The following is a 103,778-nucleotide window of genomic DNA, read 5'->3' as shown; positions in this document are numbered from 1 at the left end:
GAACCAAAGTTAAACATGTCTAAAGGGGAAAACAAATACAAAGGAATGATATTGCGGGAAGTTCTTGGGATTTGGGGAAAAAGGTTTTACATGAATGTAGCCAAAACAAATCAGCATAAAGTTTTGCTACACATCCCAAAAATTCATCTCAAATGGCGTGACATTCATCAATTGGTTGATTAAATAATATAATTAATTCAGTTATATCTTATAAAAAATTGCCAACCACTTAATAACTACCATGTCATTTGAGAGGGAATTTGGGGTAAAAAGTTTGGGATGTCTGTCATAACTCCTTGGGTACTGTAACTAATGAAGCAGCAGCAGTTTTTGAGTTTGTAATTTGTCAGCAAACTTCAATAAATTCATTACAGACTTACATGAGATAAGACCACGTTCATAAAATCACACAGGATCACAATGTTTTATCAAGTTCAGATTAGGTGATTCAAATCAAGAGTAAATATTTAAGCAGAAATAGTCATACCTTGAGTAAGCCATGGGGCTCCAACACTAGTGCTGGGGATGCACATATAGCACCGTAAGGTCTATTTGATTCCTTTTGCTTCTTTAGCATATTTACCAATTTTTCTGACTTCGCAAATGCTTGAGCACCACCAAGTCCACCCTGTGCATAGATAGATTGTAGTTAGTAAGTCAATAATTTGGTAAAGACTATGAGGCAAGAGTTAGCAACCCCACTTACTGGCAAGACAATCAAATCATACGAAAGTTTAGCTGCCTCATCAATAAGCATATCTGCCACTAATTTAACTTGACGAGAAGCCAGAATTTCTAGTTTATCCTCAACTGACGCAACCACAACATTTGCGCAGAATATCAATTATTATAACAGCTTCCATCTCCTCTGAACCATTCGCAATAGGCACAAGAATCTGAAATTAAAAAAAGTACAAAATTTTCACCAAGAATTTTTAACATTTAAAGTTATCAAGAATTCCATTTTGACCACAAGTCAGCAATCTTCAGGACCTCACATTCTCTAATGTGAAATATCAGTTTGTCGATAGCCATTTTACAGCTTGTCGATACCCTGAACTTTCAACCCTATCATTCCCTTTGCCACCCAACCAACCCCCCCCCCCCCCCCCCAAAAAAAAAAAAAAAAAAAAAACCTTCTTTTTCCTCTCTGGTCGAGCACTGCTCATACTTATTTTGTAGTTGCATCGAACTTTGGATTTTATTAAACATATCATAACAATAAATCTACTGCCTCCCATATGTTCACAAATGAGTGAAGTCAATGATGTATATGTACATGTATAGAAGATATCACAAATACAAGAAACTAACAGTCCAATCTCACCTGAGGAGAATTGTCAAATGTCCACTGAATTGGATTGAACTCAGCAATAGTGTATTCATCTCCACGATTTGCACGCATTACCTAGGCACAAGGTGACAGTAAAGACGAAAGCATGAGGAACAGAAAATTCAAATACAAATACCAAGAGAAAGAACTTACATTAAAAAGAATTTTATCAGTGGAGACATTGAAGCTCAACAAATGCATATTTCAGGATTCCATTAATTAAATAAACATTGTTTTCACCACCTTATGATGGACCAGCAGGTATACAATTTCATCTAATGAATCACTAATGCAAAAAGTCATACTCTTCCCCTGAACTTATTTTCTTGAATACATTAGCATCTGAAGCTTCCACAAATTATATAACTCATAATTTTTTTAAACAATGTTATCTATAAAAGTTAATACCAGTGGCCCAGAAACTTCATCAGCTTTCTCTTTCCCATACAACTGCTCAACAAGTGCAACGGCAAACTCCATGGTAGTGCCCGGTCCACAACTCGTAACAACTTTACCATCCTGCTGTATTCTTGATTCAACAGTTGCTGCACAAGCAGGAGCTAATTGCTCCATAAATGACGGATAACAAGTAGCCTACGAAAAATGAACAACTACATAAATTAGAACTTAATAATCATCAGCGAGAAGAAAACTGAACTATAACAAAAATATCAGTGCAATTCCCAAAAGACCACAAAACATCAAAAAGGCTTATCTAACTCTTACCTTCAAATCCTTCAACAGACCCCAAGACCCTAATGCCACTGCAGGTGAAGCACAGACAGCAGCATAAAGACGCCCAGCTGAGGCCTGCTTCTTCACAATGCTTTCTAATACTTCAGATTCTTTCAGATTGGTAGCACCAGGCATGCCACCCTACAAAGGAAACAAAAAAGGATATAACATAATCAATCAAAGAATCAGCAACAAAAGAAATTGAAAGGAAAAATATACATGCCAGAATAAATATCCAAAAGAATTTCACTAACTACGACAACTTGAAATATTTAACTATGACCATATAATGAATGATAACAGCCACAATAAGGAAATCTCAAAAAAATTAAAAAGTAAAAATAAAACAAAATATACATTTTCTACATTTTTCTTTGCTCAAAATTACTATTTTTTCATTTTCAATCGAAAATTAAATGAAGATGACTTAAGAACGAATTATTTAGCTTAACATTCAGTATCAGCAATAATCATCTATAATTATACAAACATCACATAAATTGGCATGAGCTGAGGTGAGCTGCAATACATACGGGAAGAGCTATAAGATCAAAAACGGCGTCGCGGCAGTCAGACACGAGAGCATCAGCGACAATCTTGACACCATGACACGCGTCGACCCGAAGCTGTTTCTCCACAGACGCAACCGTGACGTCAGCTCCAGACCTTCTCAAAACATCGATCGTTATCACGGACTCAATCGGCTCACTCCCGTTCGCAACAGGCACCAAAACCTTGGGGGGGAAAAAACGACACAGAAAATTCAAAAAACGAAACAAAAAGGCAACAGAAAGAAACTAAACAAAAAAAAAAATTAAAAAAAAATTACCCTTTTGGAAGTTGAAGACGTTGTAGCTGCTGCTGTGAAGGAGAAAATGCGATATTTCAAAGAAGGAATTTGTTTGGGGAGAAAATGTTGAGTGAGAGGAAAGTGACGAAGAAGAGAGTGAGGAGTGACGTGGCGTACGCTTATTAATACCATTTTTTTAAAGTTAGTTTTCTAGAGGCATCGGTACGATATGATGTAGGGAGCTCCGTGGCAACTGGCAAAGTGGTAGTAAGGCAGTAGCAGCTTAAGAATATGGGTGACACAACGATTGTATGACCATTAGCGATTAGGTTGAAATGTTAAAAGATAAATGTTTATTGGATTTCTTTATATTTTTAATTAAGTGTTGGTTTAATTTTTATATCTTAAAAAATATTTTAAGTTATTTTTATTGGTAGTTATATTACAATCCTATATTTATTTTTTTTACTTTTGCAATAATATCGTTGCAACTATATTTTTGGAGATATTAATTAAAAAAATTTGAATTTATCGAATTAACCTTAAAAGTAAGATACAAATTAATTATTATTATTTTACTTTTAGGATTAATTTAATAAATTAAATTTTTGTAAAAAAATTATTAGTAAGATTGTTGCAAGAATATTAAACATTACTTTAAATTAACTTGTATTAATTAATTTATAAATAATAATTAGTAGGATTGTTGTAAGAGAATGAAAAATATCAATTGTTTTATGCTAATATTTATTTTTTAATTTTCTACTAAGTAATTTATTAATTAATATTAATTAACATTTTTATTGATTAAAAAAATTAACAAATTAATTTATCGGTTAATTTGTTAGTTACCTTTTTTATTGATTAAAAAATTAGGGCTGCCTTGAGATATTTTACAAAATATAAAATTAAATAAACACTGAAGTTAAAATTTATAGATTAAACCTAACATTTATCCAAATATTAAGCTTCATAATGCTTCATGGGCAAAACTGTAATATCACAATTAAACAAATAAAATTTTATACATGAAAAAGGTAAATTTCTGATTGTTTCATCCTACTACAAATTAGCTGTAGCATTGCAAACAATGTTGCCTGTATTATCTTCAGAATGTTATATGAAGAAAAACCAAAAATTGTTCTGCAATTGAATTTGGATCCCAAACAGAGTAAAACAAAACAAATGAAACGATTGTTTATTTGCCGCAGACTTTAACATTGAGAGTCCACTGGACCTCGTATTTTGGGTAAGCGCATAGGAACCTCGTATTCCCCGAAAGCAGACAGAAGTGATGGTAGATGCAGGTTTTCAGGCTCAATAGAAATCGAAAGTTGTCTTGCCACCTAAAATTGTATATATGGTATCAGTAAAATAAAAAATTGAAAGAAATATCAATAACTAGGTAAAAGAAACTCTATTAAAGACAAGTCCATAATATTTAAGGTAACCCCCAGTGCTAAACCCCAGTGCTTGTACAATATTTTGCCAAAATGTATATCTTCATGGATTAAGACGCAAAATTTCAGTCTATATTACTATGTGGATCTGTTGCTCACAATTGGCTACCATACAATCACACCCTACCAGAAATTTACCATGGAAATTCAATTTCACATATAGGAATTACACATTCATAATGACCGTTAATATTTACAATGCTCAGCTGGACCTAACCACCTTGCAATCCTTTAATCAGTTAACTATTCAATTCCTCCAGGCAAACAAATTGGAAAATTATTTAATCAGTAAATCCTTAAAAACTTGTCAACAAATTCTCTAAGTGTTAATATTTACATACAAGATTTCAGATATTCAATTCCTTAAAAACACTCTTTTTAAGCTACGACACGCACACTTCTAGTATCCCATCATCCTTGTGGAATCCTGAGTACATCTTGTATGTAAACTTGTCAACAAATTCTCTAAGTGGTCATCTATCTTCAGATATACAAAACTTAAAGGTCTTAATAGAGTTGATTTATCAAGAAATCAATTATCAGGTGATATACCAGTAAGTATTGGTGGCCTCAAAGATCTAGCAACTTTGTCCTTGGCTAGAAACCAATTTTATGGTCTGGTCCCTAAATCATTTGGTAGTTTGATAAGGTTGGAATCTTTGGATCTCCCTAGCAACAATCTCTCTGGAGAAATTCCAAAGTCGATGGAGGCACTCTCATATCTCAAACAACTTAATGTGTCTCACAATAGGCTAGAAGGGGGAATTCCTATCAAAGGACCTTTTAAAAACATTTCAGCTCAATCGTTTTTTGAGAATTATGCACTATGTGGTCTACCAGGCCTTCAAGTCCCACCTTGCAAAGAAGATAATAGCAAAGGATCCAAGAATGCTACTCTGCTTGTCCTGAAATATACTTTGCCTTCGATTATATCCAATGCACTAATAACAATTTTTATGATTCTTCATAATATTTCAAAATAGGAAAACAAGAACTCCAGATAAAGAAGATTTGTTCTCTTCGACAACATGGAGAAGACTATCCTATCATGATATTCAACGAGCAGCTGATGGATTTAGTGAATGTATCCTGCTAGGTACGGAGAGCTTCGGATCTGTTTATAAAGGCACACTTTATGATGTGACTATTATTGTAATAAAGGTTTTCAATCTGCAGCTAGAGAGAGCCTTTACGAGTTTTGATTCTGAATGTGAAGTATTGTGGAATGTTCGTCATCAAGATCTCACAAAGATCACTAGCAGCTGTTGCATTCCAGATTCTAAAGTACTGGTGCTTGAGTTCATGCTCAATGGTAGTCATGAGAAATGGTTGTGTTCACACAACCATTTCCTAGATATCCTAGAGAGGTTGAATATAATGATAGATGTGGGGCTGGCACATAAATATCTCCATCACGATCATTCATCAGCACATGTAATTCATTGTGATTTGAAGCCTCGCAACATTCTCTTGGATAAAAATATGGTGGCACATGCGAGTTCGGCATCTCGGAACTCTTAGCTGATGGAGAAGATTTTGTGACCCAAATCATGACAGTGGCTACAATTGGTTATATGGCACCAGGTAAGGTTTTAATTATAATTTCAAATTTTCACTCTTTTCGAAGCACAGTCAAAGTTTGGGCCATCTTGACTGTCAAAATATTATTTGTTTATCATTTGTTTTATGATGTCATATCCATTTGATCTATCGAAACCAAAAAATGGAGAGTATGGATTAGAAGGAATGATTTCGGCCAAAGGTGATGTCTATAGTTATGGTGTTTTATTGATGGAAACTTTCACCAGAAAGAAGCCCACAAATGAAATGTTTACCGGAGAAATAAGTTTAAGAGACTGGGTAAGGGAGTCATTACCTCGTGCATTGAGTGATGTTGTCGATGCAAACTTGGTGAGAGAAGAGCAAGTTTTTTCTCCTTAAATGAATTGTTTATTAAGCATCATGCATTCGGCATTGGATTGTTGCATGGAATCACCAGAACAGGGGGCATCTACGAAAGACGCCGCTGAAAAGCTCAAGAAGATTAGAGTGAAGTTTCTGGATGATGCTGCTGCAAGTAGTTGATGTCACGTTTGCTATGTGTGTTTGTTAACTTTGTGCGTACTCTTTCTTGTTTGTGCTTGTGGAATAAAAGCCATTGCTTTGGGCAGAACATAAATTGAAATGATAAATTTAATCTTCAAATTTTTATCTTTGGACATACATAAATATACTTAATGCTAGATATGGTATGTGTTTTATGTCAATATTCTGGAGATTTATGAAATTGTTCCTCCAACAAAGTGGCGAAGTCTTTGAATCTCTGCTTCCCTCGTAGCGTCTTTCTTTTCTTTCTCACCCTGTAAATCGAGTTATTACTGTTTTTGATATATTATTATTCCAGATGACTGTATAGGAAGGTTGAAGATATTATAACAAATTCTTAGTTCAACTTCATAATTAAAATTTCCAGTAATCAAAATTGGACTCTGAACTGTGAAAATAGAACTAGACATCACTCACCGTTTTTTTTGGCAAATATTTATCAACTCATTTATTTATAAACAAACTCTTGTGTAAACATGACATATCGAGTAAGTTCTGCACTGACTTTGGGTATAAACATGACATATCTAGTAAGTACTTGGGATTTGGGGGAAAGAAAGCGTAAAACTTTTGGAAAACTTATTAAGTTCTGCACTGACTTTAGGTATTGTGAATAATGAAGCAGCAGCAGTTTTTGTGTTTGTAATTTGACAGTAAACTTTAATTAATTCATAGGAAATTATCAATCATATATCCTATAATTGCTCTATTATCAAAAATACTACAACACTTTGAGGGTATATCAATCGTCCACCTTAAATTAACAAAAACTATCTGCCGACCACCAAACCGTTAGCTACCGTTTGAAAGTTAACGGAATTATAGTGAATTGACGATTTTACCCTTGAAACTTAAATTAAAGTAAATGAAAATTATCACTTGTATACCTTTAAATTCTTTTATTATCACTTGTATACCCTTAAATTATCACTTGTATCATATGAAAAGATAAAATTACCCCTCTGGCGTCATCCTATTTAAACGGCAAATAACGGTTTGGTGGATGACAGATACATTTTGTTAACTTAGGGTGGACAATTGATACACCCTCAAAGTGTTGTAGTATTTTTATAACAGAGTAATTATAGGGTATACGAATGATAATTTTCCTTAATTCATTACTGACTTACGTGAGATAAGACCACATTAATAAAATCAGGCAAGATCATAATCTTTATTTTTTCATCAAGTTCAGATTAGGTGGTACAAATCAAGAATAAATATTAAATCAGAGATGGTAATATCTTTATTTCAGAAACATTGTGAAAGATGAGACTTCAAGGAACAACACCTGCAAAGAATTCGTCATATTAATTTTGTTCAAAATCTCCCAGTCATAAAGGGGACCGTTTACAATTTAAGAAAACTAGTTGTTTCCAAGAATTGACTACTACACATAGCAGCTGCAATGCAATACGCCAATAGCTGCCCTGCTTTCACTTTCAAGAGAAGTAATTTTTTCTTAAAGATTACGATCTTTAGAAGCAATCGATGACTGCACAATGACAAAAATGCATGCGTGGTAAAAGATTACTTAAGCCCAAAATTCAGCACTGAATCAAAAATTCTTTTAAGATTAAGATTTAGCGTGCTTTTGGGTTTTGAAAAAGTGTAAAACGGAGTCTACACGGGCTAGCTAGTTACATGCATCATTGACTTTTGCCATCACAAATTCACAAGTTCCACAAAGGAAACTTACAAGCATCCTATAATTCAATTCTGATCCTCACGTCACGACGTTGAAATGGTGGAAGAATATATTGGTGGTCTTGGAGGAGAAGTTGTCCGGTGGACTTTTCAAAGCGTCACTGCTAGTCAGTCTGCTTCTTGGCAATAACATTTCTATCCCTCTGTTCATGGGCGACCTATCCGATGGATGACTCCGTGTACACCACAAAACAACAAAATATTCATCTTCTTAGCAATTTCACTCTCCTCGCTGTTTACAATTCCGAGTAATTTAAATTCATTATACTGCTCGAAATGCTTGTAAATCCAATGTGGAAAATATATATATCTCTCTAAATCTAGTAATTTAAATTATGTGATGCCTCACCAAAGTTTCTACTAAACACCTCTGAAGCAATGTAACCAATTGTCGCTCTAGCCTCGAACATCGACACAATACTCTCTTTAATTCGTATGGCACAAAAATCTTCATCAAGAAGAATGTTATATTACCTCTCTCTCTCTCTCTATATATTGTGTGTGTGTGTGTGTGTGTGTGTGTGGGGTTGGTTATAAACCCACAACCCATGAGTTTATCCAAACCCAAACCAAATAATTTGGTTTGGGTTGGGTAAATCATGTAAATGAATTAAATTTAGGTTTTTATGTATGAAACCATTTTATAATGGTTTGGGTGTGGTTAACCTATGGGGCCAAGAATTACTACAATCCACCTCAATGTTCGTCTAATTGTTAAGCTAACTAATTGTTTTTTTTTTCTCTACACTACCAATGTTCGTCTAGGTTGTAATCATTTATTTAATTTAAACTAATGTATTACTACAATCCCTGAATCTCTATTAATCCTGAAGTAAAAAGAACATCCTTTGCTTTTTTTTTTAATCCCCTTTGTATAATGTCCTTTTTCACCTGCACCATTAACTGTCCATTTTCTATTAAATTTATAACAAATGAAGGTGGTCCTAACCAATAGATGCCAGCAAAAAAAATCGAGGAATCGAATGAACTGAACAGACAATTTTGATTTGGTTTATAAATTAAAAAAAAAAATCTATTCAATGAATTAGACGCAAAAAAAAAAAAAAACTAACTTTAGAGCTAGATAACTAGAAAGAATTAATATTTTTAAGTTAAAATAATTTATGAACCACTCCAATCTAGAACCAGACCGATTTCAATTCGGTCAAGTTGGATTTATAATCTTATTAAATTGAATCAGTTCAGCTCAAGTCGGAACAAACTGAACTGCACCAAAATGGGCAATTTAAATTTAATCATATGACCATGCTCCGTTGGATCAAATATATCAACGGAGGCGATGGCTTTGAATTAATATTATTCTTATGATTATCAAATACAAAAACAGAGTTTAGATCAAACATTATAATTTTTCTTTTTTGGTTATTTATTTATTGTTGAAGGAGTGGACTCAATTGATCATCGAATTTTATTTTCTTTCTTTTAATTTATTTGTTTATGTCATGTTCATGGAAGTTTGTTATTGGAGTTTAATTTAATTCTTTCTTTTAATTTTTTATCCACAATATATTTTTCATATTTTAATATTAATTTAATAATTAATAATAATTAATTATTATTATAATTTTGATATAATTAAATTTATCAAAATAAAAAAATATTTTGATTATAAAATTCAATCCAAACCCAAACCAAACCCAAATGAGTTGGTTTGGTTTGGGTTAAAAATATTTAAGTTGGTTTGGGTTGGGTCCAAAATTTTATGGTTTGATTTGGGTTGACTTAAAACCCAAACCAAACCAACCCATGCCTACCCCTATGTATATATATATGTGTGTGTGTGTGTGTGTGTATGCATGCCAATCTTCCGTCCCCTTTTAGATTCGCATAAATTCATTTGAATCCTCAAATTAGAATTGAACATTTCAAATTTAAAATTACAAATTAAGTCATTCATACTCTTCCAATTACATAATATACTGGAATGCCAATGGGGCGGATCTAGTTGGATATATCCACCCTGCTCGAGATCCAAAATCATGACAAAAATGAATTTTATTTCATTGGAATTAATATGGGGGTGTAGCTATCTTTAGGTTAATTAGAAGATTTATATCTGGTTGGATGAGTTTTTTTAGGTTAATTAGAATGTTTTTAATTCAATTTGAAACTTTGGAAAAACAATTAATGTGTGTAGAAGCAAGTGATGACATGATATGGGAATAACAGTAAATTTAGCATTTGATATCCACTGTGAAAATTAAAAAAAAAAGCATGTGACATCCAAATAAATGGTAAAAAGTAACGGTAGGGGGTCTTGGTGTATATTGTTAAAAGCTTAGGAATTTATATGATTATTTTATTAAATTATATGGGTATAGTTATTTTTTTTCTTTATTTTTAAGACACAACTAATAACAATTATTTTAAAGCTACATTACCAATGACCCTCAGTATTATTAATTGTTTAGTGATAATTATTAGCCCAAATGTAAATGTCGTCTTTTTTTTTGTTTTTTGTTTTAAGAGGAAAGAAAAAGAACATATTGTGGTTGCCCTGAGCCTTGGCAAAACGTGAACAAATGGACAGAATGCATAGGCCTTGCCAATGTTGAGCATCTTCTTCTTTTTGGTAAGTCAAGTGCCATAAGCCCTTTATTCACGGTTCAAGTACCGCGGCCTATAACAATTTACAGGTCTATATGAGTTTACTTGGACGACTCGCTCAATGATGAAATATACCAATTTGCATGTCTCCAGTCTCCTGTACATTTTTTTCTTTTCTTGTTTTCAAATTCATACATCTCTTGTATAAGTATATGCTAGTTTCCTTCACTTAAAACTTGTATCAACTTCACCTAGCAATTAGATTGCTGCATCTATAAAAAAAACGACCAATATGTGCTTATCATTCTTCTTTGTTCCTATGTTGTTGTTACAATATTCCATAGCTAGCTTAGCTATGACGACTTTGAGCAACTTAACAACAGATCAATCGGCTCTTCTTGCATTCAAAGCCCGTGTCGTTGATTATCGAAGTGTCCTGACAAATAATTGGTCTTTATCTTATCCAATATGCGGCTGGGTTGGTATCTCTTGTGGTTCACGCCATCAAAGAGTCACAGCCTTGAATCTTTCAGATATAGGTCTCGGAGGTACCATTCCCCCACACTTGGGAAATCTCACGTTCTTAGTATCTCTTGATGTTGCTCATAATAATTTTCATGGCCATCTGCCTAATGAATTGGGGCAATTACGCCGACTCAGATTCATTAGATTCGGTTTCACTAAATTGAGTGGAAGCATTCCAACATGGATTGGTGTCTTATCCAAATTACAAACGTTGAGGCTTTATAATAACAGTTTCACGGGTCCAATCCCAAATTCTCTCCTCAATTTATCGAAGCTGGGGGTGTTCGACGCAATGCACAACGTTATTGATGGAAATATTCCTTCAGGGATAGGAAATTTTAGCAGCCTTTTCATTCTGAATCTAGGTTATAACAACCTACAAGGTACGTTCTACATATTTGCATTTGCATAGTTGCAAAATTCTTTTTATTTTATAGGTTGGGGATATTCCACTCATTATTCTTGCAAACCCACCTCATTTTGATAAGATAGTTATAATAAGTTTACATTATGTTATAGAATTATAAAGCATTATCTTTGCAAGCTCAAGTGCCTTGTTGCGGCCAAAAAACTTCTCCACAATTGCCAGTGCAAACTCCGTAGAAGTCCCTGGCCCTCTACTGGTGATGAGGTTGCCATCAACCACAACCCTGTTTTCGATTTCACTCTGATCTGACAGCTTGTTGCACATAACAGGAAAAGCTGTAGCTTTTTCACCCTGAACCACAATTGAATATGTCTAAGGGGAAAACAAATACACAGCAATGATATTGCAGGAGCAGGAAGTACTTGGGATTTTTGCGGGTAAAAATCCCAAATTCTTTGTCCCAAAAAACCATCTCAAATGATGTGACATTCATCAATTGGTTGGTTAGATAATACAATCACTCAATAAATGCCATATCATTTGGGACAAAAAATTTGGGATGTTTATTTTAACTGTTTGGGTAATGTAACTAACGAAGCAGCAGCAATTTTTCAGTTTCTAATTTGTCAGCAAACTCCAATTAATTCATCACTGACTTACATGAGATAAGACCACATTCATAAAATCACACAACATCATAATCCTTCATCAAGTTCAGATTAGGTGATCCAAATCTGAGTAAATAATTTAAGCAGAAATGGTCATACCTTGAGTAAGCCATGGGGCTCCAACACTAAAGCTGGGGATGCACATATAGCACCGTAAGGTCTATTTGATTCCTTTTGCTTCTTTAGCATATTCACCAATTAATCTGACTTCGCAAATGCTTGAGTGCCACCAAGTCCACCCTGTGCAATGTGCATGGATAAATTGTAGTTAGTAAGTCAATAATGTGGTAAAGACTATGAAGCAAGAGTAAGCACCCCAACTCACTGGCAAGACAATTAAATCATATGAAAGTTTAGCCGCCTCATCAATGAGCACATCTGCCAATAATTTAATTCGACGAGAAGCCAGAATTTCTAGTTTATCCTCAACTGATGCAACTACAACATTTGCGTTAGCTCGTCGCAGAATATCAATTATCATAACAGCTTCCATCTCCTCTGAACCATTTGCAATAGGCACAAGAATCTGAAAGAAAAGTAAGTGCAAAATTTCACCAAGAACTTTAACATTTGAAGTTATCAAGAATTCCATTTTAAGCACAAGTCAGCAATATTAAGGATCTCACAATCTCTAATTTGAAATATTATGTCCCCATCTTAAAGCATGTCGGTAGCACTAACTTGCACCCCCTATCATTTCCTTTTATTCATGCACTGCACACCCCCACTACACCGATCCCCCACTTCCCCCCCATCACTCATACTTCTTTTGTAATTGATCAAACTTTGGATTTTATTAGAGATATCATAAAAATATATCTACTACCTCCAATATGTTCGCAAATGATTAAAGCCAGTGATGTATATGTATATGTATAGAAGATATCACAGATTTTTATATACTGCCAAATGGGTATCCCTGAAAACATCGGAAGAAGAAAAACAAATACAAGAAATCTAGCCTCCAACGCCGGCACAGTATTCTTTTGGGAATAGGACTTTTAGCCCCCAATGTTTAAGGAAATAAACACCCTTTAATATTTTAAAAAAGACATATAATTCCCAAATCTTATTAATTTTTAAGACTGTGGGATTCAGAGTTTTAGGGAGGAAGACGATTTTAGAAATTTTATCCGTCATCTCTTGTAAATACAAGTATATTTTTAATATATTATTATAATTTATTAATATATTAATATACTATTAACAATAAGTAATAATAACAATTATAATTTTTAATAAATAATCACAATAATTAAAATACAAAATAATAATTATAACAATAGTTCATTAAGTAGTTTTTAGTAATTTGTTACAATCTAACTTATTTTAATTCTAATTCCAAGACAAAATAAACACATTAATGATAATTCAACTTATTTCAATTTCTACAGTTTAAATAAATAATTTATTCTAATATCGATTCTCCATTCACATTACAGTCCATTCTTGTCTATTTCAATTCCAAATTAATAAATGTATCATAAAAGTAATTGAATCTATAACTATACAATGATATAAATGTACGCGTGTAAAATATTAATTAAAGATAAGTCCCAAAATATCTAACCGTGAATCTAAAATTCATTAAAGACTAATGAAACTGATGAAGAGAGAAATATGATGAATCTAAAATTTATTAGGAGAGAGAAATTAGGTTTTAATGGAAACTAATGAAGAGAGAGAAAGTATATTAATTATTGTTGTTATTAAGTATTTATATTATTAAATTCTCAAAATCTTGACCGTTAATGTGTAATAAATCTAATGGTTATAAATCAGTGTAAAAATAGATGTAGTTTTAAAGGGCTGGTGATCCGCCCTCTATATATATAAATATATAATCTAGTTTTGATAAGCCCAAAACATCTAACACTCGATTCAAAATTCATTAAAAATTAGCTTTCGCATGCCTTTGAACGGAGTGAAAGTGACAAAAATTTAAGAGTCAAGCGGACTTGACAAGGGTTGGCTAGTTACATGTATCACTAACTTCTGCCAGCACCAATTCACAAATTCCACAAAAGAAACTTACATCATGTCATGACGTTGAAATGGTGGAAGTATCTATTGGTGGTCATGGAGGAGAAGGTGCAAGAGGCTTTGGACTTTGGTGTACCTTTCAAAGCGTCACTGCTAGTCTTCTTTGCAATAACATTTGATTGACATAACATGAGTTTAGTTTTAAAATTAATTAATTATTAGTTTATATATCAGTTGGATCCAATAAAAAAATAAGATTTTTTTTAAAAAATTATTATCTAATAACTTATCAAATTATTAATTACCACGTTAATCCTAAATTGGGACAGACAAAATTTATTATTTAATTAAAGTTAAAATTTATGAAATATTAATTTAACGAGTTACTGCTGGATAAATTCATTTGAGTCTTCAAATTAGAATTAAAAGTTATAGATTTACAATTACACGTTTATTGATACTCATTACTCAATTTTAAAATATATTGGGATGCTAGTGAGACGGATCTGGTTGGATATATCCACGCTGCTCGAGATCTAAAATCATGAGAATAATGAAGATTTAAGTAATTGGAATTAATATGGTCTATGATAGGTCCCAATCAAAGCTGTAAATTATATAGTAACAATAGTATTCTCTTAGGGTGAGAAAAAGACCACAATAATTTTAATTGGATTCAGCTTCCTTTAATTAATGACTATCAAAGAATTTAAATACAAAAGAAATTAACAACTATTCCTAATTCCTAGATAATATCCCTAAAAAATAGAACATTAACCGGTAGTTAATGACAACAAAATCGCCAAAGATTATTCAAAATAAAATAATCACTACTCAACCTAATTTGAAGCTAACAAGCTAGTGGATACGTAGTCAACAAACCGCACTCAATAACATCCCCAAGTCCTTGCCACAATAATAGCTTTGCATGCCCCACTCATGACCAATCGCTTGGCTTAACAGTCTATGGCTCTATGCTTGTTAGAAACAATGAGGTCTTGTATATACAAATTAAACTGTGTACGGTTGACCGCAGGGCCCCGGAAAATGGAGAAATTTTAAAACATAATGTATGAGAGCGAATTGTGTGTTTACATGTAGTCAAGGTCGTCTTCGTTGGTCGTCGTTAGAAGTCGAGGGTCATCATCGGCCCTTAATTTACGTTAGATTCATCCACCCATAGACCATATATAGTGAATGAACTGTGAGTTGACTATTTTCGTGCGTGTCATCGATCACAACTCGTAATCAACGAAAATGAGTTACTCTTATAAATTAACTCAAATTACTGTAAGTTGACTCTTGGATAAAATTGACCCAGCACCATCCTAAAGAGGACGAGTCATTAATTTCACTTAATGAACCGACCGTTGCAATCGCACGTGGATCACGAAACGTAGTCAATTGACCCACTACCGCATAATTTGCTTTATTTCTTACTTCGAAGGCTCATGAATCTCTTGAATAATTGGTCCATGTCTTACTCAATATGCAGTCGAATTGGCATATGTTGTGGTGCTCATACCATAGAGTCACAAACTTGAATCTTTCAGTGATGGGATTCGAAGGCATCATCCCTCCACACGAAATCTCTCGTTTTTAGTTTATTTGGATATGAGGGAGAACAATTTCTGTGGCCATTTGCCTAATGAAAAGTGAGAAAGGAATAGTTTTTCAAAATTTAATTTTGAGAATGATTTTATATTTAATACAATTTTATATATATCCTCACATATATTACAGAAACTCAAAATTATCCTTATTCAATAAAGAGTAAAAATAATTAAATTTAGAGAGATTATTATTATTACATTTATCTTGAGATAAACAATAAAAGAAATAAAATTGAAAAAATATAAATATTTTTTAGTTAGCAATTTTTATATACAAACAATAAAAAAAATTATATATACATGTATGTAAATATGTAAGTAAATTTTATTTAATATTATGTCCATTTCAATAATTTATATTCTTACAGTAGTCTAAGAGCATCTCCAAAAGGCTCTTCGAATTTTACTCTTCACATTTTAATTTGCTTACTAATGTGGCAAATAAGTGTATAGAAAAATACAATACCCTCCAAAAGACTCATCAAATAAGAATAAGTTAACATTATTTTAATCAAATCTTTCTCATTATCAAATTGAATTGCTATTATGTTTTTGAAAGGAAACATAAATAATAATTATTTCAGACTTATTTTTCAATAAATAATAATAAAATATTAATAGAAGATGGAGAAACTCACTTGACAATGTTGAAAAGTGAGAACCAAATCTTATTTGAAAAATCTAAATTAACGTGTCTTTTGAAGTGTTTAATATTGATATGACTCTTCAAATAAAAAGTCAAATTTTATTTGAAGAGTTTTTTAGAGATGCTCTAACACTAAGAATTTAATAATCAACTATAAAAAAAAAATCATTTGAATGTTTGGTACAATTTATTTTTAAAAGTTTCTGACAGCTATACCCCTATAGTTTGGTTAAATGGTCATACAGACTCCTAAGTTTTCAATGATGGACACCAAAACCTTCCTTGATTGTGATTTATTTGGATTAAAAAAATGAGTATTTTGACACTTTTACTTTGCATTGACTTTGAAATTAAAAAAGAGCCACTCGTCACTTTGGCTTTTCTTTTTCTTTTTTGATAAGCTACCCTACTTTTCCAATAATAATTAAAAATATTAAGAAATAAAATGGCTTAAAGCACCTTTGATTATGAGATTGAAGGAATCCACATGGTTTAAAAAATGTAGGAGTTGTGGAAGTAATTAAGCTAATCAGAAATAAGGTTTTGTTGGATATAATTTTTTAAATATAACTTATTTAAGTAGAGTTTTTATCAGTATAATTTTAACAAATAGGGCTTTTATAAAAAATAATTAGTTATTTGGTTGTCAATGAGTGTTTATATTAAATTAATTTAAAAGACAATTTTTTTAAATTTTTATTATAAAAAGAATGAAATAAGATTGTAAATTAGTAAAAGATATTTTTGAGCTTGTAATTTGTCAGCAAGCTTTAATTAATTCATTGCTGAATTATAAGAGATAAGACTACATTCATAAAATCACACAAGATCATAATCTTTCGTCAAGTTCGGATTACGTGGTCGAAATCAAGAGTAAATATTTAATCAGAGATGGTAAAACCTTGATTTTACAAACATTATGGAAGATGAGACTTCAAGAAAAACATTTGCAACGAATTTATCATATTAATTTTGATCAAAATCTCCCAATCATAACCGAGATTTACAATTTAAGAAAACTAATTTTTTTTACAAGACTATACTTTAGTAAATTTCATCCAAGAATTAACTGCTGCAAATTGCAATGCCTGCCCCGCTTTTACTTATAAGAGAAGTAAATTTGTTCTACTTTAAAAGTAATTGAATCTATAATCATATGATTGCATAAATGCATGTGTGGCAAAAGATTATTTAAAAATAAGCCCTAAAATTCTTTGAAGATAATAGAATTTGGAGGTTATATAATGTCTTTTTAAAATATTACAGTGTTTTATGTTTCTTTCCTGCAAACAATCCTTTTTCATGCTTTCTTTAATTCATAAGGCAAAGTTTTGCCGGTCTAAAATTGGAGATCTTATTAGGAAAAAAATCTTCATCAAGAAGAATGTTATATTGCCAATCTTCAGTCCATTTTTAGATCCACATAAATTTATTTGAATCCTCAAATTAGAATTAAATGTTACAAATTTAAAATTACACATTAATTCGTTGATAACCTTCAAATTCCAGAATATATCAGAATGCCAATGAGGCAGATCTGGTTAGATATATCCACCTTGCTCGAGATCCAAAACCATGACAAAAATGAAGATTTATTTAACTGGAATTAATATGGGGGTGTAGCTATCTTTAGGTTAATTAGAAGATTTATATCTGGTTGGATGATTTTTTTTAAGGTTAATTAGAATGTTTTTAATTCAATTTAAAACTTTGGAAAAACAATCAATATGTATAGAAGCAAGTGATTTTATTAGATGATATGGGAATGACAGTAAATTTGTTATTTCAAATCCACTGTGAAAATTAACGGAAAAAAAAAGCATTTGATATCCAAATAAATGGTAAAAAGGTACCCAGAAGGGGGTCCTCGGTATCTATTATTAAAGTTTAAAAGTTCAGGAGTTTACATGATTATTTCATTAAATTATAGTGGTATAACTATATTTTTTTATTTTATTTTTAAAGCACAACTAATAACAATTATTTTAAAACTGTATTACCAATTTACCACTGACCTTCAGCATTATTATTTGTTTAGTGATAATTATTAACCCAAATGTCATGGTCGTCTTTTTTTATTTTTAAAGGAAAGGAAAAGAACATATTGCGGTTGCCATGAGCCTCGGCATAATGTGAACAAATGGACAGAATGCACAAGCCTTGCCAATGCTGAGCGTCTTCTTCTTTTTGGTAAGTAAAGTGCCATAAGCCCATTTATTCACGGTTCGAGTACAGCGGCGTATAACAATTTACAAGTCTATATGCGTTTACTCGGACGACTCGCTCAATGATAAAATATAACAATTTGCAAGTCTCCACTCTCCTGTACATTTTTTTTATTTTCTTGTTTTCAAATTCATACGTCTCTTGTATAAGTATATGCTAATTTCCTTCACTTAAAACTTGTGTCAACTTCACTTAGCAATTAGATTGCTGCATCTATAAAATAAATAAATAAATAAAGACCAATATGCGCTTATCATTCTTCTTTGTTCCTATGTTGTTGTTACAATATTCCATAGCTAGCTTAGCTATGACGACTTTGAGCAACTTAACAACCGATCAATCGGCTCTTCTTGCATTCAAAGCCCGTGTCGTTGATTATCGAAGTGTCCTGACAAATAATTGGTCTATATCTTATCCAATATGTAGCTGGGTTGGTATCTCTTGTGGTTCACGCCATCAAAGAGTCACTGCCTTGAATCTTTCAGATATGGGTCTCGGAGGCACCATTCGACTACACTTGGGAAATCTCTCATTTCTAGTGTCTCTTGACATTAGTGAGAACAATTTTCATGGCCATCTGCCGAAAGAATTGGGGCAATTACGTCGACTCAGAGTCATGAGTTTCGCTTACAATAAATTGAGCGGAAGCTTTCCATCATGGATTGGTGTCTTATCTAACCTCCAAATATTGATTCTTGATAATAACAGTTTCACAGGTCCCATTCCTAATTCTCTCTTCAACTTATCAAGGCTAGAGACGCTGCGTTCATGGTTCAATATTATTGGTGGAACTATTCCTTCAAGGATTGGAAATTTGAGTAAACTCGTGAATCTGGATCTTCGCTTCAGCAATCTTCAAGGTACGTTCCACCACCTCTTATAATTGACGCATATTTTTCCATTTGCATGCATATTTTGCAGAATTATCTATGAAATATTTTAAAGAACATTATTGGCTGAAATTATTATGTAATAAATTTAATTTGATCCTTTTACATTTTCAAGGGTAACATTGTCAAACTCAATTTACCATAAGCTAAAAGCTCAATGACTCCTCAATGTTGGGCTTATGGCAGGTGAAATTCCAACCGAGATTGGCAATCTGCAAAATTTGGAGCATCTTGTTCTTGGTGAGAATAATTTAAGTGGCCTCATTCCACCCACGATCTTCAACATTTCAACCATGAGAATCCTTACTCTGGGGGGCAATCAACTCTCAGGCCGCTTACCGTCAACGATTGGCCACTCGCTTCCGAACATAGAGTATTTAGCCTTGTCGGCCAATAATCTTATGGGGACAATTCCCAACTCTATTACCAATGCTACTAAACTCATTGGCCTAGACTTGGGCTTAAACTCATTCTCGGGCCATATTCCAAATACATTTGGCAACTTGAGACACCTCAGCGTGCTCAGCCTTATGATGAATAACTTGACGACAGAATCATCTTCAGCAGATCAATGGAGTTTTCTCTCTTCTTTGACTAATTGCAGAAATTTAACACTTTTATCCTTGGGTTCTAATCCATTAGGCGGCATCCTTCCACCAGTAATTGGGAATTTCTCTGCTTCTCTTCAAAAATTCTATGCATACGAGTGCAAACTCAAGGGCAACATTCCTCAAGAAATTGGTAAGTTGCGTGGCCTGATCCTCTTAAGCCTCGGCTTCAATGACTTGAATGAAACTATTTCACCAACGATGGGAAAACTTAAGCGGCTACAAGGTTTATCTCTTGAAGAAAATAATTTGGAAGGATCCATTCCCTATGATCTTTGCCACTTGGAGTTGATCTACGGAATATGGTTAAATGGAAATAAGCTCTCTGGACATATACCGCCATGCTTGGCGAGTTTGACATCTCTAAGAGAACTCCGCTTAGGCTCCAACAAGCTCACTTCTAGTATACCGTCATCCTTGTGGAGCCTTGAGTACATCTTAGAGATAAACTTGTCGTCAAATTCATTTAATGGTCCTCTCCTTTCCAATGTACAAAAGTTAAAGGTATTGAGAGTTTTAGATTTATCAAGGAATCAATTATCAGGTGATATTCCATCAACCATTGGTGCCCTCGTAGATCTAGGAACTCTATCCTTGGCTAGTAATCAATTTCAGGGACCTATTCCTGAATCAGTTGGCAGTTTGATAAGCTTAGAATCCTTAGATCTCTCCGGCAACAATCTCTCTGGAAAAATTCCTAAGTCATTGGAGATATTGTCACATCTCAAACAATTTAATGTGTCTCATAATAGGCTAGAAGGGGAAATTCCTTTTAAGGGGTCTTTTAAGAACTTCTCAGCTCAATCGTTTTTGGGAAATTATGCACTCTGTGGTCCACCTAAACTCCGAGTCCCACCTTGCAAGCGAGAAAACAGCAAAAGAACAAAGAAAGTTGCTCTAATTGTCCTTAAATATATTTTGCCTCCGATAATATCCACCATACTTATAGTGATTACCATCATTATGTACATAAGATGGCGAAATCGGAGTACAAAAAAATCAGATCACGAAGATTTCCTACCTCTTGCAACATGGAGAAGAACATCCTACCTAGACATTCAACGAGCAACTGATGAATTTAATGAATGTAACTTGCTTGGTACGGGTAGTTTTGGATCAGTTTATAAAGGAACTATTTTCGACGGGACTAATGTTGCAATAAAGATTTTCAATCTGCAACTAGAGAGAGCATTTAGGAGTTTTGATTCTGAATGTGAAGTTTTACGGAATGTTCGTCATCGAAATCTCATAAAGATCCTTAGCAGTTGTTCTAATCCAGATTTCAAAGCATTGGTACTTGAGTTCATGCCGAATGGTAGTCTCGAGAAGTGGTTGTATTCTCACAACTATTTCTTAGACATTCTAGAGAGGTTGAATATAATGATAGATGTGGGGTCGGCTCTTGAATATCTCCATCATGGTCATTCGTCGGCACCTATAATTCATTGTGATTTGAAGCCTCCCAACATTCTCTTGGATGAAAATATGGTGGCACATGTGAGCGACTTCGGCATTTCCAAACTCTTAGGTGAAGAAGAAGATTCTGTGACACAAACCATGACAATGGCTACAATTGGTTATATGGCACCAGGTAAAGTTTCAATTGTAATTAAAATTTTTACTCTTTTTTCAAGCACGAGCAAAGTTTGGGTTACCTTAATTATCAAAAAATTATTTGTTTTATCATTTGTTTCATAATTAAAATTAAAAAATGCAGAGTATGGATCAGAAGGAATTGTTTCAGCCAAATGTGATGTCTACAGCTATGGTGTGTTATTGATGGAAACTTTCACGAGAAAGAGGCCCACCAATGAAATGTTCACAGGAGAAATGAGTTTAAGGAGATGGGTAAAGGAGTCATTACCTCACAGATTGAGTGAAGTTGTTGACGCAAATTTGGTGCGAGAAGAGCAAGCTTTTTCTGCCAAAATGGATTGTTTATTAAGCATCATGGATTTGGCATTGGATTGTTGTATGGAGTCACCTGACAAGAGAATGCATATGACAGATGCTGCAGCGAAGCTCAAGATGATTAAAGTCAAGTTCTTGGATGATGTTGCTGCAAGTAGTTAATGCAAATTTTGCTGTGTGTTTCTTAACTTCGTGCGTATTCTTTCCTGTTTGTGCTTGTGGAATAAGAGCCATTGCTCTAAGCAGAACATAAATTGAAATGAGAAATCTGATCTTCAAATTTGTATCTTCTTGCATATACTTAATACCAGATATGGTATGTGTTTTATTTCAATATTCTAGAGATTTATGTTCCAACAAAGTGGTCAACTCTTTTTGGGTCTCTGCTCCTCTCTTAGCGTCTTTCTTTTCCTGTAAATCGAGTTAACATTTGATATATATATATATATATATATATATGAGAAAGGTGGAATATAACATAATTTTTTAGTTCATAATTAAAATTCCCAGTGAGTCGATCGCAACTGGACTCCGACCATTGATAACAGAACTAATATTTGAAATGACTCTATGAACTCATTTATTTATAAACCAAACTGTTGTACAAACCCACACAGTGAATCCATATTCAAACATGAATTCAAGTTTCCATTTCCCCTCTCTACAAGCAGTAGTAATACAGAAATAAACACACTAGTTTAATAGTAGTCAGGTCCTGGTACAAACGTTAGGCGCGAGTGAAAAGCATTATCTTTGCAAGCTCAAGTGCCTTGTTGCGGCCAAAAAACTTCTCCACAATTGCCAGTGCAAACTCCATAGAAGTTCCTGGCCCTCTACTGGTGATGAAGTTGCCATCAACCACAACCCTGTTTTCGATTTCACTCTGATCTGACAGCTTGTTGCACATAGCAGGAAAAGCTGTAGCTTTTTTACCCTGAACCAAAGTTGAATGAATATGTCTAAGGGGAAAACAAATACACAGCAATGATATTGCAGGAGCAGGAAGTACTTGGGATTTTTGCGGGTAAAAATCCCAAAGTCTTCATCCCAAAAAATCATCTCAAATAATGTGACATTCATCAATTGGTCGGTTAGATAATATAATTAATTCATTTGGATTTTGTAAAAAATTACCAATCACTCAATAAATGCCATATCATTTGGGACAAAATTTGGGATGTTTATTTTTACTCTTTGGGTAATGTAACTAACGAAGCAGCAGCAGTTTTTCAGTTTCTAATTTGTCAGCAAACTTCAATTAATTCATCACTGACTTACATGAGATAAGACCACATTCATAAAATCACACAACATCATAATCCTTCATCAAGTTCAGATTAGGTGATCCAAATCTGAGTAAATAATTTAAGCATAAATGGTCATACCTTGAGTAAGCCATGGGGCTCCAACACTAAAGCTGGGGATGCACATATAGCACCGTAAGGTCTATTTGATTCCTTTTGCTTCTTTAGCATATTCACCAATTAATCTGACTTCGCAAATGCTTGAGTGCCACCAAGTCCACCATGTGCAATGTGCATGGATAAATTGTAGTTAGTAAGTCAATAATGTGGTAAAGACTATGAAGCAAGAGTAAGCACCTCAACTCACTGGCAAGACAATTAAATCATATGAAAGTTTAGCCGCCTCATCAATTAGCACATCTGCCACTAATTTAATTCGACGAGAAGCCAGAATTTCTAGTTTATCCTCAACTGATACAACTACAACATTTACTTTAGCTCGTCCCAGAATATCAATTATCATAACAGCTTCCATCTCCTCTGAACCATTTGCAATAGGCACAAGAATCTGAAAGAAAAGAAAGTACAAAATTTCACCAAGAACTTTAACATTTGAAGTTATCCAGAATTCCATTTTAAGCACAAGTCAGCAATATTAAGGATCTCACAATCTCTAATTTGAAATATTATGTCCCCATTTTACAGCATGTCGGTAGCACAAACTTTCACCCCCTATCATTTCCTTTTATTCATGCACTGCACACCCCCACCACACAGAAGCCCCCCCCCCCCCCGGCGCGGGTCCAGCACTGCTCATACTTCTTTTGTAATTGATCAAACTTGGGATTTTATTAGAGATATCATAAAAATACATCTACTAACTCCAATACGTTCACAAATGACTGAAGCCAATGATGTATATCTGTATATATAGAAGATATCACAGATTTTTATATACTGCCAAATGGGTATCCCTGAAAACATCGGATGAAGAAAAACAATTACAAGAAACTAGAAGTCCAATCTCACCTGGGGAGAATTGTCAAATGTCCACTGAATTGGATTGAATTCAGCAATAGTGTATTCATCTCCATGATTTGCACGCATTACCCAGGCACAAGGTGACAGTGAAGACTGTTGAAGATAGCAGCCATGACCATGACAAATCATCAGCTGAGCTCAGTGACACATTGGCATGCCACCTAAGCTACACCTATTTACCAGCTGATGCAACTTCAATGAGGTGGCAAAACTGCTACACAGAGAAATACCAGCACATGGAATAAATGGATGAAGATTCTGGAAGCATCATATCATTGGCTAATGATTGCTGGATTATTTTGTTTTATCTGAATTTGTTATTTTTAGCTAGCTGTCACTTTTGTTTTCTTATGTATAAATAGACGATGGTCTGTAAACAGAATTCAATTCAAGTTTTATTTTCAATACAAGTTTCTGGTCTCTTGTGCTCCGCTTGTCATCTTCAAAGCAATTCCTAAGGAATTTAAGTTGGTATCAGAGCCATCTTCAAAGCTATGGCAAGCAGCAGCAGCACACAAGCAAATGTGAACCAAAACGATCAGATGGAAAACTTGAATCAAAATGAAAACCAAAACACCCCTCAAAACATTGAACAAAACTCAAGTCACAACTCACCTTCACCCACTCAACACATTACCAGCAGCACATATGTGTTCACAACTCCCATTAAGCTAAATCAAAACAATTTCATGCTCTGGAGATCACAAGTGATTTCCAGCATTAGAGCAAATGAACTTGAGGGGTTCATAGATGGTAGCCATGTCTGCCCTCCTAGAGTTTTCATAAACCTTGGACAAGATCAAACAATAATCACCACACCTAACCCAAATTACCAAGTCTGGAAAAAGCAGGACCACATTCTCCTAAGTTGGTTGTTATCTTCACTTAGTGAGGATGTGCTGGGCACTGTGGTGGATTGTTCCACCTCCTTTGAGGTGTGGACAACTCTTTCCAATCAATTTGGTGCAAGATCTAGAGCTAGAATCCTACATCTCAGAACACAAATCCAGACCATCAAAAAGGGCTCACTAACCATTCATGAGTATTACTCTAGAATGAAGTCTATATTAAATACTCTTAGGGCTGCAGGGAGTAATATGAGTGATGATGACTTTATCATGTGTGTATTTGCTGGTTTGGGATCAGAATATGATTCAGTAATTGCTAGCATAAATTCAATGCAGGAAAGTCCCTCACATTCTGAAGTCTATGGCATGCTTCTCAGCCAAGAAAACAGAACTGAACACAACCTAAGCTCAGGAACTATAGAAGCAAACTACACACAAATGAGAAATGGGAGAAGGAATTGGAACAACCAGAACAGGGCTGGAAATCAATATCAACCTGGCATAGTCTTCAGAACCCCTGGCAATGGATCTGGTAATGGTCAAGGAAATCAGAACTCTCATGACAAAGGGAAGGGCAAAGCTGTAAGTGATGATGATGGTGCAAATCCAAAGGGGCCTTGTCAAATTTGCTGGAAAATGGGACACACGGCTGCTGATTGCTGGCACAGATTTAAAAAGAATTATGTACCACAACCAAGCCAAAGGAGGGAACCAAGAGGTGCATATGTGGCTGCAACTGATGGCCAAAACAGTGGAGCCTGGTACTTGGACAGTGGTGCTACAAACCATGTGACAAATGCCCTTAGCAACATAAACACCAACTCTGAGTATCAAGGTAATGAAAATCTAACTGTTGGAAATGGTGAAAAACTCCTGATTTCTCATATTGGTAACTCTATGCTCTTCACTTCAAATCCACATAAACACATCACTTTAAATGACATATTATTTGTGCCAAGCATCACTAAAAATCTCATTAGCATTTCCAGATTATTGCATGATAATGACATTGATATCGAATTTCAAAAATCTGTGTGTTTTATCAAGGACAAGAGACAAGGGAAAATTCTGGTGAAAGGAGTGGCTAGAGAGGGGCTTTATGAACTGCTGTGCTTACCTACTCACCTGAGTGGGAACAAAACTCCTTATGCTGCTGTCTTATCTTCTTCCTTCATGCCTGAGTCAATAAATTGCATCAGCAATCCAGTGTCTATGTTGTCATTTAATTTGAGTAGTGTCAAGTTAGCAAATGTTTGTGTTGAGTCCTCTGAAACTGATAGATCAAGCAATGATGCTTTGAAAGACATTGATCTTTGGCATCTTAGACTAGGGCACCCAAATGAGTCTGCTCTGAAAAGCACCCTGTTGTCTTGCAATCAGTTCAAAATAAACAAGAATTCTGTTCCTTCATTTTGTTGTGCATGTCAGTATGGAAAACAATCTAAACAAAACTTCAAAAGCACAGAAACTAAAACCAGCAAGGCCTTAGAATTGATTCATGCTGACTTATGGGGACCAGCACCAATTCCCTCAAGTCATGGACATAGATATTACTTATCTTTTGTGGATGATATGACAAGATACACCTGGCTGTTTCCCTTGACAACAAAATCCCAAGCTCTCAATACATTCATCACCTTTAAAAGCCAAATTGAAAATCAATTGAATCTGAAAATTAAAGCATTACAGACAGACATGGGAGGAGAATTTAAACCATTCAAAGAATTTCTTGACAAAGAGGGGATAACATTGAGACAATCATGTCCATATCTACATGAACAAAATGGCAAGGTTGAGAGAAAACACAGACATGTGGTAGAAACTGGACTCACATTGCTGGCACAAGCTAAAATGCCATTAAAATTCTGGCAAGAAGCTTTCACTTATGCCACCTACATTATTAACAGATTAGCCTCACCTGTCATTGGAAATAAAACCCCCTTTGAATTGGTTTACCATTGCAAACCAAATTACTCACAAATCAGAGTATTTGGATGTGAATGCTATCCATTTTTGAGGCCATATAACAAACACAAGCTTGATTTCCATACTGTCAAATGCACATTGCTAGGAATAAGCATAACTCACAAGGGATATGTTTGCATGCATCACTCAGGTAGAATATATATCTCTGCAAGTGTCAGATTCAATGAAAGCTCATTTCCTTTCTCTAATGATACCAAGTTCAGTAGACAAGAGTCCACAAGTCAAAGTGATTTTATTACTCTCTTAGAAAAATTTCAGGTCGTGTCATTCTCTCTTGATACTCCTCAAAGCACTCAGACAGCAGTTGATCAAGGCCACTCTCTGGAAACTCCTGAAGCTTCAGAACAATTCCAGAACCTTGACCAAGGTAAGACACAACAGAACTTGAGCACTGATATGATGTCAAATAATCAAATGTCTTCTCCTCATACAAATCACCAGCCTCAAGAAAATGACCAACCTTCATCCCCTATCATAGCTCCAAACACAAAAGAAGTCATACCATCACATCCTATGGTAACAAGATCTAAGGCAGGGATCTTTAAACCAAAATTATACCAAGTTTCTACTCAACCACAGACTGCATTACCCTTAAACACTTCAGAAGCCTTAAAAGAACCAAACTGGAAAGAGGCAATGGAAGATGAATACAATGCCTTGCTAAAAAATGAAACATGGACCTTGGTACCAAGTAACTCAAGTTGCAAGTTGATTGGAAATAAATGGGTGTACAGAGTCAAAGAGAATCCAGATGGAACCATAAACAAATATAAGGCCAGACTAGTGGTGAAGGGATTTTTGCAGATTCCAGGTATTGATTTTACAGAAACTTTTAGTGTAACACCCCAGGCGAATCCCACATCGGCAAAGCACGGGAGAGATGCTGGGTTTATAAGGGGTGATCCACACCTTAATTGGCAAGACGCGTTTTGGGGTGTATGGGCGCCCCAAGAACAAATCCGTGCGGGCCTTGTTAAGGCCCAAAGCGGACAATATCTTGCCAGGTCTGGGTTGGGTCATGACATTATGGTATCAGAGCGGTTCCGCGTGTCCTCTTGAGCGATGGTGGGGCAAACCTCAGCGAGGACGCTGAGTCCCCAAGGGGGGGTGTATGTAACACCCCAGGCGAATCCCACATCGGCAAAGCACGGGAGAGATGCTGGGTTTATAAGGGGTGATCCACACCTTAATTGGCAAGACGCGTTTTGGGGTGTATGGGCGCCCCAAGAACAAATCCGTGCGGGCCTTGTTAAGGCCCAAAGCGGACAATATCTTGCCAGGTCTGGGTTGGGTCATGACATTTAGCCCTGTTGTTAAGGCTGCAACAATCAGAATTATCCTCACCTTGGCAGTAAACAATGACTGGAGTTTGAGGCAAGTAGACATAAATAATGCCTTCTTGAATGGTGAGCTGACAGAAATGGTTTACATGCCACAGCCTGAAGGTTTTGTGGACAAAAGTAAGCCTAATCACATATGCAGATTAAAGAAAGCATTGTATGGTTTGAGACAAGCTCCCAGGGCATGGTTTGACAAACTAAAGGGTGCTTTGAACTCTTGGGGATTTGAAAACTCCAAGTGTGATACCTCACTATTCTACAGAAGAACAAAATCTGAGATAGTTATATTGCTGATTTATGTTGACGACATCATCATTACAGGTGACAGTAGTGGCAGTATTGAAGAGCTGGTCAGCAATTTAAATGGAGCATTTGCTTTAAAAGACTTGGGGGAGCTGAATTTCTTTCTGGGGATTCAGGTGAACAGAAACCAAAATGCCATTATGTTATCTCAGACCAAGTACATACAAGATCTACTTGCCAGAACAGAGATGAGTGACTGTAAAGGAATTGAGTCACCTTTCAGTACCACAGAGAAACTAAAGAAAAATGGAGGAGAAAAGTTTTATGATCCCACATTGTATCGAAGTGTTATAGGTAGCCTGCAGTATGCAATACTCACAAGACCTGAGCTTGCTTATTCAGTGAACAAGCTTAGCCAATACATGTCTGATCCCAGGCAACCTCACTGGATAGCATGCAAAAGAGTGTTGAGGTATCTCAAGAGCACCATGAACATGTGTCTGAAATTCAAAAGATCAGAGTACTTTGATCTAATAGCTTACACGGATGCAGATTGGGCAAATGACTTGGATGACAGGAGATCTATCAGTGGTTATTGTGTATTCTTGGGTGGAAACCTCATTGCTTGGAGTTCAAGAAAGCAAGGCTTAGTTGCTAGATCTACGGCTGAATCAGAATACAGAGCAATGGCTCTTTGCACTACAGAACTCACATGGATTGGTTCTCTGCTAAGTGAGCTGAAAATAGAAATACAAAGAACACCAACAATCCTAAGTGATAGCACAAGTGCAGCTGCAATAGCAACCAATCCTGTATTTCACTCCAAAACTAAGCATTTCGAGATAGATCTACACTTTATCAGAGACATGGTAGCTAGAGGAGAGTTGGAAATCAGTTTTGTTGCAGGCAGAGACCAAATAGCTGATGTTCTAACCAAGCCATTACCTTACTATAAATTCAGCTGCTTCAGAAGCAAACTCAAGGTGTTTGACAAAACCTTGTGTTTGAAAGAGGGTGTTGAAGATAGCAGCCATGACCATGACAAATCATCAGCTGAGCTCAGTGACACATTGGCATGCCACCTAAGCTACACCTATTTACCAGCTGATGCAACTTCAATGAGGTGGCAAAACTACTACACAGAGAAATACCAGCACATGGAATAAATGGATGAAGATTCTGGAAGCATCATATCATTGGCTAATGATTGCTGGATTATTTTGTTTTATCTGAATTTGTTATTTTTAGCTAGCTGTCACTTTTGTTTTCTTATGTATAAATAGACGATGGTCTGTAAACAGAATTCAATTCAAGTTTTATTTTCAATACAAGTTTCTGGTCTCTTGTGCTCTGCTTGTCATCTTCAAAGCAATTCCTAAGGAATTTAAGTAAGACGAAAGCATAAGGAAGAGAAAATTCAAAGACAAATACCAAGAGAAAGAACTTACATTAAAAAGAATGTGATCCGTGGAGACATTGAAGCTCAACAAATGCATTTATCAAGATTCCGATAATTATATCAGTCTTATCAGACATCGTTTTCACCACATTAAGATGGGCCAGCAGGTCTACAACTTCATCTAATGAATCTCCAATGCAAAAGGTCATACTTTTCCCCTGAACTAATTTTTTGGAATACATTAGTATCTGAACCTTCCAATTTGACATACCAGATGAACCTATTAGAATGAATTTCCACAAATTATATAACTCACAATTTTTTTAAACAACATTATCTATAAAAGTTACTACCAGTGGCCCAGAAACTTCATCAGCTCTCTCTTTCCCATACAACTGCTCGACAAGTGCAACGGCAAACTCCATAGTAGTGCCAGGTCCACGACTCGTAACAACTTTACCATCCTGCTGTACTCTTGATTCAACAGTTGCTGCACAAGCAGGAGCTAATTGCTCCAGAAATGACGGGTAACAAGTAGCCTACAAAAAATCAAAAACCCTATAAATTAGAACTTAACAATCATCGGTGAGAGCAAAACTGATGTATAACACAAATATCAATGCAATTCCCAAAAGAACACAAAACATAAAAAAGGCTTATCTAATTCTTACCTTCAATCCCTTCAACAGACCCCAAGACCCTAATGCCACAGCAGGTGAAGCACAGACAGCAGCATAAAGACGCCCAGCTGAAGCCTGCTTCTTCACAATGGTTTCTAATACTTCAGATTCTTTCAGATTGGTAGCACAGGGCATGCCACCCTACAAGGGAAACAAAAAAGGATATATCATAATCAAAGTATCAGCAACGAAATAAATTGAAAGGAAAAATGTACATGCCAGAATAAATATCGAAAAGAGTTTCACAGACTACAACAACTTGAAACATTTAACTAGGACCATATAATGAATGATAACAGTCACAATAAGGAAATCCCAAAAATTTAAAAATAAAAATAAAACAAAATAAACATTTTCTACATTTTTCTTTGCTCAAAATTACTATTTTTTTCATTTTCAATCGAAAATTAAATGAAGATGACTTAACAACAAATTATTTAGCTTAACATTCAGTATCAGCAATAATAATCTATAATTATAAAAACATCACATAAATTAGCATGAGCTGAGGTGAGCTGCAATACATACGGGAAGAGCTATAAGATCAAAAACGGCGTCGCGGCAGTCAGACACAAGAGCATCAGCGACAATCTTGACACCATGACACGCGTCGACACGAAGCTGTTTATCCACAGACGCAACCCTGACGTCAGCTCCAGACATTCTCAAAACATCGATCGTTATCACGGCCTCAATCGGCTCACTCCCGTTCGCAACAGGCACCAAAACCTTGGATAAAAAAACGACACAGAAAATTCAAAAAACGAAACAAAAAGGCAACAGAAAGAAACAAAACAAAAAATAAAATTAAAAAAAAATTACCTTTTTGGAAGTTGAAGACATTGTAGCTGTTGCTGTGAAGGAGAAAATGCGATTTTTCAAAGAAGGAATTTGTTTGGGGAGAAAATGTTGAGTGAGAGGAAAGTGACGAAGAGAGTGAGGAGTGACGTGGCGTACGCTTATTAATACCATTTTTTTAAGTTAGTTTTCTAGAGGCATCGTTACGGTAATGATGTGGGGAGCTTCGTGGCAACTGACAGAGTGGTAATGCTGTAGCAGCTTAAGAATGAGGGTGACATGGCTTTTTACCTGCCGGGCACCACGATTTATCAAATTAATCTTAAAAATAAAATATAAATTAATTATTATTATTTTACTTTTAGGATTAATTTAATAAATTAATTTTTTTTATAAAACAATTATTAGAAAGGTTGTTACAAGAATATTAAACATTATTTTAAATTAACTTGTATTAATTAATTTATAAATAATAATTAGTAAGATTGTTGTAAGAGAATGAAATATCAATTATTTTATGCTAATATTTATTTTTTAATTTGCTAATAAGTAAATTTTTTAATTAACTTTTTTATTGATTAAAAAATTAACAAAAACTATTAACAAATTAATTTATCAGTTAATTTGTTAGTTACCTTTTTTTATTGATTAAAAAATTAATGTAAAAAATATTGTTATAAGAGTATTATTTGTTTTATCATTTGTTTAATAATGACCGTTAATATTTACAATGCCCAGCTGGTCCTCTAATCAATTAACTATTCAATTCCTCCAGGCAAACAAATTGGATAATTATTTAATCAGTAAATCCTTCTAAATCGTACAAAGTTTTTTCATCTACTTAAACATGCTTGAAATTTATTTTATCATTCCCGTTCATGACGCTATGCAATGTACAATTAAAAATGTATCCAATATGAAATTACATGGTAAAAACAAAATATCTATACACACATAGTCAATAGTACTGTAACATATGTGAATTAAATGAATAAAAAGAGGCGGTTAAAGGTTAAAATAAATAATAGAATAAGCTGGAAAACAGGAGAGGGAAGCCACACGTGTGAGTGAGAGAAGCTACCAACTACAGACCCAAAAACCCGACCCGACCCGCAAACGTGACCAGTCGTAACTTCCATTTCCGGCCACCGTTCCGGTCAAGCTTGGTACCAATTTGAAGCTTGAAGACCGGCCATCATACCCCTGCCGTTCACATCGCCGAAAAACAACCAGAACGCCCGCGACCAAAGCTTGAAAACCCGCGACTGTTTCGCTTTGCTTCGCCGATTTTGGGTGACACCACCGGTTGGATTTTGTTCCCCATGACTCCCTCTTCCATTTTCGACCATCCATAGCCACCGGGAGTCATTGTTTCGCCGCCATCCAATTGTTGGAAATTCACGGCTGCCGAGCTAGATTCCAGCATCGTTGCCGCGCGTTGGAGCTCACCGCTGGTATCATTGAACTTAGCTTGGCCAAAAGTGTCTAACCCGTGCTTCCCGGCCAGCGTTGACCAAATTCCGGTGACCATTGACTGGCAAGGGCATTTGGTAATTTCACATTCTTGAGGGTAATTTTGTAATTTTTTGAGCTTGTGGATATTTTAGTAATTCATGGAATTGAGGATTGGGTGTAATTACAATTCCGAGGGTAATTCGGTGATTTACGATTTTAGAGTATTTTAACGATTTACGGATTCGAGGGTATTTTAGTAATAGATGGTCGTTTCGAGTTTATTGCATAAATTTAGTCTTAGTTCCGATTTACGAAAAATAATTATGTCGTTTCCTTGATTTTGGATGATTCGCGAGTGAGAATCGGTCCGCGGACGTGAACGATAACCGAGCGTGAACACCGTCACTGTGAGTGGAATATACAAAACCTATTTTCATAGTTAATTATGATAGTAAAGCATGTTTGTGAAATAAGTATTTTAAATGTTCTGATTTAATGATTTCCTCGAAATGGATTTTATGCACGCATTGATATTATATTAAAATGTTTGGTCAATGATTTTCTGTGTCGACTTTGAATGAAATACAATAGTATTTTAAAGATGAGAAAAGTGGATTTAGATGTGATAATGAAAAGAAATGTATGATTTAAAGTATGATTAGAATATACATGAATATGAGTATAGAGATTGTTTTTAAAATCATTGGACAATACCCTTCCCTCTAGATACAGTGATACAGATGAGATGAGATGAGAGGTATTTGGGGCCCGTCTGAACACACAAAGAGGCTTTGGGCCGTGTGTTTGGGCGATTTTGCCTTTTGGGGGCATATGCATGCGGTATGATGATTACAGAGATACAAATATGAGATACAGACAGATATTGAGAGACAAATATTACAGATGATATGAATGAGATACAGGCCTTTGGGGCCCGTCTGAGTACACACAGAGGCTTTGGGCTGTGTGCTTGGGCGCATTTGAACCCTCCGACGCTCAAGGTAGTTTCTAGGCCTTTGGGAAAAACTTGTGCCACCACTCATGTGGCTTAATAAACATTGCCTTAAAATAAAAAACCTTTTGAGTAATTTGCAGAAAAGTAGAGTGTAAAAGAAAGAATTTTCCATGAGAAGAAGAGAGAAAGAGATCCCCCACCCTCAGAAGTTAAGGATGAGATAAAAGTAATGCCTCCACTCCATTTTTTTCTCCTTTTTCCGTTACCAAACAGTACCTAGACATTCAACGAGCAACTGATGAATTTAATGAATGTAACTTGCTTGGTACAAATAGTTTTGGACCAGTTTATAAAGGAACTATTTCCGACGAGACTGATGTTGCGATAACGATTTTCAATTTGCAACTAGAGAGAGCATTTAGGAGTTTTGATTCTAAATGTGAAGTTTTACGGAATGTTCGTCATCGAAATCTCATAAAGATCCTTAGCAGTTGTTCTAATCCAGATTTCAAAGCATTGGTACTTGAGTTCATGCCGATTGGTAGTCTCGAGAAGTGGTTGTATTCTCACAACTATTTCTTAGACATTCTAGAGAGGTTGAATATAATAATAGATGTGGGGTCGGCTCTTGAATATCTCCATCATGGTCATTCGTCGGCACCTATAATTCATTGTGATTTGAAGCCTCCCAACATTCTCTTGGATGAAAATATGGTGGCACGCGTGAGCAACTTCGGCATTTCCAAACTCTTAGGTTAAGGAGAAGATTTTGTGACACAAACCATGACAATGGCTACAATTGATTATATGGCACCAGGTAAAGTTTCAATTGTAATTAAAATTTTTACTCTTTTTTCAAGCACGAGCAAAGTTTGGGTTACCTTAATTATCAAAAAATTATTTGTTTTATCATTTGTTTAATAATTGAAATTAAAAAATGCAGAGTATGGATCAGAAGGAATTGTTTCAGCTAAATGTGATATCTACAGCTATGGTGTTTTGTTGATGGAAACTTTCACAAGAAAGAGGCTCACCGATGAAATGTTCACAGGAGAAATGAGTTTAAGGAGATGGGTAAAGGAGTCATTACCTCACGGATTGACTAAAGTTGTTGCCGCAAATTTGGTGCGAGAAGAGCGAGCTTTTTCTGCCAAAATGGATTGTATATTAAGCATTATGGATTTGGCATTGGATTGCTGTATGGAGTCACCCGACAAGAGGAAAAATATGACAGACGCTGCAGCAAAGCTCAAGAAGATTAAAGTGATGTTCCTGGACGATGCTGCAGCAACCAGTTAACTTTGTGCGTACTCTTTCCTTCTTGTGCTCGTGGAATTAAAGCCATTACTTTGAGCCGAACATAAATTGAAATTAGAAATCCAATCTTCGAATTTGTAACTTTGTACACATACAGACTTAATACTAGATATGGACTCATTCATTTATAAACAAACTGTTGTGCAAATCAACACAGAGAATCCCTATTCAAACATGAATTCAAGTTTCCATTTCGCCTCTCTGCTAGTAGTAGTAATATAGAAATGAATACTCCAGTTCAATAGTAGACCAGTTCTCGTTACAATCGTTTAGGTACGAGTGTAAAGCATTATCTTTGCAAGCTCCAGTGCTTTGTTGCGACCAAAATACTTCTCCGCAATTGCCAGTGCAAACTATATGGAAGTTCCTGGCCTTCTGTTGGTGATACGATTGCCATCAACCACAACCCTGCTTTCGATTTCACTCTGACAGGTTGTTGCACATTCTTACCCTGAACCAAAGTTAAACATGTCTAAGGGGAAAGTATCTGTACAGAAACGTGCTTTCACATTGGACATCAAACAATATTGCAGAATGTACTTGGGATTTGGGGGGGAAAATTACATGAATGAAGCCAAAACAAAGAAGCATAAAAATTTTGGAAAACTTATGATATGTTCTGAGCTGAATTTGGGTAATGAAGCAGCAGCAGTTCTTGAGTTTGTAACTTGTCAGCAAATTTTAATTAATTCATTACTGACTTACATGAGATAAGACTGGGTTGCTCAACATTCATAAAATCATACTTAATAAGATGATACCGCGACAACATTGACAATTGCCACAATTGTTTACACGACATCAGGTAATGTCTCAAGTCTATTTCGAACTTTGCCCCTTTTTTTAAACACAAGCAAAATTTATTCCAAACGCTATTTATTTACAATTTATTTCATAAAGAGACCTCTTTTTGATATGTTGAAATTTAAAAGAAGATAAAAATGCAGACTACGGAATTGAGGGAATTATTCCTTCCAGATGGGGATGTCTATCGCTATGGCGTTTTATTGGTGGAAAGAAAGAAGCCCACAGATGATATGTTTATGGGTGTTGCGATTCGATCCCAAATTAACACCCCAAGACCACAATGTTGGACAAGAAATACTCAAGATTCACAAACACTGATTTGAAAAGGAAATTAACAATTAATAGATCAGTAAACAAAGAATACAAATATTTATAGTAGTTCAGCACCAGAGGTGACTACATCTAGAGTAGATCAAGATCAAGTTAATGGCTTCACTAATCTCAAGAGAACAAGGTTACAAGAGCCTCAAGGGCATTATAGAGAACAAATCAAGATGACTTTCTCTCTCTAACTCTCTTTGAGCTCTCTTAACAACCTCTGAAAATAATAGTTGTTAATCAGCATTTATATAACCGTTGTTTCTGCCTGTTGGGCAAGTTTCCCAGATTTTTTCCCGCCAAAAGAAACGGCCCGTAACTGCTTCTTACACGCGCTCCACGCGTGCAACTTGAGTAATGATCAAAAGGTCCTAAGCTTGACGTTTCTGAGCTAATATAATTTAGTTGCTCACGTGCCATCACGTGCTCATTTAACGGCCATAACCGCCGTTAGTCACTTGTCGTACACTGATATTATTCGACGTCGTTTAATAGAGAACGACACGTCGGAGACATTGCAAACGCAGAGTGACATGTCCTCCACCTCTGTTTGTACTCGTTCCGAATGTTGCTGACTTTGCTGCTCTGTCTTGTTTGTGCTTGCGGAATAGGAGCCAATTGTTTTGATCTCAGCGTAGATGGGACGGAGAAATCTGATAGTCCTCTATCAATGTTATGTCTTTTATTTTCCCCAGAATCAAACTATTCATCCCACCAAGTACCCCATCTCCCTCCGAATATAGTTTTATTCTAACTAATCCTTAACAGTCATTTCCTTCCACAAGAGATTATTCACAATCAAACTCAGCCTACATTGTTTTTGTGTATCCTCAGCATATAAAAAAAATAAAGAATGAGGACAAAATTAAGGAAACTAGATCCCACGAGTAAAGAGAATGCACAAATTGTTTTTCTCTATCTCTATGAGACCAAGACCTCGTTTCATTAACATTGTTTTTCCCACGAACTAATAAACCTTTGTTCGAATCTCTTCTAACATGTGTGAATCTTTAGATAATAATTTTTTCTAAGAAGAAAATTGTGTTTCTCCATCAACGTTTGATAGCACAAATTCAGCATAGAACATTCCACAAATAGACTTTATGCTGATGTGTCCAAGTCGTTATGTGAAGATTCTAGTACTGTTGGAAGAATTAACAGATGGCACATTGTAATAGGCTTAGGGCAATATTTGTTAGTAGTTAGTTATGAAATGAAATGTCTGTATCATCAGTTTTGTAATCAGTATAAATCGAGCAATGCAAGCTCAGTTGTGCATTCTGGAATCATTCATTAACAAATAAGATTCTTCTAGATTCATAATGACAATGGCTACAATTGGTTATATGGCACCAGGTAAGGTTTCAATTATAGTATCAAATTTTTGCTCTTTTTCCAAGCACAGGGAAAGTTTGGGTCACCTTGGTTATCAAAAGATTATTTGTTTATCATTTGTTTCATAATCTCATATTTGATATATTGAAACCAAAAATTGCAGAGTACGGATCAGAAGGAATAATTTCGGCCAAATGTGACATCTATAGTTATTGTGTTTTACTGATGGAAACTTTCACGAGAAAGACGCCCACTGATGAAATGTTTACTGGAGAAATAAGTTTCGGAGACTAGATAAAGGACTCGTTACCTCAGGCACTGACGGATGCTGTTGATGCAAATTAGTAAGAGAAGAGCAAGCTTTTTCCGCCAAAATGAATTGTTTATTAAGCATCATGCATTTGGCGTTTGATTGTTGCATGAAGTCACAAGAACAGAGGGTATCTGTGAAAGATGCCGCTGCAAAGCTCAAGACGATTAGAGTGAAGTTTCTGGATGATGATGCTGCAACTTGTTAATGTCATATTTGCTATGTGTGTTTGTTAACTTTGTGCGTACTCTTCCTTGTTTGTGCTTGTGGAACAAAAGCCATTGCTTTGAGCATAAAATGAAATGAGAGATCTAATCTTCGAATTTTTGTCTTTGGACATATACATATATATACACACGTAATGCTAGATATTGCAAGTGCTTTATTTCAGTATTCTGGAGATTTACGTAATTGTCCCTCCAACAAAGTGGTCAAGTCTTTGAATCTCTGCTTCTCTTTTAGCGTCTTTCTTTTCTGTCTTACCCTGTAAGTCGAGTTATTATTTTTTTGATATGTTATTACTCCAGATGATTGTATAGAAAGGTGCAACATATTATAATAAATTTTTACTGCAACTTCATAATTAAAATTTCTAATGGGGGTAATTATATCACTATCGATCACAATTGGACTCTAAACATTGAATATAGAACTAGATATCATTCTCCATTTGTTGTAAATATTTAAAATGTCCCTTTATCAACTCATTTATTTATTAACAAACTTTGTACAAAGTTGAGTTCATATTTCCATTTCGCCTCTCTTACTAGCAGTAGTAATACAGAAATAAATACTCTGATTTAGTAACTTGTTGCGCATTGCAAGAAAGGCTGTAGCTTTGTTTACCCTGAACCAATGTTAAACATGTCTTAGGGGAAAACATCTACACAGGAATGATATTGCAGGAAGTACTTGGGATTTGGGTGGAAAAAATTTACATGAGTGAAGCCAAATAAAGCACAAAATTTTTGGACTTATGATAAGTTCTGCACTGAATTTGGGTAATGTGAATAATGAAGCAGCGGCAGCTTTTGAGTAATTTGTCTGCAAACTATAATTCATTCAATACTGACTTTCACGAGATAGGACTGCATTCATAAAATCACACAAAATCATAATCTTTCATCAATTTCAGATTAGCCGGTCTAAATCAAGAGTAAATATTTATTCAGAGATGGTAACACCTTGATTTTACAAACTTTATGAAAGATGACACTTCAAAGGAAAACACTTGCAAAGAATTCATCATATTAATTTTGATCGAAATCTCCCAATCATAAACGGAACCATTTACAAGCACGTCATCATTTGCGAATCAACCTCGTGGCTTCTCATTTAGCGAACCAACTCTTACAAATCCCTCAAATCCTCGATCGACAAAGCCGTCAAGAACTCGAGACTATGAAAATCGAAAACCCAGCTAAAATCTCCGCCAAAAAGTCCAAGACCAAAAAGATTGACCGTGTCGAGACCAGCCTTAAAGAATTCAGCCGCGATACGTCGTTGTTCAAGTTCAAATCCGGCGCCGTTGTCGCCCTCGTTCTGTTTGTCGTGTTTGGCCTCTAGAGGGGAAAGTTGTTGCGAAAATACCGTTCAAGCCCTTTGGTATTTTCATGAAGACGAGCCAACAGCGAACTTTGTTGATAAGATAGTGGTTTGTATTTTTTTTCTTGTGTTTCTTCTGTTCTTTTTTATGCGCTTACTTATTTTTTTTTTAAATTAATTATTTTTAACTATTTTAACAATTTTAGGTTCCAGGTGACGCGGTGCTTGACCTATCTACACTACTAGAAAAATAGTCTTTACTGACTTTAGAATAGTGTCAGAAATTACTTTCACTGACACTTGTTAATTGTGTCAGTAATCTGGGAGTTAGAAAAATAATGACACTTGTAAGTGGTGTCAGTAATTACTATTACTACAGTATCACCGATATTATGACACCATAGTATTAGTAGTTATTGATATTTTATTAGTGTCTATGATTACTGTTACCATGGTATCACTAGTTAATTTATTTTAAAAAAATAAAAAATTAAATTGGATCATTGCCTATTGATTTATTCAGAAAATTAAAAGGCACCACAAAATAACAAAAAGAAATTGATTTATATCATAAAATCTTTCATTTCACATTTAAATATTATTAGTATATATTACAAATTCCAAAACTTTAATAACAAAAATATGAGATATCCTACTCTCATAACTAAATAATCCAAATTCAATACATAAAAATTTCTACTATCCAATCAAATGCCTACTACTTGTGGCTAAATTTAATAAATCTATAAGCTAAATTGACAAGGATGACTGCCTTTCACTCTTTGAATATGAGTAGTATAATTGCGTTATCCACCAGCAGCTTCTCTATTCAATAGACTGTATAGGTTAGGATATAAGTGAAGTTGAAGAATAAACACTTCAAACACATTGATCAAATCTGCATATGAATACATGGAAAAGAAAAAAAAAATTAGCTGCCAATATCGAGCCATTAGAGAAACAACAATTAACAGAACTAAAATTATTTTGTTCGAAAGAAAAAAATACTCATAAGCTATTTATAAATAAACTCAATTATTCTCTTTTGGTAAAGGTTATATATATAGCAAACTATAGCAGACAAGAAGTTTTCAATGTAATATCTACTTTCAGCACAAGCATGTTACTCTATCTACATATACCAAATGATTTTTGTGCATAGTTAAAAGCTATCACAAATGCTCTATTATAAATAAATCAATGAATAATAATTACAAATTTTCTAAATATGGAGGTATTCATGCGAAAAGTTATTCAATCTTAGATTAAAGGAAGAAAAACAAGGACTAAAAATTGACTTCTATTTGGCAAGGTGATAATACAATTTACAAGCCAAGTCCAAAAAAATGAAGAGGTATAAGAAGGGCACTCCATCAAGCATTTCCTAAATCTGACCAACAATGTAATGCTCTTTCCCTACTCATTCCCCTCCATGTTTTCTACTGCAAGTTTATCAAAGGAAACTTCATGATGAACTTAAGCATGGAAATAGAAACAATCACCTCTTTGCAGGCACTTTAAACTAGGATTTACATATATAGAAGTAATGACTCAAGAAGTAGACATTTGAAGTTAAACAAAAGCTCAATGGACATCCATACAAATATCTACTAGTTCAATGGGATAGTCCCCCACATATTTAAATGTTTGACAAATACCCAAAAATCAACTTTCCCAATTATAGAGTTACATGTTTGCAAATATTACTTATGGATAATGACCCACAAAGTAAAAATCAAATATTTCCCTTAACAATTCTTGATTATGGAAGTATAGGACCTCCTTTTATTCCGAAATGAATTAACTTTTAATCATTTTAAGACAGTGTTCAATCATAATTATTTTTCAAAGAAAAAACTGGTCCTGAAGAACTCTAAATGACCATTTACTAAGGCCAAGATACCTTCAGATCCTTGATTGATAATGCATCATATATCTTTCCTCAATCATACAACCACCCAGATCAAAGCATCATATGTTGCTTAAATTCCATAAACTCAACAGAACAGATAACTCACCTCCAGGCGGAATAGGTTTGTGGGAAAAACAATCCCAGCTCCAGCAGAACTTCGAGTTGACTCCAAAAACTTTGGCAAAGAGAAATTCCGTATTCATTCTCTATTAACTTGGCAACGTTCCCAGCACATGCAAAAAGATGTCCATGAATTCCTTTTTCTCTAAACCACCTCAATGGAAGATCAAAAGAAAGATCTGCAAAGGCTGAAACAGCAAGGTCTCCTCCAAGAAAATCCATTTCAGAAGCATTAGCATTCTCATCAAGGAATCGCCTCTAACTTGCCTTCTTGGCTCTGCAGGGCCCAATCCCCTTGTCTTAAACCCCCACAATGTCGATGGCCTCTCTGAACTCAACATTAAAAACAATAAAATACCCCTAAAAAAAAAAAGCCCTAATTTTTTTAATCTGACTTTCGAACCTTAACTTTGGCCAAGTTCTTCACAACACTTTCTAGGCTTTTTTCCAAGGGTATTTTAGCTCAAGGATGGCGGCTTATTTTGAAGGTTTACAGCAACGACTTGTGAGGTAGACCGTTGTTAGAGAGAGAGGGGTGAGAGAGAGAGAAGAGAGCTTCGGTTCAAAGAAGAAAGTGGCGGTGGGGATAGATTTTTTGCTCGTCAAAATTTTTAGATTTTAGGTTTCCATGTACACCTCATTAAAACGACATAGTTTCTACTTTCTAGATAATTTAATTTAATTTTTAATAATTATTGTTTATTAAGTAAAAATGCAACTTGTGGTTTGGTGGCTTAATGTTTAAAATTAAAAAGTTAAAGTATAGAAGCCTGCGGTTCGACTCCCAGTGGATACAAAATTAAAATTTTATTTTTTTAATTACTGATACCTTAATGTCACATATTTGTGATACTTAATTTACAGACACTATAGTATTGAAAATTTGTAATACTTATCTGTTAAACACGGAAAATGCCCCAAACACATGTAATTACTGATACTTTTTAATTAAGTGTCACAAGATAAGTATCAGCAAAGACCATTTTTCTAGTAGTGCTAGCATGACAAACCAGACCATCAAGCTCGGTGGTGGCCTTCGTCAGGTCTCTTTCTAGTTATAATTTGATATTCTGGTTGTAGCTGTTTCGTAAAACTGGTTGAAATCATAACGCTCTGCAAAAGTATTATGAATGATTTACTTCTTTATGAATATTCAGTGTATTAGATGTGATATATTTGAAGTAATAACACTGGTTTTTTAATGGAATTAGTTTTGAATTGTTAATATAGCTGAACTCAGTATCCTCTCAACTTGTTTACTCGTTTTATGTTAAAGCTTTCAAAGACTTCATTTTTATATCAAGGAAACAAAGGAAAGGAAAATGCTTGATTGATATTGAAATTCGTTTCGAATGATATTCAGGAATATGATTCTGTTTCTGTCATTAAAGCTGGAAAACTGAGGTTCTGAAAGCCGAAAGAATACTTGGTCCTAGTTTGTTGAATGAATGTACTTGGAATGAATTTCCTAGCTAGAAAACCATAAAATTTTAGGAAAAAAAAATTATTTTTTTTCTATGTTTGTACCTTATTGGTGGCATTCATGAACTAAAGTGAGTTTCTTTAGGATCATATTCTAAATCTATTCCTAGCTTTTGTGTAATGTTGTGTGAATCATATTTCCGTATTGTGGTATTTGGGAAGAGTTAAATTGCTTAACTGGTTTTAAAGTATTGAGCTTTTTGAGTGATCTTTTTTACTTATAAAAAATATGTTCTTTATTTAAATATCATGATATTCTGTAGAAAGAGATAATGCGTACAATGTCGTAAAATGGTCTTTCTTTAAAGAGATAATGCTATCTTGTGGATCCGATCTATGCTGTTGCAGCTTTAGTCTTGTAGTTCTTTGCATTGACTTTGATAGATAGGTATTCTGTCTCTGCTGTTGCAGCTTTCTGCTCTTCTATAAATTTTTTTTTGTTGAAGATAGGCTGAACACTGGTATTAAAATGCTGTATTCTTTCTTCGCCATGCAGTGATCTTCCTTGCAGATCTTGGTGGCCTATATTGCTTTAGTATTGGCATATTTTTCTACTTGCTGGTGCAAATATGATTCCCTTTTGAACCTGCCTTCTTCAGTTTCTTTTCATTATAAAAATTTTGTAAAATGGATAAATACATTCATCTGTGCATCTATGATATATGACTTGGTTCCCTTTTGCATCTGCTTTCTTGAGTTCTTCACAATAGAGGGCTTTCATGCTAAAGATATACATGAACAACATTGATTTCTGTAGACAAATATTATCAATATTTTTGTTTAAATGCTGAAGTTTATTCAAGTACGATAAATAATTTATGAAATATCAAAACATGCAGAAGTCTATAAATAATTGAAGTTTATTGATTTACTCCTTTGTTCAATTCCCTCTGAGTAATTTGAGTTTGGTTGCCATTAGTAGACACATCTAATTCATAACTAAATAATTTAACTATTTTCTTATTGCTTGTATGCTTAGTTCTTGTTTTTTATAAATAGATTTTTCTTTTACTGGCCAAATATACAGTTCTATGTTCTGAAGTCCCCTGCATTTTAACCATTCTTGACTAATTGTTGTCCTATATGTTCAAGTTATATCATTAGCCTGAAAATAGGTTTCAGATTATGAGATCTTCATAATCTAGAGCCGCAATAAAATGCTACATGTTGTTTTGTTAAATTTGGTTTATACAGAATCGCCAGAATAGGTATAGCTGATAGATAATGCAAAAGGCTGTTTGATGATTGGATATTCTTTTCCGGGGCAACCTGGATTAATATACGCTAAAAGATGATGCTCACGATTTTCTTAGGGATATTATTTCTTTCAATCATGTATTAACTTTCTTGCTTCTTGTGATGCACTTACCCATTAAAAGCAATTTTGGTGAATAGAACTGACAACTATCTTCTGATTTTCTTTGCTTCTTGTGCAGAACGCAACTGGAAGTGCTGCAGAGAAAGCCAAAACTAGCTGTTGCCTCAGTGTTTGGCGATGATAGTGATGAAGAACAGTGAAAATCAATCCCCATGCCTCCTTCCCAGCAATGTATTTCATGTAGTCTCCTATAAATTTAAATTGTTAAGAGAATCATGAGAAATTTAAATCGTTAGAGAAAGTTGATTCTCATATGAAGCATTTCATTTCTTGTTTCTCATTAGTTGATAAAAAAATAACATTTGTCAAAGTTGGAAAAAAAATAAATTCTATTGGAAAATTATGAATTGTCAACCTGCTGTTTTCTGCAATCTCAAAAAGCCTACAAGAATTGAATTTAACAGTCTACTTGAAATTTACAAATCATATCAATTTTCATTTTTTTTTCCTTTGCAACAATGTTAGAGATTTTTAGCAAAAGGTGATTATTTTATCCTTAAATGTAATTAAATTATCAATGGTGGAAGATTGATACCTATTTGATTGAAAATCGATGCTTTTAACAAGCAATGATAAATCTAAACCACCCTTTTGACATTCTCAAAAGTTTACGTTTATTAATGACGCAAAGTAGAAAAATTACACTTTGTAAATTGTAAATAGGCCTGATCGAGTTTCATAATGTTTTTGGCTAAATTAGGTTTTTGGAATTCAAACGGTGAACCATTAACTTCAAGCGGTAAACTGACTATGATTGGGTGAGTATGTAGGATTGAAATACAATATTTGAAAATTTCCAAGCAGCGATCCATTTGTGCAATATTTTCAAATTTAGTCATAACGATAACTTGAGAAAAGAGGTAAATGTTCATCTGAACTTGTAAAGATTTTTTGACATTTTGGAAGTCAATTATAAATATCTTGAAACCTTAGATTGTGAGGTTTGGATAGTGAAATCCTCAACCTCAATTTACTTGAAGGCATGGACGTGGGCGAGGTTTGCCGAACCACATAAAAATCTTATATTTATTCTCTTTCTCTTTATCTTTGCAAGTTTATTCATTGTTGTATTTATTGTTATTGAATTCTTTAAACTATTTGCTAGAATTGTTTTGTGATATTATTATCCAATTTTTTGCATACTCAATTCACTCCGCTCTTGGGTTGCTTAGCTAGAATTTCAAACTACACATAAATAATTTTAATACATAATATTAAACTTAAATGATAAGTACATTATAAAACAAACACCAAGTCTCTATTGAACATATTACAGCATTAGGTGAAAGACTAATATAAGTCACTAACGAGCGTATTAGAGTATGTCATATTTTCTCTTTTAACTCTACCATACAGTCATACAGAGTCCTTGTTCTTCCTTCGATTGGTCATCATATACACATGCCTTACCTATGTAATTCATTCTGATATTGTACCAATTACAATATTTGTTGCTATATTTATATTTAAATCATCTCTATAATAACATTCCGATGAATATGAAATCTGAACATTAAAAATGAAACTAATGATAATCTTAAATTACTTACATTAAAGACCATGTTAGTCATTGAACATGAAATCTCTTATTGCACACTTGAGTTGTTCCTAATTATTTGGAAATGCAACCATTAATCTTGACGTTGGGACTATTAAACATGAAACTAACGTAACTTGATTGCTCGATATTTGGCTGTACTTTGGATTTTAATTGATATTAAGTTATCTATTTTCTGATTTAATTGAATATACAGGTTTATTTTCTTTCATAGTGGTTTTATGATTTAAATGTCAAAAATAGGAAATAAAATTATTTAAATTTAAAAAAATCAAAATTTGTGATAGTAAGTATCAGTCATAAAATGTCTCATATTCCAATTCAATTTTCCTATCAAAACTAAATTTAAATTCACTGAAAATTTTAAATTTCCCATGAAAAATTTAAAAGCCTGCAAGAAATTCAAGTAATCACGAAATTGTGGTGTGACAAATATGTGATTTGAAAAAACTATCATAAATTTCATGATAGAATGCATGTCATTTCATAAACCAATAAATATGAAATGCATACCATTAATCTTGAGATTAAGACATTAAGCTAAAACCAAAATAACATGGAACTTAGCGCAATAAACATGAAACTTAGAATCATTAACTTGCAATCCTAAAAATATACAAATCGTAGACCAATAAATATGAAACACATATCATTAATCTTAAAATTTGGACCATTAAATATAAAATCAAAGTAACTTGAAACGTAGGGCAATGAGAATGAAAAATAGGATCATTAACTTACAACCCTAAAATTTTTGCAAATAATAGACCAACAAATATATAAACACCTATCATTAATCTTAAAACCAAGACCATTAAATTTGAAACCAATGTAACTTGAAACTTAGGGTAATGAACATGAAACATAAGATCATTAACTTGAAACCAAAGATCATTAACTTACAACTTTGAAAATCTTCCAAATAATGGACCAATAAATATGAAACACCCACCATTAATTTTGAAATTGAAACCATTAAATTTGAACTAAAGTAACTTGAAACTTATGAAAACGAACATGAAATATACCATCATTAACTTGAAACTAGAAATCATTAACTTGCAACCTTGAAAATCTTCCAAATGATGGACTAATAAATATGAAATACCTACCATTAATCTTGAAATCAAAGTAACTTGAAACATAGGGCAATGAACATGAAACATAGGATCATTAACTTGTAATTCTGAAAATCTTCTATAACCAATAAATATGAAACACCTATCATTAATTTTGAAATTAGGACCATTAAACTTGAAACAAGAGTAACTTGAAACTTAAGGCATTGAATATGAAATATAGGATCATTAACTTGAAACCATAGATCATTAACTTGCAACCCTAAAAATCTTCCAAATAATGGACTAATAAAAACGAAACACTTACTTTTGACTTGATACTGAGATCATTAAACTTGAAACCAAAGGAACTTGAAACTAAGAGCAATGAACATGAAACTTGGAATAATTAACTTGTAATCCTGAAAATCATGCAATTAATGAACCAATAAATATGAAACACCTATCGTTAACTTGATACTGGGACCATTAAACTTGAAACTAAAAGAACTTGAAACTGAGGGCAATGAACATGGAACTTGGGATCATTCACTTGCAACCTTGAAAATCATGCAATTAGTAGACCAATAAACACGAAACACCTATCGTTAACTTGATACTGATACCATTAAATTTGAAACTATTTTTTTATAGTTATCTAGCCTTTATTATTAAATTATTATTATTTTATTATTATTTTGTTTATTATATTTATTTATTATATTGTTTCATAATTTTTTAATTGTTTAAGGCACAACCTGTTGCTCTTTACCGGTTGCTCCAGTTTTTTTTTTCAAATGTTTGGCAATGTTTTTTTTAATTTTTTTATTCCTCGCATGTATGTGATACATGCATGTATTATAGCAAGACCCAAATTTCATTGATGGTTGTCGAAGCCAACGAAAATAAATACCTACTCTAAACAAATTGTGTATAGTGATTGAGCAGGATCGTGTCCACAGAGATCGGTAATTATTTAAATCCTTTTAAAACGTAAAACATAAAATGGGGGTTTTGTTGACAGTAATAAAAATTAAATTAAAATAACAAGAATGCAAATTAAAGTTGTAATTCAAATTGGAGAAAGCTATGGTTGAAGGAATTAACTCAGCTTGATTCGACTACTGATCATTGATTCAAATATAAATTATTATTACTTATGAATAGATCGGTTATAGCTACTGAGACCCTCTAATAGCCAATCTCTCCTTAACTAGTCGATAACCAAGGTATAACCGTTGGTTATTTCCCTAATCAATAGACAACCCTAGATACGATCATAAGATTTAATCAATTGACAGCCTGAAAAACCAGAGAGACCCAAATCCTAATCAACAAACACATACGATAGTTCATTTAAATTAGATTGTTTATTCTCACAACACAACTCTCTGCTATGTTATTTGTCACAAACATTAAAATCTTCATACGATGAATCCTTTAATTGACAATAGATTAAGTTGATAATTAAATAGTGGCCAATTACCTAATTAACAAACATAATCATGAAAATAATTCAGAGAATAAACAAATACCCAAAAAGCAATAAAACAATTAAAGCATAAGAAAGATCTCACAGTAGTGATGAATCAAAGCTTCATTAACCTTCAACCAGAAAAATAGGTTTAGTTCTTCATAGAGAGAAGAGAAAAGTTTAGATCTAGGGTTTCTTTCTTTTTCTCCAGTCCCCCCTTTTTCAATATAGATTCCTCCCTTAAATACTCTCTCTCTCTTCTCCTCTAGAATTCTATTTAAAATAAAATACTAATATTTGAAATATTAAATTCGTAATTACAAAAATAACCAAAAATACAAAACACGTTAAACTAAAAACTGCAGGTCCGTAGTTGACAGCACGCGCTCACGCCTTATCAACAAAGTTCTTCTGAGGCTCATACTTTCTCTAAGAAAACAATCACCCTAAAATATCATCTTGTAGCTCAATTTTATCACCAATCAATAGAATTACACCTACAAAAGTAAAATACAAGTAAATCACTATTATTAAATGCAAAATATCGATATTAAGAGAAATAAACAATGCAAAACTAGTGTATAAATTATACTCTAACATTCATCCAAGAATTAACTACAACAAATAGCGTCTGCATTCCCTGCTTTCACTTTTAAGAGAAGTAATTTTTCTACTTTAAAAATAACTGAATCTATAACCGTACAATAACATAAATGCACGGGTGGTAAAAAATTAGTTAAAGATAAGCTCAAGATATCAACATTGAATTCAAAATTCTTAAAAAAAAAAAAATCTATAGTCTAGCTTTGATGAGCCCAAAATATCAACACTGAATCCAAAATTCATTAAAGACTGGTAGTCCTTTGATAAAGAGTGATCGTCCATCCAAAATTCTATAACCTAGTTTTCACGCACCTTTGAAAAGAGTGAAAGTGACAAAAATTTATGAGTGAAACCAATTCTATTAGCGGTCTTCAAGGAGGAATTGAATCCTCACCTAATCTAATTTTTTCAAACCTTTTAATATGATTATGACACATAGCAACTATAATATTATAAGACTTAGATTCATTTATTTATATTTTTCCTCTTAATAATAACACAAACAATATTTTTTAAATAAAAATCTAAGTGCCAAAAAGAATCTCAATTTATATAAACTCTGATCTTCTTCTATATTATCTTCAAGGCCAAAACTACGTTGCCACATGGGTTTAGTACCCCTTTTTTTTTTTGTCTTTTTCAAGGTTAATTGTAATGGAGTCCATTTATTTGTTTAAAGAACAAAAAAGCTAAAGACTTCTATATTTTCACACATTAGTCCTGCACCTAAAAATTTTCAATTATATTGATGTTTTTGGAAGCCACAATCTATTTCAGAAGCACTTCAAAGATGCCGACATGAATACAATACTCCGACATCATAGACTTGTCAATTTAGACAATGTAAGTTTTTTTCTTTTTTTATTGCAAGATATGTAGAGAAGAGAATGCATAAATTGTTCGAATTGAAGGAAAAAAATCAATTTCACTACCAAACTAAAAAAAAAAAAATTGGTCATGGCCATGGTTCTGTTTTCTAGCACTTAACCATTAATCCGACAAGAATGTAATCAGGAGGCTATAAATATATATTGTAAGGGTAAACATGCATATTTAATTTTTATTATAAATCACTATGCATTTTATAATATGAAAAACTAATTAATGTGTTTTACATAAAAAAATCTTATTTTTTATTTACTTTTCCTAAAATGATTAATATTAAAAGATAATTAAAATTATTTACAATATAGAAACAAAATAATAAAATAAAATTATTACTCTTCTTTTTAGTTACAAAAAACTAATAAAGAAATATTTAAATTATTTTCAAATAGAGTAATTGTTTAGATTTTTTTTTTTTTACCCTTCTTTAACTAAGTTAATGAAATACTTTAAATGTGTGCTAATGACTATTTAAATGTTGGGGTGGAATAACAAAAGTCAATTTAGTTAATTTAGTTAAGTGTGCAATTAGAGCTGGCAAAATTTAACACGACCCGATTACCCGACACGAACACGACATAAATAAATGGGTATGGGTCGTCAAATTTAACACAATTATTAAATGGGTCGGGTCCGGGTCAACACAATTTTTTTCTGTGTCGGGTTAGGGTTAAAATTCTTAACCCATTTACCCGATCAATGACCCGATTATATTTTCTATTTTAAAATAACTTACATATTCTTATAATTACAACTCAAATATTAGAGATGATTTTCTTTTTTTTATTCTTTAAAAGGGTGAATATAAACACAGTGTTTTATTTATAAAATTTTACATACATTTAGAGTTTCAATAGTGTAAATGTGTAAAAATTGATAGACATGTATATTTTATAATATTGATATATAATATTATATATATATATATATATATATAATTAAAACCTCAATAGTGTAAATGTGTAATATATTGGTAGATATGTATATTTTATAATATCGATAAATTATGTATGTATGTATGTATGTATGTATGTATATGTGTATGTACATACGTATGTATGATAGTGTGTAAATATTTGATGTAACTTTTGTTCAATATATAGATATTAAACGGGTTATTGGGTAACCCGATTATTTTCCGTGTCGGGTTTGGGTCTTAATATTTTGACACGATTATTAAATGGGTCGGGTTTGGATCGACCTAAATTTGACACGATACGAACACGACCCGATGACCCGTTTTGCCAACTCTAGGTAACATAGCTGGACCCACATTTGTAATATAAATCAAACATAAAATTTCATTATAGTTTCAATATATTTTTCAAGCTTTCTTTCAGATTTGATCAAAATTTCCCCATCATAAAGGGGACCATTTACAATTTAAGAAAACTAGTTCTTTAACAAGGCTATACTTTAGTAAATTTCATCCAAGAATTAATTGCTACCAATAGCAGCTGCGTTACAATATCTGCCCTGCTTTCACTTTCAAGAGAAGTAGTAATTGAATCTATAACCGCATAATTATATAAATGCACAGATTACTTAAAGGTACGCGAATAAAAAATTCACTGAAGGTCTGCTTTAACATGCTTTTGAAAAGAGTGAAAGTGACAAAAATTTATGGGTCGAACGGACTCTAGCTTTGATAAGCCCAAAATATCAACACTGAATCCAAAATTCATTAAAGATTGGTGGTCCGTTCGATAAGCTTTCCCGTCCTTTTGAAAAGAGTGAAAGTGACAAAAATTTATGAGTCAAACGTACTCTATACTCTATTGGCGGTCCTGGAGGAGAAGATGCAAAAGACTTTGGTGGAATTTTCAAAACGTCACTGCTAGTATTTTTCTTTGCAATAACATTTCTATCACTGTATTCGTGGACAGCCCATCCGATGGAAAGGTCTGGATACACCACAAACCAACAATAATTGATGTAGGGTAGTTACATTGAATGACCATGGTACTTTGTAGGGATAGCTGTTTGTTTAGAACTTATAATACATCTTTTCAAAACTTGCGATAAGATAAACTAAAATATAAAAATTGTTTAAGTTGTTCTACCCTGTATTTGAGCCAAAAGTTCCGTTTCTTTCTTGATTATTTTGCAATTTTAAGTTATTTTGCTTTTTTTTTTTAATTGCTTTCAGAATTTTTACTTCTTTTTTCTTCAGACATTAAAATTTTGCTTATTTAGACTAGAGAATTTTACTACAAAAAAATATTTCTCGTTTTCCTATTTTAATAAATTCAAGATATTTAGGGTTGGTGTAAAAAGAACCAAAATTCTAGTTTTATTTATTAAGACTTATGAATAATATTCTAATTATTTAGGAGCTTTATTTCTCTAAAAATTATCAATCTTTATGTTTTCGTATCAGTAATCGATCGTATTCTTTACAATTTCACTTTCTTCGCTTGTTGCACACAGCAGAAAAAGCTGTAGCTTTGTTACCCTAAACTAAAGTTAAACATGTCTTTGGGATCTACAAAGGGAGTACATGAATGAAGCCAAAATAAAGCTTAAAATTCTCGGAAAACTTATGATGAGTTCTGCAATGAATTTGGGTAATATGATTAATGAAGCAGCAGCGGTTTTTGAGCTTATAATTTGTCAGCAAGCTTTAATTAATTCATTGCTGACTTATAAGAGGTAAGACCACATTCATAAAATCACATAAGATCATAATCTTTCGTCAAGTCCAGATTACGTGGCCGAAATCAAGACTAAATATTTAATCAGAGATGGTAAAACCTTGATTTTACAAACATCACGGAAGATGAGACTTCAAGAACAACACTTGCAACGAATTTATCATATTAATTTTGATCAAAATCTCCCAATCATAAACGAGATTACAATTTAAGAAAACTAATTCTTTTACAAGACTATACTTTAGTAAATTTCATCCAAGAATTAACTACTACAAATTGCAATACGTGCCCCGCTGTTGCTTTTAAGAGAAGTAATTTTTTCTACTTTAAAAGTAATTGAATATATAATCACATGATTGCATAAATGCATGCATGCTAAAAGATTACTTAAAAATAAGCCCTAAAATTCATTGAAGATTAGCTTTAACATGCTTTTGAAAAGAGTGATTGTCCATCCAAAATCCTATAAGCTAGTTTTCACGTGCTTTTGAAAAGAATGAAAGCGACAAAAATTTATGAGTCAAACGGACTCTATTGGCGGTGTTGGAGGAGAAGATGCAAGAGGCTTTGGCGGACTTATTCAAGGCGTCACTGCTAGTCTGCTTCTGTGCAGTAACATTTCTCTCCCTCTATTTCCGATAGACGATTCTATATACACCACAAGCGAAAAATAATCATCTTCTTTGTAATTTCTCTTTCATCTCTGCTTACAATTCCGAGTAATTTAAATTCATTATCCTGCTCGAACTGCTTGTGTGTGTGCATAGCTAATTCCAGTAATTTAAATTAAGGTTTGGCTATGTTGGAGTTTCTCTAAGGTAGAGCATCCCTTCATAACCATACGATCAAAGTTATAATAAGTTTTTTATTATTTATCACTTTGCGTGTGTGGTTGAGATTTGTGCTCCAACATGAAACCGCCACCGAGGGTGGTGAAGTTGAGTGTGGATGGTTGTTCTAGGGGAAACTCAGGCATGGCTGCTACTGGTGGTGTTTTGCGAGATCATCAAGGCATGATATTAGCTGCTTTTGGTTCCTTTTTGGGACACCAATCTATTCTTTTTGTTGAATTAATGGTTGTGTTAGAAGGTTTAGATCTTGCTACTCAGCTTGGTTTTTCTGATCTTGAGGTAGAATCTGATTCAGCCACTGTAGTTTCTTAGGCCATTTCAAGTAGTTTCGTGCGATGGGATTTTACTTACATCCTTGGGTGTGTTTGGACATTGGCTTCTAGGTCATCCATTAGTATCAGGCATGTTTTTCGAGAAGCTACATCTGCTGTTGACTTTATGGCCAATTAGGCTTGTACCCATCAGACTTGTCAACGATTTTTCAATGCTAGTGATCTTCCAAGCGGTTTATCAGGCATTCTTCATTTGGATACTCTTGGAATTCCATACATTCGGCATTAATCACCTTGATTTGTATTGATTTTATTTGATTACTAAATTATTTACTTTTCCTGGGAGGTTTGGTTTATGTCCCCCTCCTTATGTTCTTTCATTGATTGATTTATTTATACGTAGGAGTCCGGCCTAACCCCACCTTCTTGGTGGATTATAAAAAAAAAAAAAACATAGCCTTTAAATTATGTGACGCCTCACCGAAATTTCTATCAAGCACTTCTGGAGCAATGTAACGATTTTTCCTTCTAGCCACCAACACTGGCACAGTACTCTTTTGGGAAAAGGACTTTTAGCCCCCACCGTTTAAGGAAATGAACACCCTTTAATATTTTTTAAAAAACACATAATTCCCCAATCTTATTAATTTTTAGGGCTGTGGCAATCAGACTTTTAGGGAGGAAGACGATTTTAAAATTGTATCCGTCATTTCTTGTAAATACAAGTGTATTTTTTAATATATTATTATAATTTATTAATATATTAATATCCTATTAACAATATAATAATAATAATTTTTAATAAATAATCACAATAATTAAAATACAAAATAATAATTATTACAATAGTTCATTAAATAGTTTTTAGTAATTTATTACAATCTAACTTATTTCAATTCTAATTCTAAGAAAAAGTAAACACATTAATGGCAATTCAGATCATTCTGATTCCTATATTACAAGTAAATAACTTATTCTAATTTCGGTTCTCCATTCTCATTGCAGCACATTCTCATTCTTACTTATTTCAATTCGAGTTTAGTAAATGCGTCATAAAAGTAATTGAATCTATAACCATACAATGATATAAATGTATGCGTGTAAAAGATTACTTAAAGATAAGACCCAAAATATCTAACACTGAATCTAAAATTCATTAAAAATATATATAATCTAGTTTTGATAAGCCCAAAATATCCAACACTCAATTCAAAATTCATTAAAAATTAGCTTTCACATGCCTTTGAACGGAGTGAAAGTGACAAAAATTTAAGAGTCAAGCGGACTTGACAAGGGTTGGCTGGTTACATGTATCATTAACTTCTGCAGCACCAATTCACAAATTCCACAAAAGAAACTTACATCATGTCATGACGTTGAAATGGTGAAAAAGGCTTTGGTGTACCTCAATAGAGCTGGCAAAACGGGTCATCGGGTCGTGTTCGTGTCGTGTCAGCTTCGTGTCGTATCAAATTTAAGTCGACCCAAACCCGACCCATTTAATAATCGTGTCAAAATATTAAGACCCAAACCCGACACGGAAAATAATCAGGTTACCTAATAACCCGTTTAATATCTATATATTGAACAAAAGTTACATCAAATATTTACACACTATCATACATACATACATACATACATAATTTATCGATATTATAAAATATACATATCTACCAATATATTACACATTTACACTATTGAGGTTTTAATTATATATATATATATATATATATATATATATATATATATATATAATATTATATATCAATATTATAAAATATACATGTCTATCAATTTTTACACATTTACACTATTGAAACTCTAAATGTATGTAAAATTTTATAAATAAAACACTGTGTTTATATTCACCCTTTTAAAGAATTAAAAAAAAAGAAAATCATCTCTAATATTTGAGTTGTAATTATAAGAATATGTAAATTATTTTAAAATAGAAAATATAATCGGGTCATTGATCGGGTAAATGGGTCAAGAATTTTAATCCTAACCCGACACGGAAAAAAATCGTGTTGACCCGGACCCGACCCATTTAATAATCGTGTTAAATTTGACGACCCATACCCATTTATTTATGTCGTGTTCGTGTCGGGTAATCAAGTCGTGTCAAATTTTGCCAGCTCTACCTTTCAAAGCGTCACTACTAGTCTTCTTTGCAATAACATTTGATTGACATAACATGAATTTAGTTTTAAAATTAATTAATTATTAATTTATATATCAGTTGGATCCAATAAAAAAAATAAGATTTTTAAAAAATTATTATCTAATAATTTATCAAATTATTAATTACCACGTTAATCTTAAGTTGGGACGGACAAAATTTGTTATTTAATTAAAGTTAAAAATTTATGGAATATTAATTTAACGAGGTACTGCTGGAATAATTCATTTGAATCCTCAAATTAAAATTAAACGTTGTAGATTTACAATTACACGTTTATTGATACTCATTACTCAATTTAAAATCTATTGGGATGCCAGTGAGGTGGATCTGGTTGGATATATCCACATTGCTCGAGATCCAAAATCATGATAAAAATGAAGATTTAAGTAATTGGAATTAATATGGTCTATGGCTCTATGCTTGTTAGAAGCAATGAGGTCTTGTATATACAAATTAAACTGTGTACGGTCGACAGCGGGGCCCCGGAAAATGGAGAAATTTTAAAACATAATGTATGAGAGCGAATTGTGTGTTTACATGTAAGTCAAGGTCGTCTTCGTTGGTTGTCGTTAGAAGTCGAGGGTCATCAGCCCTTAATTTACGTTAGATCCATCCACCCATAGACTATATATAGTGAATGAGCTGTAAATTGACTACTTTCGTGATGTCATCGATCACAACTCGTAATCAACGAAAATGAGATAAAATTGACCCAGCACCATCCTAAAGAGGACGGTATATTACTAAAGTGGACGAGTCATTAATTTCACTTAATGAACCGACTGTTGCAATCGCTTGTAGATCACGAAACGTAGTCAATTGACCCACCACCACCTAATTTGCTTTATTTCTCACTTCGAAGGCTCATGAATCTCTTGAATAATTGGTCCATGTCTTACTCAGTATGCAGTCGAATTGGCATATGTTGTGATGCTCATACCATAACAGTCACAAACTTGAATCTTTCAGTGATGGGTTTGGAAGGCATCATCCCTCCACACTTACGAAATCTCTCGTTTTTAGTTTATTTGGACATTAGGGAGAATAATTTCTGTGGCCATTTGCCTAATGAAAAGTGAGAAAGGAATAGTTTTTTAAAATTTAATTTTGACAATAGTTTTATATTTAATACAATTTTGTATATATCCTCACATATATTACAGAAACTCAAAATTATCCTTATTCAATAAAGAGCAAAAATAATTAAATTTAGAGAAATTATTATTATTACATTTATATTGAGATAAACAATAAAAGAAATAAAATTGATAAAATATAAATATTTTTTAGTTAGCAATTTTTATATACAAACAATAAACTATATATATATATATATATATATATATACACACACACACATACATACATTTATATAAATATATAAGTAAATTTTATTTAATATTATGTCTATGTCAATTATTTGTATTCTTACAGTAGCCAAACACTTAGAATTTAATAATCAACTGTGAAAAAAAATCATTTAAATGTTGGGTAAAATTTATTTTTAGAACTTTGTGATAGTTGTACCCCTAGAGTTTGGTTAAATGGTCATATAGACTTCCAAGTTTTCAACAATGGACACCAAAACCGAGGGGTTTTCATAATCCAATTCGATCCGCTCAATCCGTCTGATCCGTGGATTGGTGGATTGGATTAGATTGAATTGAAAATTTAATAATCCGCAATCAGTGGATTGGATATGGATCTACTTCTGTAAATCCGTAAAATTCCACGAATCCGCAAAAAAATAAGAAGTATTTATTTAATTAAAAATAAAACTTGTAAATATGGCATTAGTACTTATAAGTAAATAAATAAGTTAAAATATAGTTACATTAACATTATATTATATCTTATCCGTTAATAATATAAAAAAATAATTAAATAAACAAATATAGTTTACTAAATAGTTAATTTCCATGTATTGATCTAAACGAATGATTTTTTTATTTTTATTTTGGTGTGCTATATTTTGAAACTTTAAATGTATTTTTAGCTCTATTTAAGCAATTAATTTATTTAAATCTTATTTAATTTTAAATTTGATTCATAGTAAATTTATTTTTATATTAAATTTTTTTTATTTAGTTAGTTCGTGGATTTGACAGAATTAAAAATTTTCAGTCTGCAAACCAATCCGTAAAATGGTGGATTGGATATAGATTGGGTCAAATCTGCATCTGATCCGCAGATGTCTGGATTAAATTTGGATTGGGTCAAAGATGCCAATGTTGAGCATCTTCTTCTGTTTGGTAAGTAAAGGGCCATAAAACCTTTGAGCTGGTTTGGTCCGCCGGATTTGATTGAATTAGATTAGATTAAATTGGATAAAATTGGATTGGATTGGATAATAGTGGATTATATATAATACTATATTGTGTTTGGTACAATATTAGATTGGACTATAAATAATCATGTTTTACATTATAATATTACAATTTACAAGTTATTATTATTATTAATATTATTATAAACTAAAATTTTGCATTATTAATTATACAAATCAACCTCAATGACGTTAATGAAATAGAAATCATAATTTTAATAATTATTAGTTTGTTAAATATGTATATGATATTTATATTATATTTATTCAATAATCTATTATTTTATAAAAAATTATCTTTTTGAATACTAATTTAATAATTAATTTATAATGTAAATTTGGAATTATAAAAAATATTTAATAATTAAATAAAGTAAAATAGAATTTTAATTTAATGTGAAATTAATAATGATTTTTAGTATAATTTATTATTTACATTATTAAAATCAATATTTTTTTATTACATTTATCACATATTACTATAATTTTAATATTTATAAATTATTATGTTTAATTGAGTTATCAATATAATCCAATACTAACTAATCCCATGACCCCTCTTGGGATAATTTCCTTTACAAAATTAAGATTAGCTTGTGAGTTCAAGATAACTAAATCCTAATACCCTTGACAGCACCAAACATGAGATAAGGATAAAATTAAAAAAAAAAAAAAAAGGTGTCTAATCCCCACTTTTAATCCTCCAACCAAACACACCCTTTGTTTACGGTTCAAGTACAGCGACGTTTAACAATTTTGCAAGTCCATACGTGCGTTTACTTGGACGACTCGCTTAATGGCAAAATATAACAGTTTGCAAGTCTCCTGTATATTTTTTCTTTTCTTGTTTTCAAATTCATACGTCTCTTGTATAAGTATATGCTAATTTCCTTCACTTCAAACTTGTTTCAATCTCACCTAGCAATTATGTTGCTGTATCTATTAAAAACGACCAATATGCGCCTATCGTTCTTCTTTGTTCCTATGTTGTTACAATATTCCATAGCTAACTTAGCTATGACGACTTTAAACAATTTGACAACAGATCAATCAGCTCTTCTTGCATTCAAAGCCCATGTCGTTGATTATCGGAGTGTCCTAGCAAATAATTGGTCTATATCTCATCCAATATGCAGCTGGGTTGGTATTTCTTGTGATTCACGCCATCAAAGAGTCAAGGCTTTAAATCTTTCAGGCATGGGTCTCGGAGGCACTATTCCCCCACACTTGGGAAATCTCTCATTCCTAATGTCTCTTGATGTTACTTTGAACAATTTTTATGGCCATCTACCTAATGAATTGGGGAAATTAGGCCGACTCAAATTCATTAGTTTCAATTTCAATAAATTGAGTGGAAGCATTCCAACTTGGATTGGTGTCTTATCCAAATTACAAATGATGAGTCTTCGTAATAACAATATCACGGGTCCAATCCCAAATTCTCTCTTCAACTTATCGAAATTGGAGATGTTACAAGCAAGTTTCAACGTTATTGATGGAAATATTCCTTCAGGGATAGGAAATTTGAGCAACCTTTTTGATTTGGATCTTCGTCATAACAACCTGCAAGGTAAGTTCAGCATATTTGCATTTGCATGACTGCATAATTCTTTTTATTTTATAGAGTGGCAAAACTGCCGCTCATATTCTTGCAAAACCCCCCCTCATCTCCATAAGATAATTGCAATAAGTTCACAATATCTTATAAAATTATAAATTAACAATAAGTCAGATAATTAACTAAATAAATTATTCTGATAATAGTTTTCTTTTATGACTTAGGTCTTTTAACAATTTTTGGCATTTACGGGTGCTTCAAGTTAAGTTTAATTTGACTATTTCATCCTTATAATGTAAAATGACTATATCACCCCAAGAAACATGTACTATAGTATCTAGCATATAGTTTTATGTTTTGTAATATAATATTTTAAAAATAAAATTCAATATTTTTAATGCCCCATAGGTCATAAATATATTTTGTTAGTTTAGTTGAAGTAAATTTTTGAGGATTTTAGTACTTTTACCTTAGGAGGGTAAAATAGTCAATTAAATTTATGTTAAAACAACCTTAGTACTTAAATATAATAAAAGAATATAAGTTTCAAATATAAATTAATTTGGATTTAATTGATTGATTCTAGAAACTTCTTCTTAATTTGAATTTTTAAGAATAATGTGATCTTGCGGTAATAATTTTCTAAAAGCATGTGTGTTTTACAAAAATCATGGGGTAGAAATATCATTACCCCCTAAATTATTATAAACTAATAACACATATTTTGTGGGAAATTTTGATTTTCATGAATTTTGAAATTAAATTTATGTTTAGCAAAAAACTCAATAACTCATCAATGTTGGTTTAATCGATATGACAGATCAAATTCCAACCGAGATTGGCAATCTAAAAAATTTGGAGATTCTTGCTCTTGGTACGAATAATTTAAGTGGCCTCATTCCACCCGCGATCTTCAATATTTCAACCATAAGAGTCCTTAATCTACAGAGCAACCAACTATCAGGCCGCCTACCATCAACGATAGGCCACTCGCTTCCGAACACAGAGTATTTAACTTTGTCGATCAATAATCTTATCGGGACAATTCCCAACTCTATTACCAATGCTTCCAAACTCATTGGTCTAGACTTGGGCTCTAACTCATTCTCAGGCCATATACCAAATACATTTGGCAACTTGAGGCACCTCAACGTGCTCAGCGTAGCAGGGAATAACTTGACGACAGAATCATCTTCAGCAGATCAGTGGAGTTTTCTCTCTTCTTTGACTAATTGTAGAAAGCTATCCTATTTAGTCTTAGCTTCTAATCCATTAGGTGGCATCCTTCCACCATTAATTGGAAATTTCTCTGCTTCTCTTCAAAGCTTTTATGCTTCCGATTGCAAACTCGGGGGCAGCATTCCTAAAGAAATTGGTAATTTACGTGGCTTGATCCTCTTAACCCTCGACTTCAATGACTTGGATGGAACTATTCCAACATCTGTAGGAACATTACAGCGGCTACAAGGTTTATCTCTTGAAGAAAATAATTTGGAAGGATCCATTCCCTATGATCTTTGCCACTTGGAGTTGATGTACGGAATAAGGTTAAATGGAAATAAGCTCTCTGGACATATACCGCCATGCTTGGCGAGTTTGACATCTCTAAGAGAACTCCGCTTAGGCTCCAACAAGCTCACTTCTAGTATACCGTCATCCTTGTGGAGCCTTGAGTACATCTTAGAGATAAACTTGTCGTCAAATTCATTAAATGATTCTCTCCCTTCCAATGTACAAAAGTTAAAGGTCTTGAGAGTTTTAGATTTGTCAAGGAATCAATTATCAGGTAATATTCCATCAACCATTGGTGCTCTCGTAGATCTAGAAACTCTATCCTTGGCTAGTAATCAATTTCAAGGACCTATCCCTGAATCAGTTGGCAGTTTGATAAGCTTAGAATCCTTAGATCTCTCCGGCAACAATTTCTCTGGAAAAATTCCTAAGTCATTGGAGACACTTTCACATCTCAAACAATTTAATGTGTCTCATAATAGGCTAGAAGGGGAAATTCTTGTTAAAAGGTCTTTTAAAAACTTCTCAGCTGAATCATTTTTCGGAAATTATGCACTCTGTGGTCCACCTAAACTCCGAGTCCCACTTTGCAAACAAGGTAACAGCAAAAGAACCAAGAAAGTTGCTCTAATTGTCCTTAAATATATTTTGCCTCCGATAGTATCCTCTGTACTTATAGTGATTACCATCATTATGTACAAAAGATGCCGGAATAGGAGTACAAAGCATTTGGATCACGAAGATTTTCTACCTCTTGCAAAATGGAGAAGAACACCGTACCTAGACATTCAACGAGCAACTGATAAATTTAATGAATGTAACTTGCTTGGTACAGGTAGTTTTGGATCAGTTTATAAAGGAACCATTTCCGACGGGACTAATGTTGCAATAAAGATTTTCAATCTGCAATTCGAGAGAGCATTTAGGAGTTTTGATTCTGAATGTGAAGTTTTACGGAATGTTCGTCATCGAAATCTCATAAAGATCCTTAGCAGTTGTTCTAATCCAGATTTCAAAGCATTGGTACTTGAGTTCATGCCGAATGGTAGTCTCGAGAAGTGGTTGTATTCTCACAACTATTTCTTAGACATTCTAGAGAGGTTGAATATAATGATAGATGTGGGGTCGGCTCTTGAATATCTCCATCATGGTCATTCGTCGGCACCTATAATTCATTGTGATTTGAAGCCCACCAACATTCTCTTGGATGAAAATATGGTGGCACATGTGAGCGACTTCGGCATTTCCAAACTCTTAGGTGAAGGAGAAGATTCTGAGACACAAACCATGACAATGGCTACAATTGGTTATATGGCACCAGGTAAAGCTTCAATTGTAATTAAATTTTTTTCTCTTTTTTCAAGCACGAGCAAAGTTTGGGTTACCTTAATTATCAAAAAATTATTTGTTTTATCATTTGTTTCATAATTAAAATTAAAAAATGCAGAGTATGGATCTGAAGGAATTGTTTCAACTAAATGTGATGTCTACAGCTATGGTGTTTTATTGATGGAAACCTTCACGAGAAAGAGGCCCACCGATGAAATGTTCACAGGAGAAATGAGTTTAAGGAGATGGGTAAAGGAGTCTTTATCTCACGGATTGATTGAAGTTGTTGACGCAAATTTGGTGCGAGAAGAGCAAGCTTTTTCTGCCAAAATGGATTGTATATTAAGCATAATGGATTTGGCATTGGATTGTTGTATGGAGTCACCCGACATGAGGATAAATATGACAGACGCTGCAGCAAAGCTCAAGAAGATTAAAGTGAAGTTCCTGGATGATGCTGCTGCAACCAATTAGCGTAATTTTCACTGCGTGTCTCTGTTAACTTTGTGCGCACTCTTTCTTCTTTGTGCTTGTGGAATAAGAGCCATTGTTTTGAGCAGAACATAAATTGAAATGAGGAATCTGATCTTCGAATTTGTAACTTTGGCATACAGACTTAATACTAGATATGGTATGTGTTTAACTTCAATATTCTCTGTTAGCGTCTTTCTTTTCAATACTCTTTCTTAAATATGGTAACTGGAATATATAAAGTATCAAATTCTCGGTTCAACTTCGTTCTTGGTTCATAATTAAAATTCCCAGTGAGTGTAGTTATATTGCTCTGGATCACAATTGAACGGTGAACATTGAAAACAGAACTAAACAGCAACTCACGTTTATTCCAAATGTTTAAAATGACTCTTTATGAACTCATTTATTTATAAACAAGCTCTTGTACTGTTTGGTAACGGATAAAAGGAAAAAAAAAAAAGGGAGAATGGGGACATTACTTTTATCTCATCCTTAACTTCCGAAAGTGGGAGAGACCAAGGGGGGAAAGAGGGGAGTGGGGAATTACCTAGGGGGGATTATTTATTTATTTTTTCTCTCTTCTCCAAGGGGCTTTTGGCTCTCTTCCTCTCATGGAAAATTCTTACTTTTACACTATACTTTACTTTCTGTAAATTACTCGAAAAGCTTTGGGTTTTAAGGCAATGCTTATTAAGCCACATGAGTGGTGGCATAAATTTTTCCGAAAGGCCTAGAAACTGACTTGAGCGTCGGAGGCTTCACGCCGGAAAAACTTCCGGCGCCTCTGACCATCTTCTATGATTTCAGGTATTCGCAGGTTAATCGCTGGTGGTTGCAGGACATTTAGACGATTGATCAATCGATTCTCTACCAAATAAATCTAATGCTGGTGTAGAAGTCTGATATTAAGTCGCTAATAAACCAGAACAGATTTTAGGCATCAACATGTACAAACCCGCACAGTGAATCCATATTCAAACACGAATTCAAGTTTCCATTTCGCCTCTCTACAAGCAGCAGTAATACAGGAATAAATACTCTAGTTTAATAGTAGTCAGGTCCTGGTACAAATTTTAGGTGCAGGAGAGAAGCAATATCTTTGCAAGCTCAAGAGCTTTGTTGCGGCCAAAAAACTTCTCCACAATTGCCAGTGCAAACTCCATGGAAGTTCCTGGCCCTCTGCTGGTGATAAGGTTGCCATCAACCACAACCCTGTTTTCGATTTCACTTTGATCTGATAGCTTGTTGCACATGGCAGGAAAAGCCGTAGCTTTTTTACCCTGAACCAAAGTTAAACATGTCTAAAGGGGAAAACAAATACAAAGGAATGATATTGCGGGAAGTTCTTGGGATTTGGGGAAAAAGGTTTTACATGAATGTAGCCAAAACAAATCAGCATAAAGTTTTGCTACACATCCCAAAAATTCATCTCAAATGGCGTGACATTCATCAATTGGTTGATTAAATAATATAATTAATTCACTTCTATCTAATAAAAAATTACCAACCACTTAATAACTACCATGTCATTTGAGAGGGAATTTGGGGTAAAAGGTTTGGGATGTCTATCATAACTCCTTGGGTACTGTAACTAATGAAGCAGCAGCAGCAGTTTTTGAGTTTGTAATTTGTCAGCAAACTTCAATAAATTCATTACATACTTACATGAGATAAGACCACGTTCATAAAATCACACAAGATCACAATATTTTATCAAGTTCAGATTAGGTGATTCAAATCAAGAGTAAATATTTAATCAGAAATGGTCATACCTTGAGTAAGCCATGGGGCTCCAACACTAGTTCTGGGGATGCACATATAGCACCGTAAGGCCTATTTGATTCCTTTTGCTTCTTTAGCATATTTACCAATTTTTCTGACTTCGCAAATGCTTGAGCACCACCAAGTCCACCCTGTGCATAGATAAATTGTAGTTAGTAAGTCAATAATTTGGTAAAGACTATGAGGCAAGAGTTAGCAACCCCACTTACTGGCAAGACAATCAAATCATACGAAAGTTTAGCTGCCTCATCAATAAGCATATCTGGCACTAATTTAACTTGACGAGAAGCCAGAATTTCTAGTTTATCCTCAACTGACACAACCACAACATTTGCGCAGAATACCAAGAGAAAGAACTTACATTAAAAAGAATTTTATCAGTGGAGACATTGAAGCTCAACAAATGCATATTTCAGGATTCCATTAATTAAATCAAACATTGTTTTCACCACCTTATGATGGACCAGCAGGTATACAATTTCATCTAATGAATCACTAATGCAAAAAGTCATACTCTTCCCCTGAACTTATTTTCTTGAATACATTAGCATCTGAAGCTTCCACAAATTATATAACTCATAATTTTTTTAAACAACGTTATCTATAAAAGTTAATACCAGTGGCCCAGAAACTTCATCAGCTTTCTCTTTCCCATACAACTGCCCAACAAGTGCAACGGCAAACTCCATGGTAGTGCCCGGTCCACGACTCGTAACAACTTTACCATCCTGCTGTACTCTTGATTCAACAGTTGCTGCACAAGCAGGAGCTAATTGCTCCATAAATGACGGATAACAAGAAGCCTACGAAAAATGAACAACTACATAAATTAGAACTTAACAATCATCAGCGAGAAGAAAACTGAACTATAACAAAAATATCAGTGCAATTCCCAAAAGACCACAAAACATCAAAAAGGCTTATCTAACTCTTACCTTCAATCCCTTCAACAGACCCCAAGACCCTAATGCCACAGCAGGTGAAGCACAGACAGCAGCATAAAGACGCCCAGCTGAGGCCTGCTTCTTCACAATGCTTTCTAATACTTCAGATTCCTTCAGATTGGTAGCACCGGGCATGCCACCCTACAAGGGAAACAAAAAAGGATATAACATAATCAATCAAAGAATCAGCAACAAAAGAAATTGAAAGGAAAAATATACATGCCAGAATAAATATCGAAAAGAATTTCACTGACTACAACAATTTGAAATATTTAACTAGGACCATATAACGAATGATAAGAGCCACAATAAGGAAATCCCTGAAAATTAAAACAAAATAAACATTTTCTATATTTTTCTTTGCTTAAAATTATTATTTTTTCATTTTCAATCGAAAATTAAATGAAGATGACTTAAGAACGAATTATTTAGCTTAACATTCAGTATCAGCAATAATCATCTATAATTATACAAACATCACATAAATTGGCATGAGCTGAGGTGAGCTGCAATACATACGGGAAGAGCTATAAGATCAAAAACGGGGTCGCAGCAGTCAGACACGAGAGCATCAGCGACAATCTTGACACCATGACACGCGTCGACACGAAGCTGTTTCTCCACAGACGCAACCGTGACGTCAGCTCCAGACCTTCTGAAAACATCGATGGTTATCACGGACTCAATCGGCTCACTCCCGTTCGCAACAAAAAGGCCACAGAAAGAAACTAAACAAAAGATAAATTTTTTTTAAAAAAATTACCTTTTTGGAAGTTGAAGACATTGTAGCTGTTGTTGTGAAGGAGAAAATGCGATTTTTCAAAGAAGGAATTTGTTTGGGGAGAAAGTGTTGAGTGAGAGGAAACTGACGAAGAAGAGAGTGAGGAGTGACGTGGCGTACGCTTATTAATACCATTTTTTTAAGTTAGTTTTCGAGAGGCATCAGTGCGGTGTGATGTGGGGAGCTTCGTGGCAACTGGCAAAGTGGTAATGCAGTAGCAGCCTAAGAATATGGGTGACATGGCTTTCAAATTAACCTTAAAACTTAAAAGTAAGATACAAATTAATTATTATTATTTTACTTTTAGGATTAATTTAATAAATTAAGTTTTTATAAAAAAAAAATTATTAGTAAGATTGTTGCAAGAATATTAAAGATTACTTTAAATTAACTTGTATTAATTAATTTATAAATAATAATTAGTAAGATTGTTGTAAGAGAATGAAAAATATCAATTGTTTTATGCTAATATTTATTTTTTAATTTGCGACTAAGTAATTTATTAATTAATATTAATTAACTTTTTTATTGATTAAAAAATTAATAAATTAATTTATCGGTTAATTTGCAAGTTACCTTTTTTATTGATTAAAAAATTAATGTAAAAAATATTGTTATCAGAGTATTATTATAAAAAGAAAGAAAAAATGAAAGTAAGAGTATAACATATTTGATAATAGGACTGCCTTAAAGTATTTTTCAAAATATAAAACCTAAATAAGCACTGAAGTTAATATATACAGATCAAGCCAATATTTGATAATAGGGCTGCCTTGAGATATTTTTCAAAATATAAAAACAAAATAAACACTGAAGTTATGATTTATAGATTAAACCTAACATTTATCCAAATATTAAGCTTCATAATGCTTGATGGGCAAAACTGTAATATCACAATTTAAAAAATAAAATTTTATACACGAAAAAGGCAAAATTCTGATTGTTTCAACCTACTGCAAATTCGCTGTGGCGTTGCAAACAATGTTGCCTGTATTATCTTCAGAATGTTATATGAAGAAAAACCAAAAACTGTTCTACAATGGAATTTGGATCCCGAACCGAGTAAAACAAAACAAATGAACCGATTGTTTATTTGCCGCGGACTTTAACATTGAGAGTCCACTGGACCTTTCCTTCCGGTAGGGGAATGGCTTTGGGAAAGCGCATAGGAACCTCGTATTCCCCGAAAGCTGACAGAGGTGAAGGTAGATGGAGGTTTTCAGGCTCAATAGAAATCGAAAGTTGTCTTGACACCTAAAATTGTATATATGGTATCAATAAAATAGAAAATTGAAAGAAATATCAATAACTAGGTAAAAGAAACTCTATTAATGAAAAGTCCAGAATAATTAAGGTAACCCCCAGGGCTTGTATAATATTTGCCAAAATCTATATCTTCATGGATTAAGACGCAAAATTTCAGTCTATATTACTATGTGGATCTGTTGCTCACAATTGGCTACCACACGAGCACACCCTAGCAGAAATTTACCATGCTATACCATGGAAATTCAATTTCACATGTAGGAATTACACATTCATAATGACCGTTAATATTTACAATGCTCGACTGAACCTAACCACCTTGAAGTCCTTTAATCAGTTAACTATTCAATTCCTCTAGGCAAACAAATTGAAAAATTATTTAATCAGTAAATCCTTAAAAACTTGTCGACAAATTCTCTAAGTGTTAATATTTACATACACGATTTCAGATATTCAATTCCTTAAAAACACTCTCTTTAAGCTACAACACGCTCACTTTTAGTATCCCATCATCCTTGTGGAATTTTGAGTGCATCTTGTATGTAAACTTGTCAACAAATTCTCTAAGTGGTCATCTATCTTCAGATATACAAAACTTAAAGGTCTTAATAGAGTTGATTTATCAAGAAATCAATTATCAGGTGATATACCAGTAAGTATTGGTGGCCTCAAAGATCTAGCAACTTTATCCTTGGCTAGAAACCAATTTTATGGTCTGGTCCCTAAATCATTTGGTAGTTTGATAAGGTTGGAATCTTTGGATCTCCCTAGCAACAATCTCTCTGGAGAAATTCCAAAGTCAATGGAGGCACTCTCATATCTCAAACAACTCAATGTGTCTCACAATAGGCTAGAAGGGGGAATTCCTATCAAAGGACCTTTTAAAAACATTTCAGCTTAATTGTTTTTTGAGAATTATGCACTATGTGGTCCACCAGGCCTTCAAGTCCCACCCTGCAAAGAAGATAATAGCAAAGGATACAAGAATGCTACTCTGCTTGTCCTGAAATATACTTTGCCTTCGATTATATCCAATGCACTAATAACAATTGTTATGATTCTTCATAATATTCCAAAATAGGAAAACAAGAACTCCAGATAAAGAAGATTTGTTCTCTTCGACAACATGGAGAAGACTATCCTATCATGATATTCAATGAGCAGCTGATGGATTTAGTGAATGTATCCTGCTAGGTACGGAGAGCTTCGGATCTGTTTATAAAGGCACACTTTATGATGTGACTATTATTGTAATAAAGGTTTTCAATCTGCAGCTAGAGAGAGCCTTTAGGAGTTTTGATTCTGAATGTGAAGTATTGTGGAATGTTCGTCATCAAGATCTCACAAAGATCACTAGCAGCTGTTGCAAACCAGATTCTAAAGTACTGGTGCTTGAGTTCATGCTCAATGGTAGTCTTGAGAAATGGTTGTGTTCTCACAACTATTTCCTAGATATCCTAGAGAGGTTGAATATAATGATAGATGTGCGGCTGGCACTTGAATATCTCCATCACGATCATTCATCAGCACCTGTAATTCATTGTGATTTGAAGCTAGCAACATTCTCTTGGATGAAAATATGGTGGCACATGTGAGTTCGGCATCTCCGAACTCTTAGGTGATGGAGAAGATTCTGTGACCCAAATCATGACAGTGGCTACAACTGGTTATATGGCACCAGGTAAGGTTTCAATTATAATTTCAAATTTTCGCTCTTTTCGAAGCACAGTCAAAGTTTGGGCCATCTTGACTGTCAAAATATTATTTGTTTATCATTTGTTTTATGATGTCATATCCATTTGATCTATCGAAACCAAAAAATGGAGAGTATGGATTAGAAGGAATGATTTCGGCCAAAGGTGATGTCTATAGTTATGGTGTTTTATTGATGGAAACTTTCACCAGAATGAATTGTTTATTAAGCACCATGCATTCGGCATTGGATTGTTGCATGGAGTCACCAGAACAGAGGGCATCTACGAAAGTTGCCGCTGAAAAGCTCAAGAAGATTAGAGTGAAGTTTCTGGATGATGCTGCTGCAAGTAGTTGATGTCACGTTTGCTATGTGTGTTTGTTAACTTTGTGCGTACTCTTTCTTGTTTGTGCTTGTGGAATAAAAGCCATTGCTTTGGGCAGAACATAAATTGAAATGATAAATTTAATCTTCGAATTTTTATCTTTGGACATACATAAATACACTTAATGCTAGATATGGTATGTGTTTTATGTCAATATTCTGGAGATTTATGAAATTGTTCCTCCAACAAAGTGGCGAAGTCTTTGAATCTCTGCTTCCCTCGTAGCGTCTTTCTTTTCTTTATCATTTGGACCAAACTATTCCAGCATCAATGGGAACGTTAAAGACACTACAAGTTTCATATCTCGATGCCAATAATTTGCAAGGATACATTCCCAATGATCTTTGCCGCTTGGAGCGGTTGACTGGTTTATTTTAAATGAAAATAAGCACTTTGGACATATACCGCAATTCTTGGGCAGTCTGACTTCTCTAAGAACACTCTTTTTAATCTCCAACACGCTCACTTCTAGTATCCTATCATCCTTGTGGAGTCTTGAGTACATCATGTATGTAAACTTGTCAAAAAATTCTCTAAGTGATCATCTATCTTCAGATATACAAAACTTAAGGGTCTTAATCGAGTTAGATTTATCAAGAAATCAATTATCAGGTGATATACCAGTAAATATTGGTGGCCTCAAAGATCTAGCAACTTTATCCTTGGTTAGAAACCAATTTTATGGTCTGATCCCTAAACCATTTGGTAGTTTCATAAGGTTGGAATCTTTGGATCTCCCTAGCAACAATTTCTCTGGAGAAATTCCAAAGTCAATAGAGGCACTCTCATATCTCAAACAACTTAATGTGTCTAACAATAGGCTAGAAGGGGGAATTCCTATCAAAGGACCTTTTAAAAACATTTCAGCTCAATCATTTTTTGAGAATTATGCACTATGTTATCCACCAGGACCTCTAGTCCCACCTTGCAAAGAAGATAATAGCAAAGGATCCAAGAATGCTACTCTGCTTGTCCTGAAATATACTTTGCCTTCGATTATATCCAATGTACTAATAAAATGAATTGTTTATTAAGCATCATGCATTCGGCATTGGATTTTTGCATGGAGTCACCAAAACAAAGGGCATCTACGAAAGATGCCGCTGAAAAGCTCAAGAAGATTATAGTGAAGTTTCTGGATGATGCTGCTGCAAGTAGTTAATGTCATGTTTGCTATGTGTGTTTGTTAACGTTGCGTACTCTTTCTTGTTTGTGCTTATGGAATAAAAGTCATTGCTTTGGGCGGAACATAAATTGAAATGATAAATCTAATCTTCGAATTTTTGTCTTTGGACATACATAAATATACTTAATGCTAGATATGTTCTGTATTTTATGTCAATATTCTGTAGATTTATGAAATTTTTCATCCAACAAAGTTGTGAAGTCTTTGAATCTCTACTTTCCTCGTAGCGTCTTTCTTTTCTTTCTCACCCTGTAAATCGAGTTATTACTGTTTTTTATATATTATTATTCCAGATGACTGTATATGAAGGTGGAATATTTTATAACAAATTCTTAGTTCAACTTTATAATTAAATTTTCCAGTAATCAAAATTGGACTCTGAGCAGTGAAAATAGAACTAGACATCACTCACCGTTTTTTTTTTTTGCAAATATTTAAAATGACTTATTATCAACTCATTTATTTATAAACAAACTAAAACATATATTCAAGTATCCATTTCGCCTCTCTTACTAGTTAGTAGTAGTATTGCAGAAATAAATACTTCAATTTAATAGCTTGTTGCACATGGCAGGAAAAGCTATAGCTTTGTTACCCTGAACCAAAGTTAAACATGTCTTAGGGGAATGATATTACAGGAAGTACTTGGGATTTGGGGGAAAGAAAGCATAAAACTTTTGGAAAACTTATAATAAGTTCTGCACTGAATTTGGGCATTGTGAATAATGAAGCAGCAACAGTTTTTGAGTTCGTAATTTGACAGTAAACTTTAATTAATTCATTACTGACTTACGTGAGATAAGACCACATCCATAAAATCAGGCAAGATCATAATCTTTCATCAAGTTCAGATTAGGTGGTCCGAATCAAGAGTGAATATTTAGTATTTCAAAAACATTGTGAAAGATGAGACTTCAAGGAACAACACTTGCAAAGAATTCATCATATTCATCAAATTCATCATATCATAAAGGGGACCATTTACAATTTAAGAAAACTAGTTCTTTCCAAGAATTGGCTACTACACATAGCAGCTGCATTGCAATACGACAATAGCTGCCGTGCTTTCACTTTCAAGAGAAGTAATTTTTTCTTAAAGATTACGATCTTTAGAAGTAATCGATGACCGCGCAATGACATAAATGCATGCGTGGTAAAAGATTACTTAAAAAATTCTTTTAAGATTAAGATTTAGCGTGCTTTTGGGTTTTGAAAAAGAGTGAAAGTGACAAATATTTATGAGTCAAACGGACTCTACACGGGCTAGCTAGTTACATGCATCATTGACTTTTGCCATGACAAATTCACAAGTTCCCCAAAGGAAGCTTTCAAGCATCCTATAATTCAATTCTGATCCCCACGTCACGACGTTGAAATGGTGGAAGAATATATTGGTGGTCTTGGAGGAGAAGATGTTTGGTGGACTTTTCAAAGCGTCACTGCTGGTCAGTCTGCTTCTTCGCAATAACATTTCCATCACTCTGTTCATGGGCGACCTATCCGATGGACAAGTCCGTATACACCACAAAATGCTTGCGAGTAAGTTTACAATTCCACCTTCCTCGCTGTTTACAATTCCGAGTAATTGAAATTCAGTATCCTGCTCGAAATGCTTGTAAATCCAATGTGGAAAATATATATATATATATCTCGCTAAATCTAGTAATTTAAACACTTCCGAAGCAATGTAACCAATTGTCCCTCTAGCCTCCAACATCGACACAATACTCTCTTTAATTCGTATGGCACAAAAATCTTCTTCAAGAAGAATGTTATATTATCTCTCTCTCTCTCTTTATACGTAAATATATTTAATGCATGTATGTATGCATGCCAATCTTCAGTCCCCTTTTAGATCCGCATAAATTCATTTGAATCCTCAAATTAGAATTAAACGTTACAAATTTAAAATTACACATTAAGTCGTTGATACTCTTCCAATTCCAGAATATATTGGAATGCCAATGGGGCGGATCTAGTTGGATATATCCACCCTGCTCGAGATCCAAAACCATGAAAAAAATGAAGATTTATTTAACTGGAATTAATATGGGTATCTTTAGGTTAATTAGAAGATTTATATCTGGTTGGATGATTTTTTTTAAGGTTAATTAGAATGCTTTTAGTTCAATTTAAAACTTTGGAAAAACAGTCAATATATCATTCCATGTATAGAAGCAAGTGATGACATGATATTGGAATAACAGTAAATTTTGTATTTGACATCCAAATAAACTGTAAAAAGTAATAAAATAGAATCTTGATTAAAAATTTATTTAATTATTTGATCAAATTATGGAGGTATAGCTATCTTTTTCCTTTATCTCTAAGACAACTAACAATAATTACGTTGTTATTTTAAAGTTGGGTGCCACTGACCCTTTGCATTATTAATTGTTTTGTGATAATTATTAGACCAAGTCAAGTGAAGGTCGCCTTTTTTTATTTTTAGAGAAAAGAAAAAGAACATATTGTGGTTGCCATAAGCCTTAGCATAGTGAGAACAAATGCATACGCGTTGCCAATGTTGAGCATCTTCTTCCTTTTGGCAATTAAGTGCCACAGTGCCTTTATTTAGGGTTCAAGTGTAAATACGTTTACTTCGACGGCTCGCTCAATGTCAGAATATAACAATTTGCAAGTCCCCTGTATATTTTTTCTGCACTTATTTTCAAATTCATATGTCTCATGTATAAGTATATGCTAATTTCCGTCACTTAAAACTTCTATCAATCTTGCCTTGCAACTACTACTAAAAACGACCAATATGCGCTTATCATTCTTCTTTGTTCCTATGTTGTTGTTACAATATTCCATAGCTAGCTTAGCTATGACGACTTTGAGCAACTTAACAACAGATCAATCGGCTCTTCTTGCATTCAAAGCCGTGTCGTTGATTATCGAAGTGTCCTGACAAACAATTGGGCTATATCTTATCCAATATGTAGCTGGGTTGGTATCTCTTGTGGTTCACGCCATCAAAGAGTCAGTGAGTCACTGCCTTGAATCTTTCAGATATGGGTCTCGGAGGCACCATTCCACAACACTTGGGAAATCTCTCATTTCTAGTGTCTCTTGACATTAGGAAGAACAATTTTCATGGCCATCTGCCGAAAGAATTGGGGCAATTACGTCGACTCAGGGTCATGAGATTCGCTTTCAATAAATTGAGCGGAAGCTTTCCATCATGGATTGGTGTCTTATCTAACCTCCAAATATTGAATCTTGATAATAACAGTTTCACAGGTCCCATCCCTAATTCTCTCTTCAACTTATCAAGGCTAGAGACGCTGCGTGCACGGTTCAATATTTTTGGTGGAACTATTCCTTTAAGGCTTGGAAATTTGAGTAAACTCGTGAATCTGGATCTGCGTTTCAGCAATCTTCGAGGTACGTTCCACCACCTCTTGTAATTGAAGCATATTTTTCCATTTTCATGCATATTTTGCAGAATTATCTATGAAATTAATATTTTAAAGAACATTATTGGCTGAAATTATTATGTAATAAATTTAATTTGATCCTTTTACATGTTGAAGGGTAACATTGTCAAACTCAATTTACCTTAAGCTAAAAGCTCAATTTTTTTTTGTCAAACTCTTTTACAGAATCATCTATGAAATGTTTTTATTTTATTTTTTGGTAAAACTCCTCAATGTTAGCCTTATGGCAGGTGAAATCCCAACCGAGATTGGCGATCTACAAAATTTGGAGTATCTTGTTCTTGGTGACACTAATTTAAGTGGCCTCATTCCACCCACGATCTTCAATAGTTCAACCATAGGACACCTTAATCTGCTTGGCAATCAACTCTCAGGCCGCTTACCATCAACGATTGGCCACTCGCTTCGGAACATAGAGTATTTAATCTTGGCGCGCAATAATCTTATAGGAACAATTCCCAACTATATTACCAACGCTTCTAAACTCATTGGCCTAGAGTTGAGCTCTAACTCATTCTCGGGCCATATCCCAAATACATTTGGCAACTTGAGACACCTCAGCACCCTCAACCTTATGAGGAATAACTTGACGACAGAATCATCTTCAGCAGATCAGTGGAGTTTTCTTTCTTCTTTGACTAATTGCAGAAATCTAGAAAAACTAGCCTTAGCTTATGATCCATTAGGTGGCATCCTTCCACCATTAATTGGAAATTTCTCTGCTTCTCTTCAAAGATTCTTTCCATTAGAGTGCAAACTCGGGGGCAGCATTCCAAAAGAAATTGGTAATTTACGTGGCTTGGTACTTTTAAACCTCGTCAACAATGACTTGAATGGCACCATACCAGCATCTGTGGGAAAATTACAACAGCTGCAAGGTTTATATCTCTATAAGAATAATTTGCAAGGATCCATTCCCAATTATCTTTGCCATTTGGAGAGGTTGAATATATTAAGCTTAGGTGGAAATAAGCTCTCCGGAACTATACCACAATGCTTGGCGAGTTTGACTTCTCTAAGAAGCCTCTACTTAGGCTCCAATAAGCTCAGCTCTAGTTTACCATCATCTTTGTGGAGTCTTGAACACATCTTGCGTATAGACTTGTCGTCAAATTCATTAAAGGGTCCTCTCCCTTCGAATATAAAAAAGTTAAAGGTCTTGATAGATTTAGATTTATCAAGAAATCAATTATCAAGTGATATTCCATCAACCATTGGTACCCTCAAAAATCTAGAAACTCTATCCTTGGCTGGTAATCAATTTCAGGGTCCGATTCCTGAATCAGTTGGCAGTTTGATAAGCTTAGAATCCTTAGATTTCTCTAACAACAATCTCTCTGGAAAAATTCCTAAGTCATTGGAGGCACTTTCACATCTCAAACAGTTTAATGTATCTCACAATAGGCTAGAAGGGGAAATTCCTGTCAAGGGGTCTTTTAAAGACTTCTCAGCTCAATCATATTTTGGGAATTATGCACTCTGTGGTCCACCTAGACTCCAAGTCCCACCTTGCAAGCAAGATAACAGAAAAACAACCAATAAAGTTGCTCCAATTGTCCTTCAATATATTTTGCCTTCGATACTATCCACTGCACTTGTAGCGATCATCATCATTATGTACATAAGATGCCGAACTAGGAGTACAAAGCATTTGGATCATGAAGATTTTTTGCCTCGCGCAACATGGAGAAGAACATCGTACTTAGACATTCGACGAGCAACTGATGAATTTAATGAATGCAACTTACTTGGTACAGGCAGTTTTGGATCAGTTTATAAAGGAACCCTTTCTGATGGGACTAATGTTGCAATTAAGATTTTCAATCTGCAATTGGAGAGAGCATTTAGGAGTTTTGATTCTGAATGTGAAATTCTACGGAATGTTCGTCATCGAAATCTCCTAAAGATCCTTAGCAGCTGTTCTAATCTAGATTTCAAAGCATTGGTACTTGAGTTCATGCCAAATGGTAGTCTTGAGAAGTGGTTGTATTCTCACAACTATTTCTTAGACATTCTACAGAGGTTGAATATAATGATAGATGTGGGGTCAGCTCTTGAATATCTCCATCATGGTCATTCGTCGGCACCTATAATTCATTGTGATTTGAAGCCTACCAACATTCTCTTGGATGAAAATATGGTGGCACGTGTGAGCGACTTTGGCATTTCCAAACTCTTAGGTGAAGGAGAAGATTCTGTGACACAAACCATGACAATGGCTACAATTGGTTATATGGCACCAGGTAAAGTTTCAATTGTAATTAAAATTTTTGCTCTTTTTTCAAGCACGAGCAAACTTTGGATTACCTTAATTATCACAAAATTATTTGCTTTTTCTAGTTGTTTCATAATGACATATCTACTTGAAACATTGAAATTAAAAAATGCAGAATATGGCTCAGAAGGAATTGTTTCAAACAAATGTGATGTCTACAGTTATGGTGTTTTATTGATGGAAACTTTCACGGGAAAGAAACCCACCGATGAAATGTTCACAGGAGAAATGAGTTTACGGAGATGGGTAAAGGAGTCACTACCTCACCGATTGACCGAAGTTGTTGATGCAAATTTGGTGCGAGAAGAGCAAGCTTTTTCTGCCAAAATGGATTGTTTATTAAGCATCATGGATTTGGCATTGGATTGTTGTATGGACACACCTCACAAGAGGATACATATGACAGACGCTGCAGCAAAGCTCAGGAAGATCAAAGCGAAGTTCCTGGATGATGTTGCTGCAAGTAGTTAATGCAACATACGCTAAGTGTGCTTGTTACTTTGTGCGTACTCTTTCCTGTTTGTGCCTGTGGAATAAGAGCCATTGCTTTGAGCAGAACATAAATTGAAATGAGAAATCTAATCTTCAAATTTGTATATTCTTGCATAAACATACTTGAAACTAGATATGGTATCTGTTTTATTTCAATCTTCTAGAGATTTATGCTCCAACAAAACGGCCAATTCTGTTCTTTTCAGTCTCTGCTTTTTTTTTTTTTCCTTCTTATCCCGAAAATCGAGTTATTATTTGATGTATATTTATTATTCCAAAGGATTCTGTAGAAAGGTGGAATGTAATATAACAAATTTTTAGTTCACAACTAAAATTCCCAGTAACGGTAATTATATCCCTCTCAACCACAATTGGACTCCGAACATTGATAACAGAACTCAACAGCAATCACGCTTATTCCAAATATTCAAAATGACTATGAACTCATTTATTTATAAACGAACTGTTGTACAAACCCGCACAGTGAATCCATATTCAAACACGAATTCAAGTTTCCATTTCCACTCTCTACAAGCAGTAGTAATACAGAAATAAATACTCTAGTTTAATAGTAGGCAGGTTTCAGTAAAAACTTTAGGTGCGAGTGAAAAGCATTATCTTTGCAAGCTCAAGCGCTTTGTTGCGGCCAAAAAACTTCTCCACAATTGCCAGTGCAAACTCCATAGAAGTTCCTGGCCCTCTGCTGGTGATAAGGTTGCCATCAACCACAACCCTGTTTTCGATTTCACTCTGATCTGACAGCTTGTTGCACATGGCAGGAAAAGCTGTAGCTTTTTTACCCTGAACCAAAGTTAAATATGTCTTGAGGGGAAAAGAAATACACAGGAATGATATTACGGGAAGTACTTCAGAATTTTTTTTTTTTGGGTGTTTGTTGGTTTTTTCCTTTTTTTTTGGGGGGGGGGGGGGGGGGAGTTTACATGAATGAAGCCAAAAAAATCAGCATAAAAATTTGCTACACTTCCCAAATTTTTTATCCCAAAAGATCGTCTCAAATGGTGCGGCATTCATCTGTTGGTGGGTTAGATAATACAATTAATACCAATCACTCAATAAATGCCATATCATTTGGGATAACAAATTTGGGATGCCTATCTTAACTCTTTGGGTAATTAACTAATGAAGAAGCAGCAGTTTTTGAGCTTCTAATTTGTCAGCAAACTTCAATTAATTCATTGCTGACTTACATGATATAAGAACACATTCATAAAATCATACAACATCATAATCTTTCATTAAGTTCAGATTAGGTGATGCAAATCTGAGTAAATAATTTAAGCAGAAATGTCGTACCTTGAGTAAGCCATGGGGCTCCAACACTAAAGCTGGGGATGCACATATAGCACCGTAAGGTCTATTTGATTCCTTTTGCTTCTCTAGCATATTCACCAATTTCTCTGACTTCGCAAATGCTTGAGCGCCACCAAGTCCACCCTGCGCAATGTGTATAGATAAATTGTAGTTAGTTAGTCAATAATGTGGTAAAGACTATGAAGCAAGAGTAAGCACCACAACTTACTGGCAAGACAATTAAATCATACGAAAGTTTAGCTGCCTCATCAATGAGCACATCTGCCACTAATTTAACTTGACGAGAAGCCAGAATTTCTAGTTTATCCTCAACCGATGCAACCACAACGTTTGCTTTAGCTCGTCGCAGAATATCAATTATCATAACAGCTTCCATCTCCTCTGAACCATTCGCAATAGGCACAAGAATCTGAAAGAAAAGAAAGCACAAAATTTCACCAAGAACTTATAACATTTGAAGTTATCAAGAGTTCCATTTTAAGCACAAGTCAGCAATCTTTAAGGATCTCACAATCTCTAATTTGAAATATTATGTACCCATTTTACAACTTGTGGATGGCATGAACTTTCACCCCTATAATTTCCTTTTGTTCATGCGCCGTACACCCCCAGCCCATCCACCCTCAACCTTCCCCCCTGGTCCAGCAACGCTCATACTTCTTTTGTAGTTGATCAAACTTTGGATTTATCATAAAAATATATCTGCTACCTCCAATATGTTCACAAATGAGTGAAGTCAATGATGTATATGTACATGTATAGAAGATATCACAAATTTTTATTTACTACCAAATGGGTATCCCTCAAAACATGGAAGAAGAAAAACAAATACAAGAAACTAACAGTCCAATCTCACCTGGGGAGAATTGTCAAATGTCCACTGAATTGGATTGAACTCAGCAATAGTGTATTCATCTCCATGATTTGCACGCATTACCTAGGCACAAGGTGACAGTAAAGACGAAAGCATGAGGAACAGAAAATTCAAATACAAATACCAAGAGAAAGAACTTACATTAAAAAGAATTTTATCAGTGGAGACATTGAAGCTCAACAAATGCATATTTCAGGATCCCATTAATTAAATCAAACATTGTTTTCACCACCTTATGATGGACCAGCAGGTATGCAATTTCATCTAATGAATCACTAATGCAAAAAGTCATACTCTTCCCCTGAACTTATTTTCTTGAATACATTAGCCTCTGAAACTTCCAACTAGACACACCAAATGAATCTATTAGAATGGATTTCCACAAATTATATAACTCATAATTTTTTTAAACAACGTTATCTATAAAAGTTAATACCAGTGGCCCAGAAACTTCATCAGCTTTCTCTTTCCCATACAACTGCTCAACAAGTGCAACGACAAACTCCATGGTAGTGCCCGGTCCACGACTCGTAACAACTTTACCATCCTGCTGTACTCTTGATTCAACAGTTGCTGCACAAGCAGGAGCTAATTGCTCCATAAATGATGGATAACAAGTAGCCTACGAAAAATGAACAACTACATAAATTAGAACTTAAGAATCATCAGCCAGAAGAAAACTGAACTATAACAAAAATATCAGTGCAATTCCCAAAAGACCACAAAACATCAAAAAGGTTTATCTAATTCTTACCTTCAATCCCTTCAACAGACCCCAAGACCCTAACGCCACAGCAGGTGAAGCACAGATAGCAGCATAAAGACGCCCATCTGAAGCCTGCTTCTTCACAATGCTTTCTAATACTTCAGATTCTTTCAGATTGGTAGCACCGGGCATGCCACCCTACAAGGGAAATAAAAAAGGATATAACATAACCAAAAAATCAGCAACAAAAGAAATTGAAAAGGAAAAACATACATGCCAGAATAAATATCGAAAAGAATTTCACTGACTACAACAACTTGAAATATTTAACTAGGACCACATAATGAATGGTAACAGCCACAATAAGGAAATCCCAAAAAATTAAAAAATAAAAATAAAACAAAATAAACATTTTCCATTTTTTTTCTTTGCTTAAAATTATTATTAGTTCATTTTCAATCGAAAATTAAATGAAGATGACTTAACGACGAATTATTTAGCTTAACATTCAGGATCAGCAATAATCATCTATAATTATACAAACATCACATAAATTGGCATGAGCTAAGGCGAGCTGCAATACATACGGGAAGAGCTATAAGATCAAAAACGGCGTCGCGGCAGTCAGACACCAGAGCATCAGCGACAACCTTGACACCATGACACGCGTCGACACGAAGCTGTGTCTCCACAGACGCAACCGCGACGTCTGCTCCAGACCTTCTCAAAACATCGATCGTTATCAAAGCCTCAATCGGCTCACTCCCGTTCGCAACAGGCACCAAAACCTTGGAAAAAAACGACACGGAAAATTCAAAAACGAAACAAAAAGGCAACAGAAAGAAACTAAACAAAAAATAAAATAAAATAATTACCTTTTTGGAAGTTGAAGACATTGTAGCTGTTGCTGTGAAGGAGAAAATGCGATTTTTCAAAGCAGGAATTTGTTTGGGGAGAAAATGTTGAGTGAGAGGAAAGTGACGAAGAAGAGAGTGAGGAGTGACGTGGCGAACGCTTATTAATACCATTTTTTTAAGTTAGTTTTCTAGAGGCATCAGTGCGGTGTGATGTGGGGAGCTTCGTGGCAACTGGCAAAGTGGCAATGCAGTAGCAGCTTAAGAATAAGGGTGACATGGCTTTTTACATGATGGGCTGGGCCGGACATCCCGGGCCTCACCATGATTGTATGACCATTAGCCAGCAGGTTGAAATGTTACAAAATACATGTTTATTTAGTTCTTTATATTTTTAATTAAATGTCCGTTTAATTATAAAAAATATTTTAAATTATTTTCACTGACAGTTATATTACAATCCTATATTTACTTTTTTTTAACTTTTGTAATAATATCGTTGCAACTATATTTTTGGAGATATTAATTAAAAAAATTTGAATTTATCAAATTAACCTTAAAAATAAATTATAAATTAATTATTATTATTTTACTTTTAGGATTAATTTAATAAATTATTTTTTACAAAAAAAATTATTAGTAAGATTGTTACAAGAATATTAAACATTACTTTAAATTAACTTGTATTAATTAATTTATAAATAATAATTAGTAAGATTGTTGTAAGAGAATGAAAAATATCAATTGTTTTATGCTAATATTTATTTTTTAATTTGCTACCAAGTAATTTATTAATTAATATTAATTAAATTTTTTATTGATTAAAAAAATAAACAAATTAATTTATCGGTTAATTTGGTAGTTACCTTTTTTATTGATTAAAAAATTAATGTAAAAAAATTTTGTTATCAGAGTATTATTATAAAAACAAAGAAAAAATGAAAGCAAGAGCATAACATATTTGATAATAGAACTGCCTTAAAGTATTTTGTAAAATATAAAACCTAAATAAGCACTGATGTTAATATATACGGATCAAGCCAATATTTGAGAATAGGGCTGTCTTGAGATATTTTACAAAATATAAAAATTAAATAAACACTGAAGTTAAAATTTATAGATTAAACCTAACATTTATCTAAATATTAAGCTTCATAATGCTTGATGGGCAAAACTGTAATATCACAATTAAAAAAATAAAATTTTATACACGAAAAAGGCAAAATTCTGATTGTTTCATCCTACTGCAAATTAGCTGTGGCGTTGCAAACAATGTTGCCTGTATTATCTTCAATGGAATTTGGAATTTGGATACAAAACAAATGAAACGATTGTTTATTTGCCGTGGACTTTAACATTGAGAGTCCACTGGACCTCGTATTTTGGGTAAGCGCATAGGAAACTCGTATTCCCCAAAAGCAGACAGAGGTGATGGTAGATGCAGGTTTTCAGGCTTAATAGAAATCGAAAGTTGTCTTGCCACCTAAAATTGTGGTATCAGTAAAATAGAAAATTGAAAGAAATATCAATAACTAGGTAAAAGAAACTCTATCAATGATCAATGACAAGTCCATAATATTTAAGGTAACCCCAAGTCAAGGCCGGCTTTAGAGTGTTTGGGACCTTAGGCGAAATTTTTTTATGAGGCCTCTATTTATTTTGTAATTTCAATACTCAAAGAAATTTTAAAAAGAAATTGCAATTTCAATACTCAAAGAAATTTAAAAAAAAAATTGCAATTTCAATACTCAAAGAAATTTTAAAAAAAGGCTCAAAATTTATTCCATTTTTAATTCTTGAATTTTAAAAATAAAACCTAAAAAAAGTTAAGAAGATATCATTTTTATTCCATTAAAACTATTACAAAATAAACAAACAAATAAATAAGAATAATATTATTTTCAAATAATATATTTAGAATGATAGAATATAAAAAGTTGAGATGATGAATTAATGATCAGATAATAGAAATGGACTTTATATTTCTATAAACTGATTTTTTTTTAAATGAACCAATGAATATAATAATTTTCTTTGTAGAGAAGAGAGGAAGAAATTTTTTGATTTACTGATTTTTGAGATTACAAAGTTTTTAATAGAAAGTAAAAGAAATACTAAAAGTCAAAGATTCTAACATTAAATAATTATTTTTTTTAGGAAATTGAAAAGACTAATAATTTAATTTTTTTTGGAAATACTAATAATTAAATAATATTATTAGTTATATCTCTTTAACTTAATGTTATCAAATATAAATTTTTCATAAAAAATAATTCTTAACTATAGGATAATTAATAAATTAGAGAGATGTTAATAAACTTTTTGATTTCCTAAAATACGTAATTTAAAAAAAATGAGGCCTTCACAAAATATGGGGCCTTAGACAACTGCCTTATTCGCCTATACCTAAAGCCACCCCTGCCCCAAGTGCTTGTATAATATTTGCCAAAATCTATATCTCTTCATGGATTAAGACGCAAAATTTCAGTCTATATTACTATGTGGATCTGTTGCTCACAATTGTCTACCATACAATCACACCCTACCAGAAATTTACCATTCTACCATGGAAATTCAATTTCACATATAGGAATTACACATTCATAATGACTGTTAATATTTACAATGCTCGGCTAGACCTAACCACCTTGAAATCCTTTAATCAGTTAACTATTCAATTCCTCCAGGCAAACAAATTGAAAAATTATTTAATCAGTAAATCCTTAAAAACTTGTCGACAAATTCTCTAAGTGTTAATATTTACATACAAGATTTTAGATATTCAATTCCTTAAAAACACTCTTTTTAAGCTACAACACGCTCACTTCTAGTATCCCATCATCCTTGTGGAATCTTGAGTACATCTTGTATGTAAACTTGTCGACAAATTCTCTAAGTGGTCCTCTATCTTCAGATATACAAAACTTAAAGGTCTTAATAGAGTTGATTTATCAAGAAATCAATTATCAGGTGATATACCAGTAAGTATTGGTGGCCTCAAAGATCTAGCAACTTTATCCTTGGCTAGAAACCACTTTTATGGTCTGGTCCCTAAATCATTTAGTAGTTTGATAAGGTTGGAATCTTTGGATCTCCCTAGCAACAATCTCTCTGGAGAAATTCCAAAGTCAATGGAGGCACTCTCATATCTCAAACAACTTAATGTGTCTCACAATAGGCTAGAAGGGGTAATTCCTATCAAAGGACCTTTTAAAAACATTTCAGCTCAATCGTTTTTTGAGAATTATGCACTATGTGGTCCACCAGGCCTTCAAGTCCCACCTTGCAAAGAAGATAATAGCAAAGGATCCAAGAATGCTACTCTGCTTGTCCTGAAATATACTTTGCCTTCGATTATATCCAATGCACTAATAACAATTGTTATGATTCTTCATAATATTTCAAAATAGGAAAACAAGAACTCCAGATAAAGAAGATTTGTTCTCTTCGACAACATATAGAAGACTATCCTATCATGATATTCAACGAGCAACTGATGGATTTAGTGAATGTATCCTGCTAGGTACGGAGAGCTTCGGATCTGTTTATAAAGGCACACTTTATGATGTGACTATTATTGTAATAAAGGTTTTCAATCTGCAGCTAGAGAGAGCCTTTAGGAGTTTTGATTCTGAATGTGAAGTATTGTGGAATGTTCGTCATCAAGATCTCACAAAGATCACTAGCAGCTGTTGCAATCCAGATTCTAAAGTACTGGTGCTTGAGTTCATGCTCAATGGTAGTCTTGAGAAATGGTTGTGTTCTCACAACTATTTCCTAGATATCCTAGAGAGGTTGAATATAATGATAGATGTGCGGCTGGCACTTGAATATCTCCATCACGATCATTCATCAACACCTGTAATTCATTGTGATTTGAAGCCTCGCAACATTCTCTTGGATGAAAATATGGTGGCACATGTGAGTTCGGCATCTCCGAACTCTTAGGTGATGGAGAAGATTCTGTGACCCAAATCATGACAGTGGCTACAACTGGTTATATGGCACCAGGTAAGGTTTCAATTATAATTTCAAATTTTCGCTCTTTTCGAAGCACAGTCAAAGTTTGGGCCATCTTGACTGTCAAATATATTATTTGTTTATCATTTGTTTTATGATGTCATATCCATTTGATCTATCGAAACCAAAAAATGGAGAGTATGGATTAGAAGGAATGATTTCGGCCAAAGGTGATGTCTATAGTTATGGTGTTTTATTGATGGAAACTTTCACCAGAAAGAAGCCCACAAATGAATTGTTTACCGGAGAAATAAGTTTAAGAGACTGGGTAAGGGAGTCATTACCTCGTGCATTGAGTGATGTTGTCGATGCAAACTTGGTGAGAGAAGAGCAAGTTTTTTCTCCTAAAATGAATTGTTTATTAAGCATCATGCATTCGGCATTGGATTGTTGCATGGAGTCACCAGAACAGAGGGCATCTACGAAAGTTGCCGCTGAAAAGCTCAAGAAGATTAGAGTGAAGTTTCTGGATGATGCTGCTGCAAGTAGTTGATGTCACGTTTGCTATGTGTGTTTGTTAACTTTGTGCGTACTCTTTCTTGTTTGTGCTTGTGGAATAAAAGCCATTGCTTTGGGCAGAACATAAATTGAAATGATAAATTATATCTTCGAATTTTTATCTTTGGACATACATAAATACACTTAACGCTAGATATGGTATGTGTTTTATGTCAATATTCTGGAGATTTATGAAATTGTTCCTCCAACAAAGTGGCGAAGTCTTTGAATCTCTGCTTCCCTCGTAGCGTCTTTCTTTTCTTTCTCACCCTGTAAATCGAGTTATTACTGTTTTTGATATATTATAACAAATTCTTAGTTCAACTTCATAATTAAAATTTCCAGTAATCAAAATTGGACTCTGAACATTGAAAATAGAACTAGACATCATTCACCGTTTTTTTTGGCAAATATTTAAAATGACTTGTTATCAACTCATTTATTTATAAACAAACTGTTGTATAAACATGAATTCAAGTTTCCATTTCGCCTCTCTTACTACTATTAGTAATACAGAAATAAATACTCTAATTTAATAGCTTGTTGCACACGGCAGGAAAAGCGATAGCTTTGTCACCCTGAACCAAAGTTAAACATGTCTTAGGGGAAGACATCTACAGGGGAGTGATATTACAAGAAGTACTTGGGATTTGGGGGAAAGAAAGCGTAAAACTTTCGGAAAGCTTATAATAAGTTCTGCACTGAATTTGGGTATTGTGAATAATGAAGCAGCAGCAGTTTTTGAGTTCGTAATTTGACAGTAAACTTTAATTAATTCATTACTGACTTAGTGAGATAAGACCACATCCATAAAATCAGGCAAGATCATAATCTTTCATTAAGTTCAGATTAGGTGGTCCAAATCAAGAGTAAACATTTAGCCAGAGATGGTAATATCTTTATTTCAAAAACATTATGAAAGATGAGACTTCAAGGAAAGAATTCATCATATTCATTTTGTTCAAAATCTCCCAGTCATAAAGGGGACCATTTACAATTTAAGAAAACTAGTTCTTTTCAAGAATTGACTACTATACATAGCAGCTGCATTGCAATACGCCAATAGCTGCCCTGCTTTCACTCTCAAGAGAAGTAATTTATTTCTTAAAGATTACAATCTTTAGAAGTAACGACGATCACACAATGACAAAAATGCATGCGTGGTATAAGATTACTTAAAGATAAGCCCAAAATGTCAGCACTCAATCAAAAATTCTTTAAAGATTAAGCTTTAGCGTGCTTTTGGGTTTTGAAAAAGAGTGAAAGTGACAAATATTTATGAGTCAAACGGACTCTACACGGGCCGGCTAGTGTAAATGTTTATCAATATTTACATGCATCATTGACTTTTGACGTCACAAATTCACAGGTTCCACAAAGGAAACTTACAAGCATCCTATAATTTAATTCTGATCCCCACGTCACGACGTTGAATGATGGAAGAATATATTGGTGGTCCTGGAGGAGGAGATGTTTGGTGGACTTATTCAAAGCGTCACTGCTAGTCAGTCTGCTTTTTTGCAATAACATTTCTATCCCTCTGTTCATGGACGAGTCCGCATACACCACAAAACAACAATATTCATCTTCTTAGCAATTTCACTTTCTTCGCTGTTTACAATTCCGAGTAATTGAAATTCATTATCCTGCTCGAAATGCTTGTAAATCCAATGTGGAATATATATACATACATACATATATATCTCGGTAAATCTAGTAATTTAAATTATGTGATGCCTCACCAAAGTTTCTACTAAGCACCTCTGAAGCAATGTAACCATCGACCCAATACTCTCTTTAATTCGTATGGCACAAAAATCTTCATCAAGAAGAATGTTATATAACCTCTCTCTCTCTCTCTCTCTCTCTCTCTCTCTCTCTCTCTCTCTCTCTCTATATATATATATATATATGTATGTATTTATGTATGTATGCATGCCAATCTTCAGTCCCCTTTTAGATCCGCATAAATTCATTTGTGTTAGAGTAGCTCATTATGGAGAACGAAGCAAGGAGAAACAGAGGAAGGAAAAGCTTAATTAAGCTAAAGAAGAATATAGAGTGTTGCAGAAGTGTAGCTGCCAGCTCAGCTTAGTTAGTTACAGTTTGTTAGAAACACAAAATGTATTGTGATGAAAGTTAGCTGATTAATTCTTTGATTAGTTACACTGATCAAAGTTGAGAAATGTAAGTATAAATATCCATAGTTTGTAACATTCTGTGATTAAGAAAATAACGAATTCAGTTTCACAACTCTTCTAGAATTTTCTTAATACTTCCTCAAGAAACAAACAACTCTTTTTATAATTCTTTCAATTTGAATCCTCAAATTAGAATTAAACGTTACAAATTTAAAATTACACATTAAATCCTTGATACTCTTCCAATTCCAGAATATATTGGCATGCTAATGGGGCAGGTCTAGTTGGATATACCCAACCTGTTCGAGATCCAAAATCATGACAAAAATGAAGATTTAGGTTAATTAGAAAATTTATATCTGGTTGGATGCTTTTTTTTTAGGTTAATTAGAATGATTTTAATTCAATTAAAACTTTGGGAAAACAATCAATATGTGTAGAAGTAAGCGATGACATGATCTGGGAATAACAGTAAATTCAGCATTTGATATCCACTGTGAAAATTTAAAAAAAAAGCATGTGACATCCGAATAAATAGTAAAAAGTAACAGAAGGGGGTCTTGGTGTATATTGTTAAAAGCTTAGGAATTTACATGATTATTTCATTAAATTATGGGGGTACAACTATCTATTTTTTTTCTTTTTTTTCAAGGCACAACTAATAACAATTATTTTAAAGCTATATTAGCACTGACCCTCTGCATTATTAATTGTTTAGTGATAATTATTAGCCCAAATGTCATGGTCTGTCTTTTTTTTATTTTTAAAGGAAAGGAAAAGAACAATTGTGGTTGCCATGAGCCTCGGCATAATGTGAACAAATAGACAGAATGCATAGGCCTTGCCAATGTGGAGCATCTTCTTCTTTTTGGTAAGTAAAGTGCCATAAGCCCTTTATTCAGGGTTCGAGTACAGCGGCGTATAACAATTTAAAAATCTATATGCGTTTACTCGGACGACTCGCTCAATGATAGAATATAACAATTTGCAAGTCTCCACTCTCCTGTACATTTTTTATTTTCTTGTTTTCAAATTCATACGTCTCTTGTATAAGTATATGCTAATTACCTTCACTTAAAACTTGTATCAACTTCACTTAGCAATTAGATTGCTGCATCTATAAAAAAAAAAAAAAAAGACCAATATGCGCTTATCATTCTTCTTTGTTCCTATGTTGTTGTTACAATATTTCATAGCTAGCTTAGCTATGACGACTTTGAGCAACTTAACAACCGATCAATCGGCTCTTCTTGCATTCAAAGCCCGTGTCGTTGATTATCGAAGTGTCCTGACAAATAATTGGTCTATATCTTATCCAATATGTAGCTGGGTTGGTATCTCTTGTGGTTCACGCCATCAAAGAGTCACTGCCTTGAATCTTTCAGATATGGGTCTCGGAGGCACCATTCCACTACACTTGGGAAATCTCTCATTTCTAGTGTCTCTTGACATTAGTGAGAACAATTTTCATGGCCATCTGCCGAAAGAACTGGGGCAATTACGTCGACTCAGAGTCATGAGTTTCGCTTACAATAAATTGAGTGGAAGCTTTCCATCATGGATTGGTGTATTATCTAACCTCCAAATATTGATTCTTGATAATAACAGTTTCACAGGTCCCATTGTTGGGGAAAAATCAGGTTTTTAAAATTTTTATAAAACCTTTTAAGGACCGCTCTCATATAATATATAGGAATACGTAATTCAGAAATCGTACCTTGAAAATCTGAGTTGGCTTTTTCCGCTGAAGTGATTTAGGCTCCTAGATCACGATCCGCCACCACCACTCCTGTTAGATCACGATCCGTCACCACCACGCTTGTTAGATCACGAACTGTCTCCAATGATCTTCCAGGTTATGACTCAGGTTCGATCTGCACTTGACGTGCGGGCGCCTTTATCACTACCAAAGCAACTAGCACGAGAAAATTTTTCTCTCAACAATGGAGAGAAAAATCTTTTTCTCTGATCTGTATAAAAAGTGCTTCTCTACTTTTCTTTAGGGAAAAATAAGCCTTATATATCTCCCTTTAGTGAAAACCCTAGGCTCCAAATAATGCCCTAAATAAAACTCACGTTTATTTACTTTTTCAATAGGGGACCCACCTTGTAAAATAACATAAGGCCCCTTATACAAAAGCTAATTAAATGGAGCCTCCCACTAAATGATATATTTAGGCTTTTGACCCAAATCGCTAGTTATCTTACTTATTAGTCCAGTAGTGGTGCAGTCAATTAAATGAGCTAACCCGGGGATCATTTGGGAACATACAATAGTAGCTACAATAATTAGGCCTGTAATTAAACTAGCCCAATTATTTAATTCCAAATCTACTCCACTAAAAGATTGGAACTGACTTCCATAATTGTATGCTCGAATAATAATTCGTCCCAAGCCACATTGATTTCTTTACTGCACAATCTTTTGTACCACATCGTTAATTAAATTGATATCTCAACTGTCCAATCAATTTAATAACATCTTATTCCTTGATCCTTACTGGTTTTCTCTAATGATCATTTTCAACATACTAAATATGTTGACACACTCTGGCCAGAGAATTCTATGATCAAGTGCCGAAAACCCATCAAGAGATGTGTTGTACAAATTCTATATTGTTAATCCATAACTCCAATACTCATAATTGCTCCCACCAAGATATCGGGTAATCTTGACCACAAGAATGTGTCGTGCCCATTGGTAACTCAAATGGAATAACAATTACAATCATGAAATCATAATTAACTCAAGATTAAGATTACAGTAAAATCAACGCCTATGAGATTTAATAAGTCTGACAGTTATTACAAAGTTAATTAAATCTCATATGTGATCCTGTTCAATGTAGTCGTACTACATTAATAAATTCATACATGATTAAGACAAATCATTCAATGAATTTATTACAGTCTATACCTAAATAAAGTGTCCAACTTTATTTATCAACTGCGAACTAAATTTATTTAATCATAAGATAACTTGTATTTATGTCTTCTGTGAATCCACATGGTGATCACATAAATACATATAATATGATTAAATGGACTTTAATACAAATATTAATGCAATTAAGATATTTGAATAAAATACCTCATTTATTTTATTAATCAGAAAAATTGTTTATTACAATTAAATAAACACATATGCTTTTAAAGAGCATATTTTCCCAACACCCATCCCTAATTCTCTCTTCAACTTATCAAGGCTAGAGATGCTGCGTGCACGGTTCAATATTATTGGTGGAAATATTCCTTCAAGGATTGGAAATTTGAGTAAACTCGTGAATCTGGATCTTAGCTTCAGCAATCTTCAAGGTACGTTCCACCACCTCTTATAATTGACGCATATTTTTCCATTTGCATGCATATTTTGCAGAATTATCTATGAAATATTTTAAAGAACATTATTGGCTGAAATTATTATGTAATAAATTTAATTTGATCCTTTTACATTTTCAAGGGTAACATTGTCACACTCAATTTACCGTAAGCTAAAACCTCAATGACTCCTCAATGTTGGCCTTATGGCAGGTGAAATTCCAACCGAGATTGGCAATCTGCAAAATTTGGAGCGTCTTATTCTTGGTGTGAATAATTTAAGTGGCCTCATTCCACCCACGATCTTCAATATTTCAACCATAAGATTCCTTAATCTACTTAGCAATCAACTTTCAGGCCGCTTACCGTCAACGATTGGCCAATCGCTTCGGAACATAGGGTATTTAACCTTGTGGGCCAATAATCTCATGGGGACAATTCCCAACTCTATTACCAATGCTACTAAACTCATTATGCTAGACTTGGGCGTAAACTCATTCTCAGGCCACATTCCAAATACATTTGGCAACTTGAGACACCTCAGCGTGCTCAGCCTTATGATGAATAACTTGACGACAGAATCATCTTCAGCAGATCAATGGAGTTTTCTCTCTTCTTTGACTAATTGCAGAAATTTAACATTTTTATCCTTCGGTTCTAATCCATTAGGCGGCATCCTTCCGCCAGTAATTGGGAATTTCTCTGCTTCTTTTCAAAAATTCTATGCATACGAGTGCAAACTCAAGGGCAACATTCCTCAAGAAATTGGTAAGTTGCGTGGCCTGATCCTCTTAAGCCTCGGCTTCAATGACTTGAATGGAACTATTTCACCAACGATGGGAAGACTTAAGCGGCTACAAGGTTTATCTCTTGAAGAAAATAATTTGGAAGGATCCATTCCCTATGATCTTTGCCACTTGGCGTTGATGTACGGAATAAGGTTAAATGGAAATAAGCTCTCTGGACATATACTGCCATGCTTGGCGAGTTTGACATCTCTAAGAGAACTCCGCTTAGGCTCCAACAAGCTCACTTCTAGTATACCGTCATCCTTGTGGAGCCTTGAGTACATCTTAGAGATAAACTTGTCGTCAAATTCATTTAATGGTCCTCTCCTTTCCAATGTACAAAAGTTAAAGGTCTTGAGAGTTTTAGATTTATTAAGGAATCAATTATCAGGTGATATTCCATCAACCATTGGTGCCCTCGTAGATCTAGAAACTCTATCCTTGGCTAGTAATCAATTTCAAGGACCTATTCCTGAATCAGTTGGCAGTTTGATAAGCTTAGAATCCTTAGATCTCTCCGGCAACAATCTCTCTGGAAAAATTCCCAAGTCATTGGAGACACTTTCACATCTCAAACAATTTAATGCGTCTCATAATAGGCTAGAAGGGGAAATTCCTGTTAAGGGGTCTTTTAAAAACTTCTCAGCTGAATCATTTTTCGGAAATTATGCACTCTGTGGTCCACCTAAATTCCGAGTCCCACCTTGCAAGCAAGATAACAGCAAAAGAACCAAGAAAGTTGCTCTAACTATCCTTAAATATATTTTGCCTCCGATAGTATCCACCGTACTTATAGTGATTACCATCATTATGTACATAAGATGCCGAAATAGGAGTACAACAAAATCAGATCACGAAGATTTCCTACCTCTTGCAACATGGAGAAGAACATCGTACCAAGACATTCAACGAGCAACTGATGAATTTAATGAATGTAACTTGCTTGGTACAGGTAGTTTTGGATCAGTTTATAAAGGAACCATTTCCGACGGGACTAATGTTGCAGTAAAGATTTTCAATCTGCAACTAGAAAGAGCATTTAGGAGTTTTGATTCTGAATGTGAAGTTTTACGGAATGTTCGTCATCGAAATCTCATAAAGATCCTTAGCAGTTGTTCTAATCCAGATTTCAAAGCATTGGTACTTGAGTTCATGCCGAATGGTAGTCTCGAGAAGTGGTTGTATTCTCACAACTATTTCTTAGACATTCTACAGAGGTTGAATATAATGATAGATGTGGGGTCGGCTCTTGAATATCTCCATCATGGTCATTCGTTGGCACCTATAATTCATTGTGATTTAAAGCCCACCAACATTCTCTTGGATGAAAATATGGTGGCACATGTGAGCGACTTCGGCATTTCCAAACTCTTAGGTGAAGGAGAAGATTCTGTGACAGAAACCATGACAATGGCTACAATTGGTTATATGGCACCAGGTAAAGTTTCAATTGTAATTAAAAATCTTGCTCTTTTTTCAAGCACAGCAAAGTTTGGGTTACCTTAATTGTCAAAAAATTATTTGTTTTATCAGTTGTTTCATAATTAAAATTAAAAAATGCAGAGTATGGATTAGAAGGAATTGTTTCAGCCAAATGTGATGTCTACAGCTATGGTGTGTTATTGATGGAAACTTTCACGAGAAAGAGGTCCACCGATGAAATGTTCACAGGAGAAATGAGTTTAAGGAGATGGGTAAAGGAGTCATTACTTCACGGATTGAGTGAAGTTGTTGACGCAAATTTGGTGCGAGAAGAGCAAGCTTTTTCTGCCAAAATGGATTGTTTATTAAGCATCATGGATTTGGCATTGGACTGTTGTATGGAGTCACCTGACAAGAGAATGCATATGACAGATGCTGCAGCGAAGCTCAAGAAGAATAAAGTCAAGTTCTTGGATGATGTTGCTACAAGTAGTTAATGCAACTTTTGCAATGTGTTTTTTTATTTCAATATTCTAGAGATTTATGTTCCAACAAAGTGGTCAACTCTTTTTGGGTCTCTGCTCCTCTCTTAGCGTCTTTCTTTTCCTTCTTATCCTGTAAATCGGGTTAACATTTGATATATATATATATATATGAAAGGTGGAATATAACATAACAATTTTTTAGTTCATAATTAAAATTCCCAGTGAGTCGATCGCAATTGGACTCCGACCATTGATAACAGAACTAAACTCAGGTTTATTCCAAATAATTGAAGTGACTCTATGAACTCATTTATTTATAAACCAAACTGCTGTACAAACCCACACAGTGAATCCATATTCAAACATGAATTCAAGTTTCCATTTCCCCTCTCTACAAGCAGTCGCAATACAGAAATAAACACACTAGTTTAATAGTAGTCAGGTCCCCGTACAAACGTTAGGCGCGAGTGAAAAGCATTATCTTTGCAAGCTCAAGTGCCTTGTTGCGGCCAAAAAACTTCTCCACAATTGCCAGTGCAAACTCCATAGAAGTTCCTGGCCCTCTACTGGTGATGAGGTTGCCATCAACCACAACCCTGTTTTCGATTTCACTCTGATCTGACAGCTTGTTGCACATAGCAGGAAAAGCTGTAGCTTTTTTACCCTGAACCAATGTAGAGTATGTCTAAGGGGAAAACAAATACACAGCAATGATATTGCAGGAGCAGGATGTACTTGGGATTTTTGCGGGTAAAAATCCCATATTCTTTATCCCAAAATCTCAAATGATGTGACATTCATCAATTGGTTGGTTAGATAATACAATTAATTCATTTGGATTTTGTAAAAAATTACCAATCACTCAATAAATGCCATATCATTTGGGATAAAAAATTTGGGATGTTTATTTTAACTCTTTGGGTAATATAACTAACGAAGCAGCAGCAGTTTTTCAGTTTCTAATTTGTCAGCAAACTTCAATTAATTCATCACTGACTTACATGAGATAAGACCACATTCATAAAAACACACAACATCATAATCCTTCATCAAGTTCAGATTAGGTGATCCAAATCTGAGTAAATAATTTAAGCAGAAATGGTCGTACCTTGGGTAAGCCATTGGGCTCCAACACTAAAGCTGGGGATGCACATATAGCACCGTAAGGTCTATTTGATTCCTTTTGCTTCTTTAGCATATGCACCAATTTCTCTGACTTCGCAAATGCTTGAGCGCCACCAAGTCCACCCTGTGCAATGTGCATGGATAAATTGTAGTTAGTAAGTCAATAATGTGGTAAAGACTATGAAGCAAGAGTAAGCACCCCAACTCACTGGCAAGACAATTAAATCATAGCAGTGCCAGGTCCACGACTCTTAACAACTTTACCATCCTGCTGTACTCTTGATTCAACAGTTGCTGCACAAGCAGGAGCTAATTGCTCCATAAATGACCGATAACAAGTAGCCTACAAAAAATGAATAACCCCATAAATTAGAACTTAACAATCATCGGTGAGAGCAAAACTGATGTATAACACAAATATCAATGCAATTCCCAAAAGAACACAAAACATAAAAAAGGCTTATCTAATTCTTACCTTCAATCCCTTCAACAGACCCCAAGACCCTAATGCCACAGCAGGTGAAGCACAGACAACAGCATAAAGACGCCCAGCTGAAGCCTGCTTCTTCACAATGGTTTCTAATACTTCATATTCTTTCAGATTGGTAGCACCGGGCATGCCACCTTACAAAGGAAACAAAAAAAGGATATAACATAATCAATCAAAGAATCAGCAACAAAAGAAATTGAAAGGAAAAATATACATGCCAGAATAAATATCGAAAAGAGTTTCACTGACTACAATAACTTGAAATATTTAACTATGGCCATATAATGAATGATAACACCCACAATAAGGAAATCTCCAAAAATTAAAAATTAAAATAAAACAAAAAAAACATTTTCTATATTTTTCTTTGCTCAAAATTACTATTTTTTCATTTTCAATCGAAAATTAAATGAAGATGACTTAACGACGAATTATTTAGCTTAACATTCAGTATCAGCAATAATCATCTATAATTATACAAACATCACATAAATTAGCATGAGCTGAGGTGAGCTGCAATACATACGGGAAGAGCTATAAGATCAAAAACGGCGTCGCTGCAGTCAGACACGAGAGCATCAGCGACAATCTTGACACCATGACACGCTAGCAAAATTTCAATCTATATTACCATGTGGATCTGTTGCTCACAATTGGCTACCGTACGATCACACCCTAGCAGAAATTTTTCAATCCATACCTCAGCTACAAGCTCCTCTTTTGTCACAGGTGAACGCAATTCTAGGGGATCATCTTTTGATGCACGGGAACGTAATTTTTCAATATTAGGGAATCTCCTCAATACCTAGAAAATACAACATCCATCAGATGATCCATATCCAAAAGAAATATTACATGTATTTAGTTCTTTCTCCAACACCCCAAGAAGGAATTTGACTTAAGGAGTTCATTTTTATACTCGCAGGACCAGCATTCCACTAATCACACAGAGCTAAGATAGAAAAGTAAATCGAAACAAACAGCATAATTTAACATTCATTACGACGTTCACTGCTTACTGCAGCAAATAGATCATTCACGCTTAAAAAAAGAAAAGGCAACACATCAGTTCACTCCAAGACAATATGTCCCGAATCTGAAGAAATTAAAAGATAGGCCACAAACCAGTCGAGCATTCTCTAGGCGCCTAGCTGCCTTCTCAAATTCTCTACTCGTATTATCCTCAGACTTCCTGATAACTTTAACCTCTTCCTCTTCCTAAGGCTGGCAAATCTGATGAAAATAAGTCACAGGCACAACAAATATTAATAACTTGTAATGCCCCTTCAAAAATCATAAATATTTCCAAACCAAGAATTTAGCAATAATTTGAAGCCATGAGTCAAATTAATTGACAAAATGGCTAACAAAGTATCTAAAGAAAATGAGCAAATTTCTGTATCACTAGAATTAACCATTCTCAACCCAAACAGAAAAAAAGTTCAACCAAGAAAAATCATGAAAAACAAATACCCTGCGCTGCTTTCTAATGAGATGAGCAAACTTCTCGATATTTGGAAGAGCAAGCAATTTGGGCATCAAGTGGTTGCGGAAATACCCTGGAGCAACCTTCACAGTTTCACCAGCTTTACCAAGCTTATCAACTTTCTGAACATATAAAACCAATCATTAATACACAAGTTAAAACTCAAATAGGCTGATTAGTCAAGAGATCCAAACTGGTGAAAAGGGAAAACAAAAGATCAATTTACTCACTGTTGTTAGAATCACTTCCAATCGTCTGTATCTGAGTCCTTGACAAGAAAATAGCAATGGGTGATGCAACACGCGATCAGAGCTCTCTTTAGTAATCTGCCGGAGAGCATTTCTTCCATGCTGAGTAAAAGCCATCCAATGCATTATAGCTGACTACATGATGCAAACAAAATTTCACTTATTAATCACATAAGTATTCATTGATTTTTCATCCAAAACAAAATTAACTGAACTTCTATATATAACCTATTCAACAACTAAAATACAGCATAAAAGAATAAAAATAAAAGTTAAAAAACAGATTTTTAGCCAAAATTATTATCAAGACCTTTCTTTTTACGATCTGGGTACTTCTCAGTTCACATTACGGGTGGGCAAATCGGTTTCGGTTCGGGTTTTCGGGTTTTGGTTTGGGTTACAACCCGATCGGATTGGAGCATTGAACCCGTTCGGATTGATAATGCGAACCGAACCAAACCGAATCGAACTGAAATTCAGATTCACAATTCGGATTAGTTCGGTTTGATAATTTGCGTTCATTCGAGGTTAAATTCGGGTTAAACTGTTTAAGCTTCCTTGCCAAGAAACATTTGCAAAAATTTTTATCCAACTAAAACACACTAGGCAAGCTCACCAGATTGTGGCATTAGAAAAAAGAAGAAGAAGTTAATTTCTTATCCGTGAATAATAAATAATTAAATGAAATTTTCACTTTTTCAGAAAAGCTCCAATGTAAGCCACTCTATGCTGTGAAACATATGCATCAATCAATAATATTTTGAGAGGTGAAGACAAATTAGGGCGCCGGTGGTGGGCTACGTGTATAACTTTTCTAAAGCCCAACGAGCATTGCTTGCTTTCATGGTTGTAGTTTTAATGGGCTGTGGCCCAATTGAACAGACCACGTGTTTTGTGAGAATGTGCATTTCACGAGTGCTTTCCGAGAAAGCGCGTTTTCTAGACGTAACTGAAAAAATGCTTTTTTAAAGCTGTTATAAAATTACTTTTTAAAATTTACTGATTTGACATGTACGATTAGATTGAACCAATTTATAAGATTAGATTAAATTATATTATAATAGATTGACTCTACTATATCAGGTACTATCGTTTGTTTAGTATAGTATCAGATAAGGATATATTAAATTTAATTTAATATAGCTAAATCACTATTAAAATAGTATAATTATTTTAAATTATATTACTAATTGTTGAATTTGATATTTAATATTATTGTAAATAAATTATTAAATAAAGTTTTGGGATTTAATATTGTATACAATTCTAATATAAATAAATTATTGAATTAAAAATTGGATATTTAATATAATATAAAATTTTAGTTTAAATAAATTATGAAATTAATTCTTTATATTTATTTATATGAATTTTAATCTAAATAAAAATGAAAAGAGTGATAAAGAAGATTTTTTATATACTACTTAAACCTAAGTTGAATTAAGGATTGATTAGGGATATTATTATTTGTATACCCTATAGATACTCTGTTATCAAAAATACTAAAACACTTTGAGAGTGTATCAATCGTCCACCCTAAATTGACAAAAACTATCTGTCAACCACCAAACCGTTAGCTGTCGTTTGAAAGTTAACAGAATTATAACAAATTGACGATTTTACTCTTGAAAAGTATCCCTTGTATACCATTAAATTATTTTATTATCACTTATATATTCTTAAATTATCACTTGTATCATATAAAAAGTTCAAATTACCCCTCTAGCAGTATCCTATTTAAACGTCAAGTAACGGTTTGGTAGACGGCAGATACATTTTGTCAACTTTGAGTGGACGATTGATACACTCTTAAAGTATTATAGTATTTTTTGATAACAGAGTATCTATAGGGTATACGAATGATAATTTTCCTAAGGATTAATAGTCCCATTACTTTTGAATTAAACTTTAGACTAATCAATTAGTTTCGATAGCCAAACATGCCCAAGATTGAATCATTTTTTTTTATCCTAAAAAATTGGTCCATTCTCACCTTTAATCTTATCATCCAACACAATCATGATGCTTTGTCAACTACAGAAATAATAATAATAATAATAATAATAATAATAAATCTTAGAGATACATACATCATTTAGTTGTTTTGTTAGTTCCTCTAGAAAAAATTACTCCAAAGGCGCTCTTCATCTTTTTTTCCGAAAGTGTTTATAGCATTTACTTTTGACAATATATACTATAAAAAAATGAAAATAAAATCAGCTTAAGGATAACAAAAATGTTCCACACATACCTAATTAATTTTATTGTATACTCTCATATGATTATACGCAAGGGCAGATCCATGAAATTTTGATGGAAAGAGGAAGAATTTTGATGTAATAAAAGAAGGCTGCGTTGATCAAAGGGGAGAAATGAGAGCTTATTAAGAGGGCAAAATCATTTCGTTAATAAAATATCATTTGCCCCCAATATAAAAGATAACTTAAAAATCGAGTAGAGGAGAGAAAATTCTACTGAAGTAACTAACTAAGAATGTGTACAGAGCATGATATTTATACTACATTCATGTAACTAACTCAGAATATATCTGACTAATAAGAGATTGACAGCTGTACAACTTATTACAATATGATGCCATGCTACTTCAATGTTCATATGAAGTTTTATGAACGCTCGTATTATTAGGGTTTATTAGTTAATATAAATCCTAATGATTAGTTTAGATGTAGAAAAGTGTTTGAGCAATGTAACGAATTTTCCTTCTAGCCTCCAACGCCAGCACACTACTCTTTTGGGAATAGGACTTTTAGCCCCCAACGTTTAAGGAAATAAACACCCTTTAATATTTTAAAAAAGACATAATTCCCAAATCTTATTAATTTTTAGGGCTGTGGCATTCAAAGTTTTAGGGAGGAAGACCATTTTAGAAATTTTATCCGTCATTTCATGTAAATACAAGTATATTTTTTAATATATTATAGTTATTTAATATATTATTATAATTTATTAATATACTATTAACAATAAGTAATAATAATAATAATAATAATAATAATAATAATAATTTTTAATAAATAATCACAATAATTAAAATACAAAATAATAATTATAATAATAGTTCGTTAAGTAGTTTTTAGTAATTTGTTACAATCTAACTTATTTCAAATCGGATTCTAAGATAAAATAAACACATTAATGACAATCCAGCTTATTTCGATTTCTACAGTTCAAGTAAATAACTTATTCTAATTTTGATTCTCCATTCACATTACAGCCCATTCTTGTTTATTTCAATTTCAATTTAATAAATGCGTCATAAAAGTAATTGAATCTATAACCATACAATGATATAAATGTACGCGTGTAAAAGATTACCAATTCGCAAATTCTACAAAAGAAACTTACATCATGTCATGACGTTGAAATGGTGGAAGTATCTATTGGTGGTCACGAAGGAGAAGGTGCAAAAGGCTTTGGTGTACCTGTCAAAGCGTCGCTGCTAGTCTTCTTTGCAACAACATTTGATTGACATAATATGAACTTAGTTTTAAAATTAATTAATTTTTAATTTATATATCAGTTGGATCCAATAAAAGAAATAAGATTTTTTTAAATTATTATCTAATAATTTATCAAATTATTATCTAATAATTTATCAAATTATTAATTACCACGTTAATCTTAAGTTGGGACGGACAAAATTTATTATTTAATTAAAGTTAAAAATTTGTGGACTATTAATTTAACGAGTTACTGTTTGATTAATTCATTTGAGTCCTCAAATTAAAATTAAAGTTATAGATTTACAATTACACGTTTATTGATACTCATTACTCAATTCTAAAATATATTAAAATGCCAGTGAGCCGGATCTGGTTGGATATATCCACGCTCCTTGAAGTCCAAAATCATGATAAAAATGAAGATTTATGTAATTGGAATTAATATGGTCTATGGCTCTATGCTTGCTAGAAACATTGAGGTCTTGTATATACAAATTAAACTGTGTACGGTCGACAGCGGGGCCCCGGCAAATGGAGAAATTTTAAAACATAATGTATGAGAGCGAATTGTGTGTTTACATGTAAAGTCAAGGTCGTCTTCGTTGGTCGTCGTTAGAAGTCGAGGGTCATCATCAGCCCTTAATTTACGTTAGATCCACCCACCCATAGACCCCATATATATAGTGAATGACCTGTAAATTGACTGCTTTCGTGCATGTCATCGATCACAACTCGTAATCAACGAAAATGAGATACTCTTATAAATTAATTCAAATTAATGTAAGTTGACTCATGGATAAAATTGACCCAGCACCATCCTAATGAGGACAGTATCTTACTATAGTGGACGAGTCATTAATTTCACTTAATGAACCGACTGTTGCAATCGCACGTAGATCACGAAACGTAGTCAATTGACCCACCACCACCTAATTTGCTCTATTTCTCACTTCGAAGGCTCATGAATCTCTTGAATAATTGGTCCATGTCTTACTCAATATGCGGTCGAATTGGCATATGTTGTGATGCTCATACCATAGTCCATCATCCCCCCACACTTACGAAATCTCTCGTTTTTAGTTTATTTGGATATGAGGGAGAACAATTTCTGTGGCCATTTGCCTAATTAAATGAAAAGTGAGAAAGAACTAGTTTTTCAAAATTTAATTTTGAGAATAGTTATATATTTAATACAATTTTATATATATCCTCACATATATTACAGAAACTCAAAATTATCCTTATTCAATAAAGAGCAAAAATAATTAAATTCAGAGAGATTATTATTATTACATTTATATTGAGATAAACAATAAGAGAAATAAAATTGATAAAATATAAATATTTTTTAGTTAGCAATTTTTATAAACAAACAATAAACTATATATATATATATATATATAAGGCTGTTCCAATCCGGAATTTGGAACGATGTCCGGGAGGGAGGCTGGTGGCCTTTAGATTCAAATCCAAAGGCCACCTGTGGCTGCACATGGTGGGCTCCACCATGTGCAGCCAAACCAAAAAAATTAATAGAGTGCTGTTCCAATCCCGGATTGGAACAACACTATATATATATATACACACACACACACATACATACATACACATATATATATATATATACACACATACATACATACATACATGCATGTATATAAATATATAAGTAAATTTTATTTAATATTATGTCTATGTCAATTATTTGTATTCTTACAGTAGTCTAACACTTAGAATTTAATAATCAATTGTGAAAAAAAAATCATTTAAATGTTTGGTAAAATTTATTTTTAAAAATTTGTGACAGTTATACCCCTATAGTTTGGTTAAATGGTCATATAGACTTCCAAGTTTTCAACAATGGACACCAAAACCTAAAGGTGTTCATAATCTAATTCGATCCGCTCAATCTGTCTGATCCGTGGATTGGTGGATTGGATTGAATTAAAAATTTGATAATCCGCAATCAGTGGATTGAATATGGATCTACTTCTGTAAATCCGCAAAAATCCGCAAAAAAATAAAAAGTATTTATTTAATTAAAAATAAAACTTGTAAATATGTTATTAGTACTTACTAGTAAATAAATAAGTTAAAATATAGTTACATTAACATTATATTATATCATATCCGATAATAATATAAAATGAAAAATAATTAAATAAACAAATATAGTTTACTAAATAGTTAATTTCCTTGATCTAAACGAATGATATTTTTTTCATTTTGGTGTGTTATATTTTGAAACTTTAAATGTATTTGCTAGCTTTATTTAAGCAATTTATTTATTTAAATCTTATTTAATTTTAAATTTGATCCGTGGTAAAATTATTTTTATGTTAAATTTTTTTATTTAGTTAGTTCGTGGATTTGATAGAATTAAAAATTTTCAGTCCACAAACCAATCCGCAAAATGGTGGATTGGATATGGATTTGGTCAAATTTGCATCTGATCTGCAGATTTATAGATTGAATTTGAATTGAATTTGGATTGAATTTTACAAATCCATGGATTAAATTGGATTGAAAATTTATAACCCGTAAAATCGTGGATCGGATATGGATTGATGTCCAATCCATAAAATTCGATCCGCGAACACCCCTAACAAGACCTCCCTTTATTGGCACTTATTTGGATTTAAAAACTGATTATTTTGGTACTTTTACTTTGCATTGACTTTGAAATTAAAAAACGAGCCACTCGTCACTTTGGCTTCTTTTTTTTTTTTCCTTTTTTGATAAGCTACGCTACTTTTCCAATAATAATTAAAAAAAAAAAAGAAATAAAATGGCTTAAAGCGCCTTTGATTATGAGATTGAAGGAATCCACATGGTTAAAAAAATGTAGGAGTAGTGGAAGCAATTAAGCTAATAAGAAATAAGGTTATGCTTAGT

At 33.7% G+C, this 103,778-nt stretch overlaps 6 protein-coding genes and 3 pseudogenes across 6 annotated transcripts; 3 read left to right on the top strand and 6 right to left on the bottom strand.

Moving 5' to 3' along the window:
* Nucleotides 1-13: 13 nt before the first annotated feature.
* On the bottom strand, nt 14-3,095 carry LOC18046287 (annotated as a pseudogene).
* A 7,959-nt stretch (nt 3,096-11,054) lies between these two features.
* Nucleotides 11,055-11,636, top strand: LOC18046284 (probable LRR receptor-like serine/threonine-protein kinase At3g47570). The gene has a single exon (XM_024187411.1). It carries the CDS (start codon nt 11,055-11,057, stop codon nt 11,634-11,636), a length of 582 nt encoding a protein of 193 aa, XP_024043179.1.
* Nucleotides 11,637-11,732: 96 nt separating this feature from the next.
* LOC112099894 (protein DJ-1 homolog B-like) lies at nt 11,733-12,595 on the bottom strand. The gene is made up of 2 exons (XM_024187410.1): nt 12,359-12,595; nt 11,733-11,942 (listed from the first exon to the last, which is right to left on the bottom strand). The coding sequence occupies exons 1-2, from the start codon at nt 12,446-12,448 to the stop codon at nt 11,733-11,735; spliced, it is 300 nt and encodes a 99-aa protein (XP_024043178.1). The 5' UTR covers nt 12,449-12,595.
* A 6,439-nt stretch (nt 12,596-19,034) lies between these two features.
* LOC112099893 (probable LRR receptor-like serine/threonine-protein kinase At3g47570) lies at nt 19,035-22,298 on the top strand. The gene is made up of 3 exons (XM_024187409.1): nt 19,035-19,587; nt 19,804-21,816; nt 21,943-22,298. Exons 1-3 carry the CDS (start codon nt 19,035-19,037, stop codon nt 22,296-22,298), a joined length of 2,922 nt encoding a protein of 973 aa, XP_024043177.1.
* Nucleotides 22,299-22,853: 555 nt separating this feature from the next.
* Nucleotides 22,854-31,940, bottom strand: LOC18046282 (annotated as a pseudogene).
* Nucleotides 31,941-59,389: 27,449 nt separating this feature from the next.
* Nucleotides 59,390-63,451, top strand: LOC18047080 (probable LRR receptor-like serine/threonine-protein kinase At3g47570). Its single transcript, XM_024188270.1, has 3 exons — nt 59,390-60,082; nt 60,891-62,903; nt 63,030-63,451. The coding sequence occupies exons 1-3, from the start codon at nt 59,392-59,394 to the stop codon at nt 63,383-63,385; spliced, it is 3,060 nt and encodes a 1,019-aa protein (XP_024044038.1). The 5' UTR covers nt 59,390-59,391; the 3' UTR covers nt 63,386-63,451.
* An 831-nt stretch (nt 63,452-64,282) lies between these two features.
* On the bottom strand, nt 64,283-66,927 carry LOC18047079 (protein DJ-1 homolog B; the record flags this gene model as incomplete). The annotated part of the gene is made up of 6 exons (XM_024187408.1): nt 64,283-64,665; nt 65,158-65,298; nt 65,785-65,970; nt 66,103-66,252; nt 66,631-66,766; nt 66,875-66,927. Coding segments are annotated over 6 exons (873 nt in total), but the record flags the coding sequence as incomplete, so codon positions are not given.
* A 925-nt stretch (nt 66,928-67,852) lies between these two features.
* LOC18047072 lies at nt 67,853-97,721 on the bottom strand (annotated as a pseudogene).
* LOC18047076 (protein DJ-1 homolog B) lies at nt 78,098-81,622 on the bottom strand. The gene is made up of 8 exons (XM_006442487.2): nt 81,420-81,622; nt 81,132-81,332; nt 80,593-80,742; nt 80,275-80,460; nt 79,821-79,901; nt 79,173-79,373; nt 78,947-79,087; nt 78,098-78,433 (listed from the first exon to the last, which is right to left on the bottom strand). Exons 1-8 carry the CDS (start codon nt 81,570-81,572, stop codon nt 78,227-78,229), a joined length of 1,320 nt encoding a protein of 439 aa, XP_006442550.1. The 5' UTR covers nt 81,573-81,622; the 3' UTR covers nt 78,098-78,226.
* Nucleotides 97,722-103,778: the final 6,057 nt, after the last annotated feature.

This window comes from Citrus clementina, unplaced genomic scaffold (assembly GCF_000493195.1).
Source record: "Citrus clementina cultivar Clemenules unplaced genomic scaffold, Citrus_clementina_v1.0 scaffold_3, whole genome shotgun sequence".
Taxonomy (NCBI): Eukaryota; Viridiplantae; Streptophyta; class Magnoliopsida; order Sapindales; family Rutaceae; genus Citrus; species Citrus x clementina.
This window is presented reverse-complemented; position numbering and strand designations above follow the sequence as displayed.

What these genes read in the sequence shown, in the direction of transcription:
- LOC18046284 (XM_024187411.1), top strand. Translation starts at nt 11,055, where the DNA reads ATGACGACTTTGAGCAACTTAACAACAGATCAATCGGCTCTTCTTGCA.
- LOC112099894 (XM_024187410.1), bottom strand. Translation starts at nt 12,448, where the DNA reads ATGCTAAAGAAGCAAAAGGAATCAAATAGACCTTACGGTGCTATATGT. An exon ending in AGCCCCATGGCTTACTCAAG is followed by an intron (nt 11,943 to 12,358) that starts GTATGACCATTT and finishes ATTGTGGTTCAG; the next exon opens with GGTGAAAAAGCTACAGCTTT.
- LOC112099893 (XM_024187409.1), top strand. Translation starts at nt 19,035, where the DNA reads ATGACGACTTTGAGCAACTTAACAACCGATCAATCGGCTCTTCTTGCA. An exon ending in TCGCTTCAGCAATCTTCAAG is followed by an intron (nt 19,588 to 19,803) that starts GTACGTTCCACC and finishes GGCTTATGGCAG; the next exon opens with GTGAAATTCCAACCGAGATT. An exon ending in AATTGGTTATATGGCACCAG is followed by an intron (nt 21,817 to 21,942) that starts GTAAAGTTTCAA and finishes TAAAAAATGCAG; the next exon opens with AGTATGGATCAGAAGGAATT.
- LOC18047080 (XM_024188270.1), top strand. Translation starts at nt 59,392, where the DNA reads ATGCTAATTTCCTTCACTTCAAACTTGTTTCAATCTCACCTAGCAATT. An exon ending in TCGTCATAACAACCTGCAAG is followed by an intron (nt 60,083 to 60,890) that starts GTAAGTTCAGCA and finishes TCGATATGACAG; the next exon opens with ATCAAATTCCAACCGAGATT. An exon ending in AATTGGTTATATGGCACCAG is followed by an intron (nt 62,904 to 63,029) that starts GTAAAGCTTCAA and finishes TAAAAAATGCAG; the next exon opens with AGTATGGATCTGAAGGAATT.
- LOC18047076 (XM_006442487.2), bottom strand. Translation starts at nt 81,572, where the DNA reads ATGGTATTAATAAGCGTTCGCCACGTCACTCCTCACTCTCTTCTTCGT. An exon ending in TTGATCTTATAGCTCTTCCC is followed by an intron (nt 80,743 to 81,131) that starts GTATGTATTGCA and finishes TTTCCCTTGTAG; the next exon opens with GGTGGCATGCCCGGTGCTAC. An exon ending in ATGATTTAATTGTCTTGCCA is followed by an intron (nt 79,088 to 79,172) that starts GTAAGTTGTGGT and finishes CACATTGCGCAG; the next exon opens with GGTGGACTTGGTGGCGCTCA.